At 43.2% G+C, this 144179-nt stretch overlaps 3 protein-coding genes, 1 long non-coding RNA gene and 2 pseudogenes across 4 annotated transcripts; 1 reads left to right on the forward strand and 5 right to left on the reverse strand.

Moving 5' to 3' along the window:
• The first annotated feature begins 36583 nt into the window (after positions 1-36583).
• On the forward strand, positions 36584-52828 carry LOC139180997 (uncharacterized). Its single transcript, XR_011565158.1, has 3 exons — positions 36584-37241; positions 47446-47601; positions 51000-52828. It is a non-coding gene; the product is annotated as an uncharacterized lncRNA (long non-coding RNA).
• LOC139181197 (melanoma-associated antigen B5-like) lies at positions 43481-44451 on the reverse strand (annotated as a pseudogene).
• LOC139181199 (melanoma-associated antigen B4-like) lies at positions 48508-49481 on the reverse strand. The gene has a single exon (XM_070784103.1). It carries the CDS (start codon positions 49479-49481, stop codon positions 48567-48569), a length of 915 nt encoding a protein of 304 aa, XP_070640204.1. The 3' UTR covers positions 48508-48566.
• A 14807-nt stretch (positions 52829-67635) lies between the features above and the next one.
• Positions 67636-68550, reverse strand: LOC139181600 (melanoma-associated antigen B4-like). The gene has a single exon (XM_070785090.1). The coding sequence runs from the start codon at positions 68545-68547 to the stop codon at positions 67636-67638; it is 912 nt and encodes a 303-aa protein (XP_070641191.1). The 5' UTR covers positions 68548-68550.
• A 15961-nt stretch (positions 68551-84511) lies between these two features.
• Positions 84512-85633, reverse strand: LOC139181223 (melanoma-associated antigen B5-like; annotated as a pseudogene).
• Positions 85634-89528: 3895 nt separating this feature from the next.
• LOC109554927 (melanoma-associated antigen B4-like) lies at positions 89529-90560 on the reverse strand. The gene has a single exon (XM_019955501.2). It carries the CDS (start codon positions 90558-90560, stop codon positions 89529-89531), a length of 1032 nt encoding a protein of 343 aa, XP_019811060.2.
• Positions 90561-144179: the final 53619 nt, after the last annotated feature.

Consider the following 144179-nt stretch of genomic DNA (forward strand, 5'->3'; position numbering starts at 1 on the left):
CCGACCGGACAACTATGTTCACCTCTTGGTGAGTGTTGAGCCAAATGACACAGCCCAGTCAAAGAGCAGGAGAAGGAAGGATTTATTTCTTGCAGCAAGTAAGGAGAACAGCGGGGATTGTCCCCAAAGCAGTGTTTCCCTGGACAGCAAAATTGGGAAAATTTTAAGCTAAGGGTACATACATATTCATGAAGGGGCTTGAGCAGCAGAGAGTTCAGCACAGAGTTGACACAAAGGTCAATGGAGTCCAAGCTTTACAGGTGATTGAAGTCACGAAGATCAGAAAAGATAAAATCACCATTCCTTTGGTTCCAGTTGATCTTGAGGTTGTTCACTTGAGGGGGGCTTGAATTCTGCAAAACAGCCAAAGGATGTGCTTCCGGCTAATGTTTACCCTTGAAAGGACTGGGACTCTTTACAACTGATTTATTACCTTTGCTACTGATACTACTCTTGCCTGATAACAGTCCCTCATTGCTGCATTCTTTTGTTTCCTTAAGTTCATTATTACTGATGGCTGTTCAAGGGCAAACATTGTCCAGAGGCTTTGATCACAAAATGACTTAGGCCAAAAATGGCATCTCTTATGTCAGGAAAGCCATGCCAAGTTCTCTTTCTCCAGGAATACCTACCCTATCTGCTTACTTTACCTCTTAGCCTTCAAAAAATTGCTTCTCATTTACACTACTCCCTAGTCCCTGGGAAGCATCCGTGTGCACTCTGTCACTCTGAATTTGCTTATCCTGGATAATTCATATAAATGGTCTCATATAGTATGTGACCTTTTCGTTTAACATAATGTTTCCAAGGCTCATCCATGGTCTCTTAGTTATTAGTACTTCATTCCTCTTTATGACTGAATCCTATTCCATTTTAAGAATATACAACATTTTGTTTATTTGTTGATAGAAATTTTGGATTATTTGCCGTTTGGGGCTTTTATGAAGAATGCATCTTTAAATATTTGTGTACAAATATTTGTTTGATTACAAGTTCTAAATTGTGTAAATTATATACCTGGGAATAGAACTGCTGGGTCCTATGGTAATTTTTTTTCTTTAAATTTGAGGAACTCCCAAACTCTTTTTCCAGAGAGGCTGAACCATTTTGCATTCTTACCAGCCACACAGGAGGGATCCAATGGTATCCCACTGTGTTCTTATATACATTTTCCTAATGATCCTGAGCATCTTTTCATATACTTTTTGGTGACTGGTTTATCTTTTTTGTAGAAATATCTCTTCAAGCCCTTTACTTAATTTTCAAAATTAAACTGTTGGTCTTTCTGTTGTTTGACTTCACATTTCCCACAGAAACTGAAGACAAAGGCTCTACCCTTCCTTCCTGTTACATTTCAATGGAAATGCTTTCAGGTCCTCGAGAAAGACACTCCTAGGTTGTAGGAGATACATACAACTCAAAGGCATAGAAGAAGGATTTGTAATTGTGAGGGTTTTTTTTTTTTTCTTTCTTTTAAATAGACACTCTCAGTAAAGGAAGATGAGGGGCTTATGTCAGATGTTGGCTGGAAATGATTCCTTTGGTAGCCTTGAAATTTTCTAAACAGGAACTCAGGGGTAGCTGAGTTGTCCTAGAATGTGGCCTTAGGTTGCTGCTAGAAACCATGCTAGAGGTCAGTCAAGGTTCTTAATGTAGATGTTTGGACAGAGTTGTTCATGCCAATAGTTTTTGCAGTTCTCTGTTCCTAACCTTAGCTTGCAGTTCCATGACACATTGCCCTTTTTATAGGTAGTTCCTAACTTGACAGGTTTCTTATTCAAGGTAGGTAGGGAAGTAAGAACATATCCTCTAGCAAAATAAGGTCTCCTAAAATAATGTCTGTGATCAAAGGAATGCCATCAGGTACTGTAATGTAACCATAGGAGGGGCACCCATTACCTTGCCATATCTATTGTTTAGAAGTAACAGAGCTGAATAGATATTTCTCCAAAGAAGACATACAAAAAGCCAACAGTTCCATGTAAATGTGTTCACCATCACTCAGTTCAGTTCAGTCTCTCAGTCGTGTCCAACTCTTTGCGACCCCATGGACTGTAGCATGCCAGGCTTCTCTGTCCATCACCAACTCCTGGAGCTTACTGAAACTGATGTCCATTGAGTCCATGATGCCATCCAACAAATCTCATCCTCTGTCGTACCCTTCTCCTCCCGCCTTCAATCTTTCCCATAATTGTTTTTACAATTTATGGATCTATTATTTCAAAATAAAGGGATTGAAATGAACAGGGAGGCTGCAACTCATGTCTCAGTTGCTAGTGTCCAGCTTTTCTCTCCTTATAAGACAGCCTTCCTAAGCCCCTTGCAGTTGACTGAGTCACCTGATTAGAATATGCTTCTGATAGAGGCAGTGATTTAAAATACAATGCAGAGCTATAGAAAGACAATAGGATATGAGGAAATGCTTATGTAAACACAGAGAGGCAAGAGATAATCTCTGAGTTACAAGAAGTGGAAAAGACTAAAAAAGATAGAGACCATATCTCCTACAAGGGGAGCATACTAACTTCAGCAACGAAAGGAATACAGGGGATAATTGAAACTGCTGGCAATCTTTGTGGTTAAGTCATCTTACCCTGTTGGCATTTGCCAGCAATGGATGCAACATTCTTAGTATCACAGACATCTTTTCATTCAACAGTAGCATCTCAGACAGTGAAAGGTGATTTATATTTTACTAAAAAGTTCATGAGAAGACTGTGGGAAGGGTTGTTATGTAATAATTAAAAATTTTTTTCAAATCCATAAATCAGAGTTATTACAATAACAAAGAGGTAGTTTGTGTGTCCTTTCTCATGGAACAAGATGCAAATTCTCCATCTGTAAAATAAGGAAAATGTGGAATCTAGATCCTTTCCAAAGTGGAAAAACTTTAGAAGCTGTAGGGCAGGAAGGATTCTCTTCTGTCAGACATCAACAAGACCTCTCCCAAAACGTGGGAAAATGGGACAAACACAAGAAGAAGTGGTGGAGGAGAAGAGGTGTTAGGAGCTTGTTGTTGAGTCCTGTCTGATTCTTTACAACAATATTGACTGTAGCCAGCCAGGCACCACTGTTCATAGGATTTCTGAGGCAAGAATACTAGAATGAGTTGCCTTTCCCTTCTCCAGGGGCCCTTGGCAACCCAGGGATCAAACCTGGGTGTCCTTCATTGCAGGGAAATTCTTTACCCTCTGAGCCACCAGGGAAGCCTCCTTTCTAAGATAGCCAGAAAATTTTTAGACCATTTTTTTCTTTTTTTTTTTTCCATTCCAACCCTGCAGGCACTGTCGGTTTGAATTTTATAAGCACACAAAGTGCAGGCATTCGTGGCATACAGTGTCTGGATTTGTACACAAAAAGGGAAAGATACTGAGACGCTAGGTGCACAGAAATGCGGAAGAAAGTGACTTTAGTTCTAGCACTGTGAACCAGTTTAATGGCCAAAGTTGAAAAATTTGTACAGGGTGGCATGGAGACCTCCTCTGTTTGAAAATATTCACCTCAAGCTGGGACTTGAGCCCACAAGGCTGGGACTGAAACCCATCTGGCCAGGAATTAAATCCAGCCAAATTCTTGTATGGGACTTGATTCATGGTATTTTAATTAGAATCACTCTCCTAGTGATTCTAATTCTCCTAGTCCTAGTGCCTGGACTTACTGGGAGGCTCAGGTGTATGTGTCTCAGCACAGAAGGAATTCAGAAAGGGAAAGTGTTAGACAAGAAATAGATGTATTAATATAGGACGCTTGTAAGAAATGCAAGCAGGCAGGTAATGGAGCTCTGCCCTGAGGATTAAGTGGGTTGCATTTTTATAATCAAAGGAAAGTGAACGAAGGGGAAAGACTGCCTTCTTTGAATAGAGGTCGGGCTTACATAACTCACTCCCGCTTCGTTTGGGGCAGGAGAGTGTCTGACCCTATGAGGTCAATCTCGGATTATCATAGTACTTCTTCAAATCAGTAGAAGGGTGGTGACATTCTTCTTTTACCTGTGGGACTGGAGCATATGGCATGTTTCATTTACAGTTTTATATTTAAGCAAGCCTGCTACCTTTCACGACCTTTTGATACATTTCTTGAGCGATCAGTAACTTATTCTGGTCTCCCAAATGTTCCTAGGTTTCTCTATCTCTAGGCCCCTACTAGACTTCTACAGATACCCATCTCTCTGTCTGTCTGTGCTCAGGCCCTCATTCATGTCTGACTCTGCAACCCCATGAACTGAAGTACTCCAGGTTCTCCAGGCAGGAGTACTGGAATGGGTAGCCATTTCCTCCTCCAGGGGATGTTCCACACCCAGGGATTGAACCTTTGTCTCCTGCATTGCAGGTGCATACTTTTCCACCGAGTCACCTGGGACAGCTAACTGTATCCTATGCTATTCTATCCCTGTCATATGGAGGCAGGCTCCCCAGCCAAGAGCAGTCATTTTTCTTGCTGGGTGTCTTCTCCATGAGGGTCTCCAGCTTGGACTCTTGTGTGGAATTTCGTGAGCAAGTTTCTTCCCAAGAAGAGGAGGGGGCAATCATACATGATCAGAAACTGATGATCAAAGGTAAATTTTCCTAGCAAGGACTTGAGGGGAGGGGCAGGTCACTTGGTTTGGGACCTTCCTTCCATCCCCATTATCATGGAGGATTGGAGGGCTGAGGGCCAATGGAAATCAGCACTGGGTAGCTGCCCCACATATAAAATAACTGTCCTTCCTGCCACATCAAGGGTTACCTGAGGCTCCTTTGGGAAATGCGCAGATGTCCTTTGGGAGCCATGGAGGTTCCCAGGCTCCATCAGTCTTCAGTCCCCTCGGCTAGCTTGGTTTGGCAGCCTCAAGTCTCCTATAGGACTGGAGGGACTGCGGTCATGCTTCTGGAGGCCCTCTCATTTGTACATCTATCGGGTAGGGTACTGGTGGACTTTTCCCAAACAGGGAGCATTCGTCCCCCTGGCTGTAGGAAGATCCATCCTTTGTGCACAAGACAGTGGCTCTGATCCAGGCTTCCTGGATTCTGTCCCTGCCGTTGGCTTTGTTAAGGGAGAATAACCCTAAGGTGGTGCAGGGGTTTGAGCTGTCACTTTGTGTAATTATGCTTTTTGCTGTTTTCCTTGAATCTTTTTTGCCTCCTCAACCCTACCTCTATCATTAAGTATGCCAAAGGCAGAATCCATGAGTTGATTTGTGGGGGCCTTGGGTCTCCAGCTGCCTAGATGGTACATTAGAGGAGGATGGTCTGGCAGACTGTCCCCGCCTCAGAACTGGGGAGGTAGCAGTTCCTGGTTGTGGTTCTTGGGGAAGTGGACTAATAAGCTGATCATATAAAACATCGGTCTCCTGTTGGAGAAGGAGGCACTTTGAAAGGGGTGTGAGCACTTTCACAGGAGTTAAAAGGAGTTCTTTAGACATGGATTTTGGAATAGGGTCATGAACATTTGGATGCATGGGACTTCCGCCCTCGCCTCCCATTTTGGGGTTAGGATGTCACAAGACAGGGACCAATGGGAGTTATTTGTTCTGGTGCACTCCCAGTGTCAACAGTGGGTTCCCTGTGAGCACCTGAAATCTACCTGATTGGTGAGCCTGAGGAGGCCCCTTGGGTTAGTCTTGAAAAGGAACAGAAGCCAGTGGGAGTAAAATTGACCAGCATCCAAGGGCCTAAAGACTTCAGAGAGGGAGGGATGAGACCTAGGCTCTGAGCCCACTAAAAAGTTTACGGTCATGACTGAAGTAAAAGAAAAAGACTCAGAGCCGAAAGGTAGGACTGGAGTATCACAAGGCAGTGATAACAATACTAGGCAAAAGTTCCCCTCAGGGTATTGTCACTGTGATATTGAAGAGGGCTCCTTGTTGGACTCCTGAAGTGGCTCCTTGCTAAGAATCCGCCTGCAATGCAGGAGATGTGGGTTCAATCACAGGATTGGGAAGGTACCCTAAAGAAGGCAATGGTAATCCACTCAAGTATTGTTGCCTGGGAAATCCCGTGGACAGAGGATCCAGGTGGGCTTCAGTCCAAGGGGCCACAAAGAGTTGGACATGCCTTAGCGACTGACCACATTACTTTATAGAAGTGAAAGAAGCAACACCTAACCAGCAAGGAGGCTCAAGGATCAAGAGACAATCTGAGAAATCTGGAGATCAGGATAGAAGAGAAATCAAGGACACAAGGGAAGGTGTAGAGCTATGACGTGGGGGAGGTTGGAGTTTCTGATGGTGGATCTTGGGAGAAGTGGACTGTCTCCTAGGCAGAGAGTCCTAAGCCTGCTGAGAAAGGTGCTTGCTTACTGCCTCTGCTCTGGGGTTGATAAAGTCTGCTTGAGACCCCCAGAAGGGAGAGGATCACCCACAGTGTAACATCAGGGTGCAGCGAGATAGGCCAAAAATCTATAGAGAAGGCTGCAGAGTCCCCCAGTTTTGGCCCCTGATGCAGTTATGGTCCCAGACCACACTGGGATTAAGAACGTGTAGGGAGGGAATTGGGCTCAAGGACTTACAGAGAAGAAACTCACCCAATGAAGTCCCTGATTATTTGTTCGGTCTTAATTTGTACATCATGCAGTCTTCTCGGTTAAACTTCTCACCTCAAAATGGGTAGAGCCATAGAGGAAATGACAAAGACTGAGAGGAGAAAAGTCTTGGCCTCAGTAGGTGCCTTCACCATTGGAAATTCTGTGTCTACCAGGCCCAAGGACAGTGTCAACTGCCACCCAAGTGTTCTTTGGGTATGCACAGGCTGGGCGTACTCCTTGCAGCTCTTAATTGAGGGGAGCCATGACACAGTGAGCTGAACCAGAACTTGCCCTATGGGTCATGGAAGGAGAACAAAGCAGGGAGTGACAGCAAACAAATTTTCATGGGAGAGATAGAGCAAAAGTCAGGGGTCTCCAGCCAGCAGTTTGGGCAAGACCACTGGAGTTCACCCTGGCAGCAGTCCTAGTCACAGTACCAAATATGTCACTGGTGAAAAGAGATTTCCTCAGTGCTTGCCCTTGCAAAGAAAGGGAAGGACTCTGGACTAGTGCACATCAGGGGACTTGTCTGATGAAGGTCACTTTATCAGTCTTGTGAACTTGAGACAATTGCAATTTATCCATCTATAAATGTAATCTGCTAAATCCTATCCTGCATGAATGCTGGAATTCATGTATACATATAAAGCAGAGTCATACTGATTAAGAAACACTGGTCTTTAATTTAATGGTAGTTATGATTATTATGAACCTCCAAAATACCCCCTTCCTATCTGAGGTTATTTTTATGCAGTAGATAGCAGAGACTATGCAGTGCATTGGGACAAAAGAAATAAATATTTTTAAATGAACTAAATTAAGGCAAAGTATATTTTATTTTTACCAAAAAACAAATGGTTAGAGGAAATAAGGCAAACTACAAATTAAAAGCTTTTTCCTTTATATTTGCTTAATTGTTTTTTAGTTTCTCAATATTTTCTGTGGTCGTGTTTCACATTACCATGAAAATCTCTCTTTCAGTGACATATTACCTACTTCAAGATCATAAAGACAGTACAGATGGTTCATGATCTCTTTTACATCTACCAAAACTGTAACTTTAAATATCCTAAAACAGCAATAAATCATTACCAAATCAATATTCTGGAGAAAAAGAATCTGTTAGAAGTAAAAATATTCGATAAAAATGAAATAAACAATATGCAGAAGTTGCTTGTTTAAATCAGGAAGAAAATAGAGATCTAAACCTGGTTTGCTCGACCCCTACTAACCTGCACTATCTAGGAGCTTGACTACTCTTTGTGAAAATTCTGTTCCAGTGTCATCTTACCTTGTTTAGACGGTGAAAATATATTCAATACATTCAATGTGTTTTACATATACCCAACGTGTGGCTTTCAAAATTTTAAAACAGCAAACAATGTGATTTATATGATTAATATATTTGTTTTCTGAAGAACAATAAACCTTATGAAAAGTAATTAACATTTGAAAATACTAAACTCCTCCCTCCTTTCCTTAATTTAAATCAACTTTCAGTAGATATTTCTCCTATACATAAAGGAAAAAAGATATATATTTTGTTAAAATGAATTGAACCTAAACTCCCTTACTACATAAAACTGTAAAAAACATACAAGTTTTGTTCCCTCCACCCTATTACTCTCTACTATTTAGAAGCTTGACAGCTCTGTTCCAACTCAAAAGGGAAGAAAGTGTCTGGGCCTCCCTCCCTAGATGTGGGAGGAGCTGTAGGACTTGTCCCTGGAAGGGGCACTGGCTTCAGCCATGGCTGGAGCCCTGGCTGCGCCTCTCAGCCCGGCTCTCTCTGCCTGATCTCTCAGAGCCTCGTCATAGAGTTCTGGGAAGGAAGTCAAGACCTGTCGTGGATCTTGGACAGCACCTCCAACATGTTCATCTTATTGGCCTCAACACAACCTCTACAATCCCCACAGGAACTTGTAGTGCGGAGGATCGCCATTGGGCACCTGTCGGTACTTCAGGTACTTCTTCTGCACTAGATCTTTGGTGATGAGCCTTCTGGGTTCCCCAAAGATCCAGTGCCTCCTCCCAGTATAGACCCCCAACACACTGAGGAATTCCCAGACCTCCTCCCTGGTGGCACGGTTACCTTTCATGAAGATAATGCCCAGGAGCACCATGAGGAAACCAGACTTGGGTAGACACCCACCCATCACTCAGACCTTCATTGCCCCCGAGGTTGAGCTTGTTGATGAGGGCGTAGATGTTCCTACTATGGTCAGCTTCCGTCAGCTCCAGGCCAAATACCAGCTCCATGTGCTTAGAGGCTCTCCTGAGGATCTCAGGGATGTGCTGCCTATACTTTCTGCCAACGACCTTCAGCAGGGCATGCTTCAAGATGGGCTCCTTCTTGGTGGACTTCTCCAGCAGGAACTCCAGCAGCATGCTGGTCTTCCTTGTCGGAGAATCTATTCGAGGGCTCTGAGTGCCAGGGGCTGCTTACAAGGCACCTGCACTTTCCTCCTCTGGGCCCTGGGCACCTTCATCAGATCCTGCACAGGAAGGCCTTGCATCTGGAGAGCTAGGGGCCATGGTTTCCTGAAGCTCCTGGTGATCTCCAGTAGCAGGGGAGCTCGGGGGAGAACCCTGAGGGACAGACAAGGGGGAGGAGGGGCACTCCTCTTTGGGGGCTGCAGCAGCACTGGTCTGGGCCTCTTGGGGACACTGAGTGTCCCCCTGGATCTGGTGGCATTTCACACGGGCATGGTACTTGTTCTTGTGCATCCGAGGCATGGTAACAAAGGTTATGAATCACAGGCCCGTGCGGGCAGGGTGGCAGGCAAGGAGGGCACCTAGAGGAAGGACAAGCAGATGTTGTGAGCAACTGCAGTGAGGAGATTCCTCCCTGGCTTGAACCAAAGCCGCCTCTGAGCAGTCCTTGAGGCCAGTGGTCTAGGACCCACAAGTCTTGTGTTCTCCTGGTGAGCCCCTCCCTTGAGACCACTGAGTAGGAAGTGAGAGTGATCGCCTGGGCGCAGCCAGACAGCCCTGCCTTGGTGTTAAGAGGAAGGCCTATGGGAGCTGGCAGGGGAGGCAGGTCCTTTCAGTTCACATTTCAGAGTCATGATGAAAACTGGGGCAAGACTCCCTCATATCTCCGCTGCCCCCAAACTCACCCACCCTGTTCCCTCTCTTCCTTTGAAGTTGACACTGCCACTTTCCCTGTCACCCCAGATGATGAGAGGAGGGAATGTTCAGGCCCCCAATGAAGGGAGCCGGGACCCGCCCTTCTGCTGTCTCGAAGCTGCCCGTTCACAACCAAGCTGCAACCTCCCCTAACAGACTACCACCCCCGTCCCCGTGTTTGGCTGGGAGGAAGTGCTGGCCACAGGGGAGGGTCCTGAGTCGGCCGTGTGATGTGGAGGATGGTCATTACCCGACTCTCCCTGAGCCCTGACATCCTCCCTCTGCTGACCGGTTGCCAGCCCTTCTGAACGAGGTCCCCTGTTCCCTGAGCGTCCCGTGTAGGCGATCGCAGTCAGGGAGACCTCAGCCTTTAGAACTGCCCAGATGTTTACTGGTTGCTTTCTGGCCAAGTCATGCTGGGTAAGGGGTTAGGCGTGGCCGCCAGTCGGGGGTGTGGAGACACTCAGTACCCCCACGGGTCCCTCCTTCACTTCACAGGATCCCAGAGTTCCCTCTACTGAACAGAGCCAGGGTCCAGCAACCCCACACCAAGATCCTACACCCCTGGACCCAGGTTATGTCCCGAGGACCCGTGTGCGTAATCGATGGACATTGGACCTAAGATCCTGGTCTGAGCGTCCAGGCGTAGAGCAGGTGCGGGGTTGCTGGGGGCTGTGAAGTCCTCTCTATTCAGAAGGAAAAGGTGTTGGGAGTGCCAGGGCATATCTTTGTAACTATCCATTGCACTTGTAACTCATGTCACCTCCGACTTGGACCCCTGGTGAGACCTCAGACTCCTCCCTCTGGTCACAACTACAGCAGCTCTCAAAGATAGCAGCCCTCTCAAAGATGGCATCGCACCCCAGTTTGGATAGGCGGCCTTCACTTCCTATCATGCCCATCTGGGCTCCAGGAAGTCACCAGGGGCGGGGCCTGGGTGGGCGGGGTTCTGGGGGAGTTTGAGGCAAGAGGGGGAATGTGGTCCCTTCGACTCAGAGGCTCCTGGGACGTCCCTGCTGATCTCAGTCAACTGGCCTCACTCCTTGCCTCTCACTTCTCTTAGTAAACCAAGCAGGAAGAATTTGAGAGCCCAAGCCTGACAGCCTTTCTGGAGCTGCTGAGACAGACAGTGAGGGCACTCTGGGGCTCCTTCCTGTGTGCTGAGTGATGCTCTCTGTCCTCTATCCCTGTCTTCCTTCGACCTTAATGGTGCATTACGTCCCGTCTGCTGACCTAAGGGCAAGACCTCACCTGGAAGATGTCAAATCCACAGACTCCTGATGAGAAGTGCACCCGCATCTCATCTGGAGGCTTTTGCCTAAGGCTTCCTGGAAATGGCTGCTGCAGGTAAGATAAGCGAGAGGGAAGGATGGGAGAATGCCTTCTGTGGTGTGGAACCCCTCACATCTCACTCAGGATCTTCATATTGACTGCAGGCAGAGCCTGGAAACCCTTCCCTTTCTGGTATAAAACCACCCCTGTCCCCAACCATGCCCCACACAATCCCAGCAGAGAAAGTGAAGGGGCTCCTTAGCCTGCCAGTTCTCACTGTGGGCTCTTGGTCAACTGCAGGGGCATTGCTCGAAAGTTCTGAAATGAATTTCTGTCCTTTTGTACAATTACTGTGATACAAGCTTTTCTCTTTTAGTCCATGTGTGACAGTCTCTTAAGCTGATTATTTACAAGGGCCAGTTGTCATCCACTAACAAAGTTTGTGCTGGTGTTTTCATGACCCTTTGGCCATACTGCCATGTCCATCCTAAACATTTGGTGCCCCATGATCCTGGCATGGGGCTCTGAGATGCTGCCTCAGGTTCCTTCAGTGAAGCAGTAGAGGTTCATGGTCCCACGGCCCAGTGGAAGAATCAACTGCTCCAGTTTAAAGCCTTTTCCAGCTGATCCTGTTGTCTGTTTCCTTTGTGGCCTGCACACCTGTGTCAGCCTCAGAGTACTCCCCGACCTGGGTACTCATAGGGTCAAGTTCAATGGAGACTTATTGTTCCTCAGGGATTATTTAGTTTTGTGTTCTTGCTTTTGTTAGTAGTTGTCTTTATTCCTTGCCTAAGTTCTCCATGGTTTGTTCTGGGTACATGAAACAGCTGCCCATGTGTGATTGTGGTCTCAACTACTCCCAGTTTGGTACTAAATCTGTAAAGGATTTCAGGAAAATTGACAGTATTACAGTATGTCCTCCTCGTGTATACACCTAAGATACTGTTTGAGACTTCTTTTCCGAAGGGTCTCAGGAAATTCTTGTTTCCTCCAGGTAGACTGGAAACATTTTTCTAAGGTTTCTTTGTAGGTACGTTTTTTATATGGTTGCTTTTGTTTATGGTGTATTTTCTATTACATGATCTAAGCAACTGTTGATTCTTCCAGACCAGTCTCTTGATTTTCTGTGTTGATCTTTTTTATGCCAGATTTCTGAAGTTCGTTATATGTGTCAATATATTCTGTGCCTGTTTCTAAGAATTTTAGTTCAAGGATCAAATACTTAGTGTGATATTTTGCTTCTTATTATTGCTGACTTTTATTAATTTTGCTTTGGTTCATATAACTCTGTACTGGCTCTGTGTTCTTATCCATATTTTTTTCTAGTTTTTAAATTAGTAGACTTAAAAATTGTTTTAAATGACAGATAATTGCTTTATAATGTTTTGTTAGTTTCTGCTATACAACAGAATGAATCAGCTATAAGTGTACATATTCCTCCTGCCTCATGAGACTCCCTCCCAGCCCCACATCTCACCCCTCTATTTTGTCACATAGCACCAGGCTGAGCTCCCTGTATTATACAGCAGTTTCCCACTAGCTCTCTATTGTACACTTGGTACAGTATTTTTGTCAGTGCCACTCACAATTCATTCCACCCTGTCCTTCCCTTGCTGTGTCCACATGACCATTCTCTACATCTGTATCACTATTTCTTCCCTTCAAATAGGTTTATAAGTACCATTTTCTATTTTCCATGTGTATGCATTAATATGCACTCTTTTTCTGTTTTTGAGTTACTTCACTCTGTTTACAGTCTCTAAGTGCATCCACCTCACCACAAGTGACTTAAATTCATTCCTTTCTATGGCTAATATTTCACTGTATGGAGAGGCAATGGTAACCCACTCCAGTACTCTTGCTTGGAAAATCCCATGGACGGAGGAGCCTGGTAGGCTCTGGTCCATGGGGTCACTAAGAGTCGGACACAACTGAGCGACTTCACTTTCCCTTTTCGCTTTCATGCATTGGAGAAGAAAATGGCAACCCACTCCAGTGTTCTTTCCTGGAGGATCCCAACGATGGGGGAGCCTGGTGGGATGCCGTCTATGGGGTCACACAGAGTTGAACACGACTGAAGCAACTTAGCAGCATCAGCAGCATTCCATTGTATATGTCTATCACAACTTCTTTATCCAGTCATCTCTCAGTTGAAATCTAATTTGTTTCCATGTCTTGGCTATTGTAAATAGTGATGCAATGAACTTTGGATACAGGTGTCTTTACAGTTATTCCTTTCTCAGGGTATATGCACAGTATTTCTATTGCTGGGTTTTATGATAGCTTTAATCCTAGTTTTTAAAGGAATCTCCCTACTGTTCTGCATTTTAGCTATATCAGTTTCCATTTCCGCCAACAGTGGAAGACAGTTCCCTTTTCTCTAAGCTCTCTGTAGCATTTACTGCTTGCACAATTTTTGATGATGGCCATTCTGACCATTATGAGATGACACCTTAGTGTAATTTTGATTTGCATTTCTCTCATGATGGGCAGTGTTGTGCATCTTTTCATGTGTTTGTTGACCCTCTGTATTTCTTTTTTAAAAGAACAGATTGAGGATTAGAAAAAGGTGGTCAGCAGATAGTATAGACAGTTCCCATCCAGCCACTCTTCCTCCACTTGGTATCGTCTGTTATTAATATCTTGTATTGGTTCAATGGATATGAGTTCATTTTCAAAATTGATCTACTAATATCAATACCTTATTATTAACTATTGTCCATTGTTTACAATGTATTTTACTTTATGTGTTTTACAGTTCTTTAGTGTTTGACAAATGTGTATTTTGTACTCAGCCAACACGGTGTCATGCAGAGGAGTTTGAATCCCCCATGGATCTCCCATGCTCCACCTGTCCATCCCTCAAAACCTCACTTGGAAGCCCTGACAACTACTGAACTTTGCACTCTTTCTAAAGGTTTGCATTTTCCAGAATGTAATATTGACGACAACATACAGTGTGTAGGCTTTTTATGTTGGCTCCTTCAGCTAATCAATATGCATTGAATTGTCTCTATATCTTTTTATGGTTTGAAATGTTTTCTTCCAGGACTGAATAGCATTCCATGTAGCTTACCATAGTTTGTTTACGCACTCATCTACTGAAGGTCATCTTTGGTGATTTCAGTTTTTGGCAGCTATGAATTTGTCTGCTATTAACATTTGTTTGAAGGTTTTTGGATGTGCATAGGTTTTTGGCTCTTTTGAGTAAATACCTTAGTGTTCATTTGCTAGCTCATATGATAAGACTATGTTTAGCTTAAAAGAAATTGCCAGACAGTTTCCAAATTATTTGCATCACTGCATTGTCTATTTTTTTAATTTAAATTTATTTATTTTAATTGGAGGCTAATTACTTTACAAGATTGTATTGGTTTTGCCATACATCAACATGAATCCGCCATGGGTGTACACGTGTTCCCCATCCTGAACCCCCCTCCCACCTCCCTTCCCTTACCATCCCTCTGGGTCATCCCAGTGCAGCAATGAGTTAGAGTTCCTATTCGTCCACATCCTTGCCAGCATTTAGTATCGAGAGGTGTTTGCTTTTGTGTTAGCCCTATTAATAGGTATCTTGTTGTTGTTTTCATCTGAAATTCCCTGAAGACATGGGAAATAGATCATCTTTTCATATGCTGTTTACCATCTGTTTATATTCTTTGGTGAGATGTCAATTCAACACTTTTAAGCATTTTTAAATTGACTTCATTATTTTCTTATTGTTGAGTTTTAAGCGTTCGTTGTGTATTTTTGCTACATGTTTATTATCAGATATATGTCTTACAATTCTTTCTTCACAGTTTGCGACTTAGCTTTTCATTCTCATAATAATATCTTGGTGTGAAATTTTTTTTCTCTTAATTTCTTTTTCTGGTTTTGAAATTAAAATGTAATTCTGGTCTCATGGAAGAAATGAGGAAGGGTGCCCTTTGTTTGTTGTTTCTGGAAGACATTTTAGAGAATTGTTATCACTTATTCCTTAAATTTTTGTTAGATTTCATCAGTGGAATCATCTGGGCCTGTTGCTGTCTTAATTGTAAGCTTATTACTTACAGATTAAATTTATATAATAGATGCAGAGCTTATCAATTTATCAGTCTTACTTGCAAAATTTTGATAAATTATATCCCCCAGCAATTTCACAATTTAATCTTTATATTTGTAGGCATAGAGTTGTTTATAATATTCATTTATTATCCTTTTAATGTCTGTGATATCAGTAGTCATGGCCCTGCTTTCATTTCCACTGTTTGCAATTTAATTTGTGTGTTCTTGGTTTTCTTGATTAGTTTGCTGAGAATTTCATCCTTTCTTGTTTCAGAGAAACAGCTTCTGGTTTTGTTGTTTTTGTCTATTGTCTTCCTTTTTCCAGTGCTGTAGATTGCTCCTTTATTTCTTTTTCATTTGCTTCTTTCTTTTTTGCACAAGTTTACTAAGAATATTGATTATGAATTTTAAGGTTTCTATACAGGTGTTCAATGCTGTATATATATCTCTACAGATTTTGCTATATGCCACAGCTTCTGATAAATTGTAATTTTGTTTTCATTTAGTTGAAAATATTTTAAAATTTCTCATTAGATTTTCTCTTTGACCCGAATGTTATTTAGAAATATATTGTTTAATCTTCAAGTACTGTGAATTTTACTGCTTTTTATTGTCAGTATCTAGATTCTTTCCATCACAGTGTGATAACATTCTTTGTACGATTTCTGTTCTTTCAAGTTTGATGATGTGAGTTTTATGGCACAGAATGTGATCTACCTTGATGTATGTTCCATGTGAATTTGAAAACAGTGTGTTTTCTGCTGTTGTTAAGTATTCTATAAACGTCATTTAGATCTAGTTAATTATTGGTGCTTTTCAGTTCAGCTACACCTTACTGATTTCCTGCCTACTAAGTCTGTCAATTCCTAAAGGACATATGTTTGCATCTCCTGGTATAATAGTATTTCTGCATCATCAATGTTTGCCTTGTGTATTTTAGGGTAGTTTTTTTTTTTTTTTTGGTCCATACACATTATGGGTTGCTATAATTTCTTTGAGAATTGACCACTTAATCATTAAGTAATGCCAATCTTTGCTCCTGACTTTCTTGTTCTGAGTACTGCTTTCTCTGAAGTAAATTTAGGTGGTCCAACTTTTTTTTCACTTATAGTAGCACAGTATCAGAGAAGGCAATGGCACCCCACTCCAGTACTCTTGCCTGGAAAATCCCATGGACAGAGGAGCCTGGTAGGCTGCAGTTCATGGGGTCGAGAAGAGTCGGACACCACTGAGCGACTTCACTTTCACTTTTCACTTCCATGCATTGGAGAAGGAAATGGCAATCTGCTCCAGTGTTCTTGCCTGGAGAATCCCAGGGACAGGGGAGCCTGGTGGACTGCCGTCTATGAGGTCACAAAGAGTTGGACACGACTGAAGTGACTTAGCAGCAGCAGCAGCAGCTTTGGTCATAGTCATTCTTCCTAAGGCCCACTTTGCATTCCAGTGTGTTTGGCTCTAGGTGAGTGATAACATCATGATTATCTGGTTCATTTAGATTTTTTGGTATAGTTCTTCTGTGTATTTTTGCCACCTATTCTTGGTATCTTCTGCTTGTGTTAGGTCCATACCATTTCTGTCCTTCATTGTGCCCTTCTTTGCTTGAAATGTTTCCTTGGTATCTCTAATTTCCTTGAACAGATCTCTAGTCTTTCTCATTGTGTTGTTTTCTGCTATTTCTTTGCATCCATCACTGAGGAAAGATGTCTCATCTCGCCTTGCTCTTCTTTGGAACTCTGCATTCAAATGGGTTTATGTTTCCTTTTCTCCTTTGCTTTTCACTTCTCTTCTTTTCACAGCTAAGTGTAAGGTCTTCTCAGATTCTCAGACAGCCATTCTCCTTTTTTGTATTTCTTTTTCTTGGGGATGGTCTTGCTCCCTCTGTCCTGTACAATGTCATGAACCTCTGTCCATAGTTCTTGAGGCACCCTGTCTATTAGATCTAATCCCTTAAGTCTATTTCTCACTTCCACTGTATAATTGTAAGGGATTTAATTTAGGTCATACCTGTATGGTCTAGTGCTTTCCCCTACTTTCTTTCAAGTAGGGTAAATTGGTAAATTTACCATTGCTAAATTGGTTTCAGAGTAAATTGAAAATGGTCAAACAGGAGATTTTTGGGGGCTCCAAAATCACTGCAGATGGTGATTGCAGCCATGAAATTAAAAGACGCTTACTCCTTGGAAGGAAAGTTATGACCAACCTAGATAGCAAATTCAAAAGCAGGGACATTACTTTGCCAACAAAGGTCCGTCTGGTCAAGGCTATGGTTTTTCCTGTGGTCATGTATGGATGTGAGAGTTGGACTGTGAAGAAGGCTGAGCGCCGAAGAATTGATGCTTTTTTGAACTGTGGTGTTGGAGAAGACTCTTGAGAGTCCCTTGGACTGCAAGGACATCCAACCAGTCCATTCTGAAGGAGATCAGCCCTGGAATTTCTTTGGAAGGAATGATGCTAAAGCTGAAACTCCAGTACTTTGGCCACCTCATGTGAAGAGTTGACTCATTGGAAAAGACTCTGATGCTGGGAGGGATTGGGGGCAGGAGGAGAAGGGGACAACAGAGGATGAGATGGCTGGATGGAATCACTGACTAGATGGACGTGAGTCTGCGTGAACTCCAGGAGTTGGTGATGGACAGGGAAGCCTGGCATGCTGCAATTCATGGGGTTGCAAAGAGTCAGAAACGACTGAGTGACTGAACTGAACTGAAACAGGAGATGGCAAGAGTGAACACTGACATTTTTGGAATCAGTGAACTAAAATGGTCTGGAATGGGTGGATTTAATTCAGATGACCATTACATCTACTACTGTGGGCAAGAATCTTTTAGAAGAAATGGAGTAGCCATCATAGTGAACAAGAGTCCGAAATGCAGTACTTGGGTCCAATCTCAAAAATTACAGAATGATCTCCATTCATTTTCAAGGAAAACCATTCAATATCACAGTAATCCAAGTCCATGCCCCAACCATTAATGCTTAAGAAGCTGATGTTAAACAGTTCTCTGAAGACCTACAAGACCTTCTAGAACTAACACCCCAAAAAGATGTCCTCTTCATCACAGGGGACTGGAATGCAAAATTACAAGTCAAGAGATACCTGGTGTTACAGGCAAATTTGGCTTTGGATTACCAAACTGAAGCAGGGCACAGGTAACAGACTTTTGCCAAGATAATACACTAGTCAGAGGAAACACCTTCCAAGAACACAAGAGAAGGCTGTACACGTGGACATTACCAGATAGTCAATACGGAAATCAGATTGACTATATTCTTTGTAGCCAAAGATGGAGAAGCTATATACAGTCAGCAAAAATAAGACCAGGAGCTGACTGTGGCTCAGATCATGAACTTATTATTGCAAAATTCAGACCTAAATTGAAGGAAGCGTGGAAAGCCACTAGACCATTCAGCTATGACCTAAATCAAATCCATTATGATTATACAGTGAAAGTGACAAATAGTTTCAAGGGATTATATCTGATAGACAGAGTGCCTGAACTTATGGACAGAGGTTCATGACATTGTACAGGAGGCAGTGATCAAGATCATCCCCAAGAAAAAGAAATGCAAAAAGGCAAAATGGCTGTCTGACGATGCCTTTAAAATATCTGAGAAAAGACGAGAAGTAAAAGGCAAAGGAGAAAAGGAAAGATATACCCATTTGAATGCAGAGTTCCAAAGAATAGCAAGCAGAGATAAGAAAGCTTTCCTCAGTGATCAGTGCAAAGAAATAGAGGAACACAACAGAATGGGAAAGACTAGAGATCTCTTCAAGAAAATTAGAGATACCAGGAGAATATTTCATGCAAAGATGGGCACAATAAAGGAAGAAATGGTATGGACCTAAGAGAAGTAGAAGATGTTAAGCAGTGGTGGCAAGAAAACTTTAAAAGAACTATACAAAAAAGATCTTCATGACCCAGATAATCATGATGATGTGATCACTCACCTAGAGCCAAACATTCTGGAATGCGAAGTCAAGTGGGCCTTAGGAAGCATCACTATGGATAAAGCTAGTGGAGGTGATGGAATTCCAGTTGAACTATTTCAAATCCTAAAAGATGATGCTGTGAAAGTGCACACTCAATATGATGTCAGCAAATTTGGAAAACTCATCCGTGGCCACAGGACTGGAAGAGGCGAGTTTTTATTCCAATCCCAAAGAGAGGCAATGTCAAAGAATGCTCAAACTACCACACAATTGCACTCATCTCAACATGCTAGTAAATTAATGCTCAAAATTTTCCAAGCCAGGCTTCAATAGTATGGGAACCATGAACTTCCACATGTTCCAGGTGAATTGAGAAAACGCAGAGGAACCAGAGATCAAATTGCCAAAGTTAAGTGGATCATAGAAAAGCACGAGAGTTTGTGAAAAACATCTGCTTCTGCTTTATTGACTATGACAAAGCCTTTGACAGTGTGGATCACAGTGAACTGTGGAAAATTCTTAAAGAGATGGGAATACCAGACCACCTTACCTGCCTCCTGAGAAACCATATGCAGGTTAAGAAGCAACAGTTAGAACTGGACATGGAACAACAGACTGGTTCCAAATTGGGAAAGGAGTACGCCAAAGCTGTACTTATTTGTCCCCCTGCTTATTTAGCTTCTATGCATCGTACATCACGCGAAATTGTAGGCTGGATGAAGCACTAGTTGGAATCAAGATTGCTGGGTGAAATATCAATAACATCAGACACATATATGACACCACCCTTATGGAAGAAAATGAAGAAGAACTAAAGAGCCTCTTGATAAAAGTGAAAGAGGAGAGTGAAAAGGTTGGCTTAAAACTCAACATTTAAAAAAGTAATATCATGGATGGCACCAGGTCAGATCACTTCATGGAAAATAGATGGGGAAATAATGGAAACAGTGACAGACTTTTTTGGGGGGGCTCCGAAATCACTGTAGATGGTGACTACAGCCATCAAAATTTAAAAGACACTTGTTCCCTGGAAGAAATGCCATGACTAACCTAGACAGCATGTTAGAAAGCAGAGACATTTCCTTGCCAAGAAAGGTCTGGCTACTCAAAGCTATGGTTTTTCCAGTAGTCATAAGTTGGACTATAAAGTAAGATGAAAGCTGAAGAATTGATGCTTTTTAACTGTGGTGTTGAAGAAGACTCTTGTGAGTCCTTGAACTGCAAGGAGATCAAACCAGTCAGTCCTGAACGAAGTCAATCCTCAATAGCTGAAGCTGAAACTCCAATACTTTGGCCACCTGATGCGAAGAACTGACTCAGTGGAAAAGACCCTGATGGTGGGAAATATAGACGGCAGGAAGAGATGGGGCCAACAGAGAATGAGATGTTTGGATGGCATTACTGATTAAATGGATGTGAGTTTGAGAAAGTCCAGGAGTGAGTGGGTGATGGACAGGGAAGCCTGGCATGCTGCAGTCCATGGGGTCGCAAAGAGACAGGCACAACTGAGCAACTGAACTGAACTGATGGCTGGCTCTACCAGTTCTCACTCAGGCTCCTCGTTTGACTCCTGGGAAGACCTGTATATCCTCTGTCTTCACTATTACTGTCCGCACTTTTCTGTCACCCTGAGGGGGATTGACAGTTGCCTCCGCTCAGCCTGACATCTATCCAAGTGTCTGCCAGTACTGACAGCAGGGACAGACTGTGGTTGCCCCATTGTTATGGTTTTCATGTTCCCCTGCATCCTCTGGTCCTCTCCCTAATGACTAGACCACCCAGAAATTTCCCCTATGCCATGTCAGCCCACCCTATATGTAAGCCCATAGTACCCTCAGTACCCAGGTGTAGAAGTCAGAGTAGGCCATGTTTACCCACAGGTGTTTTGGGGGGCTTCTGGGAACTAACAGCAGAGGGCAGGATGCTCTGGCCTCGGACAGTGACCTCGAGAGTACTGTCTCTCTCAGGGTTTGGGCCTCTTCCCCATATCGACCGGAGTCCTCCCAAGCTGGAAGCAAGTGGGTGACACATCTGACTACCTCTGCCTGGGGCTCCCAGAGCTTAAACGGTGCTGGGGCTGTGTGTCCCTTTCTCCTTTGGGTTGGGGTTTCCCTCGGTCCTCTCTCCAGGTCCTCACACTGATTTCCCATGGCCTAGGAAAGCCTGTCTTCTCATGCTACAGCCTTGAATTTCCTGAGACCACCTCAGAGGATGTGAAGGCTCCCTCGTGGGCATGCCTGCCTGTGGTCACTCATGGCTTACCCTAGGGGAGGGATTCTGTGGTGTCCCCACTTTTATAATGTGAGTGGGTCCCTTAGTCCTCATGGTCCTCTGCTTGACTCTTGGCCTGACGTGGAATTTCTCCTGAGGCTGCCCCCTGAGCCCAAGTTCCTCACCTCCTGAGACGGTCTAAATGTGTGGGGTGCATCATGCCGGCATTCCCTAATTTTCCAGAGGGAGGTGTCGAGTGGTAGGGCTGTGTTCTAGGTGCAGTCCCTATATCCTCATTTGGAGTCACTAGTTTTCTATTCTGTACTGAGTGAGGCTTCTCCCAGTAGACCAAGGTTGTCACCTCCCTGACACCACTCCCAGTGGAAAGGGGCACTTCAGCCAGAAAGCTTTGTCCTGGACCATGTATGGCTGACATCAGGGGTGGGTCTCCAAAGTCTCCTCTGTTCTGGGCTTAAGTAATCCTCTAGCCCCTCGTTCAGGGACCTGTTCCTAACTCCTGACTGGACTCAGACTGCACCCTCCACTCATCCGAGGCTGTGTTCCTCAGAACCAAGGCATTACTTTCTTGGAAGTTCTGGATTGGAAGACAGGATGAGCCAGATGTGTGCAAAGCTACTGGGGTCTTCTGAGGAGCAGAACATTATAGGGCTCCACTCTTCTGGAGTCAGCGGTCCTCAGTCATAGCTCAGGTTTCTTACCTTAACTTCCAGTAGCATAGGGTTAGGGTAAATCCTATCCTGCATGAATGCTGGAATGCATGTACTACATATAAAGCAGTGGCATAGTCTTTAATAAGTATTGGTCTGTAATAACTGCAAGTTATGATTATTATAAACCCCTGAAATACCACCTACCCATCTGAGTTTATTTTTAATCTGTGAAGATAGCAGAGAATATGCAGTGAATTAGGACAAAAGAAACAAATATTCTTAAATTAGCTAAATAAGTCAAAGTATTTTTTCTTTTTACTAATAGAAAGTTTAAAAGAAATAAGGTAAACAACAACTTAAAGACGTTTTTCCTCCACTTCTTTTGTTTCTCAGTATTTTCTGTGGTCGTCTATTGCATTACCATCAAAATCTCTCCTTCAGTGCCCTGTTACCTACTTCCAGATCACGGAGACAATAAAGATGGTTTGTGAATTTCTTTTACATCTACCGAAACTGTAACTTTAAAACTCTTAAAACAGCAATAAATGTAACAGCAATATCATTACCAAATTAATATTCTGAACAAAAACAAACTTAGAAGTTAAAACATTTGGAGAAAAGGAAATAATGTGTAGAAGTTAGTCATGTAAAACAGTAATGAGATCTAAATTTGGTTTACTTCACCCCTACTACCTTTCACTCTTTAGAAGCTTGACTACTCTTCAACAAAATTCTGTTCCAAAGTCATGTTACCTCGTTTGGATTGTGAACAATATATTCAGTACTTCCAATGTGTTTTACAAATACCCAGACTGTGGCTTTCAAAACTTTAAAAGAGCAAAGACCTATGATTTATATGATCCATACATTTGTATTCTGAAGCACAATAAACCTTATCAAAAGTAGTAGCATTACAAAATACTTAACACCTCCCTCATCTCTTTACCTATCTACTTTAAATCATCTTTCACTAGATATTTCTGCTATGGATAAAGGGAGAAAGATACATATTTTGTTAAAATGAACTGCAGGTAAACTCCCTTACTACTTAAAACTGTAGGAACACATAGGTATTGTTCCCTCCACCCCTACTACTCTGCACTATTTAGGAGCTAGATTGCTCTGTTCCAACACAAAGGGAACAAAGTGCCCTGGCCTCCCTCCTTAGATGTGGGAGGAGCTGCAGGACTTGGCCCTGGAAGGGGCACTGGCCTCAGCCATAGCTGGATGCTGCATCGCAACTCTCAGCCCTGCTCTCTCCGCCTGATCTCTCAGAGCCTCATCATAGAAATCTCAGAACGAACTAGGGACCGTATCATGGATCTTGGCCAGAAACTCTAGCACTTTCATCTTACTGGTCTCAGCACAAGCTCTTGGGCCCCACAGGAACTCATAGTGTGGATGATCACTATTGGGCACCTGGAGGTACTTCAGGTACTTCTTCTGCACCAGCTCTTTGGTGATGAGCCTTATGGGCTCCCCAAAGATTGGGTGCTTCCTCCCAGCATAGACCCCCAACACACTGAGGAATTCCCAGACCTCCTCCTCAGTGGCCTGGTTCCCCTTCATGAAGATGAACCCCTGGGAGTCACCTGCACTTTCGTCCTCTGGGCCCTGGGCTCCTTCATCAGATCCTGCACAGGAAGCCCCTGCATCAGGAGAGCTAGTGGCCAAGGCTCCCTGAAGCTTCTGGCTTTCGCCAGCAGCAGGGGAGCTCAGGGGAGAACCCTGAGGGCCAGAAGAGGGAGAAGAGGGGTCCTCCTCTTCTGCGGCTGCAGCAGCACTGGTCTTGGCCTCCTGGGGACACTGAGTGTCCCTCCAGACTTGGTGGCGTTTCACACGAGCATGGTACTTATTGTTGTGCCTCCAAGGCATGACGACACAGGTCTCGGACTGCAGGTGGGCATGCAGGCAGGAAGGCTGGCACCAAGGGCACCTAGAGTAAGGACAAGAAGATTCCATGAGCACCTTCACCCGGGAGAGTCCTCCCTGGCTTGAAACAAGGCTGCCTCTGAGGGGTCTTTCAGGCCAGTGCTCTAGGACCCACAGGGCTCCCGTTCTCCTCGTGAACCTATCCCCTAAGACCCCTGAGGAGGATATGAGAGTGAGCACTGGGGCACAGCCAGACAGCCCTGCTTGGGTGTTAGAGGGGGGCCTGTCAGGGCTGGCAGGGGAGGCAGGTTCTCTCAGTTCACATTTAGAGTCAGGATGAAAATTGGGACAAGACTCCCCCATATCCGAACCCCACCCCCGCCACTCCACACACATCCTGTTCCCTCTCCTGCTCTGAAGTTGACACTGCCTCCTTTCTTGTCACCCCAGAGGAAGAGAGGAGGGAGTACTCAGCCCTCCACCAAAGGGTCCCGGGATCTGCCCCTCTGCTGTCCGGCGGCTGCCCCTTTATGATCACACTCTAACTTCCCTTCTCAGACCACAGCCCCCCTTCCCTCTGTTTGGCCGGAAGGAAATGCTGAGCACAGGGGAGGGTCCTGAGTGGTCCATGTGATGGGAAGGATGGTCGTCATCCTGACTCCTCCCAAGCCCTGACATCCCCCCTCTGCTGACTAGCTGCCAGCTCCTCGGACCATGGTCCCCTCCTCGCTGTGTCCCGTGTCCTCGATCACAGTAAGGGAGCCCCTCATTCTTTAGCACTGCCTGGGTGCTGCCCGGATGGTCCACGTCTGAGTCGCAGTGATTGGGGTGTTATGTGCAGCCCCCGTTCTGGGGCATGGAGACCCTCAGTCCCCCAGAATGTCCCACCTTCACTCCACAGGGCTCGTGGCTCTCACTCCATTGAGGACAGCCAGAGTCCAGCAGAGCCTGACTGAGGCATTCTTCCCCGACACCCACTAGGGGTTAGCGGATGGTCTTGGGGCCTAAGAACTTGGCTGGATCCTCTGGTCTGAGAGCAGGGGCAGGGTGGCCTGAGGTTGTACAGTCCCCTTTTTTTGGCCGGAAAAGGGGTTGGGGGTGCGGAGATGTGTCCCTGCTCTAGTAACTCACGTCACCTCCAACTCTGACAACTGATGAGACTTGAGACTTCTCTGTCTGTTCACCGTCAACAGCAGCTCTAAAAGATAAGGCACTCTCAAAGATGGTGTCTCACTCCAGTGTGTTTAGGAAGATGTCACTTCCTGTCATGCACATCTGAGCTCCAGGAGGACACCAGGGGCGGGGCCTGGGTGGGTGGGGTTCCAGGGGAGTTTGCTGCAGCATTGGCATGGGAGTTTTCCTTGACTCTTAGGAGGTCCTGGGACATCACTGTGATGAGCTGAGTCAACTGGCCTCACTCCATGCCTCTCACTTCTGTCAGCAACCCTGGGAGAGAGTATTTAGGAGTCCGAGCCTACAAGCCTTCGTGGAGCTCTGGAGACTGACAGCGAGGGCTCTCTGGGGGCCCTTCTGTGCTGAGTGATGCTCTCTGTTCTTTGTGTCTTCCCTTGACCACTGTAGGTGCTGGGCTAGGGCCCATCTGCTGACCTGAGGACAAAGCCTCACATGGAAGACATCAAATCCCCAGAGTCCTGGTGTGACGTGCATGTACGTCTCATCTGGACACTTCTGCCTGATGCTTATCTGGACACTTCTGCCTGAGGCTTCCTGGAAATGGCTGAAGCAGGTAAGACGAGCTGAGAGTGAAAGATGGGAGACTGTCTTCTGTGGTGTGGAACCCCTCATATGTTACTCAGGATCTTCATATTGACTGCTAGCAAAACCTGGAAATCCTTCCCTTTCTGGCATGAATCCACCCCTGTCCCCTACCATGCCCCACACAATCCCAGAAGAGTAAGTGAAGGAAGGGGATCCTTCGCCTGACAGTTCTCACTGTGGGCTCTTAGTTGACCACAGGGGCATTGCTCTTAAGTTCTGAGATGAATTTCTGTCCTTTTGTATAATTACTGTAATACTAGTCTTTCTCTTTTGGTCCCTGTGCGATAGTCTATTAGGGTGACCGTTGAAAAGGCACAGTTGTAATCCACTAACATTCCCTGGTGACTCAGGCAGTGAAGAATCCGCCTGCAATGTGGGAGACCTGGGTTCGATACCAGAGTTGGAAAGATCCCCAGGAGGAAGGCATGGAAACCCAATCCGGTATTCTTGCCTGGAGAATCAAAATGGCCACAGGAGCCTGTCAGGCTATAGTCCATGGGGTTGCAAAGTGTTGGACACAGCTGAGCAACTCAGCAAACACACAACAAAGTTTGTGCTGGTTTTTTAATGACCTCTGGGCCATACTGCTACATCCAACCCAAACTTTGGTGCCCCATGGTCCTGGCATGGGGCTCTGAGATGCTGCCTCAGATACCCTCAGTGAAGCAGTAGAGATTCATGGTCCAAGGGCATACTTGAAGAATCAGGGGCTCAACTTTCAAGCCTCTTCAAGCTTATCTTGTTGTCTGCTTCCCTTGTAGGCTGCACACCTATGTCAGCCTCAGAGTACTCCCCAACATGGGCACTCATATGGCCTAGTTCAATGGAGACCTATTGTCCATCAGGGATTATGTAATTTTGTGTTTTTGCTTTTGTTAATAGTTTTCTTTATTCCTTGTGTAAGTTTTCCATGTTTTTTTTTTTTTTTTCTGGATCCAGGAAATAGCAGCCCATGGTTGATCGGGGTCTTAGCTGCTCTGGATATGGTATTAAATCTGTAAAGGAGTTAAGGAAAAGTGAGCCTTACAATATCTGCTCCTCCTGAATACACATAACATAGTATTTTGTTTGACACCTCTTTTTCCTAAGGCTCTCAGGGAATTCTTGTTGCTTCCATGTGGGCTGTATACATTGTTCTAAGGTTTCTTTGTAGGTATGTTTTTTATATGGTTGCTTTTGTTTATGTTGTATTTTCTATTACATGATCTGAGCAATTGTTGATTCTTCCAGAGCAGTCTCTTGACTTTGCTGTGTTGATCTTTTTATACCAGATGTCTGAAGTTCCTTATATTTGTCAATATTTTCTATGCCTGTTCCCTAAGCATTTTAATCTGAGGATCAAGTTTTTACCATCATCTTTTGCTTTTCATTTTCCTGAATCTTATTTATTTGGCATTTTTGTATGTAACTTGGTACTGGCTATGTGTTCTTATCCATAGATTTTTTTCTATTTTTCACATTAGTAGAGCTTTAAAAAATTGGTTTAATTGGAGGATAATTGCTTTATAATGTTGTGTTAGTTTCTGTTTTACAACAGAATGAATCAGCTATAGGTATACATAGATCTTCTGCCTCATGAGCCTTTCTCCCACCCACTCATCTCTCCCCTCTACACTGTCACACAGCACCAGGCTGAGCTCCCTGTATTATATACAATTTTGCACTTGCTATCTGTGGTACACATGGTACTCTATATTTGTCAGTGCCACTCTCAATTCATTCCACCTCTCCTTCCCTTGCTGCATCCACATAACCATTCTCTACATCTGTGTCTCTATTCCTGCCCTGCAAATAGGTTCACAAGTACCATTTTCTATATTCCATGTTTATGCATGAATATATACTCTTTTTCTTTTTCTGACTTACTTCACTCTGTGTAACAGGCTCTAGGTGCATCCACCTCACTACAAGTAACTTAAATTCATTCCTTTTTATGGCTAATATTCAGTTGTATACATCTACCACAACTTCTTTATCCATTCATCTCTCAGTTGAAATCTAGGTTGTTTCCATGTCCTGGCTATTGTAAATAGTGCTGCAATGAACTTTGGATACAGGTGTCTTTACAGTTATTCATTTCTCAGTGTATATGCACAGTATTTCTATTGCTGGGTTATATGATAGCTTTAATCCTAGTTTTTAAAGGAATCTCCCTACTGTTCTGCATTTTGGCTATATCAGTTTCCATTTCTGCCAACAGTGGAAGACAGTTCCCTTTTCTCTAAGCTCTCAGTAGCATTTACTGCTTGTACAATTTTTGATGATGGCCATTCTGACCATTATGAGATGACACCTTAGTGTAAGTTTGATTTGCATTTCTCTCATGATGAGTGTTGTGCATCTTTCCATGTGGTTGTTGACCCATTTTATTTTCTTTTTTTAAAAGAACACACTGAGGATTAGAAAAACTTCAGCAGATAGTATAGACAATTCCCATCCAGCCACTCTTCCTCCACTTGGTATCGTCTGTTATTAATATCTTGTATTGGTTCAATGGATAGGAGTTCATTTGTCACAATTGATCTACGAATATCAATACCTTATTATTAACTATTGTCCACTGTTTACAATGTATTTTACTTTATGTGTTTTACAGTTCTTTAGTGTTCGACAAATGCATATTTTGTACTCAGCCAACACGGTGTCCTGCAGAGGAGTTTGAATCCCCCATGGATCTCCCATGCTCCACCTGTCCATCCCTCAAAACCTCACTTGGAACTACTGACAACTACTGAACTTTTTACTCTTTTAAAGGTTTGCATTTTCCAGAATATAATATTGATGGCATCATACAGTATGTCAGCTTTTTATACTGGCTCTTTCTGCTAATCAATATATGTTGAAGTTTCTCTATATATGTTTATGGTTTGAAACTTTTTTTTCAGGGCTGAATAGCTTTCCATCATGTAGAGTACCATAGTTTCTTTACCCACTCATCTGCTGAAGGTCATCTTTGGTGATTTTTAGTTTTTGGCAACCATGAATTAGTCTGCTATTAAAATTTGTTTGAAGGTGTTTGGATGGGCATAAGGTTTTGACACTTTTGAGTAAATACCCTAGCGTTCATTTGCTAGATCATGTGATAAGACTATGTTTAGCTTAAAATAAATTACCAGACAGTTTCCAAAGTATTTGTATCACTGCATTCCCTTTAGCAATGAGAGTTCCTATTTGTCCACATTTTTGCCATATTTGATATTGTGAGGTGTTTTTTTTTTTTTTTTTTTTTTGCATTAGCCCTATTATTAGTTGTTTTTATATTGTTGTTTTGATCTGAAATTCCCTGAAGACATATGATGTAGATCATCTTTTCATATACTCTTTACCATCTGTTTATATTCTTCAGTGAGAGGTCTATTCAGCACTTTTAAGCATTTTTACATTGACTTCCTTGTTTTCTTATTGTTGAGTTGTAAGTGTTCTTCGTATGTTTTTGCTACATATTTATTTTCAGATATGTGTCCTACAATTCTTTCTTCCCAGTTTGTGACTTAGCTTTTCATTCTCTGAATACAATCTTTGTGTGAATTTTTTTTTCTATTAATTTCTTTTTCTGGTTTTGAAATTAAAATGTAATGGTGGCCTCATGGAAAGAATGAAGAAGTGTTCCCTTTGCTTCTATTCTGTGAAATAGATTGTAGAGAACTGTTATCATCTCTTCTTTAAATTTTTGTTATATTTCATCAGTGGAATCATCTGGGCTTGTTGCTGTCTTTATTGGAAGCTTATTACTTATAGATTAAATTTCTTTAATAGAGGCAGACCTATTCAAACTATGTATTTTTCCTTTCAAAATTTTGGTTAGTTATATCCTCAAGCAATTTCTTAATTTAACTTTTATATTTGAAGGTACAAAGTTTATGATATTCATTTATTATCCTTTTAATGTCCATCATATCAGTCATCATGACTCTTCTTTCATTTCTACTATTCATAATTTAATTTGTGTTTTCTCTTCTTTTTCTTGATTAGGGTGCTGAGACTTTTATCGTTTTTTTTTTTTTTTTTCTTTAGAGTTACAGCTTCTGGTTTTGTTGTTTTTCTCTAGTCTTCTTTTTTCCAGTGTCATTAATTTCTGCTTTATTTCTTTTTCCTCTTTTTCCTTTCACAAGTTTACTTAGATGGAAGGGTAAAGTATTAATTTTAGGTTTTTCTAATATAGGCATTCAATGCCATATATAGCTCTTTACAGATTTTACTATATCCCACAACTTCTGATAAATTGTAATTTTGTTTTCAGTTAGTTGAAAATACTTCAAGACTTATTATTAGATTTTCTCTTTGGCCCACATGTTATTTAGAAGTATATTTTTTAATCTCCAGATACTCTCAATGTTACTGCTATCATTTTGTTGTCAACTTCTAGTTTATTTTGATCCCAGTGTGAGAGCACTCTTTATATTATTTCTATTCTTTTAAGTTTGATAAAGTGAGTTTTATGGCATAGAATGTGATCTGCCTTGCAGTATGTTCCATGTGAATTTGAAAACAGTGTGTTTTCTGCTGTTGTTAAGTATTCTATAAATGTCATTTAGATCTAGTTCAACTACACCTTACTGATTTTCTGCCTACTGAGTCTGACAATTCCTAAAAGACATATGTTGACATCTCTAGGTGTAAGAGTATTTCTGCATCATCAATATTTGCCTTGTGTATTTTAACACAGTTTTTTTGGTCCAAACACATTGAGGGTTGTTATGATTTCTTTGAGAATTGACCACTTAATCATTACATAATGCCTATCTTTACTCCTGACTTTCTTGTTCTAAATACTGCTTTCTTTTAAGTAAATTTAGGTAGTCCACCTTTTTTTTCCCACTCATATTAACATGGTATAGTTTTCTCCATCACATTATTTTTAATCTATTTTATCTTCAAATTTACAGTGGATTTCTTATACACAGCATAAGGTTAGTTATATTTTTGTTACTTCAATTCTTTTCATCAATATCTTCCTTTTAGTTGGTATGTTTAGACTATTAGCATGAAAAGTGATTATGCATAGTATTGGATTAACAGTATTTGTAACCGTTTTCTATTTATTGAACTTATATTTTGTTCCTTTTAAAATATTCTTTCTCTGCATTCTCTAGTTTTAAATCAGGATTTAACTGTATTTTGTTTTCTGTTCTTTTTAGCATGTCAGTTATACTTCTTAACATTTTTTAATGGTTTCTGTAGAGTTTGCATCATACAATTGCAACTTATTCAAATCCTCTTAGAGTAACACAATCCTGCCTGAAGGTTGGTCCATGTATCTCGTAGCAGATATTCCTAGTTCTTCCTCTTCTGTCCTTTGTATCATTTCTGCCATTTATTCCTTTTATTCAGAATATATAATCACTGGATATATTGTAGTTATATTATTATTTTGGAAAAACAGCTATGTTTTTGCTCAACTGAACATAATAAAAAGCTTTATGAGATCTTCATTTATTTTTTCTCTAACTCTGTTACATTCCTTGTGTAGGCAAAGTTTGTGACCTGTATCATTTTCCTTTTCCCAGACGAATTTGTTTCAGCAATTCTTGCAGAGTAGATCTACTGGTGACAACTTTCCATCAGTTTTTGTTTGTTCATTTAAGGATCTGTTTCTCATTACCATTGAAGGATTTGTTTTTCCCCTGGTTACAGAATTCTAGGTTGGTTTTAGTGTTTCTTTTCTTTTTTTTTTTTTCCTCTCTCTCTTTCAATGATTTAAAAAGTTAACTCTAGTCTTTTCATGATAGCATGGTTTCTGAAGAAATGGTCGTGGTGGTTTAGTAGCTAAGTCATGTCTGACTCTTGTGACCCATGGACTGTAGCCTGCCAGGCTCCTCTGTCCATGGGATATTCCAAGCAAGAATACTGGAGTGGTTTGCCATTTCCTTCTCCAGGGGATCTTCCTTACCCAGGGATTAAACCCAGGTCTCCTGCATGGCAGGCAGTTTCTTTAGCAACTGTGCTACCAGGGAAGCCCTTTCTGAAGAAAAACCTTAGGTAATTGTTACTCTTTTTCCTCTCTAGTTTTTTTTTTTTTTTTTCTCTACTATTTCTCAAGAATTCTCTTTTTCATGGTTTTCTGCAGTTTGGGTATGATATGCTTAGGTGTAGATTTTATTTTATTTTTTCTGTTTGTCCTGCTTCATGTTCTCTGAGTTTTCTAAATCAGGGGTTTACTGGCTCTCATTAATTTGGGGAAATTCTCAGTCATTATTAATTTATATATTCTGCTTCTTTCTCTATTGCTTCTTATATTATTCCCATTCTGCATTGTTTTTTGGTTGCTAAGTCTTTTTTGAGGCTTTTGTGATGCCATGCACTGTGGCCCACCAGGCTCCTCTAGTTGTATACATTCCTTGTTCCTTGTAATTCTTCCACAATCCTTGATTACTGTTCTTTAAAATTATTATTTGGTTGACACTTTTGTGACCGCAGGCACTATAGCCCACCAGGTTCTTCTCTCCATGGGATTTCCCAGCCAAGAATACAGGAGTGAGTTGCCATTACCTTTTCCAGGGTATCTTCCCCACCCAGGGATCAAACCTGCGTCTCCTGCATTGGCAGGTGGATTTTTTACTGCTGAGCAACGAGGGATGGTATAAGCTATATGAATTATGGCTATTCTAAAATCCTAATCTGATATTGAAAATGGTATCCTATATCTGAGTGTGATTAATTTCTTTCATTGTTTCATCAGACTAGACATTCCTGCTTTTTAACATAGTTTACAATTTTTGGTTGAAGGCTGAACATAAGTTATTGGATAATATGAACTGATTTAAGTGGGCTTTTAGCATGAGAGTTTATATTTATCTCAGTAACAGGTATGTTGTGTTTGTGTGTTTGTATGGGTGTGTGTGTTCACACTGTGTTTACTGTTTGCCATTACTGGAGGTGCCTGACATTTCAATTTCTCTGTTGCTTTTCTTCAGTTGCTAACTCCTGTCTGACTCTTAGTGATCCCATGGACTACAGCATGCCAGACTTCCCTGTCCTTCACTCTCTCTTAAAGTTTGCTCAGACTCACATCCATTCAGTTGGTGAAGCCATCCAACCATCCCATCCTCTGTTGCCCTGTTTGCCTGCACTCAATCTTTCACAGCATCAGATTGACAGAGTATTGGAGCTCAGCTTCAGCATGAGTCCTTCCACTGAATATTCAGGGTGATTTCCTTTAACATTGACTGGTTTGATCTTCTTGCTATCCAAGGGACTTTCAAGAGTCTTCTCCTGTACTAGAGTTTGAAAGCATTAATTCTTCAGCACTCAGTCTTCCTTATGGCCCAGCTCTCACATTTGTTCATGACTACTTGGAAAAGTCATAGGTTAGACGATAGGTACCTTTTTTGACAAATTGATATTTCTGTTTTAAATATGCTAAGTTTCACATAGCTTTCCTTTGAAGGAGCCAGCATCTTTTAGTTTCATGCCTGAAGTCAGTATCCACAAAGATACCGGGGCCCAAGAAAATAAAGCCTGCCACTGTTTCCACTTTTCCGCATGTATTTTACATGAGATGATAAGAACAGATGCCATGATCTTAGTTTTTTGGGTGTTGACTGTGAAGCAGGCATTTTTCACTGTCTTCTTTCAAACTCATCAAAATGTTCTTTAGTTCCTCTTTGATTTCTTCCTTTAGAGAGGTATCATCTACATATCTGAGGTTGTTCATATTTCTTACAACAATGTTGATTCCAGCTTGTGATTTATTAGGCCAGCATTTTGCATTATATAATCTGCATAGACGTTGAATAAGCAGGGTGACAATATACAGCTTTGATATACACCTTTCCCACTTTTGAACCAGACCACTGTTCCATGTGCTGTTCTGTTACTTCTTAAACTTCATACATGTTAATTTGGCAACAGGTATGGTGCTCTAGTATTCCTGTCTCTTTTAGAATTTTCCACAGTTTGTTGTGATCCCCACAGTCAAAGGCTTTCAGTTCAGTCACTCAATTGTGTCCAACTCTTTGCGACTCTTTGGACTGCAGCACGCCAGGCTTCTGTGTCCTTTACCAACTCCTGGATCTTGCTCAAACTCATGTCCATCAAGTCAGTGATGCCATCCAACCATCTCATCCTCTGTCATCCCCTTCTCCTCCTGCCTTCAATCTTTCCCAGCATCAGGGTCTTTTCCAATGAGTCAGTTCTTCGCATCAGGTGGCCAAAGTATTGGAGTTTTAGCTTCAGCATCAGTCCTTCCAATGAATATTCAGGACTGATTTCCTAAAGGATAGACTGGTTTTATGTCCTTGCAGTTCAAGGGACTCTCAAGAGTCTTCTCCAGCACCACAGTTCAAAAGCATCAATTCTTTGGTGCTCACCTTTCTTTATAGTCCAACTCACACATCCATACACGACTACTGGGAAAACCATAGCTTTGACGAGATGGACCGTTGAAGGCAAAGTAATGTCTCTGCATTTTAATATGCTGTCTAGCTTGGTCATAGCTTTTCTTCCAAGGAGCAAGTGTCTTTTAATTTCATGGCTGCAGTCACCATGTCTAGTGATTTTGGAGCCCAAAAATATAAAGTCTCTTACTGTTTCCATAGTTTCCCCATCTATTTGCCATGAAGTGATGGGACCAGATGCCATGATCTTAGTTTTCTGAATGTTGAGTTTCAAGAAAACTTTTTCATTCTCCTCTTTCACTTTCATCAAGGGGCTCTTCAGTTCTTCTTCATTTTCTGCCATAAGGGTGGTATCATCTGCGTATTTGAGGTTATTGATATTTCTCCTGGCACTCTTGATTCCAGCTTGTGCTTCATCAAGCCCGGCATTTCACATGATGTACTCTGCATATAAGTTAAATAAGTAGGGTGGCAATATACAGCCTTGACATACTGCTTTCCCGATTTGGAACAAGTTTGTTGTTCCATGTCCAGTTCTAACTGATGCTTTTTCACCTGCACACTGATTTCTCAGGAGGCATGTAAGGTCGTCTGGTATTCCCATCTCTTTAAGAATTTTCCACAGTTTGTTGTGATCCACACAGTCAAAGGCTTTGGTGTAGTCAATAAAGCAGAAGTAGATGTTTTTCTAGAACTCTCTTGCTTTTTCGATGATCCAATAGATGTGGGCAATTTGATGTCTGGTGCCTCTGCCTTTTCTAAATCCAGCTTGAACATCTGAAAGTCCACGGTTCTTGTATTGTTGAAGCCTGGCTTGGAGATTTTTGAGGATCACTTTGCTAGCATGTGAGATGATCTTCCTTCAGCTCCAGGCCAAACACCAGCTCCACGTGCTCAGAGGCTCTCCTGAGGGTCTCGGGCAAGGGCTGCCTGTACTTCCTGCTCACGACCTTCAGCAGGGCGTTCTGAGTGATGGTCTCCTTCTTGGTGTACTTGTCCTGCAGGAACTCCACCAGCGTGCTAGCCTTCCTGGCCAGAGGATCTTTGCATGTGCTCTGAGTGGCAGGGGCTGCCTGGGAGCCACCTGCACTTTCCTCCTCTGCGTCCTGGGCTCCTTCATCACATACTGTGCAGGAAGGTCCTGCATTAGGAGAGCTAGCAGCCATGGCTCCCTGAAGCTCCTGGTGATCGCCAGCAGCAGGGGAGCTTGGGGGAGAACCCTGAGGGACAGATGAGGGGGAGGAAGGGCACTCTTTTCCTGGGGCTGCAGCAGCACTGTTCTGGGCCCCCTGAGTGTCCTCCTGGACCTGGTGGCATTTGCCGTGGGCATGGTACTTATTGTTGTGCCTTCGAGGCATAATGATACAGATCAGGAACAGCAGGCCAGAATTCTGGCAGGAAAGCAGGTAAGGATGGCACCTGGAAGAAGGGTAAGGAGATATTGTGAGCACCTTCAGTGGGGAGAGTCCTCCACGGGTTTAACCAAGGGCGCTTCTGCAGGGTCCTTGAGACCACAGCTCTGGAACATACAGGGCTCCTGTTTTCCTGGTGAGCCTGTCCCCTGAGACCGCTGAACTGGAAGTGAGAGTGAGCCCTGGGACCCAGCCAGACACCCCTGCCTGGGTGTTAGAGGGGGTGCTGTGGGGGCTGGCAGGGGAGGCAGTTTCTCTGAGTTCACATTCAGAGTCAGGATGAAAATTGGGGCAAGACCCCCATATCCAACCCCTCCCCCCGACCCTGTTCCCTCTCCTACGCTGAAGTTGACACTGATACCTTCCCTGTCACCCGGGAGGAGGAGAGGAGGGAGTGCTCAGCCCCTGACGAAGGGTCACGTGACCTGATGGTCTGCTGCCTGCAGGGTCCCCCTTCAAAACTAAGCTCTAACTTCCCCTCTCAGACTGAAGCCCCCCTTCCCATGCTTGGCAGTAAGTGCCGGCCACAGGGGAGGGTCCTGAGTCGGCCGTGTGATGTGGAGGATGGTCATTACCCTGACTCCTCCCGAGCCCTGACATCCTCCCTCTGCTGACCGGCTGCCAGCCCTTTGGAATGAGGTCCCCTCTTCCCCTAGTGTCTCCTGTCGGTGATCACAATCAGGGAGCCCCTCAGCCTTTAGAACCGCCCAGAAGCTGACCAGTTGTTCTCCGGCCAAGTCACGCTGGGTACGGGTTTAGGCATGGTCACCAATCGGGGGTGTGGAGAGACTCAGTCCCCCCGCGGGTCCCTCCTTCACTCCACAGAATCCCAGACTTCCCTCTACTGAACAGAGCCAGGGTCCAGCAATCCCACACCCAGATCCACCACCCCTCGACCCAGGTTATGTCCCGAGAACCCACGTGCATAGCTGATGGACATTGCACCTAAGAGCCAGGTTCAAGCCTCCAGGTGTAGAGCAGGTGCGAGGTTGCGAAGGGGCTGGGAAGTCCCCTCTTTACAGATGGAAAAGGTGTTGGGAGTGCCAGGGCATATCTTTGTAACTATCCAGAGCACTTGTAACTCATGTCACCTCCGACTTGGACCCCTGATGAGCCCTCGGACTCCTCCCTCTGGTCACAGCTACAGCAGCTCTCAAAGATAGCAGTTCTCTCAAAGATGGCATGGTACCCAGCATGGATAGGGGGCCGACACTTCCTATCATGCACATCTGGGCTCCAGGAGGACAACAGGGGTGGGGCCTGGGTAGGCGGGGTTCCAGGGGAGTTTCTGTCAAGAAGGGAGATGAGGTCCCTTCTTCGACTCATAGTGGGTCCTGGGATGTCCCTGCTGATCTCAGTCAACTGGCCTCACGCCTTGCTTCTCACTTCTCTCAGTAAACCAAGCAGGAAGAATTTGGGAGCCCGAGCCTGAAAGCTTTCCTGGAGCTGCTCAGACAGACAGTGAGGACACTCTGGGGCTCCTTCTTGTGTGCTGAGTGATCCTCTCTGTTGGGGATTTTCTCCCTGGGACTTGGAAGCGACGAACCTGAATGACATTCGGACAGTCTCTTGCAAGGACTGACAAGCTTATTTGTGCAGTCAAGCTTTTTTATAGAAGTGGGAACAAAGAGCTTAAAGTATACGGCCAGCAGAGCACATACGGAGTTAACACATAATCAGTAAAAACATTTCAAGGACAGCGCGCTCTAAATGACTCATGGGCTTATCCCATAACCCGCTCTCACAAGTAACATCCCTATTTATTATTAACTCTTGGCACCGAGCATAACCAAAGGCAGGAGATGTTTTTCTGTCCGCAGTGCAAAGCCGAGTACTTCTGGCCCTTCGCCATTTTCACAAGGACTTTCTCCTTTACGGCTATTTTGCACTACACTTCCCAACACTCTCTGTCATCTATCCCTGTCTTCCTCCGACTGTAATGCTGCATTACGTACCATCTGCTGACCTGAGGGCAAGACCTCACCTGGAAGATGTCAAATCCCCAGACTCCTGGTGAGAAGTGCACCTGCATCTCATCTGGACACTTCTGCCTAAGGCTTCCTGGAACTGGCCGCTGCAGGTAAGAGAAGCAACAGGGAAGGATGGGAGAATGCCTTCTGTGGTGTGGAACCCCTCACATCTCACTCAGGATCTTCATATTGACTGCAGGCAGAGCCTGGAAACCCTTCCCTTTCTGGTATAAAACCACCCCTGTCCCCAACCATTCTCCACACAATCCCAGCAGAGAAAGTGAAGGGGCTCCTCAGCCTGACTGTTCTCACTGTGGGTTCTTAGTCGACTGCAGGGGCATTGCTTGAAAGTTCTGAGATGAATTTCTGTCCTTTTGTACAATTACTGTGATACAAGCTTTTCTCTTTTAGTCCATGTGTGACAGTCTCTTAAGCTGATTATTTACAAGGGCCAGTTTTCATCCACTATCAAAGTTTGTGCTGGTTATTGCATGAGCTCTGGGTCATACTGCCATGTCCATCCCAAAATTTGGTGCCCCATGATCTTGGCATGGGGCTCTGAGATGCTGCCTCAGGTTCCTTCAGTAAAGCAGTAGAATTTCATGGTCCCACGGCCCAGTGGAAGAATCCACTGCTCCAGTTTAAAGCCTTTTCCAATTGATCCTGTTGTCTGTTTCCTTTGTGGCCTGCACACCTGTGTCAGCCTCAGAGTACTCCCTGATCTGGGCACTCACAGGGTTAAGTTCAAGGGAGACTTATTGTTCCTCAGGGATTATTTAGTTTTGTGTTCTTGCTTTTGTTAGTAGTTGTCTTTATTCCTTGTATAAGTTTTCCATGGTTTGTTCTGGATACAGGAAACAGCTGCCCAGGTGTGACTGAGGTCTCAGCTACTCTGGATGTGGTACTCAATCTGTAAAGGATTTAAGGAAAATCGACAGTCTTACAATATGTCCTCATGAATACACATAACATACTATTCTGTTTGAGACTTCTTTTTCCTTAGACGCTCAGGAAATTCTTCTTGTTGCCTTCGTGTAGACTGCATACATTTTTCTAAGGTTTCTTTGTAACTACATTTTTCATATTGTTGCTTTTGTTTATGGTGTGTTTTCTATTACATGGTTTGAGTATTGTTGATTCTTCCAGACCAGTCTCTTGAATTTGCCATGTTGATCATTTTATGCCAGATTTCTGAAGCTAGTTATATGTCAATATTTTCTGTGCCTATTTCCTAAGAATTTTAATTTGAGCATCAAATTCTTACTGTGATATTTTGTTTTTCATTATTGCTGACTTTTATTCATTTTGCATTGGTTGCATGTAACTCTGTACTGGCTATGTGTTCTTATGCATATTTTTTTCTAGTTTTTAAATTATTAGACTTTTAAAAGGTTTTTTTAATCAACAGATCCTTGCTTTATAATGTTGTGTTGTTTCTGCTATACAACAGGATAAATGAGCTCTATGTATACATATTCCTCCTGTCTGATGAGACTTCCTCCCATCCGCTCATCTCACCCCTCTAGGCTGTCACACAGCACCAGGCTGAGCTCCCTGTACTATTTAGCAATTTCCCACCAGTTGTCTTTTGTACACATGGGACTCTATATTAGTCAGTGGCTCGCTCTCAATTCGTCCTACGCACACCTTCCCTTGCTGTGTCCACAGGTTCATTGTCCACATCTGTGCCACTATTCCTGCCCTTCAAATAGGTTCGTGAGTACCATTCATACTTTCCATGTATATTCGTTAATGTACATTACTTTTCTGTTTCTAAGTTACTTCGCTCTGTAAACAGGCTCTAGGTGCATCCACCTCACTACAAGTGACTTAAATTAGTTCCTTTTTTATGGCTAATATTCCATTGTATGTGGCTACCTCAACTTCGTTATCCTGTCATCTGTCAGTTGAAGTCTGCTTTGCTTCAACGTCTTGTCTATTGTAACCAGTGCTGCAATGAACATTGGATACAGGTACCTTTTCAATTATTCTTTTCTCAGTGTATATACCCAGTATTTCTATTGCTGGGTCATATGGTAGTTTTAATTCTAGTTTTAAAGGAATCTCCTCAGTGTTCTCCATAGTGGCTATATCAATTTCCATTCCCACCTTTTCTCTAAACTCTCCCCAGCATTTACTGCTTGTACAGTTTTTGATGATGGCCATTCTGACCTGTATGAGGTGCCACCTCGTTGTAATTTTGATGTTCATTTCTCTCATGATGAGGGATGTAGCTCCTCTTTTCATGTGGTTATGAGTTTGTTGCCCCTCTGTTTTTCTTTTTTAAAAGAACAGATTTAGGATTGGAGACAATTCAGCAGATAGAATAGAGAGGTCCCATACAGCCACTCTCTTCCTCCACTTGGTATCTTCTATTATTAACATCTTGTATTGGTTCAATGGATACAAGTTCGTTTTTTACAGTTGATCAGCTAATGCCAATATGTTATTATTAACTATTGTCCATTGTTTGCAATACTTTTTACTTTTTGGGTTTTGCAGTTCTTTAGTGTTTGACAGATGCATGATAGTATCAACTCAGCCAACACGGTGTCGTGCAGAGGAGTGTGAATGCCCTATGGATCTCCCATGCTCCACCTGTCCATCCCTCAAAACCTCACTTGGAACCCCTGACAACTACTAAACGTTTTACTATTTCTCAAGATTTGCATGTTCCAGACTGTAACATTGATGGAATCATACAGTATATAGGCTTTTTATACTGGCTCCTTCTGCTAATCAATATACATTGAATTTTCTCTATAACTTGTTATGGTTTGAAATGTTTTCTTCCAGGACTGAATAGCATTCCATGTAGCTACCAGAGTTTGTTTACCCACTCGTGTACTGAAGGTCATCTTTGGTGATTTCGGTTTTTGGCAGCTATGACTTATTCTGCTATTAAAATTTGGTTGAAGGTTTTTGGATGGGCTTAAGGTTTTGGCTCTTTTGAGTAAATACCTTAATGTTCATTTGCTAGATCATATGATAGGACTATATTTAGCTTAAAAGAATTTGCCAGACAGTTTCCAAAGTATCAGTATCGCTGCATTCCCTTAAGCAATGAATTCATTTTCAGTTAGTTTGCCTGTTTTCTTTTCATTGATTTGGACTTCTGTGTTTTTGGTTTGTTCCTTTATTTGTGTAGTATTTATCTGCCTTTTCCATTATTATTATTATAATTTTAATTATCATGTTTGAGGTCTCTTTTTCCCAGGCTTCAAGGTTGAATTCCTTCTTGCTTTTTGTTTCTGCCCTCCAAGGTTGGTCCAGTGGTTTGTGTAAGCTTCTTATAGGGTGAGATTTGTGCCTAGTTTTTGTTTGTTTGCTTGCTTTTTCCTCTGAGGGGCAAGGCTGAGTAAGGTGGTCATTCTGTCTGCTTATGATCGGGTTTGCATTTTTGTTTTCTTTGCGGTTTAGATGAGGCTTCTTGCACAGGGTGCTATCAGTGGATTGGTGATGTTGGATCTTGTATTCCAGTGGTTTCCTTTGTATCAGTTCTCACTATTGGATATCCTAGGATTAGTTCTCTGGTAGTCTAGGATCTTGGAGCCAGTGGACCCACTCTAAAGGCTCAGGGCTTGACCTTGAATTTTGCGTGGGTCTATACATTCTTTTCTGCTGGTCATGTACTCCTGTCCACTCTCAGCTGGTATTCTGCATGCACGTCTGTGTCTGAAGATGTATTCCTGATGTATCCGTGGAGAGAGATGTATTCCACATCCAGCAACTCCTCTTGCCATCTTGTTCCTCCTGGGCAAGATTCGTGAGAGTCCCTTGGACTGCAAGGAGATCTAACCAGTCAATTCTAAAGCATATCACTCCTCAATATTCATTGGAAGGACTGATGCTGAGGCTGAAGCTCCAGTATTTTGGCGACCTAATGTGAAGAACTGACTCATTGGAAAAGAGCCCGATGCTGGGAAAGATTGAAGGCAGGAAGAGAAGGGGACAACAGAGGATGAAAAGATTGGTTGGCGTCACCTACTCAATGGACATGAGTTTGAGCAAGCTCTGGGAATTGGTGATGCACGGGGAAGCCTGGTGTGCTGCAGTCCATGGGGTTTCAAAGAATCAGACACGACCGAGAGACTGAACAGAACAGATGAGTCATCAAAATATTCTTGTCATTCCTATTTTTTCTGAATTAGTTGAAGCCTTCCCTTGCTGATTCCCTTACAGTGGCAAAGAAAGTGTGAGAAAATGTGTTCTCTGCTTGGTTTATCAAGTGTGATCCAGGCACACATTTCCCTGGGCAAATTATACAAGCTTTAACCAAAACCTTGCAGGCGTCTTGAAATTATCATTGACCCTATGAGCGACAAACTTAAGGGAGGATCGACAGAAACAGTACAAAAACTGGACTCTGGCAATATTAGAATTAGGAACATGGGGCTTAATGAATTACAAATATGATGATAATTTTCCTGATTTTTTGGAAAGATTACTGTCTTTTAAAAATCTTTCATTTTCTAGACATAAGGAAATTTTTTAACACAGCAATTTGATAAATTGTACCTTTGTCATTAGGATTGAAACATTAATTTTTCTCTCCCTACCATATCACTCCAGAAATTAGAAAGTGCAGTGTTCTTATTTTCTTAGGAAAATAGTTATTTTTCAAAAGTTCAGTGAGAATCAGTTCTTGTAGCGGGACACAAGTGGAAACAGTGATTACACTACTGAGACTTTGACTGGAATGTCATATTTGACAGACACAGGTAGACTTGGATATGACCAGATAACTTGAGGAAACCAAGGTTAACCATAGGGAGCCATAAAAACCCGTTGGAAAAACAGCCTGGGACCTTGCTGACAGAATTCCCATCAGCCTTACCAGGTGAGTAAGGAAGATCACTTCTGGCAGGCACAGGAACTTTAGGATGTTTTGGGGACTTCAGGAAGAGAGGAATTCATCCAGATCTCTAATTTTGACAACAAGTCTTTGCTGTGGCTTCCTAGCCTCAAGAGGCTATTAAAATTTCCTTCTGGAGACTCCTTATGAACCATTTCAGCAAAGCAGATTTAAAAGCGCCTATATGGCAAATCGTTATTCTTACTGTACTTAGATAAATAATCAGGCCAAGTTTATTCAATTTAGACTTCTTTTGCAAACAAATTAGGTCTTAGTTTTCCTGTCTTCGGGAGAAATGAGAGAGATGATAGACAGAAAAGAATGGTTCAATACAAAGTGTACTACACATGTGTGGGTATTAGGTTCTAGTGGTTTTCTGTTCTCATGAAGTTTTATTATTTACCTGCAAACTGGGTTGGATCCTGAATTTTTCTAGTGTCCACCTGTATCTAGCTGCAACTTTCTTACTAAAATTCCCAATTTCTCCCATCCATTTGATGTGTCTGTGGGGAGATGGGTAGCCCCGTGTGATACACCTCTGCCATCGTAATCCACTCACTCTCCCATTCTTTTGACTTGAATCACTGAGAACTAACATTGCCATTTTCCTGAAGTCCTGCAACGTGAAGCTAGAAGACTTGATGCAAGATGAGAGCGATTGTCACAGCAGCTCATGTTCAAATAGACTTCCCAATCCCTCCCAGAATCAGAGTCTTTTCCAATGAGTCAACTCTTTGCATGAGGTGGCCAAAATACTGGAGTTTCAGCTTTAGCATCATTCCTTCCAAAGAAATTCCAGTGCTGATCTCTTAGGGTGGGCCATAAGCCAATGTGACTATAAGAAGAAATTGAGACACAAAAAGAGGCACCAGGGATATATGCCTTCAATAGGAATGCCAAGTGAAGAGGGTGGCCACCTGGCAGCCAAGGGGAGAGGCCTCAGGGTAAACCAGCCCTCATCTTGGACTTGCAGCCTCTAGAACTCTGAGAAAATAAATTTCCATTGTTTGAGCCACTCATTCTGTGGGGTTTTGTTGTGGAAAGCCTAACAAATCAGTATGTTAGCCCAGGTAGAGATTTCTTCCTGGATAGTCTTTTTACTTTCCTGTCATTCCTAAAGGCTATCTTAAGATCTTGATTATGTGATTGCAGCTCCTTGTTTCTAAAGTTGTTTGGGCATTGGCTAGGTTTTGATCTTAGCCTCACCAGAACTAACATAGAGCCTTTCAAAGAGCAGATGCTGAAAAAATAAATGAAGACAGTAAGAGGTCTTAATTTGTTAAGGTTTAATACCTCCTGCATTTTTCAAGAAGCATATCAAGGCATAAATTATTTAATTTTACAAAACAGAAGACAGAAAAGATGGAGAACAATCAAGGTTCATCATGTTTTGAAATTTTTTTCATTTTATTTTTTCATTCCATTGTCCCAGCAGTATTATTGCGGGATTGCTTCCCATTTCAGCAGAAGTCCCTATTTTGATGTCAAATTTTTTTATCTGGATGATTTTTTAAAGTCTTGGTCTTCAGTAGGGGTGGGAGAAGCTGCTGGACGTGGCTGTGGAACATGCTTGGAAGTGACAGTGGTGCCACGCCTGGCTGGAACTGTGGCTCGACCTCTCTCCTCCTCATCTCGCAAAGCTTCTTCATAATGTGATGAGAAGGCACTGGGGACAGTATCATTGACTTTTGCCAAAAACTTCAAGACTTTCATTTTGCTGGTTTCAACATGGGCTCGTGGGCTCCACAAGAACTCGTAACGTGGAGGATCGCCATTGGCAACCTGGTGGTACTCCAGGTACTTCATCATCACAAAGTCTTTGGTGATGAGCTTTCTGGACTCTCCGTAGATGAAGTGTTTTCTCCCAGCATATACTTGCATCATATTCAAGAATTTCCAGATGTCTTCCTCAGCGGCACAGTTGCCCTTCATGAAGATCACACCCAGAACTGTCATCAAGAGACCAGTCTTAGGTAAGCCCCTACCATCCCACACTCTCCCATTGTTGGGCAGGTTCAGTTTGCTGACAAGGTCATAGGAGTGGATGGTTGAATCAACTTCCTTCAAGCCAACTGCAAAGACAGCCTCGATGTGTTCAGAGGCTCTTTTGAGAATCTCCACAAATCGCTTATGGTATCTTGGGTGGATAATCTTCAGCATGTCTTCTTCATGATGGGCTGCTTTATTTTATATTTATGCAGAAGGAACTGTTCCAACAAACTTGTCATGCTGTTCAGAGTATCCCTGTAGGTGTTCTTGGTAGAAGATGAGACATTGGAGGAACCTGAATCTTCCTCATCTTGACTGGTATCTTCTACATCAGATGTTGTGTCAGAAGTAGTTGAAAAAGTGCTGGTAGTAGATGGAGCCTCTAAAGACCCCTGGGAAGTGCTATTTGACCCAGTAGCTGATGAGCTCTGTGAATTATCTTCTAAAAGAGAAGAGGTAGAGGGAAACTCTTCCATTACTGCAGTGGGCTGAACTCTCTTGTGACTCTGGAGCTCATATCAGGCCTGGTGGTGTTTCTCATGGATGCAGAGCTTATGATTCTGACCCCGAGGCATGATGCCTGTGCTGGGGTCAATGATTAGAAGTGTGAGTAGGAGGGCAGGTGATAAGGGCTCACAGGAAGACGAAGGTTGAGTGTGCAGACGCAGCACGGAAATACCACCTTGGTTATCAGGAAAGCTACATTTGTGCTTTACTTGAGGGCACTGTTCTGAAAAACCGCAGGGTTCCTATTCTCTTATCGGTCCTTTGGGAAACATATTGAAGGAAATTAGAGTGATCTTTAGGCTTCATCCTGCTACCCCTGCCTCAGGCACACTGGGGTGACAGAAGGGGCTTGTAGTCTCCTACACAGAGGCATCTGTTATTTCACATTCAAGACCACCACCCAACTAGTGCCCAGTCTTAGGACCCATTCCCTCTGCTGTCCTGTAGTTGTCATTACAAATTTCCCTGGGATTTCGGAGAAATGAAGAGGGCCTCAGCTTATCACCCCAGTTAGTAGTTATCACCCAGTGCTGAGTGCTCAGTGGGAAGTTTTCTGTCTTGCATTTGGAGTCCTCAACATGAATTAAGAGGGCTTCCTTTAGTTCCCCATAGAGCCTGGTGTCCCCACCCCTTTCTTGGAATAGTATCTGCACCTTCATACTAAGGGGTTCACCTCCTACACACCTGATGTAAATAAATGTTGATGGAACTTGAGTTGATAGCTCTGCCCTGGTTTTTCAAGGGCTATAAGAACAGGGCTGGTTTGATTATCACTTCTTTTCATTGGTAGATGATCCCTCAGTCCTTGCTTTGACCTCTGGTGTGGCCTGAAATACTACCCTCCCTTCCACTTAGGTCCACCCCTTCTACTACTATACTTTCTTATAGTAGGGCAAGCATCTCTGTGAGAACCCTAGGAGAAAGTAAGATTCTCCTCATCCTTCCATACCTGTCCTTGGTCTTCTGCGGTGCAGAGGATGAGATGCATCATATGGTTATGGGATGTGCAGTTCCCTTCGTCTTCAGGGTATTCAGTTGGTTTCTGGAAAACCTGGAAATAATCCCACTGCTGGCCCTAGGCTATACCCCTTGGACCATGTCCTGATCCCTCTTGTGACATCATAGAAGGAAATGGGCATGTAATGCCAACAATGAGCAGGTATTCCAGGGATGCCACCAGGAAGGGCATAGTTATGTGTGGTTTCCTGAGTTCTGAGGTCAGGGGTTTTGTAAGTCCAAAGCTGGACTCCTGGCAGCATCTGGGGCTCCTTTCTCTGTTTACATAAGGGAGATCTCCTCTGACTAAGGTCCTCACTCCCTGTGGTGCCAGAGAGGGAAAGTCTGGGAATGCCACACGAGGCTACTCCTACCTGTGCCTTCAGGGACCACATCAGGATTCAGGTTTCTTGGGGCCCTCTGTGTTCAGTGTAGGGGTATGCCGTCACTCAGGTGCCTCACCTTGACTCCTGGGAGAGTCTGGATTTCCTCTTTCTTCCAACCTAAAATGACCTATGTAAACCAAAGGCCATGTCCTTGCAAGCCCTGAAAAGAAGTGAGGGAATGCGCAGCCTGGCAGCCCTGTCTTGGGCTTCTGAGAGCTGACGCAGGCCAGTCTCTCTGTGACTTCAGTTCCTCATTCATCTGTCTTTACCTTAAGTCCTGTCTCTTCTATGAGAGCCTTCTTGGGAAAAGCCACGTCTTTGAAAAGTCTTAGTCTGCCTGCAACAAATCTCACAGAGAATGGGCTGAGTCCCAGGAGTGGTAGGGTAGCTGCAGTCCGGGAGGGGGCCCCAGCATAGGTGGTGTGCCATCAGAGAAAACACGCTGATCTCTTCCTTCTCTTCACTGACCAGACACAGCCTCTTGTAGAACCTTCACTCTTAACAGATTTATTCTCTGAAAGGAAGGGGCTGAATTAAATGATTTTCTGCATCCCTGATCTACTGCCATTTACTGACATTTCCTTTGTAGATAAATTGTCACTGAATGCTGTCTCCTTCCTTATTCGTACTTCACTTTTGTTTTCATTTTTTGTTACTTACTTCTGGGGCTTTTTATTCCAAAACCGTGTTTGGGGTATGAAATTCTGCTATTTCACATGTGAAATACCTTTTGGACTCATGTTCAGAAAGAGGAAATGACCCAAGGTTAGCCTCCTCCTGGAGGAGTGGCACAGTATGGGCTCTGGAGGAATTCAGTGCCAGGGTTCAGTCCAGCTCCTATCATTTATGAGCTTTGAATTTCAGCTTCTTTATTCCAGCTTCTTTATCTGCAAATTGTGTTTGAAAGAGTCTATAGTGTAGGACGACAGACATGTGTGATGTATGTAAATCACCTGGCACAGTATGAGGCAAGCTTTGGTACTTTGAATGAATGGCAGTTATTACAAATGTGATTTTGACCCCAAATGGTAACAAAATTCCATCACATAATTTTATTTCCAGCCTATATTAGAGAATATGCAACTCCAAACAATAATCAAATCGACATCAGCACTAATGCTCTCCAGCAAGTAAAACTAAGCAGTATTTCCCTATTTGAGCACCTGTTTTAATAGGTGTTTGGGGTTATCTTCTCCACATGGATGCAAGGACAAGTTCATTTGTCTCAAGGACCAGCAACTTCCCTCTCAGGTGTCCAAACCACCCCCAATTTAATCCCACTGACAGCAAAAATTGAGCCCTCCCTTAAAGTTTGCCAAATTACACTAAACATAACCTAATTAAACTGCCTGTTTAACAGAGCAAGTTCTGTTGCTTCCATCCCAGAAAAAGAGAGACAGTCCAGTGACGTCTTGGCATCTCGCTTCAATGGGTATCACCCTTATTTCTCAGAAACTCTGGACAGCTTTTGATGAAAATGTCTATTTTGAGTGTTCACTTGCCCTGGCTCAGGTGCACAGGGCCCCTTCCATTCCCTATGGATTTTGGATATCCCCAAATAATGGTGAATATATGGTTTAGATATATTCCAGGTTTACAGCCTCACCTCTGAGAACCATCATATGAGTGTCTGGCATCACTCCCACAGCTTCATCTAGCCCATCATGCATCTGGACTGAACACGACCTCCCACCGAGGAACTAGACTTTTCCCAAGACCCAATGCCACCTTAATCAGGTAACTTCGCCTTCCTTGCTCTCATCTGGAACCTCCTCTTCCACACCTCCGCCATTTAAATTTATGATTTGTTTATTCCTTAGAGTTAGCTCACCACCTTCCTTATATGGTCCCTGCTGCTAGACTCAAAATTCCATGGGCAGTGGCTTGGGCTTCATTTTCTTACCAACCCAGTACTACAAGAAATCCTTCTAATCAGAATATGGTCAATGAATTTGGGAGAAAAAGGAAATAATGAGCAAAGACTCTCTTTTATTATGATATAAGTGTCATACAGTTTGAATAAGCTAAACAAATCTCAGTCCATGTTATTAACTTTTACAAAGAAAGAGGACAGATAAGAAGACAAACAGAATAAACCAGCATTTACTCTGAAAGCTTTGTGATCCCAAATACTTATCTCTAGGATTCTTACACATTTCCAAGTAAAATTCTATTCCAATGTTATGTTATCTTGTTCTGGACCATAAGGAAAATACTGAAGTCTTTTCAACTTGTTTACATATAATGAGCTCTTAGTCTTAAACCTAACAGTAGTAAACATGACATCCATGACATTAATAAACCTAGATTCTGAAGCAAGATAAACCTTACGAATAGTAGTGAAATTTAAAAATAAAAAAATCCTTTACCTCCCTACCTAAACCATCTATTTTTGACTAAATATTATTCATATGGATAAAAGGAAAACATGTATATTTTGTTAAACCTGCACCTAAACTCCCTTACTACTTAAAACTGTGAGGAACATATGGGTTTTCTTCCCCACACCCCTACTACCCTGCGCTATTTAAGAGGTGGAGTGTTCTTTTCCAACACAAAGGGAACAAAGTGCCCTAACCCCTCCCTAGATGTGGGAAGAGCTGTAGGACTTGGCCCTGGTAGGGGCACTGGCTTCAGCCACTGTTGGAACCCAGGCCACGCCTCTCAGCCCTGCTCTCTCCACCTGATCTCTCAGAGCCTCGTCATAAGAGGTCTGGGAAGGAACTCGGGACCGTATCCTGGATCTTGGCCAGAACTTCCAACACCTTCATCTTAGTGGTCTCAGCATAAGCTCTCGGGCCCCACAGGAACTCGTAGCCCGGAGGATCACTATTGGGCACCTGGTGGTAGTTGAGGTACCCCTTCTGCACCAGATCTTTGGTGATGAGCTTTCTGGGCTCCCCAAAGATTAAGTGCTTCTTCCCAGCATGGATCCCCAACACATTGAGGAAATGCCAGACCTCCTCCTCACTGGCGCGATTACCCTTCATAAAGATGATGCCCAGGAGCGCCATGAGGAGACCAGACTTGGGCAGCTCCTCCTCATCACTTGAACCTTCCTCAACCCCAAGACTGAACTTGTTGACGAGGGTGTAGATGTTCCTGCTGCAGTCGACTTCCTTCAGCTCCAGGCCAAACACCAGCTCCACTCGCTCAGAGGCTCTGCTCGGGATCTCAGGGAAGTGCTGCTCGTACTTCCTGCCAATGACATTCAGCATGGCATTCTGTGTGATGGACTCCTTCTTGGTGTACCTCTCCAGCAGGAAATCCATCACCATGCTGGCCTTCCTCATCAGAGGATCTTTGCGAATGCTCCGAGTTACCAGGTCTTCCCGGGCAGCATCTGCACTTTCCTTCTTGGGGCCCTGGGCACCTTCCTCAGTTCCTGCACAGGAAGCCTCTGCAACAGGAGAGCTAGGGGCCATGGCTCCCTGAAGCTCCTGGCAATCGCCAGCAGCAAGGGAGCTCGGAGGAGAACCCTGAGGGACAGAAGAGGGGGAGGAGGGGCACTCCTCTCCTGGGGCTCCAGGATCACTGGCCTGGGCCTCCTGAGTGTCCCCCTGGACCTGGTGGCATTTCCCACGGGCATGATGCTTGTTTTTGTGCTTCCGAGGCATGATGATACAGGTCAGGGACTGCAGTTAGGAAGGCAGGCAACAAGAGCACCTGGAAAAGGGTAAGGAAATGTGAGCACCTTCGCAGGGAGAGTTGTCCCTGGTTTAAACCAAGTCTGCTTCATAAGGGGCCTTCAGTCCACTACTCTAGGACCCACAAGTCTCCTGTTCGCCTAGTCAGCGTGTCCCCTAAGACCTCTGAGGAGGAAGTGAGAGTGAGCCCTGGGGCACAGCCATACAGCCCTGCCTGGGCGTTAGAGGGGGACCTGTGGGGGCCAGCAGGGGAGGCATGTCCTTTCAGGTCACATTCAGAGTTAGGATGAAAAATGGGGAATGACCCCCTAGCACCCGCCCCGATTCCTCTTCTGCTCTGAAGCTGATGCTGCCACCTTCCCTGTGACTCTGGAAATGGAGAGGAGGGAGCGCTCAGCCTCCCACCTAAGGGTCCCGGGACCTGCCCTTCCGTACGCAAGCTCTAACCTCCCCACTCAACCGCAGCCTCCCCTCCCTGTGTTTGGCCGGTAGGAACTACTGACCACAGGGGAGTGTCCAGATTCACCCGTGTGTCCGGGAAGATGGTCCTCACCCTGGCTCCTCCTGAGCCCTGACATCCTCCCTGTACTGACCAGCTACCAACCCCTCCGACCGAGGTGCCCTCCTCCCTCAGTGTCCCACATCCGAGATCACAGGAAGGCTGACCCCCAGTTATTAGAGCTGCCCGGATCCTACCCAGATGCTGTGAGGCCAAGTCGCGGGGGGGGTGGAGGTTTTGCGTAGCCACCATTCTGGGGTGTGGAGACCCTCAGTCCCCCCCGATGGTCCCTCCTTTAGCTACAGGCTCGGGGCTTTCCCTCTACTGAGCAGAACTGGAGTCCACCAGCCCAAGACCGAAGCCGTCCTATCGGAGACCACCTGGGTGAAGTGGATGGACCTGGGGCTTAAGATGCAGGCCCGAATCTTCCAGGGGAGAGCAGGGGCAGGGTGGCCGGGGGTTGTCCGGCCCCCTCTTTTCAGAGGGAAAGGTTTGGTCGTGCCGGACATGGGTTCACACTTGTAACTTACATCACCTCACACTTGGACACCTGATGAGACATGGGAGTCCTCCATCTGGGCACCCTACACGGCAGTTCTCTAAGACGGCAGCAGCTCTCAAAGATGGCTTCAAAGCCCCAGCGTGTGTGCATGGTCGTCACTTCCTGTCATGTGGTTCTGTGATCCAGGCGGACAGCAGAGGCGGGGCCAGGGCAGGCGGGGTTCCAGGGGAGCTTCCCGGAGGATTGGCATGTGCACTTTTCCTGGAATCGTTGAATCATGAGACCTTCCCTGTACTGAGCAGACTCTTAGGGCCTCCCTCCCTCCCAGGCTCTAGCTTCCGTCAGCACCCCAGCAGGAATTGTTTCTGGCCTGTCCAAACAGGCTTCTTGGAGCTCCTGAGAATGACAGTGAGGGCACTTTCGGGCCCCATCTTCTGGGCTGTGTGATGCTCCGTCCACTCTCCATATCTTCCCTTGACCCCTGTAGGTGGTGGGCTACGTCCCATCTGCTGACCTGAGGTCAAGGCCTCCCATCGAAGACATCAAGTCCCGAGACTCTTGGTGAGAAGTGCACGTACATCTCGTCTGGACCCTTCTGCCTGAGGCTTCCAGGAAATGGCTGCTGCAGGTAAGATGAGCTGAGAGGAAAGGATGGGAGACTGCCTTCTGTGGTGTGGAACCCCTCACATCTCACTCAGGGTCTTCATACTGACTGCTGAAAGGGCCTGGAAATCCTTCCCTTTCTGAATGAACCCACCCCTGTCCCCCACCATGCCCCACACCATCCCAGCAGAGTAAGTGAAGGGGCTCCTTAGCCTGACGGTTCTCACTATAGGCTCTTAGTCGACTGCAGGGGCATTGCTCGAAAGTTCTGAGGTGAATTTCTGTCCTTAGGTACAATTTTGGGGGTACTAAGTTTTCTCTTTTAGTCCCTGCATGATAGTCTATTAAGGTGATCACTTTAAAGGGCCAGTTGTCTTCCACTAACAAAGTTTGTGCTGGTTATTTCATGACGTCTGGGCCATGCTGCCACGTCCAACTCAAATTTGTTCCCCATGGTCTTGGCATGGGAGCTGTGAGATGCTACCTCAGATTCCTTCAGTGAGGCTGTAGCGATTCATGGCCCCAGAGCACAGTGGAAGAATCAAGAGCTGAACTTTAAAGCCTTTTCCAGCTGATCCTGTTGTCTTCTTCCCTTGTAGCCTGCACAGCCCTTGTCAGTCTCTTAGGACTCCCTCACCTTGACACTCATAGGGTCAAGTTCATTAGAGACTTATTTTGCCTCAGGCACTATTTAGTTTTGTGTTTTGCCTGCTGTTAATAGTTGTCTTTATTCCTTGTATAAGTTTTCCATGGTTTATTCTGGGTACAGGAAACAGCAGCCCATGTTTGATTGTGGTCTCAGCTGGTCTGACTGGAGTAGATATGTAAAGGAGTTAAGGAACATTGACAGTCTTACAATATGTGCTCCTCAGGAATACACATAACATACTATTCTGTTTGAGACTTCTTTGTCCTAAGGCTGTCAGGAAATTCTTCTTGTTGCCACTATGTGGATCCTATACATTGTTCTGAGGTTTCTTTGTAGGTAAACTTTTTTGGTATGGTTGCTTTTATTTGTGATGGATTTTCTATTACATGATCTAAGTAATTGTTGATTCTTCCAGGCCAGACTCTTGGTTTTGCTATGGTGATCTATTTTATATGAGATAGCTGAAGTTATTTATATGTTTGAATACTTTCTGTGTGTGTTTCCTCAGATTTTTAATTCGAGGAAAATTTCCCAAGTTATCTTTTGTTCTTCATTGTTCCTGTCACTTATTCATTTGGCATTGTTGTATATAACTCTGTACTGGCTATGTGTTCTTGTCCAGATTTTTTCTACATTTAAATCAGTAGAGCGTTTATGAAAAATTTTAATTGGAGGAGAATTGCTTTATAGTGTGTTAGTTTCTGTTGTACAACAGTATGAAGCAGCTCTAAGTATACATATATTCCCTCCATGAGCGTCCCTCACGCCACCCCCATCTCAGTCCTCCAGGTTATCACGGAACAGCAGTCTGAGCTCCCTCTGTTGTAGAGCACCTCCCCACTAGCTCTCTCTTGTATACATGATAGTGCATATATGTCATAGCCACTCTCAGTTTGTCCCTCTCTCTCCATCCCTTGTTGTGTCCACATCTTTTCTCTACATGTGTCTCTGTTCCTACCCTGCAAATAGATTCATCACTGCCATTTTCTAGATTCCATATGAATGTGTTAATACACAATACTTTTTGTTCTCTTTCTGACTTACTTCACTCCGTGAAACAGACTCTAGGTGCATCCACCTCACTGCCACTGACTGAAATTTGTTACTTTTATGGTTGAGTAATATTCCATTGTATATATCTACCACAACTTCTGTATCTATTCAACTGGCAGTGGAAGTTGAGGTGGATGCTTCCATATCCTAGCTATTGTAAATAGTGCTGCAATAAACAGTGCGGTCTGTGAATCTTTTCACACATGGCTTTCTCAGTGTGTATGCCCAGTAGTGGGATTGCTGATTCACTGGGTAGTTTTATTTCTAGTTTTTAAAGGACTCTCCATACTGTTCTCCATAGTGGCTATATCAATTTACATTCCCCCTCAAAGTGCAAGAGGGTTCTGTTTTCTCCATGCCACTTTAGCACTGATTGTTTCTAGATTTTTTTTATGATAGCCATTCTGGCAAGTGTGAGATGATGCATCATTGTAGATTTGGTTTGCATTTATTTCATAATGAGTGGTGAACATCTTGTCTTGTGAGCCTCTGTATTTTTTTAAGAACAGATTTAGGATTACAGAAAATTTAGCAGATAGTGTACAGAGTCCTATAGTGCCACTCTCTTTCTATAGAGCCAGTCTCTTCCTCCACTTAGCATCTTCTGTAATTAACATCTTGGATTGGTTCAACTGACACAAGTTCATTTGTTAAAACTGAGCAACTAATATCAATATGGTGTTATTACCTATTGTCCATTGCTTACAATATATTTTACTTTTGTTGTTTTGCAGTTCTGTGTTGTTGCTTTTGTTCAGTTGCTCAGTCATCTCTGACTGTGACCCCATGATCCGTAGCACGCCAGGCTCCCTATTCTTCACAAACTCTTGGAGTTGGCTCAGACTCATGTCCATCCAATCAGTGATGCCATCCAACCAACTCATCCTCTGCTGCCTCCTTTTCTTTTTCCCTTCAACGTTTACCAACATCAGGGTCCTTACCATTGAGTCGGCTCTTCCCATCAGGTGGCCAAAAGTTTGGAGCTTCAACTGCAGCATCAGATATTCCCGAGAATATTCAGTGTTGATTCCCTTCAGAAATGACTGGTTTGGTCCCCTTTCTGTCCAGGGGACTCTCAAGAGTCTTCTCCAGCATCAAAATTCAACAGCATCAATTTTTCAGCTCTCAGCCTTCTTTATGGTCCAGCACTCACATCCACACATGACTCCTGGGAAAATCATGGCTTTGACTAGACACACCTCTTTTACTAATGTGATGTCTCTGCTTTCTGTTACGTGATCTACATTTGTCATAGCTTCTCTTTCAAGGAAACAGCGTCTTTTAATTTCATGGCATCTTTTAATTTGGGGATTCCCTCATAGCTCAGTTGGTAAAGAATCTGCCAGCAGTGCAGGAGATCTGGGGTCAATTCCTAGCTCAGGTAGATCCCCTGGAGAAGGAAACGGCAACCCACTTCAGTATTCATGCCTAGAGAATCTCATGAACAGAGGAACCTGGGAGGCTACAGCCCATGGGGTCACAAGAGTCAGACAGGACTTAGTCACTAAACCACCACCACCACCGTCATGGCTGCGTCCACCATCCACAGTGGTTTTGGAGAAGAAAATTAAATCTTCCATTGTTTCTACTTTTTCCTCATCTGTTTGCCATGAAGTGTTGGGACCAGATCCCATGATCTTAGTTTCTTGAATGTTGAGTTTTAAGCCAGCTTTTTCATTCTTTTCTTTCACTCTCATCGAGGGTGTTCCACTTAACTTTCTGCCATAAGGGTGGTATCATATGCATATCTCAAAGTATTGATATTTCTGCCAGCAATTTGATTCCAGCTTCTGTTCCTCCATCCGGGAATTTTCATGATATACTGTGCATGTAACTTAAATAATCAGGGTGACAATATGCAGCCTTAATGTACTCGTGTCCCAATTTTGAACCTGTCTGTTGTTCTGTGTCCACTTCTAACTGTTGCTTCTTGACCTGTATACTGATTTCTCAGAAAGCAGGTAAGGTGGACTGGTATTCCCATCTCTTTAATAATTTTGCAGTTTCCTGTGATGCACACAGGCAAAGGCTTTTACATAGTCAAACAAGTAGAAGTTTTTCTGGAGTTCTCTTGCTTTGCCTATGACCCAGTGGAGATTACCAATTTGATATCTGAGCCCTCTGCCTTTTCTGAATCCAGCTTGTACATATTGAAGTTCTGTTTTCAGACACTTTTGCAGTGTACCTTGAAGGATTTTGAGCATTCCCTTGCTTGCATGTGAAATGAGTGCAATTATATGATACTTTGAACATTCGTTGGCATTGCACTTTTTCGGATTGGAATGAAAGCTTACCTTTTCCAGTCCTGTGTCCTCTGCTGAGTGGTCCAAATTTGCTGGCATATTGAGTGCAGTACTTTAACAACATCATCATTTAGGGTTTGAAATAGCTCAGCTGAAATTCCATCACCTCCACTAGCTTTATTCTTAGGAATGCTTCCTAAGGCCCACTTGACTTCACACTCCTGGATGTCTGGCTCTAAGTGAGTGATCACAACATCGCTGTTATCTGGGTCATAAAGACCTTTGTTGAACAGTTATTCTGTATATCCTTGCCACCTCTTCTTAAAATCCTTTGCTTCTGTTGTGTCCCTATAGTTTCTGTCCTTTATTGTGCCCATCTTTGCATGAAATGTTCCCTTGGTATCTCTAATTTTCTTAAAGAGAACTCTAGTGTTTCCCATTCTATTTTTCCCCTCTATTTCTTTGCATTTTTCACTTGAAAATGCTTTCTTATTACTCCTTACTGCTCTTTGGAAATCTGCATTCAGATTCGTACACCTTTCCTTTGCCTTTTGCTTCCCTTTGTTCTCAGGTAATTGTAAGGCCTCCTCAGACGACCATTTAGCCTTTTTCATTTCTTTTTCTTGTGGATGGTGTTGGTTACTACCTCCTATACCTTGTTCTGAACCTTCATCTTCAGTTTTTCAGGCAGTCTTCCTACCACATCATATCCCTTGAAACTATTCCTCACCTCCACTGTATAACCATAAGGAACTTGATTTATGTCATATTTGAATGGCCTAGTGGTTTTCTGTACTTTCTTCAACTTAAGTCTGTATTTTGCAGTAAGGAGCTTATGATCTGAGCCAGAGTGAGCTCCGGGTCATGTTTATGCAGACTATGTAGAGCTTCTCCATCTTCAGCTGCAAGTTATTCCTTTACTTCCTACTTTTCCTTTCCAGTCCCCTATTATGAAAAGGACATTTTTTGGGGATGTTGGTTCTAGGCTGTGATGTACATCTTCATAGCACCACTGGACTCTAGCTTCTTTGGCATCAGTGGTTGGAGCATAGACTTGGATTACTGTGATGCTGAATACTTTGCCCTGGAAATGAACCAAGATCATTCTGTCCTTGTGGACACTGCACCCAGTACCTGCAGTTCGCAGTCTTTTTTTGACTATGAGACTGGTCCATTTCTTCTAATGGATTTTTGCCCACAGATACAATGGTAATCTTAATTAAATTCACCCATTCCTGTCCATGTTAGTTGTCTGATTTCTCAAATGTTGACGGTCACTCTTACCATCTCCTGTTTGACCAATTTCCATTGATTCATGGACCTAACATTCAAGGTTCCTATGTATTACTGTTCTTTACAGCATCGGACTTTACTTTTACCACCAGACATCCACAACTAAGCATGGTTTTGACTTTGGTCAAGTCTCTTCATTCTTTCTGGAGCTATTTCTGGGCTCTTCCCCAGTAGCATATTAGACACCTACTGACCTGGGGGGCTCAGGTATCTCCCCCTGGTATGATCTCCTGGTATCATATCTTTTTGCCTTTTCATGATGTTCATGGGGTTCTTGAGGCAAGGATACTGAAGTGGTTTGCTATTCTCCTCTCCAGTGGACCACATTTTGTTAAAATTCTCCACCATGACCCTTCCACCTTGGGTGGCCCTACAAAGCCTGGCCCGTAGCTTTTGAGTTACACAAAGGTGTGATCCACGTGATTAATTTAGGTTAGCTTTGTGTGATTGTAGTTTTTGTTCTAGAGAACAGGGCATTGGAATTCTTCTGTCTGCCCTCTGAAGAATGAGTTAAGAGGCTTGTGGAAGCTTGATGATGGGAGGGACTGGCTATGAGGAAACATGGCTCTTGCTCTATTGGGCAGGGTAATGGTCAGCAAATAAATAAATAAAAATCAGAAAAGCATAAAGAAATATGTAATTATATCAATATGAGTAAAATCCTTAATGACATTCATAGCCATTAGTTTGTTATTGAATACCTCATTAAGAATTTTGAACAAGAGAGAAATATGTGAGATGAAGCTAATATGGAGGAAGATGATACTTCCCTCTGCCCTTCTAGGTTTTTGTGGGTGGTCGAAGAATTAAACTGAAGTGAGACAGATTAATAGGATAAAATAAAAGTATAATAACACATAGACATGAGAGAGACCCAGGAAAACTGTATAGCTCATCAAGATGGCCAAAGCCCAGAGCCAAAGAGAAAAGAAAATTTTAATGGTAGTTCTTTGGGACCTGAAAGGATAGGAATACAGTTCACATGGAGATGGGAAAGGGAATGTTGGTAAACGTATGTTTTCTGTGCCAGGCAGAGACCCCGGGCCACAGAGTGGACTCTCATCTCTAGGCCCTGCCATGATTTCGTCACCACACCTTGCCCATAATCTTTGTAGCTATCTCTGGTCATAGTTCTCTTCAGGGAACAGGACCCTTGCCTAAGTTCTTTCAGGCAGTTAGGCCAGAGGTCAAGTTCCTTTCTGAGTCTTTTGGCCTTGATTGTTTTCAGTTAGAATAATCTGTGTATCAAAAGAGACATTTTTAGATGGCATGTTTTGCTCTCCCATACTAACTAGGAAAGTAAAAACAATTACATTAAAGAAGAGAAAGTTAAAAAGTTATTAATCCTAGTTTCCTTTGTATGACATTTACATTTTGAAAGATACATGTTAACATATAAAAACATTGTGTGAAATAACAGCCTATGAAGGAAAAATCTGATTTACTTTGCATTGTTCTTTGGAACATCAAGGAATGTTTAAATAAAAGTACATTTATAGTCACTGTTTAGAGTCAATGGCAGCAAATATTTCTTGCAGTATGTTGCTTTACAATGTTGTGTTAGCTTCTATTCCATACTGAAAGTAATCAGACATACATATACATATATCCTCTCACTTTGGATTTCCCTCGCATTTAGGACATCCCAGTGAATTAAGGAGAGTTCCCTGTGCTATACAGTATATTCCCAACAGTTGTCTATTTTATACATAGTATCAATAGTGTGTATGTGTCAATCCCAATATTCTAATTCCTCTTACCCTAACCTTTCCCCCTTGGTACCATACATTAGTTCTCTATATCACTGTCTTTATTTCTGCTTTGCAAATAGGGTCACCTGTGCCATTCTTCTCGATCCCACATATATACGTTAATTTTCAATCTTTGTTTTTCTCTTTCTGACTTCCATCTCTGTATAACACTCTCTAGGTACATCCACCTCTCTAAAAATGACACAATTTTGTTCATTTTTATGACTGAGTAATATTCCACTGGGTTACCCTCGTGGGTCAATGGTAAATAATCCACCTGCCAATGCAGGAACCGTGATTTCAATTTCTGGGTCAGGAAGATTCCCTGAAGAAGGAAATGGCAACACACCCCAGTATTTTTACCTGGGAATTCCCAAGGATAGAAGATTCCGGTGAGCTACAGTCCTTGGTGTCTCAGAAGAATCACATACAACTTAGCGACAAAATAACAAGAATAATATTCCATCGCATATACCTTCCACAGTTTCTTTATACTTGCATCTGTTGTTGTACATCTACGTTTCTTCCATGTGCTGGTTGTTGTAAACAGTCCTGCAGTGAACATTAGAGTGCTTGTCTGTTTTTGAATTATGGGTCTGTGGTCTCTGTGGCAGAGTTAATGCTGACCTCTAAGAAGGCTTATGCCAAGGAGAATCTCTAGGACTGCTTCTGCCAGTGCCCCCATCCCTGTAGTGAGCCCCAGCTGACCCATGCCTCCACAGGAGACTGTCGAACACTTGGAGGTAGGTCTGATTCAGTCTCCTGTGGAGTAAATGCTCCTTTTCTCTGGGTCTTGGTGCACGCGAGACTTTGTTTGTGCCCTCCAAGAATGGTGTGTCTGTTTCCCTTACTTGTCTGGCAGTCCTATAATCAAATCCCACTGCCCTTCAAGGTCAGATGAACAGGGAATTACAATTCCCTTTGTCAGAACCGCAGGCTGGGTTCCTTGATGTGAGGTGCAGAGCTTTCACAATCGTGGGAGAACTTCTTTGGTATTTTTGTTCTCCAGTTACCTACTCAGTGGGTATGGGATTTGAATTCATTGTGATTGTACCCCTCCTATTATCTTGTTGCGACTTTCACTTTTTTTTTGAACGTGACGTATGATTTTCGGTGTGTTCCAGCATCCTGTTGATAGTTGTTCAACAGCTAGTTGCAGTTATGGTGCAGGAGGAGACAAACAGACATCCTTCTACACTGCCGTCTTGAAACAGAAGCCTCTGAAATACAGTTTGGAGTAATGAGATGACAGGAGAACTGAAGGACACTAGGTCTGCCTCAGGCTGGGAGGAGTGGAACAGTGTGGCCTCTCGACAGATGCAGACCAAATGTCTATTTCCAGCTCTGTCACAAGTTGTGAATTTGAGAATATTACCAAATTCATAATCTGCAAAGTGAGTCTTCTAAACCCTATTTTGTAGAACTATTGTAATATATGTGATATTTATAAAGCTCTTGCAATAAGGGGTTTCAAAGAATGACATTTATTCCTCTGACAATGACTACAGACCATAGTTTGTGAATTTTTTTTTTAGTTGCATGAGATATCAGAAATATGTTGCACTTTCAGAATGAACACAGTTCTGCTTAGTAAAACTAAATAAAATTTCCACATTTGTAAATATGCCATTTGAATGTAGAGGAATCTCCCCTGCCTGGATGCTACTCAGAACTTTTAGAATTTGTGTCAAGGACAAAGATCTTCCCTTCCAGTTGCCTTTTCATCCATACCACCACCCCCCCGTTTTCATTAATTTCACCAGCACCAAAAGTGTAGCCTTCATTTGAAGTTCCCCAAATTATGCTTAAAATAGGTAGTAGAACATTTCTGTAACATAGTGGCCTCTGACCCTAGTGTGGAGACTGCTGTTACTGTGGGTATAAGATATCTCAGTTCAAGGAAATACCATCCTTCTTTCCGGCAAACACCCTGGAGGAGTGGGGTTAAATCCCGAGTTGTGCACTGTGTTTCCCTATTCTGGGGCAGGAGCACAGAACCCATTTTATTCCTGTCTCAGGTGGAGATTCTCTCTGTTTTACCCACAGTCTCAAAGTAAAAATCAAGGGTAATCTTCCATTTCATTCTTCAGGCTCTCAACTTAAACCCCCCATTTCAGGGTCATCCCCCGCCCTCAATTCACTCAGCCTCATTTAGCCTAGCAACCCACCTAACTTCAAATTACCTCCTCAAGGGAACTGCAGTGTTCCAAAGTGCCCACATTCGTTGCCTCTAAGCATTTACTTTTGAATGCTCTAATCTGTAACCTCCTCTCCTTCCCATCCCTTGTTTCAACTTGTCACATGTTCAGGTCTCAAAGGGTATCTCCCCATCTGCTTGATATGGCGGCAACTTATAGACATTTAACTTCTATGGACAGTGGCTCAGGCTTCTTTTTATTACCATCCCCAGTTCTGCCATGGAGCATTCCAAGGATTCGATACTCAATTAGTGGTTGGAAATACGAGTGACAATGATAAAGTTGTCTAATTTATTACTATTTAATTTCTCATACAATGTTGAATAAACTCAGGAAATACTTTTAGTATAAAGGAGTATTAAAAGAATTTAACAAAACCAAAAACTTACCAAATTTACTTTTTCTTTTCTTTTTTACTTGACCTAAGTTATTTTACCACAGAGTCTCTTGAAATTTGCATGAAAATCCCTCTTCCATTGCTGTGTTTTCTTGTTCTAGATCACACAGCAATCAAAAATTTCTAAATTTGCATTATAAAATATAAAAACGTTAACTGGAACCTGCTAAACAGTAATAAATATGTGATCTATATCTTGACCAGCGGAACGCTGATTTCCTGTTTTTGTCCTAGCAAAGAGAAAGAATTCGTTAGAGAAACAGAGCAGTTTTAAGTAGCAGTTTTATGAAGCAGAGCAAAATTACAGTCCTAAGGAAGCTGTAATGAAAGCAGGCTGTCTGGAAATCAGAAGCGGTCCTGCCATGTGGTAGGGTCATGTGTGTCCTGTGTCATTTGACTGACAAGTTGATGGACAGCTTTAGGTTATATAACTTTTCTCCTAGTGTGCAGGCAGTTACCCATAAGTACCCAAGCAAAATCCATGGAGTGGGAGGGAAGACAGAAACCACAGTGCTATTTTTTATAAATATGGCATCATGAACCCTGGGTTACAGTAGTCACCGTTTAGGTCTTGGTGCATCTATGCCACCCCGTGCTGGCACTTTGTCTTGCTTGGTCCTGACGTGGCTGGAAACCCAGTGGTGGTCATTGGCCAGAACAAGAAGACTCTCTGGGTGTGCTCTCACCACCAGTGTTCAGGTGGGGAAGAGAAAGACAAAGCATCCCTGGCTGCTAACCTGGCTCAAGTATTATACTCCCAATTAGATTCTGAGCAGGGAACAGCCATCGTTCCCATGGGAAATGGTTGGCAGTTTGTCATGTGATACCTGTCTCCCAGCTGAGTGCAGAATCTGTATATAGTTGTCCTTTCTGCCTGAGAGAATGTCTGAGCAAGGATGATATAAATGTGCTTCTGGATTAATTCAAAAGTCATAGATATCTAAACTTATCTAGATATTTTTTGGGGTCATCTGAGAATTTTCCCTAATCTTGTTTTATCCAACTGAGATCGTGCATGGAGAGGGGAATTGGATTCTTATGGAAGTCTGGTGGGCCCTATGATTTCCTGAGGTGGGTAGAGTTTAAGGAGTTCTGGAGCCCCAGGTTAGAGGGCAAAGCATTGGTGATGAGGAATGGGAGCAGTGGTGTTCAATGCTGAGTATAGTGAAGAAGAGGTCTATGGTCCAAGAGGCTCCTTCTTTTGCCCAGAAAGAGATCCTGTGAACAGGGCTCAGTGGCTGGCTGATGGTTAGTATCATCGGGAGAAAGGGAAGGGCTTTTGTAGACAAATTAAGCATTGCCAAGCCAGCAGAGTCTACCTGGCAAGTCTTTCAAAGTTCAGAGTTTTTCCTAAAGGCAAGGAAGACTTGGACATAAGAGACCTCGCTGGAATCCTAAGGGCAAGTCTTCAGCAATGGACAGTTACCCATCTGAAAAGGAAATGATGAATGCTCATAAGGGGCTTCGGGTGTCACTGAATTCCCTTATGGACTTTTCATGGCTGTGGCATCCCTCACCTGTGATCTTGCTGGGCAGAATGTGGTTCAGTTCTCACCCCAGGGGCCGTTGTGGCTTCCCTGAGTATAGTTGTCTAAGAAATTATTTATGCCAAATATCGAAATGAATCCGCCACAGGTATACATGTGTTCCAATCTTGTAAAGTTTAAAAATAAAATAAAATAATAATAAAAAAATTGGTAAAAAATTTAAAAAAAGACATTATTTATGTATTTAATTTTGGTTGTGCTGGCTCTTTATTGCTGCGTGTGTGTTCTCTAGTTTCGAGGAGCAGGGGCTACCCTTCGTTGGGGTGCACTGGCTTCTCATTGTGGTGGCTTCTCTTACTGTGGAGCACAGGCTCTAGGACACGTGGGCTTCACTTGTTGCAGCAAGAAATGGTAAAGTTGAAGAAGTGTTAAGAGATTGCTGTTGTTGTTCAGTCTCTTAAGTCATGTCTGACTCATTGTGGCCCCATGGATTGTAGCCCTCCAGGATCCCTGTCCATGGGATTTTCTGGGCAGGAGTACTGGAGTGGGTTGCCATTCCCTTCTCCAGGGGAACTTCCCAATCCAGGGACCGAACCTCAGTCTCCTGCCATTTCAGGTAGATTCTTTACCATCTGAGGCACCAGGGCAGCCATATTTCAGAAGGTAGCCAGAAAATTTTTAGCTCAATATCTTTTCTTTTCTTTCTTTGTCCATTTTCTCCCTATCCTGTAGACACCCTCGACTTGAAATTTATAAACACAAAGTGGAGGCTTTCATGGCATACAGTGTCTAAATTTGGACACCCAAAGGCAAAGATATTGGGAGTCTAGGTGCAGAGAAATGCAGAAGGACGTGACTTTCATTCTAGCCCTATGAGCCAGTTTAACAGGTCATAGTATAAAATTTTGAAAGGGGTGGCAGGGAGACCTCCTCTAGCTGAAACCTGTCACATCAGGTTTTGACTCAAATCCAGATGGCCAGGACTCCAACCCCCAAAAATCCAGTTTGGGACTTGAACCATGGTCTTTTAATTAGAATCACTCACCTGGTAGCTGGACTTAGGGCAGCTCAGGTTGTTTGTGTCTCAGCACAGAAGGAATTCAGCAAGAGGCAAATTGTTAGGCAAGAAATAGATTAATTTATATAGGATGCTTGTAAGAGATACAAGCAGGCAGGTGACAGAGCTCTGCTTGGAGGATAAATTGAAATACCTTCTATAGTCAATGGAAAGTGGAGGACTAGGAAAGACAGCTTTCTTTGAGTAGAGGTCAGACTTACATCACTCCCTCCTAATTCATTTGCAACAAGAGACTGTCTGACTTTATGAGGTCAAACTTGGATTATTGTAGAACTTCTACAAATGGATAGAAGGGTCGTGACATTCCTCTTTTACCTAAAGGCCTGGGGAACATCTCATGTATTATTTATGGCTTTATATTTAAACATAAATTTAAACAAACCTGCCTTTTTTCCACTACATTCTGATACCTTTCTTGAACAATGTTAACTTACAACGGTCTACCAATGGTTCCTAGGTTTCTCTACCTCTATTCCCCTCCTAGACTTCTAGATCTACCAGTCTGTCTGTCTGTTGTTAAGCCCTCATTCATGTCTGACTCTTTGCAATCCCATGAACTGCAGCACTCCAGGCTCTCTGTCTGGATTCTCCAGGCAGGAATACTGGAATGGGTAGCCACTTCCTCCTCCAGGAGATATTCCAGAACAGGGATCAAACCTTCATCTCCTGCATTGCAGGTGGATTCTTTTCCACAGGGTCACCTGGGACAGCAACCTGTATGCTATACTATTCTATCCCTGTCATATGGAGGCATGCTCCCCCAGCCAAGAGCTGTTGGTTCTCATGGTGGGAGCCTTCTAAATGAAGGTCTCCACCTTGGACTCTTGTCTGGAATTTAGTGAGCAATTTTCTTCCCAACAGGTGGAAGGGGAAGTCATGCATGTGCAGAAACATTAAAGGAAAACTTTTCTAGCAAGGACTTGAGGGGAGGGGCACGCCACTTGGATTCGGGCCTTCCTTTAATTCCCTTTATCATGGAAGATTGGAAGGACAAAGGCCCAGGGAAATCAGTCTGCACAGAGTAGCTGACCCACATATGAAAAAACTGTCTTCCCTGCCACATCAAGGGTTACCTGAATCTCCTCTGGGGAAATGACCAGGGGTCCTCTGGGAACTGCTGGGAGGTCTTGAAGCTCCTGTCTCTACCTGAGGACATGTCCTCAGATTAAGGCCCACAACTCTCTGAGACTCAATAGAAGAAAGCAGAGGTTGCCTAACTTACCACATTTACCTGTGGTGTCTCAGGACAGAAAGCTGTGACTGGAAATTGAGGCCTTCTGATGGCTGGCTGCACCTGTCCTCAGTCAGGCTCCTAGGAAGACCTGTATTTCCTCCCTCTCTTCACTATTACTGTCCTCTCTCCAGGTCCTCACACTGACTTCCCATCTCCTAACGAGACCTGTCCTCTCCTGCGACAGCCTTAAATTCCCTGAGACCTCCTCAGAGGATGTGAGGGCTGGCAACCTGTGGTCACTCATGGCTGATCCTAGGGGAGGGATTCTATAAAAGTGGTATAGTGTGAGTGGTTCCTTTAGTCCTCATGGTCCTCTACTTGACTCTTGGCATGAACTGAAATTCGTCCTGAGGTTGAGCCCTGAGCCCCAGCACCATACCTCCTGAGATGCTCTAAAAGAAACGTGTTGGGTGCATCATGCCCACATTCCCAAATTTGCCAGTGCGAGGTGTAGAGGGCCAGGGCTGTGTTCTAGGTGCAGTCCCTTTATCCTCATGTGGAGTCACTAGTTTTCCACTCTTTACTAAAGTGAGGCTTCTACGAGTAGATCAAGGCTCTCACCTCCCTGAGACCACTCCAGTGGAAAGAGAAGCTCTTCAGCCAGAAAGCTTTCTCTTGGGTCTCATAGGGCTGACATCAGGGGTGGGCCTCCATAGTCTCCCCTGTTCTTGGCTGAGTGGTCCTCTTGCCCCTTGTTCAGGGACCTCATCCTCACTCCTGACCAGACCCAGACTGCAGCCTCCGCTCACCTGAGGCTGTGATCCTCAGAACAAAGGCGTTACTTTCTTGGAAGTTCTAGATTGGAAGACAGGATGAACCAGATGTGTGCAAAGCTACTGGGGCCTTCTGAGGAGGAGAACATTCTAGGGCTCCACTCTCTTCTGGAGTCAGTGGTCCCCTAGTCTTAGATCAGGTTTTTTACCTTGACTTCTGGTAGCATATGCGAATCCACCCTCGCTACTGGCTGAATCAGCTGGCCTGTGGCCAAGGCTTTCACCTTCTTGAGACAACAGAAGGGAAGGTGAGAGAACTACTCCCTGGCCAGCCTTCCCTGTTCCTCCGTGCCATCCCCCTTGCTATGGGGGGGTCCACTCATCAGCCCCCAGTGTCCTCACTGTAAATCCTATGAAAGCCTCTTAGGATCTTCTACTTGGGCAGAATTGGAGCTGCTGCCCCAAGACCAAAGCACTCAACTCCCTGAGAACCCCTCCGCCCTTGCCCTGCAGGAAAAGAAAGCCCACCTCAGACAGACTGCTCTCCCCATTACCACACAAGGCACGAAGCAGGATATAGTTTGTGGGACCTCTAGTGTTCTAAAATCTTCCCTTTGATAACTGTCAGAGGCTGAGACTCTTCCATCCATTGACCTGATGACACACTGCTTAAGCTAAGGCTTTATGTCCCAGAGAATCAGGAAGGATAAATGAGGGCATATTGATCTTTTCAGGGTATCTAACATTGCATGTGTTCATGACCACATTGTCCCTGAGTAGTTTTGTCTTCTTTCATACCATTCATTTATCAGCATTTTTTAAACTTTATTCCAAAACAGTTCCTTGGGACAGGGCCCCATGTGTCCAACCAGACACATTTTTTGGAGAGTTTAGAGGAAGAATGAATGAAAAGACATGATGTCTGGCTTAGGCTGGGAGAAGTGGCACCTTGTGGGCTCTGCACGAATTCAGATTGGGGGACTAGTCCTAGGAAGGTCACTTCATCAGTTTGTGAACTTGAGAAATTTGCAAGTTATCCATCCATAAATGCAGTCTGCTAAATCTGATCCTCCATGAATGCTGGAATGCATGTTCTGCATATAAAGCAGTGGCATACTGATTAAGTATTGGTTTGTAATAAGTGGAAGTTATGCTTACTATGAACCCCTCAAATACCACTGTCCCATCTGAGTTTATTTTTAATCCAGGAGAGAGCAGAGAATATGCAGTGAATTAGGACAAAAGAAACAAATATTCTTAAATGAGCTAAATAAGTCAAAGTATTCTTTATTTTTACTAAAAGAAAGGTTCAAAGAAATAATGTAAACCACAACTTAAAGACTTTTTATTCTTTTCTCCATTTTCTTTTTGATTCTCAATAGTTTCTGTGCTCTTCCTTCAGATTAGCATGAAAATCACTCTTGCAGTGCTATGTTACCTACTTTCAGATCATAAAGACAATATAGATGGCTCCTTAATTTCTTTAACATCTACCAAATCTGTACCTTTAAAACAGCAATGAATATAACAGTACTATCATTACCAAATTAATACTCTGAAGAAAAACAACCTCTTAGAAGTAAAAATATTTGAAGGAAACAAAACAAAACATATAATATGTAGAAGTTACTCGTGTGAAACAGAAAGAGAAATGTGATTGAAAGAAATGTTATCAAGACACCGATGTATAGATCAGTCCTATGGACTCTGTGGGAGAGGGAGAGGGTGGGGAGATTTGGGAGAATACCATTGAAACATGTATAATATCATGTATGAAACGAGTTGCCAGTCCAGGTTCGATGCACGGTACTGGATGCTTGGGGCTGGTGCACTGGGACGACCCAGAGGGAAGGGAGGGGAGGGAGGAGGGTGGAGGGTTCAGGATGGGGAACGCGGGTATACCTGTGGTGGATTCATTTCGATATTTGGCAAAACTAATACAATATTGTAAAGTTTAAAAATAAAATAAAATTAACAAAAAAAATTAATAAAGGAAAAAAGAAAGAAATGTGATCTAACCCCCACTACCATGCACTCTTTAGAAGCTTGACTACTCTTCAAGAAAAATTCTCCTCTAATGTCGTGTTATCTTGTTTGCATTGTGAACAATATATTCAGTATTTTCAGTGTGTTTTATAAATACTCTAACTTTTAAAACATTAAAACAGCTGGAAACTATGATTTATATGATTCAGATATTTGAATTCTGAAGCACAATAAACCTTATCAAAAAAAAAGTAAGAACATTTTAAAATACTAAACACCTCCTTCACCTCTTTACCTTTCTAATTTAAATCATCTTTCATTAGGTATTTCTCATGTGAATACAAGAAAACATACATAGTTTGTTAAAACAAACTAGACCTAAACTCGCTTATCATTTAAAACTGTAAGAAGATATGGGTTTTGTTCCCTCCACCCCTACTACTTTGCACTATTTAGCAGCTTGACTGCTCTCTCCCAAGACAAAGGGAACAAAGTGCCCTGCCCCCCTCCGTAGATGTGGGAGGAGCTGCAGGACTTGGCCCTGGAAGGGGCACTGGCCTCAGCCATGGTGGGAGCCCTGGCCACACCTCTCCACCCTGCTCTCTCCGCCTGATCTCTCAGAGCCTCGTCATAGAGGTCTGGGAAGGAACTAGGGACCCTACCATGTAACTTGGCTAGAACCTCCAGTACCTTCATCTTACTGGTCTCAGCACAAGCTCTCGGGCCCCACAAGAACTCGTAGCATGGAGGATCACTATTGGGCACCCGGCCGTAGTTCAGGTACTCCTTCTGCACCAGGTCTTTGGTGATGAGCCTTCTGGGCTCCCCAAAGATGCAGTGCCTCCTCCCAGCATAGATCCCCAACATACTGAGGAATTCCCAGATCTCCTCCTCGGTGGCACAGTTACCATTCATGAAGATGACCCCCAGGAGCACCATGAGGAGACCGGACTTGGGCAGCCCCCCATCATCACTCGGACAGTCATTTGCCCCGAGGTTGAGCTTGCTGATGAGGGTGTAGATATTCCTGCTACGGTCGACTTCCTTCATCTCCAGGCCAAAGACCAGCTCCACGCGCTCACGGGCTGTACTGAGGATCTCAGAGAAGTGCTGCCTGTACTTCCTGCTGATGATTTTCATCAGGGCGCTCTGCGTGATGGGCTCCTTCTTGGTGTACTTCTCCAGCAGGAACTCCACGAGTATCCTGGCCTTCCTGGCCAGAGGATCTTTGCGAGTGCTCTGAGTGGCAGGGGCTTCCTGGGAGGCACCTGCACTTTCCTCCTCCGGGCCCTGGGCACCTTCATCAGATGCTGCACATGAAGGCCCTGCATCAGGAGAGCTAGGGACCATGGCTCCCTGAAGCTGCTGGTGATCACCAGCAGCAGGGGAGCTCGGGAGAGAACCCTGAGGGGCAGAAGAAGGGGAGGAGGGGCACTCCTCCTTTGGGGCTTCAGCAGCACTGGCCTGGGCCTCCTGAGTGTCCCCCCGGACCTGGCGGCATTTCCCTCGGGCATGGGATTGCTCCTGTGCCTCCGAGGCATGGTGACAGCAGGTAAGGGGCCACAGGTGGGAGTGCGGGCAGGAAAGCAGGCAGGAAGGCACCTGGAGGAGGGACAAGGACATGCTGTGAGAACCTTCAGCGAGGAGAGTCCTCCCTGGCTTGAATGGAAGCCACTTCTGAGGGGTCCTCAAGGGCAGTGCTCTAGGACCCACAGGGCTCCTGTTCTCCTGGTCAGCCTGTCCCCTGAGCCCGCTGAGTAGCAATGGAGAGTGAGCCATGGGGCACTGCAGACAGTCCTCCCTGGGCATTAAAAGGGGGACCAGTGAGGGCTGGCAGATGAGGCAGGTCCTCTCAGCTGACATTCAGATTCACGATGTAAATCAGTGCGAGACACCCCCATATCCAACGCCTCCTCTCCCACACCCAGCCTGTTCCCTCTCCTGTCTGAAATTGACACTGTCAGCTTCCCAGTCACCCCAGACGAGAGGAGGGCATACTCAGACCCCCACTGAAGGGTCCCAGGACTTTCCCTTCTGGTGTCTCGCGGCTGCCCCTTCAAAACCAAGCTCAAAGCTCCCCTCTCAGACCGCCGCCCCCTTTCCCAATGTTTGGCCGGGAGGAAGCGCTGACCAGAAGGGAGGGTCCTGAGTTGCCCGTTTGTCGGGGAGGATGGTCTTCATCCTGACTCTTCCCGAACCCTGACATCCTTCTTCTACTGACCAGCTGCCAGCCTCTCAGAACAAAGTTCCCTCTTCTCCAAGTCTCCTGTGTCCGAGGTCGCAGTGAGGGAGCCCCTCAGCCTTTCGAGCTGCCCAGCGGCTGCCCGGATGATCCGCAGCCAAATTGCGGTGAGTCGGGGGTTACACATGGCTGCCGTTCTGGTGTATGGAGACGCTCAGTCCCCCTGAGGGTCCCTCCTTCACTCCACAGGGCTCGTGGCTCTCCCTCTCCTGAGCAGAGCTGGGGTCCAGCAGAGCCTGACGGAAGCATTCTTTCCCGAGACCCCCTAGGGGTTAGTGGATGGTCTTGGGGCCTAAGAGCTAGCCTGGATCCTCTGGTCTGAGTGCAGGGGTAGGGTGGCCGGAGGCTGTGCGGCCCCCTCTTTTCAGAGGGAAAAGGGATTCGAGGTACAGAGACGTGTCCCTGCACTCGTAACTCACATCACCTCCGATCTTGACACCCGATGACACTTGGGACTGCTCCCTCTGGCCACCGTCAACGGCAGTTCTCAGAGACAGCAGCACTGTCAAGGATGGCGTCGCTCCCCCAGCGTGCTTAGGAGGACGTCACTTCCTGTCATGCACATCTGGGCTCCAGGAGGACAGCAGGGGTGGGACCTGGACAGGCGGGGTTTTGGGGGTGCTTCTCACAGGATTGGCACGTGGACTTTCCCTTGACTCTTAAGGGGTCCTGGGACGTCCCTGTCCTGAACTGACAGCTGGCTCACTCCATGCCTCTCACTTGTGTCAGCACCTCCAGTGGGAAGAACTGGGGAGCCCAAGCCTAACAGCCTTCCTGGCGCCCATGAGACCAACAGCGAGGGCTCTCTTGGGCTCCCTCTTCTGTAGTAAGCAATGTTCTGTCGTTCTCCATGCTTTCCCTTAACCCCTGTAGATGCTGGGCTACGTCCCATCTCCTGACCTGAGGCCAAGGCCTCATATCGAAGATGTGAACCCCCGAGTCTCCTGGTATGAAGTGCACATATGTCTCATTCACCATTTCTACCCGAGGCTTCCTGGAAATGGCTGCTACAGGTAAGATGAGCTGAGAGGGAAGGATGAGAGACTATCTTCTGTGGTGTGGAACCCCTCACATCTCACTCAGAAACTTCATTCATATTGACTGCTGACAGGGCATGGAAATCCTTCCCTGTCTGGTATAAGTCCACCCCTGTCCCCAACCATGCTCATACAATTCCAGAAGAGTAAGTGAAGGGGCTCCTTAGCCTGACAGTTCTCACTGTGGGCTCTCAATCGACTGCAGGGTCATTGCTCAAAAGTTCTGAGATGAAATTCTGTCGTTTTGTACAATTACTGTGATACTAACTTTTCTCTTTTAGTCGCTGGGTGATAGTCTATTATGGTGATCATTTAAAAGGGCCAGTTCTCATCCACTAGCATCCCCTGGTGGCGCAGACAGTAAAGAATCCGCCTGCGGTATGGGAGACCTGGGTTCAATCCGTGGGTTGAGAAGACCCCCTGGAGGAGGACACTGCAACCCACTCTAGTATTCTTGCCTGGAGTTTCCCCTTGGACAGAGGAGCCTGGTGGGCTACAGTCCATGGGGTCGCAAAGAGTTGGACAGAACTGAGTGACTAAGCACACACACAACAAACTTTGTGCTGGTTATTTCATGATCTGGGCCATACTGCCACATCCAACCCAAACTTTGGAGCCCCATGGTCCTGGCATGGGGCCTCGGAGATGCTGCCTCAGATTCCTTCAGTGAAGCAGTGGAGATTCCTGATCTCAGGGCAGAGTGGAAGAATCCAGGGCTCAAGTTTAAAGCCTTTTGCAGCTGATCCTGTTGTCTGCTTCCCTTGCAGCCTGCACGTCTGTGCCAGTCTCTTAGTACTCCCACACCTGGGCACACATAGGGTCAAGTTCAGTGGAGACTTACTGTCCATCAGGGATTATTTAATTTTATGTTTTCACTTTTGTTAACAGTTTTCTTCAGTCCTTCCATAAGATTTCCATGGTTATTTCTGGGTACAAAAAGCAGCAGACCCTGTTTCATTGTGGTCTCAGCTACTCTGACTGTGGTACTAAATCTGTAAAGGAGTTACAGAAAATTGACAGTCTTACAATATCTGTTCCTCATGAGTATACATAACATACTATTCTGTTTGAGCCTTCTTTGTCCTAAGACTCTCAGGAAATTCTTCATGTTGCCTCCATGAAGACTGTATACATTTTTCTAAAGTTTCTTTGTAGGTAAATTTTTTTTCTATGGTTGCTTCTGTTTATGGTGTATTTTCTGTTACTTGGTGTAAGTAATTCTTGATACTTCCAGACCAACTAGATGATTTTGCTGCCATGATCTTTTTTTTTATTCCAGATTTTTGAAGTCTCTTACATGTTTGAATATTTCCTGTCCTGTTTTCTAAGATTTTTAATTTGAGAATCAAATTGTTACTGTGATCTTTTGCTTTTCATTACTTCTGACTTTTATTCATTTGGCATTGTTGTATATAACTCTAGTGGCTATATGTACTTCTCCAGACTTTTTTTCTAGTTTTTAAATTCATAGATTTTTAAACAATTATTTTTAATTAGAAGACAAGTAAATGGTGTGTCAGGTTCTCTTGTATGAAGCAGCTATATACATATATCTCTTCCCTCATGAACCTCCCTCCCACCCCCGACCTCACCCCTCTAGGTCGTCACTGAGCTGATTCCTTGTGTCACCCAGCAACTTCCCCCTCATGCCTGTTGTCCACACGGTAGTGAATATTTGTCCACGCCACTCTCTCAATTCGTCTCACTGTCTGCTTCCCCCGATGTGTCCACATGCCCGTTCTCTACGTCTGTGTCTCCATTCTTGCCCTGCAAATAGATTTATAACTACCCTTTTGTGGCTTTTCTTTCTTATTCTCTTATTAGTATATTTTGCAGATAGAAGTTTTTAATATTAACAAGGTTCAGCTTATTATTTTCTTTCATGGACTGTGCTTTTGGTGTTGTGCCTAAAATCTCATTACCAAAGTCATGTTTTGCCCCCGTGTTATCTTATAGATTTTCTTGCCTATTGCATATGGCATGTACAATCCTAGTCCCTGACCAGCGATCAAAACTCTTCTACCAGCAGTGGAAGTGTTGATTCTTAAACACTGGACTGCCAGGGATGTCCCTGAAATTTTTTTTAAATTGTGTGGTTTTGATTTAGGTCTGTGATTCCCTTTGAGTTAATTATTTTGAAAGGCTTAGAGTTTGTATGTGGATTCATTTTTCTTAGATAAGGATGTCTAGTTATCCCAAGGCTGTAAGTTTAAAAGACTGTCCTTTTCCATTGAATTGCCTTTGTGCCTTTGTTAAAGGTCGGTTTAGTGTTTGGGATGTCTGTTTCTAGATTTTCTGTTCTGTGCCATTGATCTGTCTATTATTCTGTTAATAGCATACAGTCTTGAGTATTGTAGCTTTAAAGTAAGTTTTGAAATCCAGTAATATCAATTCTCTAACTTTGACCTTTGATATTGACTTCAGTGGGTATTATGGATCATTTCATTTTTGACATAAAATTTAAATTGTTGGCTGCTATCTACAAGCTATCTTGCTGGAATTTTAAACAGAATTGCATTAAGTATCTAGGTTATGTTGGCAATAAGTGACGTCTCAACAATATAGCATCTCCCTATCTATGAACATGGCGTGTCTATTTATATAGATCTTCTTTAATTATTTTCAGTGCAGTTTATGAGTTTTACTCATGTAAATCTTATACATATTTTTTAAAGAATTACTTCTAATATATTTTGGTGCTAATGTAAATGGTGTTAGGTTTTTAATTGCAAGTTCCATTTCTTTATTGGAAAAGAATTGACTATTATGCATTAACCTTATTAATATACTAATTATATAGTAGTTATATATTGATAATATATTAACCTTATTAACATACACTCCTGGCTTATTAATGCCAGGAGTTTTCTTGTTGTTGATGATTATAATTCCATTTTTCCCTTCCAAATATCTATATCTTTTGCTTCCTTCCCTTATCTCATTGCATTGGCTACAACTTTCAGTACAGTGTTGAATAGGCATGGTGAGAAGGGATATCCTCGCCTTGTTCCTCACCTTAGTGTGACAGCATCTGTCTTCTCACTATAGAATATGATGTTTTACCTGTATTTCTTTTTAGATGTTGTATATGAAGCTGAGGAAATGCCTGTCTGTATCTAGTTTGCTGAGAATTTTTATGATGAATGGGTGTTGGATTTTATCAGATGATTTTTTTCCCTTCATCTGTTGATCTGATCTTGTGATTATCTTCCTTAGACTATTGTTATTATGACTTAAGGTTGCTGATTTTCAAATGTTGCACATCTGAAATGCATCCTACTTAGATATAGTATGTAATTCCTTCTATGGATTGTTAGGTTTCTTTCCTTATATTTTGTTGGGGATTTTGCTTCTGTGTTCATGAGAGGTATTTGTGTTCAATTTTTTTCTCTTAATTTCTTCATCAATTCTTCAGTGCTCTGCTTTCCTCACAGTCCAACTCTCACATCCATACATGACCAGTGGAAAAACCATAGTCTTGACTAGATGGACCTTTGTTGGCAAAGTAATGTCTCTGCTTTTCAATATGGTATCTAGGTTGGTCATAACTTTTCTTCCAAGGAGTAAGCGTCCTTTAATTCATGGCTGCAGTCACCATCTGCATTAATTTTGGAGCCCAGAAAAATAAAGTCTGACACTGTTTCCCCATCTATTTCCCATGAAATGATGGGACCAGATGCCATTATCTTCGTTTTCTGAATGTTGAGTTTTAAGCCAACTTTTTCAGTCTCCTCTTTCACCTTCAGCAAGAGGCTTTTTAGTTCCTCTTCACTTTCTGCCATCAGGGTGGTGTCATCTGCATATCTGAGGTTATTGATATTTCTCCCGGCAATCTTGATTCCAGCTTGTGCTTCTTCCAGCCCAGCCTTTCTCATGATGTACTCTGCATATAAGTTAATAAGAAAATAAGCAGGGTGACAATATACAGCCTTGATGTACTCCTTTTCCTATTTGGAAACAGTCAGTTGTTCCATGTCCAGTTCTAACTGTTGCTTCCTGACCTGCATACACATTTCTCAAGAGGCATGTCAGGTTTCTTTTACATCTACCAAAACTGTAACTTTAAAATCCTAAAACAGCAATAAATAAAACTGGAATATCATAACCAAATCAATATTCTGAAGAAAAGGAATGTGGTAGAAGTAAAAATATTCCATAAAAATGAAGTGAATAATATGCAGAAGTTACTAGTTTACATCAGGAAGAAAATAGAGATCTAAACCTGGTTTGCTCGACCCCTACTAACCTGCACTATCTAGGAGCTTGACTACCCTTTGAGAAAATTCTGTTCCAGTGTCATCTTACCTTGTTTAGATGGTGAACAACATATTCAGTATGTTCAATGTGTTTTACATATACCCAACCTGTGGCTTTCAAAACTTTAAAACAGCAAACAATGTGATTTATACGATTAATACATTTGTATTCTGAAGCAAAATAAACCTTATGAAAAGTAATTAACATTTGAAAATACTAAACTCCTCCCTCATCTCCTTAATCTAATTTAATCAACCTTCACTAGACATTTCTCTTATGCATAAAGGAAAAATGATATATATTTTTAAAAATGAGTTGCACTTAAACTCCCATACTACATAAAACAGTAAAGAACATACATGTTTTGTTCCCTCCACCCTACTACTCTGTACTGCTTAGGATCTTCACAGCTCTGTTCCGACACAAAAGGGAAGAAAGTGTAGGGGCCTCCCTCCCTAGATGTGGGAGGAGCTGCAGGACTTGGCCCTGGAAGGGGCACTGGCTTCAGCCATTGTTGGAGCCCTGGCCAGGCCTCTCAGCCCTGCTCTCTCCGCCTCATCTCTCAGAGCCTCGTCATAGAGGTCTGGGAAGGAAGTCCGGACGGTATCGTGGATCTTCGCCAGCACCTCCAACACCTTCATCTTACTGGTTTCAAACAAACGCTCGGGCCCCACACTAACTCGTAGTGTGGAGGATTGCCATTGGGCACCTGTCGGTACTTCAGGTACTTCTTCTGCACCAGATCTTTGGTGATGAGCTTTCTGAGCTCCCCAAAGATACAGTGCCTCCTCCCAGTACAGACCTCCAACACACTGAGGAATTCCCAGACCTCCTCGCCGGGGGCACGGTTACACTTCATGAAGATAATGCCCAGGTTATGTCCCGAGAACCCACATGCGTAGCCGATGGACATTGGACCTAAGAGCCAGGTCTGAGCCTCCCAGCGTAGAGCAGGTGCGGGGTTGCCGGGGGGCTGGGAAATCCCCTGTTTTCGGGTGGAAAAGGTGTTGGGAGTGCCAGGGCATATCTTTGTAACTATCCAGTGCACTTGTAACTCATGTCACCTCCGACTTGGACCCCTGATGAGACCTCGGACTCCTCCCTTTGGTCACAGCTACAGCAGCTCTCAAAGATAGCAGCCTTCTCGGAGATGGTATGGCACCCCAGCATGGATAGGGGGCATCACTTCCTATCATGTGCATCTGGGCTCCAGGAGGATAGCAGGGGCGGGGCCTGGGTGGGCGGGGTTCTGGGGAAGTTTCCTGCAAGAGGGGGAATGTGGTTCCTTCTTCGACACATAGTGGGTCCTGGGACGTCCCTGCTGATCTCAGTCAACTGGCCTCACTCCTTGCCTCTCACTTCTCTTAGTAAACCAAGCAGGAAGAATTTGGGAGCCCGAGCCTGACAGCCTTCCTGGAGCTGCTGAGACAGACAGTGAGGGCACTCTGGGGCACCTTGTGTGCTGAGTGATCCTCTCTGTCCTCTATCCCTGTCTTTCCCTGACCATAATGCTGTGTTATGTCCCATCTGCAGACCTGAGGGTAAGGCCTCACCTGGAAGATGTCAAATCCCCAGACGTCTGGTGAGAAGTGTGCTGGCATCTCATCTGGACGCTTCTGCCTAAGGCTTCCTGGAAATGGCTGCTGCAGGTAAGATAAGCGAGAGGGAAGGATGGGTGAATGCCTTCTGTGGTGTGGAACCCCTCACATCTCACTCAGGATCTTCATATTGACTGCAGGCAGAGTCTGGAAACCCTTCCCTTTCTGGTATAAAACCACCCCTGTCCCCAGCCATGCCCCACACAATCCCAGCAGAGAAAGTGAAGGGGCTCCTTAGCCTGACGGTTCTCACTGTGGGCTCTTAGTCGACTGCAGGGGCATTGCTTGAAAGTTCTGCGATGAATTTCTGTCCTTTTGTACAGTTACGGTGATACGAGCTTTTCTCTTTTAGTGCACGTGGTGACAGTCTCTTAAGCTCATCATTTACAAGGGCCAGTTGTCATCCACTGACAAAGTTTGTGCTGGTTATTGTATGACCTCTGGGCCATTACTGCCATGACCATCCCAAACTTTGGTGCCCCATAATCCTGGCATGGGGCTCTGAGATGCTTCCTCAGGTTCCTTCAGTGAACCAGTAGAGGTTCATGGTCCCAAGGCCCAGTGGAAGAATCAACTGCTCCAGTTTAAAGCCTTTTCCAGCTGATCCTGTTGTTTGTTTCCTTTGGGGCCTGCACACTTGTGTCAGCCTCAGAGTACTCCCTGACCTGGGCACTCACAGGGTCAAGTTCAATGGAGACTTATTGTTCCTCAGGGATTATTTAGTTTTGTGTTCTTGCTTTTGTTAGTAGTTGTCTTTATTCCTTGCATAAGTTTTCCATGGTTTGTTCTGGGTACAGGAAACAGCCACCCACGCATGACTGTGGTCTCAGCTACTCTGGATGTGGTACTCAATCTGTAAAGAATTTAAGGAAAATCGACAGTCTTAAAATATGTCCTCAGGAATTCACATAACATACAGTTCTGTTTGAGACTTCCTTTTCCTAAGACGCTCAGGAAATTCTTCTTGTTGCCTTCATGTAGACTGCATACATTTTTCTAAGATTTCTTTGTAACTGCATTTTTCATATCGTTGCTTTCGTTTATGGTGTGTTTTCTATTACATGGCTTGAGTATTGTCGATTCTTCCAGACGAGTCTCTTGATTTTGCTGTGTTGATCATCTTATTCCAGATTTCTGAAGTTAGTTATATGTGTCAATGTTTTCTGTGCCTGTTTCCTAAGAATTTTAATTCGAGGATCAAATTCTTCTGTGATATTTTGTTTTTCATTATTGCTGACTTTTATTCATTTTGCATTGGTACATGTAACTCTGTACTGGCTATGTGTTCTTATCCATATTTTTTTCTAGTTTTTAAATTAGTAGACTTTTAAAAAGTTGTTTTAATCGACAGATCCTTGGTTTATAATGGTGTGTTGTTTCTGCTATACAACAGGATGAATCAGCGCTACGTATACATATTCCTCCTGCCTGATGAGACTTCCTCCCACCCCCTCATCTCACCCCTCTAGGCTGTCACACAGCACTAGGCTGAGCTCCATGTACTATATAGCAATTTCCCACCAGCTATCTTTTGTACACATAGGACTCGATATTTGTCAGTGGCACGCTCTCAATTTGTCCTACACACACCTTCCCTTGCTGTGTCCACAGGTCCATTCTCCACATCTGTGTCACTATTCCTGCATTTCAAATAGGTTCGTGAGTACCATTCCTCCTTTACATGTATATGCATTAATGTACGTTACTTTTCTGTTTCTAACTTACTTCACTCTGTAAACAGGCTCTAGGTGCATCCACCTCGCTACAAGTGACTTAAAGTAATTCCTTTTTATGGCTAATATTCCATTGTATGCGGCTACCACAACTTCGTTATCCAGTCATTGGTCAGTTGAAGTCTGCTTTGCTTCCATGTCCTGTCTATTGTAAGCAGTACTGCAATGAACACTGAATACAGGTGTCTTTTCAATTATTCTTTTCTCAGTGTATATGCCCAGTATTTCTATTGCTGGGTCATATGGTAGATTTAATTCGAGTTTTAAAGGAATCTCCCCACTGTTCTCCATAGTGACTATATCAATTTCCATTCCCACATTTTCTCTAAACTGTCCTCAGCCTTTACTGCTTGTACAATTTTTGATGATGGCCATTCTGACCTGTATGAGGCGCCACCTCATTGTAATTTTGATGTGCATTTCTCTCATGATGAGCGATGTAGCTCCTCTTTACATGTGTTTATGAGTTTGTTGCCCCTCTGTATTTTTTTTTAAAAGAACAGATTTAGGATTGGAGACAATTCAGCAGATAGAATAGAGAGGTCCCATAAAGCCACTCTCTTCCTCTACTTGGTATCTTCTATTATTAACATCTTGTATTGGATCAATGCATACAAGTTCATTTTTTACAGTTGATCAACTAATGTCAATATGTTATTATTAACTATTGTCCATTGTTTATAATACATTTTACTTTTTGTGTTTTACAGTTCCTTAGTGTTTGACAGATGCATGATAGGATCAACTCAGCCAACATGGTGTCGTGCAGAGGAGTGTGAATGCCCTATGGATCTCCCATGCTCCATCTCTTCATCCCTCAAAACCTCACTTGGAACCCCTGACAACTACTCAATGTTTTACTCTTTCTAAAGATTTGAATTTTCCATACTGTAACACTGATGGACTCATACAGTATGTAGGCTTTTTATACTGACTCCTTCTGCTAATCAATATACATTGAATTTTCTCTATAACTTGTTATGGTTTGAAATGTTTTCTTCCAGGACTGAATAGCATTCCATGTAGCTTACCATAGTTTGTTCATCCACTCGTCTACTGAAGGTCATCTTTGGTGATTTCGGTTTTTTGCAGCTATAACTTATTCTGCTATTAAATTTTGGTTGAAGGTTTTTGGATGGGCTTAAGGTTTTGGCTCTTTTGAGTAAATAGTTTAACGTTGATTTGCTAGATCATATGATAAGACTATATTTAACTTAAAAGAATTTGCCAGACAGTTTCCAAAGTATCAGTATCACTGCATTCTCTTTAGCAATGAATTCATTTTCAGGTAGTTTGCCTGTTGGCTCTTCATTGATTTGGACTTCTGTGTTTCTGGTTTGTTCCTTCATTTGTGTTGTATTTCTTTTCTTTTTCATTATTATTATTATTTTAATTACCATGTTTGAGGTCTCCTTTTCCCAGGCTTCAAGGTTGAATTTTTTCTTGCTTTATGTTTCTGCCCTCTATGGTTGGTCCAGTGGTTTGTGTAAGCTTCTTATAGGGTGAGATTTGTGCTGAGTTTTTGTTTGTTTGTTTACTTTTTCCTCTGATGGGCAAGGCTGAGTAAGGTGGTCATTCTGTCTACAGATGATCGGGTTTGTATTTTTGTTTTCTTTGTGGTTTAGATGAGGCGTCCTGCAGAGGGTGCTATCAGTGGTTTGGGGATGCCGGGTTTTGTATTCCCGTGGTTTACTTTGTGTCAGTTCTCAGTATTTGATATCTTAGGGTTAGTTCTCTGATAGTCTAGGATCTTGGAGCCAGTGGACTCACTGTAAAGGCTCAGGGCTTGACCTTGTGTTTTGCGTGGGTCTATACATTCTTTTCTGCTGGTCATGTACTCCTGTCCACTCTCAGCTGGTATTCTGCATGCACTTCTGTGTCTGAAGATGTATTCCTGATATATCCGTGGAGAGAGATGTAGTCCACATCCACCAACTCCTCTTGCCATCTTGTTCCTCCTGGGCAAGATTCCTGAGAGTTCCTTGGACTGCAAAGAGATCTAACCAGTCAATTCTAAAGCATATCACTCCTGCATATTCATTGGAAGGACTGATGCTGAGGCTGAAGCTCCAGTATTTTGGCGACCTGATGTGAAGAACTGACTCATTGGAAAAGACACAGATGCTGGGAAAGATTGAAGGCATGAAGAGAAGGGGATGACAGAGGATGAATGGTTGGCATCACCTACTCAATGGACATGAGTTTGAGCAAGCTCTGGGAATAGGTGATGCACAGGGAAGCCTGGCGTGCTGCAGTCCATGGAGTTGCAAAGAGTCAGACATGACCGAGAAAATGAACAGAACTGATGAGTCATCAAAATATTCTAATCATTCCTTTATTTTCTGGATGAGTTGAAGCCTTCCCTTGTGCAAGGCTGATTCCCTTACGGTGGCAAAGAAAGTGTGAGAAAATGTGTTCTCTGCTTGGTTTATCAAGTGTGATACAGGCACAGATTTCCCTGGGCAAATTATACAAGCTTTAACCAAAACCTTGCAGGCTTATTGAAATTATCATTGTCCCTATGAGCCACAAACTTCAGGGAGGATTGACATAAACAGTACAAAAACTGGACTTTGGCAATATGAGAATTAGGAATATGCGGCTTCAGATGAGATCAGATCAGATCAGTCGCTCAGTCATGTCCGACTCTTTGCAACCCCATGAATCGCAGCACGCCAGGCCTCCCTGTCCATCACCAACTCCTGGAGTTCACCCAGACTCACGTCCATCGAGTCAGTGATGCCATCCAGCCATCTCATCCTCTGTCGTCCCCTTCTCCTCTTGTCCCCAATCCCTCCCAGCATCAGAGTCTTTTCCAATGAGTCAGTTCTTCACATGAGGTGGCCAAAATACTGGAGTTTCAGCTTTAGCATCATTCCTTCCAAAGAAATCCCAGGGCTGATCTCCTTCAGAATGGACTGGTTGGATCTCCTTGCAGTCCAAGGGACTCTCAAGAGTCTTCTCCAACACCAGAGTTCAAAAGCATCAATTCTTCGGTGCTCAGCCTTCTTCACAGTCCAACTCTCACATCTGTACATGACCACAGGAAAAACCATAGCCTTGACTAGATGAACCTTTGTAGTAATGTCTCTGCTTTTCAATATGGTATCTAGCTTGGTCATAACTTTTCTTCCAAGGAGTAAGCGTCTTTTAATTTCATGGCTGCAGCACCATCTGCAGTGATTTTGGAGCCCCCCAAAATAAAGTCTGACACTGTTTCCACTGTTTCCCCTTCTATTTCCCATGAAGTGGTGGGACCAGATGCCACGATCTTCGTTTTCTGAATGTTGAGCTTTAAGCCAACTTTTTCACTCTCCACTTGAGTTACAAATATGATAATTTTCCTGATTTTTTTGAAAAAGTACTGTCTTTTAAAAATCTTTCATTTTCTAGATATAAGGAATTTTTTTAACACAGAAATTTGATAAATTGCACCTTTGTCATTAGAATTGAAACATTAATTTTTCTCTCCCTACCATATCACTCCAGAAATTAGAAACTCTCACTGTTCTTATTTTCTTAGGAAAATTGTTATTTTTCAAAAGTTCAGTGAGAATCTATTCTTATAGCGGGACACAAGTGGAAACATTGATTACACTACCGAGACTTTGACTGGAATGTCATGTTTGACAGACACAGGTAGCCTTGGATATGACCAGATAACTTGAGCAAACTAAGGTTAACCATAGGGAGCCATAAAATCCCTTTGGAAAAACAGCCTGCGACCTTGCTGATAGAATTCCCATCAGCCTTACCAGGTGAGTAAGGAAGATCACTTCTGGCAGGCACAGGTATTTTAGTATGTTTTGGGGACTTCAGGAAGAGAGGAATTCATCCGGATCTCTAGGTTTGACAACAAGTCTTTGCTATGGCTTCTTCTTAGCCTCGGCTGCTAAGTCAGTTCAGTCGTGTCTGACTCTGTGCGACAATAAACGGCAGCCCACCAGGTTCCCCTGTCCCTGGGATTCTCCAGGCAAGAGCCCTGGAGTGGTGTACCATCGCCTTCTCCACTTCCTAGCCTCAAGAGGCTATTAAAATTTCCTTCTGGAGACTCCTTATGAACCGTTCCAGCGAAGCAGATTTAAAAGCGCCTATTGGCAAATTGTTATTATTACTGTACTTTGATAAATAATCAGGCCGAGTTTATTGAATTTAGACTTCCTTTGCAAACAAATTAGGTCTTAGTTTCCCTGTCTTCGGTAGAAATGAGGGAGGTGATAGAAAAAATTGGTTCAATAGAAAGTGTACTACATATGTGTGGGTATTAGGTTCTAGTTCTAGATGTATTACGTTTCCTTGAAGTTTTATTATTTACCTGCAAACTCGGTTGGATCCTGAATTTTTCTAGTGTCCACCCATATCTAGCTGCAACTTTCTTACTAAAATATCCAATTTCTCCCATCCTTTTGATGTGTCTGTGGGAAGACGGTAAGCTGCAAGTATTATACCTCTGCCATCTTGATCTGCTCACTCTCCCATTCTTTTGACTTGAATCACCGAGAACTAACTGCCATTTTCTTGAAGTCCTGCATCGTGAAGCTAGATGACTTGATGCAAAGATCAGAGAAATTGTCACAACAACTTATGTTCAAATAGACTTCATGCCTGTTGCTGTACGAGCCACTCAGAAAGTTAACCTGATCACCCAGAGATATTGCTGTGATAGAGACATTTCAAACTGCAATAGTTGCTTCGATCCTGACACCTAGAAAACTTCTTGACTACCCCCTGGGCTCAGAAACTGGTTTATAACCAGCTCCAATCATTAACATCCACTTTTCTTTTGTTTCCATAGAAATGCCTCTTATTAATAACTACCTGATACCGCATCCACCCTAGACCTATCTTTGGGAGCCCACCTGCATCACAACCTATTGAAATGAGATACCACTCTTCAAATGAACTGACCTGTTCTCAGAATGATGCAACTGCTGCCATGAAATGGAGGACTCCACTAATCCATTCTCTCTCTCCACAGTGACCAGATCAGCTTTTACCATGTGAGACTTGCAGGCAAGTTTCAGAGGAGGGACCTGTCAAGGCTTAGGGCACTCTGCCCCGAAATATACCACAGTGGCGTATTGATTATTTTGAATTCAAGTTACTTAAGAAACAGCCAACAGAGGAGGGACATGCTGCCACCCCCCGATTTCTGCCTCCCTGAGAGCAGGAAATGCATCTCATATGAAGGATGTACTGCCTGCATCTGGAGTCAGAGGGAAACCCTTCTAACCAGAAGTAGGCAGTTCAAGCAGAGAAGCCTGTATACACAAACCTTGTTAAGTCTTTCATTTACTACCCTGGGTACAGATTCTGTTTAGATTCCTTACTAGTTGAGTACCTAAAACCTAAGTTGATTTGTCCTGTCGATTCCTCACAAATTGTTTTGTTATCTACAAAAAAGAAGCTGCCTGCTTTGCCCACTTTTTAGGTCCCATTTCTATGACACTTCTTGTGCACGTGAATTGCAATTTGTCTCTTTTTCTCCTGTTAACCTGTCTTGTGTCAAGTTTACTAGTAGTCTAACCACAAAAATTCAAAAGGTGTAAAGGGAGGAATGTCCTTCTTCCCTAAGCACCTCAAGGGAATTCACCCTTACATCTCAGAAACTCCCCGGAGACGATGTGTGTAGAATACCAGTCTGTGCCCTGGAATCTCCTGCATTGAGATAAGAGCAGAGACACCTTAGATTTCTGTCTGTTAGGGGTCAAATTGTGTCCCTTCCACAAATGCATATTGAAAGCATAACTCAGAGTACTTCAGAATGCAACTGTAGTTAGAAATAAGGTCTTTAAAGGGATGGTTGAGTTAAAATGAAGTCATTAGGATGGGCCATAACCCGTGTGACTATAAGAAGAGAATGGGACACAAAAGGAGGCACCAGGGATATATGTACTCAAAAGGAATGCCAAGTGAAGAGGGTTGCCACCTGGCAGCCAAGGGGAGAGGCCTCAGGGTTAACCAGCCCTGATCTTGGACTTGCAGCCTCTAGAACTCTGAGACAATAAAATTCCATTGTTTCAGCCACTCATTCTGTGGGGTTTTGTTGTGGAAAGCCTAACAAATCAGTACATTACCCCAGGTAGAGATTTCTTCCTGGATAGTCTTTTTACTTTCCTGTCATTCCTAAAGGCTATCTCAAGATCTTGCTTATGTGACTGCAGCTCCTTGTTTCTAAAGTTGTATGGGCATAGGGGAGGTCTTGATCTTAGCTGCACCAGAACTAGCATAGAGCCTTTCAAAGAGCAGATGCTCAAAAAATAAATGAAGACAGTAAGAGGTCTACCTTGTTAAGGTTTAATACCTCCTGCATTTTTCATGAAGCATATCGAGGTATAAATTATTTAATTTTACAAAACAGAAGACAGAAAAGATGGAGAACAATCAAGGTTGATCATGTTTTGAATTTTTTTTCATTTTATTTTTTCATTCCATTGTCCCAGCAGTGTTATTGAGGGATTGATTCCCATTTCGGCAAAAGTCCCTAATTTGATGTCAAATTTTCTTATCTGGATGACTTTTTAAAAGTCTTGGTCTTCAGTAGGGGTGGGAGAAGCTTCTGGACGTGGCCGTGGAACATGCCTGGAAGTGACAGTGGTGCCAGGCCTTGCTGGAACTGTGGCTCGAGCTCTCTTCTTCTCATATCGCAAAGCTTTTTCATATTGTGATGAGAAGGCACTGGGGACCGTATCATTGACTTTTGCCAAATACTCCCAAGACTTTCATTTTTCTGGTTTCAGCATCAGCTCATGGGCCCACAGGAACTCCTAACGTGGAAGATCACTGATTGGCAACTTGGTGGTACTCCAGGTACTTCCTCGTCAGAAAGTCTTTGGTGATGAGCTTCCTGGGCTCTCCGTAGATGAAGTGTTTTCTCCCAGCATATACTCGCATCATATTCAAGAATTTCCAGATGTCTTCCTCAGCGGCACAGTTGCCCTTCACTAAGATCACACCCAGAACTATCATCAAGAGACCGGTCTTAGGTAAGCCCCTACCATCCCACACTCTCCCATTGTTGGGCAGGTTCAGTTTGCTGACAAGGTCATAGGAGTGGATGGTTGAATCAACTTCCTTCAAGTCAACTGCAAAGACAGCCTCGATGTGTTCAGAGGCTCTCTTGAGAATCTCGGCAAATCGGTTATGGTATCTTGGGTGGATAATCTTCAGCATGTTTTCCTTCCTGATGGGCTGCTTCATTTTATATTTATGCAGAAGGAACTGTTCCAACAAACTTGTCATGCTGTTCAGAGTATCACTGTAGGTAGAAGATGAGACATTGGAGGAACCTGAATCTTCCTCATCTTGACTGATATCTTCTTCATCAGATGTTGTGTCAGAAGTAGTTGAAAAAGTGCTGGTAGTAGATGGGGCTTCCGAAGACCCCTGGAAAGTGCTATTTGACCCAGTAGCTGAGGAGCTCTGTGAATTATCTTCTAAAAGAGAAGAGGTAGAGGGAAGCTCTTCCATTACTGCAGCGGGCTGAACTCCTCTGTGACCTTGGAGCTCATATCGGGCTTGGTGGCATTTCTCACAGATGCAGAGCTTATGATTCTGACCCCGAGGCATGATGCCTGTGCTGGGGGACAATGATTAGAAGTGTGAGTAGGAGGGCAGGTGATAAGGGCCCACAGGAAGATGCAGATTGAGTGTGCAGCTGCAGCACGGAAATACCACCTTGGTTATCAGGAAGGCTACATTTGTGGTTTTCTTGAGGGCACTGTTCTGAAACCCCCCCAGGGTTCCTATTCTCCTAATCAGCTGTCCTTTGGGAAACATACTGAAGGAAATTAGAGTGATCTTTAGGTGTCATCCTGCTACCCCTGCCTCAGGCAATCTGGGGTGACAGAAGGGGCTGGTAGTCTCCTGCACAGACACATCTGTTATTTCACATTCAAGACCACCACCCAGCTAGTGGCCAGTCATAGGACCCATTCCCTCTGCTGTCCTCTAGTTGTCATCACAAATTTCCCTGGGATTTCTGAGAAGTGAAGATGTCCTCAGCTTATCACCCCAGTCAGTAGTTATCACCCAGTACTGAGTGCTCATTGGGAAGTTTTCTGTCCTGGCCTCTGGAGTCCTCAAAACGAATTAAGAGTGCTTTCTTTAGTTCCCCATAGGGCCTGGTGCCCCCATCCCTTTCTTGGAATAGTATTTCCACCTTCATACTAAGGGTTTCACTTCCTACACACCTGATATAAATAAATGTTGGTGGAACTTCAGCTTGATAGCTCTGCCCTGGTTCTTCAAGGGCTATAAGGAACAGGGCTGGATTCATTATCACTTCTTTTTATTGGTAGATGATCCCTCAGTCCTTGCTTTGACCTCTGTTGTGGCCTGAAATTCTACCCTTCCTTCCACTTAAGACCACCACTTCTACTACTATTCTTTCTTATAGTAGGGGAAGCATCTCTGTGAGACCCCTAGGAGAAAGTAAGATTCTCCTCATCTGTCCATACCCGTCCTTGGTCTTCTGAGGTGCAGAGGATGAGATGAATCATATGGTTATGGGCTGTGTGGTTCCCTTCGTCTTCAGGGTATTCAGTTGGTTTCTGGAAAACCTGGAAATAATCCCACTGCTGGCCCTAGGCTACACCCCTCGGACCATATCCCCACCCCCCCCCCTTCTGACATCATAGAGGGAAATGCGCATGTCATGTCAACAATGAACAGGTATCCCAGGGATGCCAGGAAGGGCAGGGTTCTGTGTGGTTTCCTCAGAGTTCTGAGGTCTGGGGGTTGTGTAAGTCCAAAGCTGGACTCCTGGCAGTATTTGGAGCTCATTTCTCTGATTACATAAGGGAGCTCTCCTGAGACTAATGTCCTCACTCTTTGTGGTGCCAGAGAGGGAATGTCTGGGAATGCCACATGAGGCTACTCCTACCTCTGCCTTCAGGGATGACATCAGGATTCAGGCTTCTTGGGGCCATCTGTGTTCAGTGTAAGGGTATGCCCTCACTCAGGTGCCTCACCTTGACTCCTGGGGGACTCTGGATTTCCTCTTTCTTTCAATCTAAGGTGACCCATGTAGACCAAAGACCATGTCCTTGCAAGCCCTGAAAAGAAGTGAGGGAATGCACAGCCTGGCAGCCCTGTCTTGGCCTTCTGAGAGCCGACACAGGCCAGTCTCTCTGTGACTTCAGTTCCTCATTCATCTGTCTTTGACTCCTGTCTCTTCTATGAAAGACTTCTTGGGAAAAGCCACGTCTTTGAAAAGTCTTAGTCTGCCTGCAACAAATCTCACAGAGAATGGGCTGAGTCCCAGGAGTGATGGGGAAGCTGCAGTCTGGGAGGGGCCCCAGCATAGGTGGTGTGCTATCAGAGAAAACATGCTGATCTCTTCCTTCTCTTTACTGACCAGACACAGCCTCTTGTAGAACCTTCACTCTTAACAGATTTACTCTCTGAAAGGAAGGGGCTGAATTAAATGACTTTCTGCATCCCTGATCTATTGCAGTTTACTGACATTTCCTTTGTAAATAAATTGTCACTGAATGCTGTCTCCTTCCTTATTCATATTTCACTTTTATTTTCATTTTTTGTTACTTATTCCTGGGGCTTTTTATTCCAAAACTGTGTTTGGGGTATGAAATTCTGCTATTTAACATGTGAAATACCTTTTGGACTAATGTTCAGAAAGGAAGTGACCCAAGTTTAGCCTCATCCTGGAGGAATGGCACAGTATGGGCTCTGGAGGAATTCAGTGCCGGGGTTCAGTCCAGCTCCTATCATTTATGAGCGTTGAGTTTGAGCTTCTTTATCTGCAAATTGTGTTTGAAAGAGTCTATAGTGTAGGACCACAGACATGTGTGATCTATGTAAATCACCTGGTAGAATATGAGGCAAGCTTTGGTAATTTGAATGAATGCCAGTTATTACGAAGGTGATTTTGACCCCGAATGATAACAAACTTCCATCATATAATTTAACTTCCAAGTTATACTAGAGAATATGCAACTCCAAACAATAATCAAATCCACATCACGACTAATGCTCCCAAGCAAGTAAAACTAAGCAATATTTCCCTATTTGAGCACCTGTTTTAATAGGTGTTTGGGGTTATCTTCTCCACATGGATGCAAGGACAAGTTCATTTGTCTCAAGGACCAGCAACTTCCCTCTCAGGTGCTTTTTTTTGTCCAAACCACCCCTAATTTAATCCCACTGACAGTAAAAATTGAGCCCTCCCTTAAAGTTTGCCAAATTACACTAAACATAACCTAATTAAACTGCCCGTTTAACAGAACATGTTCTGGTGCTCCCATCCCAGAAAAAGAGACAGACCAGTGATGTCTTGGCATCTCGCTTCAATGGGTATCACCCTTATTTCTCAGAAACTCTCTGGACAGCTTTTGATGAAAACATGTAGTGTGAGTGTTCATTTGACCTGGCTCAAGTGCACAGGGCCCCTTCCATTCCCTATGGTTTTCGGATATCCCCAAACAATGGTGAATACATGGTTTAGATATACTCCAGATTTACAGCCTCACCTCTGAGAACCATCATATGAGTGTCTAGCATCACTCCCACAGCTTCATCTAGCCCATCATGCATCTGGACTGAAAATGACCTCCCACCAAGGAACTAGACGTTTCCCAAAACCCAGTGCCGCCTTAATCATGTAACTTCGACTTGCTTGCTCTCATCTGGAACCTCCACTTCCACACCTCCCCCACTTAAATTTATGATTTGTTTATTCCTTAGAGTTAGCTCACCACCTTCCTTATATGTTACCTGCTGCTAGACTCAAAATTCCATGGGCAGTGCCTGGGCTTCATTTTCTTACCAACCCAGTTGTAAGAAAGCCTTCTAAACAGAAGATGGTCAATTAATTTGGGATAACAAGGAAATAATGAGGAAAGACTCTGTTTTATTATGATTTAAGTGCCATACAGTATGAATAAGCTAAACAAATCTAATCCATGTTATTAACTTTTACACGGAAAGAGGACAGATAAGAAGACAAAGAATAAACCAGCATTTACTCTGAAAGCTTTGTGATCCCAAATACTTATCTCTTGGGTTCTTAGACACATTTCCAAGTAAAATTATATTCCAATGTTATGTTACCTTGTTCTGGACCATAAGGAAAATATTGAAGTCTTTTCAACTTGTTTATAAATAATGAATTCTTATTCTTAAACCTAACAGCAGTAAACATGACATCCATGACATTAATAAACCTAGATTCTGAAGCAAAATAAACCTTATGAAGAGTAGTGACATTTAAAAATACAAAAAACCTCTATCTCCTTACCTAAGTCATCTACTTTTGACTAGATATTATTCATATGGATAAAAGGAAAACATGTATATTTTGTTAAACCTGCACCTAAACTCCCTTACTACTTAAAACTGTGAAGAACATATGGGTTTTGTTCCCCCCACCCCTACAACCCCGCACTATTTAAGAGGTGGATTGTTCTCTTCCAACACAAAGGGAACAAAGTGCCCTAACCCCTCTCTAGATATGGGAGGAGCTATAGGACTTGGCCCTGGTAGGGGCACTGGCTTCAGCCACTGTTGGAACCCAGGCCACGCCTCTCAGCCCTGCTCTCTCCACCTGACCTCTCGGAGCCTCGTCATAGAGGTCTGGGAAGGAACTCGGGACCTTATCCTGGATCTTGGTCAGAACTTCCAACACCTTCATCTTAGTGGTCTCAGCATAAGCTCGCGGGCCCCACAGGAACTCGTAGCCCGGAGGATCACTATTGGGCACCTGGTGGTAGTTGAGGTACCCCTTCTGCACCAGATCTTTGGTGATGAGCTTTCTGGGCTCCCCAAAGATGGAGTGCTTCTTCCCAGCATGGATCCCAAACACATTGAGGAAATCCCAGATCTCCTCCTCACTGGTGCAGTTACCCTTCATAAAGATGATGCCCAGGAGTGCCATGAGGAGACCAGACTTGGGCAGCTCCTCCTCATCACTTGCACCTTCCTCAACCCCGAGACTGAACTTGTTGACGAGAGTGTAGATGTTCCTGCTGCAGTCAAATTCCTTCAGCTCCAGGCCAAACACCAGCTCCACACGCTCAGAGGCTCTGCTCAGGATCTCAGGCAAGTACTGCTTGTACTTCCTGCCAGTGACATTCAGCATGCCATTCTGTGTGATGGGCTCCTTCTTGGTGTACCTCTCCAGCAGGAAATCCATCATCATGCTGGCCTTCCTCATCAGAGGATCTTTGCGAATGCTCCAAGCGAGCAGGGCTGCCTGGGCAGCATATGCACTTTCCTCCTTGGGGCCCTGGGCACCTTCCTCAGATCCTGCACAGGAAGCCTCTGCAACAGGAGAGCTAGGGGCCATGGCTCCCTGAAGCTCCTGGCGATTGCCAGCAGCAGGGGAGCTCGGGGGAGAACCCTGAGGGGCAGAAGAGGGGGAGGAGGGGCACTCCTCTCCTGGGGCTGCAGCAGCACTGGCCTGGGCCTCCTGAGTGTCCCCCTGGACCTGGTGGTGTTTCCCATGGGCATGTTGCTTGTTTTTGTGCTTCCGAGGCATGATGACACAAGTCAGGGACCGCAGGCGGGACTGCAGTTAGGAAGGCAGGCTTTGAGTGGCCTTGAGGAAGGAAAAAGAAATGTTGTTAGCACCTACACCAGAGAGGGTCATCCCGGGTTTAAACGAAGTCCGCTTTGTAGGTGGCCTTGAGTCCACTGCTCTAGGACCCACAAGTCTCCTGTTCTCCTTGTCAGCCTGTCCCCTGAGACCCCTGAGGAAGAAGTGAGAGTGAGCCCTGGGCACAGCCAGACATCCCTGCCTGGGCGTTAGAGGCGGGCCTATGGGGTCTGGCAGGGGAGGCATGTCCTTTCAGTTCACATTCAGAGTTAGGATGAAAAATGGGGAATGACCCCCTAGCACCCGCCCCAATTCCTGTTCTGCTCTGAAGGCTGATGCTGCCATCTTCCCTGTGACTGGAGAAGGAGAGGAGGGAGTGCTCAGCCTCCCACCTAAGGGTCCCGGGACCCGCCCTTCTGTATGCAAGCTCTAACCTCCCCACTCAGACCGCAGCCCTCCTTCCCTGTGTTTGGCCGGGAGTAAGCATTGACTACAGGGGAGGGTCCTGATTCGCCCGTGTGTCGGCGAGGATGGTCCTCACCCTGGCTCCTCCTGAGCCCTGACATCCTCCCTGTACTGACCAGCTACCAACCCCTCAGACCGAGGTGCCCTCCTCCCTCAGTGTCCCGCATCCGAGATCACAATGAGGGTGACCTGCAGCAGTTAGAGCTGCCCAGATCCTACCCGGATGCTCTGAGGCCAAGTCTGGGGGCGGGGGGGGGGGACGGTTTCACGTGGCTGCCGTTCTAGGGTGTAGAGGCCCTCAGTACTTCCCGACGGTCCCTCCTTTAGCTACAGGGCTCGGGGCTTTCCCTCTAATGAGCAGAACTGGAGTCCACCAGCCCCGGACCGAAGCCTTCCTCTCGGAGACCACCTGGGTGAAGTGGATGGACTTGGGGCTTAAGATGCAGGCCCGAATTCTCCAGGGGAGAGCAGGGGCAGAGTGGCCGGGGGTTGTCCGGCCCCCTCTTTTCAGAGGGAAAGGCTTGGGCGTGCTGGACGTGTGTCCCACACTTGTAACTCACGTCTCCTCACACTTGGACACCTGTTGAGACCTGGGAGTCCTCCATCTAGGTACCCTACACGGCAGTTCTCTAAGACGGCAGCAGCCTCAGCGTGTTGCATTGTCGTCACTTCCTGTCATGTGGATCTGTGTTCCCGGTGGACAGCAGAGGTGGGGCCAGGGAGGGCGGGGTTCCGGGGGAGCTTCCCGGAGGATTGGCATGTGGACTTTTCCTTGAATCGTCGCGGATCCTGAGACCTTCCCTGTACCAAGCGGAGTCTACAGGCCTCCCTCCCAGCTCTAGCTTCCGTCAGCAACCCAGCAGGAATTGTTTCTGGCCTGGCCGAATAGGCTTCCTGGGGCTCCTGAGAATGACAGTGAGGGCACTTTCAGGCCCCGACTTCTGAGCTGAGTGAGGCTCCGTCCACTCTCCATGTCTTCCCTTGACCCCTGTAGGTGGTGGGCTACGTCCCATCTGCTGACCTGAGGCCAAGGCCTCCCATCAAAGACATCAGGTTCCGAGACTCCTGGTGAGAAGTGCACGTACATCTCCTCTGGGCCCTTCTGCCTGAGGCTTCCAGGAAATGGCTGCTGCAGGTAAGATGAGCTGAGAGGGAAGAATGGAAGACTGCCTTCTGTGGTGTGAACCCCTCACATCTCACTCAGGATCTTCATATTGACTGCTGGCAGGGCCTGGAAATCCTTCCCTTTCTGAATGAATCCACCTCTGTCCCCAACCATGCCCCACACCATCCCAGCAGAGTAAGTGAAGGGGCTCCTTAGCCTGACGGTTCTCACTATGGGCTCTTAGTCGACTGCAAGGGCATTGCTCGAAAATTCTGAGGTGAATTTCTGTCCTTTGGTACAATTTTTGGGATACTAAGTTTTCTCTTTTAGTCCCTGCATGATAGTCTATTAAGGTGATCACTTAAAAGGGCCAGTTGTCATCCACTAACAAAGTTTGTGCTGGTTTTTTCATGACCTCTGGGCCATGCTGCCACATCCAACTCAAACTGGTTCCCCAGGGTCTTGGCATGGGAGCTGTGAGATGCTACCTCAGATTCCTTTAGTGAGGCTGTAGCGATTCATGGCCCCAGGGCACAGTGGAAGAATCAAGAGCTGAACTTTAAAGCCTTTTCCAGCTGATCCTGTTGTCTTCTTCCCTTGTAGCCTGCACAGCCCTTGTCAGTCTCTGAGGACTCCCTCACCTTGACACTCATAGGGTCAGTTCATTAGAGACTTATTTTGCCTTGGGCACTATTTAGTTTTGTGTTATGGCTTCTGTTAATAGTTGTCTTTATTCCTTGTATAAGTTTTCCACGGTTTATTCTGGGTTCAGTAAACAGCATCCCATGTTTGATTGTGGTCTCAGCTGGTCTGACTGGAGTAGATCTGTAAAGAGTTAAGAAACATCGACAGTCTTACAATATCTGCTCCTCATGAATACACATAACATACTATTCTTCTGAGACTTCTTTCTCCTAAGACTGTCAGGAAATTCTTCTTGTTGCCTCTATGTGGAATGTATGCATTGTTCTGAGGTTTCTTTGTAGGTACGCTTTTTTGGTATGGTTGCTTTTATTTATGGTGTATTTTCTATTACGTGGTCTAAGTAATTGTTGATTCTTCCAGGCCAGACTCCTGATTTTGCTATAGTGATCCGAGATAGCCGAAGTTATTTATATGTTTCAATATTTTCTGTGCGTGTATCCTAAGATTTTTAATTTGAGGATAAATTCTTATGTTATCTTTGCTCTTCATTGTTCCTGTCTCTTATTCATTTGGCATTGTTGAATATAACTCTGTACTGGCTATGTGTTCTTGTCCAGATTGTTTCTGCATTTTAAATGAGTAGAGCGTTTATGAAAAATTTTAATTGGAGGAGAATTGCTTTATAGTGTGTTAGTTTCTGTTGTACAACAGTATGAAGCTGCTCTAAGTATACTTATATTCCCCTCCATGAGCATCCCTCAGGCCACCCCCATCTCAGTCCTCCAGGTTGTCACAGAACAGCAGTCTGAGCTCCCTCTGTTGTAGAGCACCTCCCCACTAGCTCTCTCTTATATAGACGGTAGTGCATATATGTCATAGCCACTCTCAGTTTGTCCCTCTGTCTCCAACCCTTGCTGTGTCCATGTCTTTTCTCTACATTTGTCTCTATTCCTACCCTGCAAATAGATTCATCACTGCCATTTTCTAGATTCCATTTAAATGTGTTAATACACAATACTTTTTGTTCTCTTTCTGACTTACTTCACTCCATGAAACAGACTCTAGGTGCATCCACCTCACTGCCACTGACTTAAATTTGTTACTTTTTAGGGTTGAGTAATATTCTGTTGTATATATCTACCACAACTTCTGTATCTATTCAACTGGCAGTGGAAGTTGAGGTGGATGCTTCCATGTCCTAGCTATTGTAAATAGTGCTGCAATAAACAGTGCGGTCCGTGAATCTTTTCATACATGGCTTTCTTAGTGTGCATGCCCAGTAGTGGGATTGCTGAGTCATCGGGTAGTTTTATTTCAAGTTTTTAAAGGACTCTCCATAATGTTCTCCATAGTGGCTATATCAATTTACATTCCCCCTCAAAGTGCAAGAGGGTTCTCTTTTCTCCATGCAACTTCATCACTTATTGTTTCTAGATTTTTTTTATGATAGTCTTTCTGGCAAGTGTGAGGTGATGCATCATTGTAGCTTTGGTTTGCATTTCTTTCATAATGAGTGGTGAACATTTTGTCTTTTGAGCCTCTGTATTTTTTTTAAAGAACAGATTTACGATTACAGAAAATTTAGCAGACAGTGTAGAGTTCCTATAGAGCCAGTCTCTTCCTCCACTTAGCATCTTCTGTTATTAACATCTTGGAATGGTTCAACTGATACAAGTTCATTTGTTAAAATTGAGCAACTGATACCAATATGGTGTTATTACCTACTGTCCATTGCTTACAATATATTTTACTTTTGTTGTTTTGCAGTTCTGTGTTGTTGCTTTTGTTCAGTTGCTCAGTTATCTCTGACTGGGAGCCCATGATCTGTAGCACGCCAGGCTCCCTATTCTTCACGATCTCTTGGAGTTGGCTCAGACTCATGTCCATCCAATTAGTGATGCCATCCAACCAACTCATCCTCTGCTGCCTCCTTTTCTTTTTCCCTTCAATCTTACCAACATCAGGGTCTTTACCAATGAGTCAGCTCTTCCCATCATGTGGCCAAAAGTTTCAAGCTTCAACTTCAGCATCAGATATTCCCATGAATATTCAGCATTGATTCCCTTCAGGAGTGACTGGTTTGATCTCCTTTCTGTCCAGGGGACTCTCAAGAGTCTTCTCCAGCACCACAATTAAACAGCATCAGTTTTTCAGCACTCAGCATTCTTTATGGTCCAGCAGTCCCATCCACACATGACCACTGGGAAAATCATAGCTTTGACTAGACACACCTCTTTTACTAATGTGATGTCTCTGCTTTTTATTACATGTTCTAGGTTTGTCATAGCTATTCTTGCAAGGAAACAGTGTCTTTTAATTTCATGGCACCTTTTAATTTGGGGCTTCCCTCGTAGCTCAGTTGGTAAAGAATCTGCCTGCAGTGCAGGAGATGTGGTGTCAATTCCTGTGTCAGGTAGATCTCCTGGAGAAGGAAATGGCAACTGACTTCAGTATTCATGCCTACAGAATCTCATGGACAGAGGAGCCTGGGAGGCTACAGCCCATGGGGTCACAAGAGTCAGACAGGACTTAGTCACTAAACCACCACCACCACCGTCATGGCTGCATCCACCATCCACAGTGATTTTGGAGAAGAAAATTAAATCTTCCATTATTTCTACTTTTTCCTCATCTGTTTGCCATGAAGTGTTGGGACCAGATCCCATGTCTTAGTTTCTTGAATGTTGAGTTTTAAGCCAGCTTTTTCATTCTCTTCTTTCACTCTCATCAAGAGTCTCTTTAGTTCCACTTCACTTTCTGCCATAAGGGTGGTATCATATGCATATCTGAAAGTATTGATATTTCTCTCAGCAATTTGATTCCAGCTTGTGTTCATCCATCTGGGAATTTTCATGATGTACTGTGCATATAACTTAAATAATCAGGGTGACAATATGCAGCCTTAATGTACCCGTGTCCCTATTTTGAACCTGTCTGTTGTTCCTTGTCCACTTCAACTGTTGCTTCTTAACCTGTATACCGGTTTCTCAGAAGGCGGGTAAGGTGGTCTGGTATTCCCATCATTTAATAATTTTGCAGTTTCCTGTGATACACACAGGCAAAGGCTTTTGCATAGTCAAACAAGTAGGAGTTTTCCTGGAGTTCTCTTACTTTCTCTATGACCCAGTGAAGATTACCATTTTGACATCTGAGTCCTCTGCCTTTTCTGAATCCAGCTTGTACATATTGGAGTTCTCTTTTCAGATACTTTTGCAGTGTAGCTTGAAGGATTTTGAGCATTCCCTTGCTTGCATGTGAAATTAGCGCAATTATATGATACTTTGAACATTCGTTGGCATTGCACTTTTTCGGATTGGAATGAAAGCTTACCTTTTCCAGTCCTGTGTCCTCTGCTGAGTGGTCCAAATTTGCTGGCATATTGAGTGCAGTACTTTAACAACATCATCATTTAGGGTTTGAAATAGCTCAGCTGAAATTCCTTCACCTCCACTAGCTTTGTTCTTAGGAATGCTTCCTAAGGCCCACTTGACTTCACAGTGCTGGATGTCTGGCTCTAAGTGAGTGATCACATCGCTGTTATCTGGATCATAAAGACCTTTGTTGAACAGTTCTTCTGTATATCCTTGCCACCTCTTCTTAAAATCTTTTGCTTCTGTTGTGTCCCTATAGTTTCTGTCTTCTATTGTGCCCATCTTTGCATGAAATGTTCCAATGGTATCTCTAATTTTCATGAAGAGATCTCTAGTCTTTCCCATTCTATTTTTTCCCTCTATTTCTTTGCATTGCTCACTTGAAAATTCTTTCTTATTACTCCTTGCTGTTCTTTGGAAATCTGCATTCAGATTGCTATATCTTTCCTTTGCCTTTTGCTTCCCTTCATTCTCAGGTATTTGTAAGGCCTCCTCAGACAACTATTTAGCCTTTTTCATTTCTTTTTCCTGTGGATGGTTTTGGTTACTACCTCCTATACCTTGTTCTGAACCTCCATCTTTAGTGTTTCAGGCAGTCTTCCTACCAGATCATATCCCTTGAAACTATTCCTCACCTCCACTGTATAACCATAAGGAACTTGATTTAGATCATATCAGAATGGCCTAGTGATTTTCTCTACTTTCTCCAACTTAAGTCTGTATTTTGCAGTAAGGAGCATATGATCTGAGGCAGAGTGAGCTCCGGGTCATATTTATGCAGACTATGTAGAGCTTCTCCATCTTCAGCTGCAAGCTATTCCTTTACTTCCTACTTTTCCATTCCAGTCCGCTGTTACGAAAAGGACGTTTTGGGGGGATGGTAGTTCTAGGCTGTGATGTACATCTTCATAGCACCACTGGACTCTAGCTTCTTTGGCATCAGTGGCTGGAGCATAGATTTGAATTACTGTGATGCTGAATGCTTTGCCTTGGAAATGAACCAACATCATTGTGTCCTTGTGCACACTGCACCCAGTACCTGCAGTTCACAGTCTTTTTGACTATGAGACTGGTCCATTTCTTCTAATGGATTTTTGCCCACAGATACAATGGTAATCTCAATTAAATTCACCCATTCCTGTCCATGTTAGTTGTCTGATTTCTCAAATGTTGACGGTCACTCTTGCCATCTCCTGCTTGACCAATTTCCATTGATTCATGGACCTAACATTCAAGGTTCCTATGTATTACTGTTCTTTACAGCATCGGACTTTACGTTTACCACCAGACACAGGCACAACTAAGCATCACTTTGACTTTGGCCCAGTCTCTTCATTCTTTCTGGAGCTATTTCTGGGCTCTTCCCCAGTAGCATATTAGACACCTACTGACCTGGGGGGCTCAGGTATCTCCCCCTGGTATGATCTCCTGGTATCATATCTTTTTGCCTTTTCATGATGTTCACGGGGTTCTCGAGACAAGGATACTGAAGTGGTTTCCTATTCTCCTCTCCAGTGGACCGCATTTTGTTAGAATTCTCCACCATGACCCGTCCACCTTGGGTGGCCCTACAAAGCCTGGCCTGTAGCTTTTGAGTTACACAAAGGTGTGATCCACATGATCATTTAGGTTAGCTTAGTGTGACTGTGGTTTTCGTTCTAGAAGATATGGCATTGTAGTTCTTCTGTCTGCCCTCTGAAGAATGAGTTTAAGAGGCTTCTGGAAGCTTGCTGTTGGGAGGGACAGGCTATGAGGAAACCTGGCTTTTGCTCTATTGGGCAGGGTAATGGTCAGTAAATAAATAAATAAAAATTAGAAAAGCCTAAAGAAATATGTAATTGTAATACAAGTAAAATCATTAATGACATTTGTAGCCATTAGATTGTTATTGAATACCTCATTAAGGGTTTTGAACACAGAGAGAAATATGTGAGATGTAGCTAATACGGAGGAGGATGAAACTTCCCTCTGCCCTTCTAGGTTCTTTTTTTTTAAATTTTATTTTATTTTTAAACTTTACATAATTGTATTAGTTTTGCGAAATATCAAAATGAATCCGCCACAGGTATACATGTGTTCCCCATCCTGAACCCTCTTCCCTCCTCCCTCCCCATACCATCCCTCTGGGTCATCCCAGTGCACTAGTCCCAAGCATCCAGTATCGTGCATCGAACCTGGACTGGCATCTTGTTTCATACATGATACTTTACATGTTTCAATGCCATTCTCCCAAATCTTCCCACCCTCTCCCTCTCCCACAGAGTCCATAAGACTGTTCTATACATCAGTGTCTCTTTTGCTGTCTCGTGCACAGGGTTATTGTTACCATCTTTCTAAACTCCATATATATGCGTTAGTATACTGTATTGGTGTTTTTCTTTCTGGCTTACTTCCCTCTGTATAATAGGCTCCAGTTTCATCCACTTCATTAGGACTAATTCAAAAACACTCTCTGACATACATCACAGCAGGATCCTCTATGACCCACCTCCCAGAATATTGGAAATAAAAGAAAAATAAACAAATGGGACCTAATTAACCTTAAAAGCTTCTGCACATCAAAGGAAACTATTAGCAAGGTGAAAAGACAGCCTTCAGAATGGGAGAAAATAATAGCAAATGAAGCAACTGACAAACAGCTAATCTCAAAAATATACAAGCAACTCCTACAGCTCAACTCCAGAAAAATAAATGACCCAATCAAAAAATGGGCCAAAGAACTAAATAGGCATTTCTCCAAAGAAGACATACAGATGGCTAAAAAACACATGAAAAATGCTCAACATCACTCATTATCAGAGAGTGAGGCAGAGCAAAATTATACTCCTGAGAAGGATGAGAGCAGGCTGTCTGGAAACCAGAAGCGGTCCTGCCATGTGGTAGGGTCATGTGTGTCCTGTGTCATTTGACTGACAAGTTGATGGACAGCTTTAGGTTATATAACTTTTCTCCTAGTGTGCAGGCAGTTACCCATAAGTACCCACGCAAAATCGATGGAGTGGGAGGGAAGACAGAAACCACAGTGCTATTTTTTATAAATATGGCATCATGAACCCTGGGTTACAGTAGTCACCGTTTAGATCTTGGTGCACCTATGCCACCCTGTGCTGGCACTTTGTCTTGCTTGGTCCTGACATGGCTGGAAACCTAGTGGTGGTCATTGGCCAGAAAAGGGAGCCTCTCTGGGTGTGTTCTGACCACCAGTGTTCAGGTGGGGAAGAGGAAGACAAAGCATCCCTGGCTGCTAACCTGGCTCAAGTATTATACTCCCAATTAGATTCTGAACAGGGAACAGCCATTGTTCCCATGGGAAATGGTTGGGAGTTTGCCATGTGATAGCTGTCTCCCAGCTGAGTGCAGAATCTGTATATAGTTGTCCTTTCTGCCTGTGAGAGTGTCTGAGCAAGGATGATATAAATGTCCTTCTGGGTTAACTCAAAACTCATAGATGTCTAAATTTGTCTAGATATTTTTTGGGGTCATCTGAGAATTTTCCTTAATCTTGTTTTATCCAACTGAGATCCTGCATGGAGAAGGGAACTTGGATTCTTATGGAAGTCTGGTGGGCCCTATGACTTCCTGAGGTGGGTAGAGTTTAAGGAGTTTTGGAACCCCAGGTTAGAGGGCAAAGCATTGGTGATGGGGTCTGGGAGCTGTGGTGTTCAATGCTGAGTATAGTGAAGAAGAGGTCTGTGGTCCATGAGGCTCCTTCTTTTGCCCAGAAAGAGTTCCTGTGAACAGGGCTCAGGGGCTGGCTGATGGTTAGTATCATCAGGAGAAGGGGAAGGGCTTTTGTAGACAAATTAAGCATTGCCAAGCCAGCAGAGTCTACCTGGCAAGTCTTTCAAAGTTCAGAGTTTTTCCTAAAGGCAAGGAAGACTTGGACCAAGGGACCTCGCTGGAATCCTAAGGGCAAGTCTTCAGCAATGGACAGTTACCCATCTGAAAAGGAAATGGCTAATGCTCATAAGGGCCTTCCAGTGTCACTGAATTCCCTTATGGCCTTTACATGGCTGTGGCATCCCTCACCTGTGATCTTGCTTGGCAGAATATGGTTCACTTCTCACCCCAGGGGCCATTGTGGCTTCCCTGATTATTTTTTTTAAGAAATTATTTATGTATTTCATTTTGGTTGGGCTGGTTCTTTCTGCTGTGTGTGTTCTCTAGTTTCGAGGAGCAGGGGCTACCCTTCATTGGGGTGCACTGGCTTCTCATTGTGGTGGCTTCTCTTACTGCAGAGCACAGGCTCTAGGATGCATGGGCTTCACTAGTTGCAACAAGAAGTGGTAAAGTAGAAGTGTTAGGAGATTGCTGTTGTTGTTCAGTCTCTAAGTCATGTCTGACTCATTGTGGCCCCATGGATTGTAGCCCTCCAGATCCCTGTCCATGGCATTCTCTGGGCAGGAATACTGGAGTGGGTTGCTATTCCCTTCTCCAGGGGAACTTCCCAATCCAGGGATCGAACCCCTGTCTCCTGCCATTTCAGGTAGATTTTTTACCCTCTGAGGCACCAGAACAGCCATATTTCGGAAGGCAGCCAGAAAATTTTTAGCCCAATTTTTTTTCTTTCTTTGTCCATTCTCTACCTATCCTGTAGACACACTCACTTGAATTTTATAAACACAAAGTGGAGGCATTCATGGCATACAGTGTCTGGATTTGGACACCCAAAGCAAAGATATTGGGAGTCTAGGTGCAGAGAAATGCAGAAGAACGTGACTTTAATTCTAGCCATATGAACCAGTATAACAGACCATAGTATAAAATTTCTGATGCGGTGGCATGGAGATCTCCTCTACCTGAAACCTATCACATCAGGTTTTGACTGAAATCCACATGGCCAGGACTCCAACCCACCCCCCCTCAAAATCCAGTTTGAGTCTTGAACCATGGTCTTTTAATTAGAATCACTTACCTGGTACCTGGATGTACTGTGGTTCACATTGTTTGTGTCTCAGCACAGAACGAATTCAGCAACAGGCAAAGTGTTAGGCAAGAAATAGATTTATTTATATAGGATGCTTGTAAAAGATACAAGAAGGCAGGTGATGGAACTCTGCCTGGAAGATTAAGTGGAATACATTTTATAGTCAATGGAAAGTGGAGGACTAGGAAAGACTGCCCTCTTTGAATAGAGGTCAGGCTTACATCACTCCCTCCCAATTCATTTGGAGCAGGAGAGTGTCTGACCTTATGAGGTCAAACTTGGATTACTGTACAACTGCTTCAAATCAATAGAAGGCTGGTGTCATTCTTCTTTTTCCTAAAGGCCTGGGTGACATCTCATGTACGAATTATGGCTTTATATTTAAACAAACCTGCCTTCTTCCACAACATTCTGATACCTTTCGTGAACAGTGTTAACATACAACAGTCTACCAATGGTTCCTAGGTTTCTCTAAGTTGGTGATGGACAGGGAGGCCTGGCATGGTGCAATTCATGGAGTCGCAAAGAGTCGGACACAACTGAGCGACTGAACTGAACTGAACTGTACTGATTCCCCTCCTAGACTTTTAGATCTACCTGTCTGTCTGTCTGTGCTCAAGCCCTCATTTATTTTTGACACTTTGCAACCCCATGAACTGTAGCACTCCAGGCTCTCTGTCCATATGATTCTCCAGGCAGGAATACTGGAATGGGTAGCCACTTCCTCCTCCAGGAGATGTTCCAGAACAGGCATCAAACTTTCATCTCCTGCATTGCAAGTGGATTCTTTTCCACAGAATCACCGTGGAAAGCTACCTGTATCCTATGCTATTCTATCCCTGTCATATGGAGGAAGGCTCCCCTAGCCAAGAGCTGTCATTTCTCTTGGTGGGAGCCTTCTAATGAAGATCTCCAGCTTGGACTATTGCCTAGAATTTAGTGAGCAATTTTCTTCCCAACAAGTGGAAGGGGCAGTCATGCATGTGCAGAAACATCAAAAGTAAACTTTCCTAGCAAGAACTTGAGAGGAGGGGCATGCCACTTGTTTTGGGGCCTTCCTTCAATTCCCATTATCATGGAGGATTTGAAGGACAAAAGCCCAGGGAAATCAGTCTGCACAGAGTAGCTGATGCACGTATGAAAAAACTGTCTTCCCTGCCACATCAAGGGTTACCTGAAGATCCTCTGGAGAAATGACCAGGTGTCCTCTGGGAACTGCTGGGAGGTATTGCAGCTCCTGTCTCTTTACCTGAGGGCATGTGCTCAGAGCAAAGCTCACAACTCTCTGAGACCCAATAGAAGAAAGCAGAGGTTGCCTAACTTACCACACTTACCTGTGGTCTCCTAGGACAGAAAGCTGTGACTGGAAATTGATGGCTGGCTACACGTGTCCTCAGTCAGGCTCCTAGGTAGTCCTGTATTTCCTCCCTATTCACTATTACTGTCCTCTCTCCAGGTCCTCACACTGACTTCCCATCTCCTAACAAGACCTGTCTGCTCATGCTACAGCCTTAAATTCCCTGAGACCTCCTCGGAGGATGTGAGGGCTGCCAACCTGTGGTCACTCGTGGCTGACCCTAGGGGAGGCATTCTATAAAAGTGGTATAGTGTGAGTTGTTCCTTTAGTCCTTATGGTCCTTTACTTGACTCTTGGAATGACCTGGATTTCCTCCTGAGGTTGACCCCTGAACCCCAGCGCCTAACCTCCTGAGATGCTCTAAAAAGAAATGTGATGGGTGCATCATGCCCACATTCCCAAATTTGCCAGTGCGAGGCATCGAGGGGCAGGGCTGTGTTCTAGGTGCAGTTCCTTTATCCTCATTTGGGGTCACTAGTTTTCCACTCTGTACTGAAGTGTGGCTTCTCCCAGTAGACCAAGGCTCTGACTTCCCTGAGACCACTCGAGCAGAAAGAGAAGCTCTTCAGCCAGAAAGCTTTCTCCTGGGTCTCATAGGGCTGACATCAGGGGTCGGCCTCTACAGTCTCCCCTGTTCTGGACTGAGTGGTCCTCTTGTCCCCCGTTCAGGGACCTCATCCTCACTCCTGACCAGACCCAGACTGCAGCCTCCACTCCCCTGAGGCTGTGATCCTCAGAACAAAGGCATTACTTTCTTGGAAGTTCTGGATTGGAAGACAGGATGAACCAGATGTGTGCAAAGCTGCTGGGGCCTTCTGAGGAGGAGAATATTCTAAGGCTTCACTCTCTTCTGGAGTCAGTGGTCCCCCAGTCTTAGATCAGGTTTCTTACCTTGACTTCCGGAAGCATATGAGAATCCACCCTCTCTACTGGCTAAATCAGCTGGCCTGTGGCCAAGGCTTTCGCCTTCTTGAGACAACAGAAGGGGAGGTGAGAGAGCTACTCCCTGGCTACCCATGCTTGTTCCTCCGTGCCGTCCCCCTTGCTATGGTGGGCGGCGGGGAGGGGGGGGTCCACTCATCAGCACCCAGTGTCCTCACTGTAAATCCTAAGAAGGCTTATTAAGATCTCCTATTTGACAGAATTGGAGCTGCTACCTCAAGTCCAAGGCATTCAACTCCCTGAGAACCCCTCCACCTTTGCCCTGCAGGAAAGGAAGGCACACCTCAGACAGACTGCTCTCCCCATGGCCACACAAGGCAAGAAGCAGGATATAGTTTGTGGGGCCCCTAGTGTTCGAAAATCTTCCCCTTGACAACTGTCAGAGGCTGGGACTCTTCCATCCATTGACCCGAGGACACAGTGCTTAAGCTAAGGCTTTTATGTCCCTGAGAATCAGGAAGGATAAATGAGGGCATATTGATCTTTTCAGAGTATCTGACATTGCATGTGTTCATGACCACATTGTCCCTGAGTAGTTTTGTCTTCTTTCATACCATTCATTTATCAGCATTTTTTAATCTTTTCCCAAAATAGTTCTTTGGGACAGGGCCCCATATATCCAACCAGACACATTTTTTGAAGTGTTTAGAGGAAAAATGAATGAAAAGACATGATGTCTGGCTTAGGCTGGGAGAAGTGGCACATTGTGGGCTCTGCACTAATCCAGCTCAGAGGACTAGTCCTAGGAAGGTCACTTCATCAGTTCGTGAACTTGAGAAATTTGCAAGTTATCCATCCATAAATGGACTCTGCTAAATCCAATCCCGCATGAATGCTGGAATGCATGCACTACATATAAAGCAGTGGCATACTGAGTAAGAAGTATTGGTTTGTAATAAATGGAAGTTATGATTACGATGAACCCCTCCAATACCACCTTCCCATCTGAGTTTACTTTTAATCCAGGAGAGAGCAGAGAATATGCAGTGAATTAGGACAAAAGAAACAAATATTCTTAAATGAGCTAAATAAGTCAAAGTATTTTTTATTTTTACTAGAATAAAGTTTCAAAGAAATAAGTTAAACCACAACATAATGACTTTTTACTCTATTCTTTTCTCCATTTTCTTTTTGTTTCTCAATAGTTTCTGTGGTCTTCTTTCACATTAGCATGAAAATCACTCTTGCAGTGCTATGTTACCTACTTTCAGATCATAAAGACAACATAGTTGGCTCCTGAATTTCTTTTATATGTACCAAAACTGTACCTTTAAAACTTTACAAACAGCAATGAACATAACAGCAGTATCATTACCAAATTAATACTCTGAGGAAAAACAACCTCTTAGAAGTAAAAATATTTTTAAAAAAAATGAAACAAATAATATGTAGAAGTTACTCCTGTGAAACAGAAAGAGAAATGTGATTGAAAGAAAAGTGATCTAACCCCCACTACCATGCACTCTTTAGAAGCTTGACTACTCTTCAAGAATAATTTTCTTCTAATATCATGTTATCTTGTTTGCATTGTGAACAATATATTCAGTACTTTCAGTGTGTTTTACAAAACCCAAACTTTTAAAACATTAAAACAGCTGGAAAATACGATTTATGTGATTCATACATTTGAATTCTGAAGCACAATAAACCTTATCAAAAGTAAGAACATTTGAAAATACAAAACAGCTCCTTCCCCTCTTTACCTTTCTAATTTAAATCATTGTTCATTAGATAGTTCTCATATGGATACAAGAAAACAGATGTATATTTTGTTAAAATAAAATAGGCCTACACTCGCTTACCATTTAAAACTGCAAGAAGATATGGGTTTTTTCCCTCCACCCCTACTGCTGTGCACTATTTAGCAGCTTAACTGCTCTCTTCCAACACAAAGGGAACAAAGTGCCCTGCCCCCCTCCCCAGACGGGTGAGGAGGTGCAGGACTTGGCCCTGGAAGGCACTGGCCTCAGCCATGGTGGAAGCCCTGGCTGCAACTCTCTGCCTTGCTCTCTCCTCCTGATCTCTCAGAGCCTCGTTATAGAGGTCTAGGAAGGAACTAGGGACCCTACCATGGAACTTGGCTAGAACCTCCAGTACCTTCATCTTACTGGTCTCAGCACAAGCTCTCGGGCCCGACAGGAACTCATAGTGTGGAGGATCACTTTTGGGTACTTTGCGGTAGTTCAGATACTCCTTCTGCACCAGATCTTTGGTGATGAGCCTTCTGGGCTCTCCAAAGATGCAGTGCCTCCTCCAAGCATAGATCCCCAACATACTGAGGAATTCCCAGATCTCCTCAGTGGCGCAGTTACCATTTATGAAGATGACCCCCAAGAGCACCATGAGGAGACGGACTTGGGCAGCGCTCCCTCATCACCCAGACAATCATTTCCCCCATGCTTCCTGATGAGGGTGTAGATGTTCCCTCTACGGTCGACCTCCTTCATCTCCAGGCCAAAGACCAGCTCCATGCGCTCACGGGCTGTACTGAGGATCTCAGGGAAGTGCTGCCTGTACTTCCTGCTGACGATTTTCATCAGGGCACTCTGCATGATGGGCTCCTTCCTGGTGTACTTCTCCAGCAGGAACTCCACGAGTATCCTGGCCTTCCTGGCCAGAGGATCTTTGCGAGTGCTCTGAGTGGCAGGGGCTTCCTGGGAGGCACCTGCACTTTCCTCCTCGGGGCCCTGGACACCTTCATCAGATGCTGCACATGAAGGCCGTGCATCAGGAGAGCTAGGGGCCATGGCTCCCTGAAGCTCCTGGTGATCACCAGCAGCAGGGGAGCTCGGGAGAGAACCCTGAGGGGCAGAAGAGGGGAAGGAGGGGCACTCCTCCTTTGGGGCTTCAGCAGCACTGGCCTGGGCCTCCTGAGTGTCCCCCCGGACCTGGTGGCATTTCCCTCGGGCATGGGACTTGCTCTTGTGCCTCCGAGGCATGGTGACAGCAGGTCAGGGACCGCAGGTGGGAGTGCGGGCAGGAAAGCAGGCAGGAAGGCACCTGGAGGAGGGACAAGGACATGCTGTGAGAACCTTCATCGAGGAGAGTCCTCCCTGGCTTGAGTGGAAGCCACCTCTGAGGGGTCCTCGAGGCCAGTGCTCTAAGACCCACAGGGCTCCTGTTCACCTGGTCAGCCTGTCCCCTGAGACCACTGAGTAGCAAGGGAGAGTGATCCCTGAGGCACAGCAGACAGTTCTGCCTGGGCATTAGAGGGGGGGGGCAGCAGTGGGACTGGCAGGGGAGGCAGGTCCTCTCAGGTGACATTCAGACCCAGGACGAAAATTGGTACGAGATGCCCCCTCTCCCACACTCAGTCCATTTCCTCTCCAGTCTGAAATTGACACTACCACCTTCCCTGTCACCCCAGACGAGGAGAGGAGGGCATACTCAGCCCTCCACTGAAGGGTCCCAGGACCTTCGCTTCTGCTGTCTCGTGGCTGCACCTTCACAACCAGGCTTCAATCTCCCCTCTCAGACCGCAGCCCCCGTCCCAATGTTTGGCTGGGAGGAAGCGCTGAACACAGGGGAAGGTCCTGAGTCGCCCGTTTGTTGGGGAGGATGGTGCTCATCCTGACTTTTCACGAACCCTGACATCCTCCCTCTACTGACCAGCTGCCAGCCCCTCAGGCCAAAGTTCCCTCTTCTCTGAGTGTCCCGTGTCCGAGGTCACAGTGAGGGAGCCCCTCAGCCTTTAGAGCTGCCCAGCGGCTGCCCGGATGATGGCAGCCAAATCCCCGTGAGTCAGGGGTTAGACATGGTTGCCATTCTGGTGTATGGATCCTCAGTCCCCCCGAGGGTCCCTCCTTCACTCCACGGGGCTCATGGCTCTCCATCTACTGAGCAGAGCTGGGGTCCAGCAGAGCCTGACCGAGGCATTTTTTCCCGAGACCCCCTAGGGGTTAGTGGATGGTCTTGGGGCCTAAGCTAGGCTGGATCCTCTGGTCTGAGTGCACGGGTAGGGTCACCAGAGGATGTGAGGCCCCCTCTATTTAGAGGGAAAAGGGACTCGGGGTGCAGAGACTTATCACTGCACTCGTAACTCATGTCACCTCTGATCTTAACACCCGATGACACTTGGGACTGTTCCCTCTGGCCACCGTCAACAGCAGTCTCAGAGATAACGGCACTGTCAACGATGGCGTTGCTCCCCCAGCGTGCTTAGGAGGACGTCACTTCCTGTCATGTGCATCTGGGCTCCAGGAGGACAGCAGGGGCAGGACCTGGACAGGCGGGGTTCCGAGGGAGCTTCTCACAGGATTGACAAATGGACTTTCCCTTGACTCTTATGGGGTCCTGGGATGTCCCTGTCCTGAACTATCAGCTGGCTCACTCCATGCCTCTCACTTGTGTCAGCACCCCCAGCGGGAAGAATTGGGGAGCCCAAGCCTAACAGCCTTCCTCGAGCCCATGAGACCAACACCGAAGGCTCTCTTGGGCTCCCTCTTCTGTAGTAAGCGAAGCTCTGTCATTCTCCATGCCTTCCCTTAACCTCTGTAGATGCTGGGCTACGTCCCATCTGCTGACCTGAGGCCAAGGCCTCATATCGAAGATGTGAACCCCCGAGTCTCCTGGTATGAAGTGCACATATGTCTCATCTCGCCATTTCTACCCGAGGCTTCCTGGAAATGGCTGCTACAGGTAAGATGATCTGAGAGGGAAGGGAGAGACTGTCTTCTGTGGTGTGGAACCCCTCACATCTCACTCAGAAACTTCATTCATATTGACTGCTGACAAGGCCTGGAAATCCTTCCCTTTCTGTTATAAGTCCATCCCGGTCCCCAACCATGCTCATACAATTCCAGAAGAGCAAGTGAAGGGCCTCCATAGCCTGACAGTTCTCACTGTGGGCTCTCAGTCGACTGCAGGGTCATTGCTCAAAAGTTCTGAGATGATGTTCTGTCGTTTTGTACAATTACTGTGATACTAACTTTTCTCTTTTAGTCCCTGGGTGATAATCTATTAAGGTGATCATTTAAAAGGACCAGTTCTCATCCACTGGCATTCCCTGGTGGCTCAGACACTACAGAATCTGCCTGTGGTGTGGGAGACCTGGGTTCAATCTGTGGGTTGGGAAGACCCCCTGAAGGAGGTCATGGCAACCCACTCTAGTATTCTTGCCTGGAGTTTCCCCTTGGACAGAGGAGCCTGGTGGGCTACAGTCCATGGGGTTGCTAAGAGTCAGACACAACTGAGTGACTAAGCATGCACACAACAAACTTTGTGCTGCTTATTTCATGATCTGGGCCGTACTGCCACATCCAAGCCAAACTTTGGTGCCCCATGGTCCTGGCATGGGGCCTCTGAGATGCTGCCTCAGATTCCTTCAGTGAAGCAGTGGAGATTCCTGATCCCAGGGCAGAGTGGAAGAATCCAGGGCTCAAGTTTAAAGCCTTTTGCAGCTGATCCTGTTGTCTGCTTCCCTTGCAGCCTGGACATCTGTGCCAGTCTCTTAAGTACTCCCCGACCTGGGCATACATAGGGTCAAGATCGTGGAGACTTACTGTCCATCAGGGATTATTTAATTTTACACATAGGGTCAAGTTCAGTGGATACTTGCTGTCCATCAGGGATTATTTAATTTTATGTTTTCACTTTTGTTAATAGTTTTCTTTTTCCTTCTATAAGATTTCCGTGGTTACTTCTGGGTACAAAAAGCAGCAGACCGGGTTTCACTGTGTTCTCAGCTATTCTGAATGTGGTACTAAATCTGTAAAAGAGTTACAGAAAATTGACAGTCTTACAATGTCTGTCCTTCATGACTGTACATAACATACTATTCTGTTTGAGCCTTCTTTTTCCTAAGGCTTTCAGAAAATTTCTTCTTGTTGCTTCCATGAAGACTACATACATTTTTCTAAAGTTTCTTTGTAGGTAAATTTTTTCTATGGTTGCTTCTGTTTATGGTGTATTTTCTGTTACTTGGTGTAAGTAATTGTTGATTCTTCCAGACCAACTGGATGATTTTACTGTCGTGATCTTTTTTATTCCAGATTTCTGAAGTCTCTTACATGTTTGAATATTTTCTGTCCTGTTTTCTAAGATTTGTAATTCGAGAATCAAATTGTTACTGTGATCTTTTGCTTTTCATTACTTCTGACTTTCATTCATTTGGCATTGTATATAATTCTAGTGGCTATATGTACTTCTCCAGATTTTTTTCTAGTTTTTAAATTCATAGATTTTTTAATTAGAAGAAAATTAAATGGTGTGTCAAGTTCTCTTGTATAAAGCAGCTGTAAGTATACATATATCCCCTCCCTCATGAACCTCCCTCCCACCTCACCCCTCTAGGTCATCACAGAGCTGATTCCTTGTGTCACCCAGCAACTTCCCCCTCATGCCTGTTGTCCACATCGTAGTGCATATTTGTCCATGCCACTCTCTCAATTCGTCTCACTGTCTGCTTCCCCCAATGTGTCCACATGCCCATTCTCTACATCTGTGTCTCCATTCTTTCCCTGCAAATAGATTTATAACTACCCTTTCGTGACCTTTCTTTTTCATTCTCTTATTAGTATATTTTACAGATAGAAGTTTTTAATATTAACAAGGTTCAGCTTATTATTTTCTTTCATGGACTGTGCTTTTGGTGTGTGCCTAAAATCTCATTACCAATCTCAAGTTTTGGCCCCGTGTTATCTTCTAGATTTTTTTGCCTATTGCATATGGCATGTAGAATCCTAGTCCCTGCCCAGCGATCAAACCTCTTCCCCCAGCAGTGGAAGTGTTGATTCTTAAACACTGGACTGCCAGGGATGTCCCTGCCATTTTTTTTAAATTGTGTGGTTTTGATTTAGGTCTGTGATTCCCTTTGAGTTAATTATTTTAAAAGGTTTAGAGTTTGTATGTGGATTCATTTTTCTTAGATATGAATGTCTAGTTATCCCAGGACTGTAAATTTAAAAGACTGTCCTTTTCCATTGAATTGCCTTTGTGCCTTTGTTAAAGGTCGGTTGAGTGTTTGGGGTGTCTGTTTCTAGATTTTCTGTTCTTTGCCATTGATCTGTCTATTATTCTGTTAATAGCATACAGTCTTGAGTATTGTAGCTTTAAAGTAAGTTCTGAAATCCTGTAATATCAGTTCTCTAACTTTGATCTTTAATATTGACTTCAGTGGGTATTATGGATCATTTCATTTTTGACATAAAATTTAAATTGTTGGCTGCTATCTACAAGCTAATTTGCTGGAATTTTGAACAGAATTGCATTAAGTATCTAGGTTAAGTTTGAAATAAGTGACATCTCAACAATATAGCATCTCCCTATCTATGAACGTGGCATGTCTATTTATTTAGATCTTCTTTAATTTTTTTCAGTGCAGTTTATGAGTTTTTCTCATGTAAATCTTATACATAGTTTTTAAAGAATTATTTCTAATATATTTTGGTGCTAATGTAAATGGTGTTAAGTTTTTAATTGCAAGTTCCATCTCTTTATTGGAAAAGAATTGACCTTTATGTATTAACCTTATTAATATATTAATTATATAATAGTTATATATTGATAATATATTAACCTTATTAACATACACTCCTGGCTTATTATTGCCAGGAGTTTTCTTGTTGTTGATGTTTATGCTTCCAATTTTTCCATCCAAATATGTGTATCTTTTGCTTCCTTTTCTTATCTCATTGCATTCGCTAGGACTTTCAGTAACTTTCACCATGAATAGGCATGGTGAGAAGGGATATCCTCACCTTAGTGTGACAGCATCTGTCTTCTCACTATAAAGTATGATGTTTTACCTCTATTTCTTTTCAGATGTTGTATATGAAGCTGAGCAAATGCCTGTCTGTGTCTAGTTTACTGAGAATTTTTATGATGAATGGATGTTGGATTTTATAAGATGATTTTTTTCCTTCATCTGTTGATCTCATCTTGTGATTATGTTCCTTAGACTATTGTTATTTTGATTTGTAATTATTGATTTTCAAATGTTGCACATCTGAAATGCATCCTACTGAGTTATAGTATGTAATTTCTTCTATGGATTGTTAGGTTTCTTTTCTTATATTTTGTTGGGGATTTTTCCTCTATGTTCATGAGAAGTATTTGTGTTCAATTTTTTTCTCTTCATTTCTTCATCTGATTTTGATATTCAAGTGTAATACTCACCTGACAGAAAAGGAATTAGGAGGTGTTGTTCCTTTTGCTTCTATTTTCTGGGAGAGATTGTAGAGAGTTGTTATCACTTCTTCCTTAAATTTTTGTTAGAATTCATCAGTGGAAACATCTGGGTCTCTTACTGTCTTTATTGGAAGCTTATTAGTTATAGATTAAATTTCTTGAATAGATACAGACCTATTCAGAGTATATATTTTCTTTGTGAAAGTGGTGCTATGTTATACCTTCAAGCAATTTCTCAGTTGAAACTTTCTGTTTTATAGGCAAAGAATTGTTTATAATATTCACTCATTATCCTTTTGGAGAAGGTGATGGCACCCCACTCGAGTACTCCTGCCTGGAAAATCCCATGGACGGAGGAGCCTGGTAGGTTGCAGTCCATGGGGTCGTTGAGGGTCAGACACAACTGAGTGACTTCACTTTCACTTTTCACTTTCATGCATTGGAGAAGGAAATGGCAACCCACTCCAGTGTTCTTGCCTCGAGAATCCCAGGGACGGGGGAGCCTGGTGGGCTGCCGTCTATGGGGTCTCACAGAGTCGGACACGACTGAAGCGACTTAGCAGCAGCATAAGCAGCAGCAGCAGGAGCATTATCATTTTAATGTCCATGGAATCAGTAGTAATGGCCCCTCCTTTATTTCTATTATTTGTAATTTAATTTGTATTTTCTCTCTTTTTTCTTGTTTAAACTGGGGAGAATTTTATCTTCTTTTTATTTTGTATCTTTAAAGAAACTTCTTTGGGTTTTGTTTTTTTCTGCATTACCTTCCTTTTTTCAGTGTCATTGGTTTCCACTGTGATTTATTCTTCCTCTGCTTTTTCTTTTCTTTCACAAGTTTACTAATATAGAAGCTTAAGTTATTAATTGTAGGTTTTTTTGTTATAGGCACTCAATGTTGTGTATACCTCTTTACTGATTTTGCTGTATCACACACCTTCTGATAAGTTCTAATTTTGTTTTCATTTTGTAAAAATATTTTAAAATTTCTCATTAGATTTTCTCTTTGGCCCATGTGTTATTTAGATGTTTATTGTTTAGTCTGCAAATAATCTTTAATTTTCCTTCTGTCTTTCTGTTATCAATTCCTAGTTTATTTCCATCATGCTTTTCTTGTAATCATGAGGGTTTTTTGTTTTTGTTTTTGTTTGGTCTTTGTTTTAAATAGACACTCTCAGTAAAGGAAGATGCTGGGCTTATGTCAGATGTTGGCTGGAGCAGATTCCTTTGGTAGCCTTGAAATTTTCTATACAGGAACTCAGGGCTGGCCGAGTTGTCCTAGAATGTGGCCTTAGGTTGCTACTAGAAACCATGATAGGGTCAGTCAAGGTTCCTAATGCAGATATTTGGACAGAGTTGTTCATGCCAATAGTTTTTGCAGTTCTCTGTTCCTGAGCTCAGCTTGCAGTTCCATGACACATTGCCCTTTTTATAGGTAAAGTCTGCTTGAGACCCCCAGAAGGGAGGGGATCACCCACAGTGTAAGGTCGGGGTGGGGTGAGGTATGCCAAAAATCTAGAGAAGGATGCAGAGTCCCCCAGTTTTGGCCCCTGATGCAGTTCTGGTCCCAGAACCACACTGGGATTAAGAACGTGTAGAGGGAATTGGGCTCAAGGACTTACAGAGAAGAAACTCACCCAATCAAGTCCCTTATTATTTGTTCGGTCTTAATTTGAGCATCATGCAGTCTTCTCAGTTAAACTTCTCACCTCAAAATGGATAGAACCATAGAGGAAATGACAAAGACTGAGAGGAGAAAAGTCTTGGCCTCAGTGGGCAACTTCACCATTGGGAATTCTGTCTACCAGGCCCAAGGACAGTGTCAACTGCCACCCAAGTGTTCTTTGGGTATGCACAGACTGGGCGTACTCCTTGCAGCTCTTAATTGAGGGGAGCCATGACATAGTGAGCTGACCCAGATCTTGCCCTGTGGGTCATGGAAAGAGAACAAAGCAGAGAGTGACAGCAAGCAAATTTTAATGGGAGAGATAGGGTGAAAAGTCAGGGGTCTCCAGCCAGCAGTTTGGGCAAGACCACTGGAGTTCACCATGAAAGCAGTCCTAGTCACGGTACCAAATATGTCACTGGTGAAGAGAGATTTCCTTAGTTCTTGCCCTTGCAAAGAAAGGGAAGGACTCTGGACTAGTGCACATCGGGGGACCTGTCTGATGGTCACTTTATCAGTCTTGTGAACTTGATCCAATTGCAAGTTATCCATCTATAAATGGAGTCTGCTAAATCCTATCCTGCATGAATGCTAGAATTCATGTATACATATAAAGCAGAGTCATACTGATTAAGAAACACTGGTCTTTAATTTAATGGAAGTCATGATTATTATGAACCTCCAAAATACCCCCTTCGTATCGGAGGTTATTTTTATCCAGTAGATAGCAGAGACTATGCAGTGCATTGGGACAAAAAAATAAATATTCTTAAATGAGCTAAATTATGGCAAAGTATATTTAATTTTACCAAGAAAAAATGGTTAGAGGAAATAAGGGAAACTACAAATTGAAAGCTTTTTCCTTTATATTTGCTTATTTTTTGGTATCTCAATATTTTCTGTGGTCGCATTTCACATTACCATGAAAATCTCTCTTTCATCGACATATTACCTACTTCCAGATCATAAAGACAATACAGATGGTTCATGAATTTCTTTTACATGTACCAAAACTGTAATTTTAAAAATCATAAAACAGCAATAAATAAAACTGGAATATGATTACCAAATGAGTATTCTGAAGAAAAGGAATCTGTTAGAAGTAAAAATATTCAATAAAAATGAAATAGATAATATGAAGAACTTACTAGTTTAAATCAGGAAGAAATAGAGATCTAAACTTGGTTTGCTTGACCCCTACTAACCTGCACTATCTAGGAGCTTGACTACTCTTTGAGAAAATTCTGTTCCAGTGTCATCTTACCTTGTTTAGATGATAAACAAAATATTCAATATGTTCAATGTGTTTTACATATACCCAACGTGTCTTTCAAAACTTTAAAACAGCAAACAATGTGATTTATATGATTAATACATTTGTATTCTGAAGACCAATAAACCTTATGAAAAGTAATTAACATTTGAAAATACTAAACTCCTCCCTCATCTCCTTAATCTAATATAAAACAACTTTCAATAGATATTTCTCCTATGGATAAAGGAAAAAAGATATATATTTTTTTAAAATGAGTCGTACCTAATATTCCATTGTATGTGGCTACCACAACTTCGTTATCCAGTCATCGGTCAGTTGAAGTCTGCTTTGCTTCCACGTCTTGTCTATTATAAGCAGTGCTGCAATGAACATTGGATACAGGTGTCTTTTCAATTATTCTTTTCTCAGTGTATATGCCCAGTATTTCTATTGCTGGGTCATATGGTAGTTTTAATCCTAGTTTTAAAGGATTCTCCCTAGTGTTCTCCATAGTGGCTGTATCAATTTCTATTCCCACCTTTTCTCTGAACTATCCCCAGCATTTAATGCTTATACAAATTTTGATGATGGCCATTCTGACCTGTATAAAGCGACACCTCATTGTAATTTTGATGTGCATTTCTTTCATGATGAGCGATGTAGCTCCTCTTTTCATGTGTTATGTGTTTGCTGCCCCTCTGTATTTATTTTTTAGAAGAACAGATTTAGGATTGGAGAAAATTCAGCAGATAGTATGGACAGGACCCATACAGCCACTCTCTTCCTCCACTTGGTATCTTCTATTATTATCATCTTGTATTGGTTCAACGGATACAAGTTCGTTTTTTACAGTTGATCAACTCATGTCAATATGCTATTATTAACTATTGTCCATTGTTTACAATACATTTTACTTTTTGTGTTTTACAGTTCTTTAGTGTTTGACAGATGCATGATAGTATCAACTCAGCCAACATGGTGTCATACAGAGGAGTGTGAATGCCCTATGGATCTCCCATGCTCCATCTGTTCATCCCTCAAAACGTCACTTGGAACCCCTGACGACTACTGAACATTTTACTCTTTCTAAAGATTTGCATTTTCCAGAATGTAACATTGATGGAATCATACAGTATGTAGGCTTTTTATACTGGCTCCTTCTGCTAATCAATATACATTGAATTTTCTCTGTATCTTTTTATGGTTTGAAATGTTTTCTTCCAGGACTGAATAGCATTCCATGTAGCTTACCAATATTTTGTTTACACACTCATGTACTGAAGATCATCTTTGGTGATTTTGGTTTTGGGCAGCTATGATTTATTCGCTCTTAAAATTTGATTGAAGGTTTTTGAATGGGCTTAAGGTTTTGGCTCTTTTGAGTAAATACCTTAACGTTCATTTGCTAGATCATATGATAAGACTATATTTAGCTTAAAAGAATTTGCCAGACAGTTTCCAAAGTATCAGTATCACTGCTTTCCCTTTAGCAATGAATTCATTTCCAGTAGTTTGCCTGTTTCCTCTTCATTTATTTGGACTTCTGTGTTTCTGGTTTGTTCCTTCATTTCTGTAGTATTTCTCTGCCTTTTCCATCATCATCATCATCATCATCATTATTATTATTATTATTATAGTTATTGTGTTTGAGGTCTCTTTTTCCCAGGCTTCAAGGTTGAATTCTTTCTTCCTTTTTATTTCTGCCCTCTAAGGTTGGTCCAGTGATTTGTGTAAGCTTCTTATAGGGTGAGATTTGTGCTGAGTTTTTGTTTGTTTTTTTTTTCCTTTGACGGTCACGGCTGAGTAAGGTAGTAATTCTGTCTGCAGATGATTGGGTTTGTATTTTTGTTTTCTTTGTGGTTTAGATGAGGCATCCTGCACAGGGTGCTATCAGGGGTTTGATGATGCCAGGTCTTGTATTCCAGTGGTTTCCTTTGTGTCAGTTCTCACTATTTGATATCGTAGGGTTAGTTCTCTGGTAGTCTAGGATCTTGGAGCCAGTGCACCCACTCTAAAGGCTCAGGGCTTGACCTTGAGTTTTGTGTGCGTCTATACATTCTTTTTTGCTGGTCATGTACTCCGGTCCACTCTCAGCTGGTATTCTGCATGCACTTCTGTGTCTGAAGTTGTATTCCTGATGTATCCGTGGAGAGAGATGTATTCCACATCCAGCAACTCCTCTTGCCATCTCGTTCCTCCTGGGCAAGATTTGTGAGAGTCCCTTGGACTGCAAGGAGATCTAACCAGTCAGTTCTAAAGGATATCAGTCCTGAATATGCATTGGAAGGACTGATGCAGAAGCTGAAGCTCCAATACTTTGACGATATGAGGTGAAGAACTGACTCATTGGAAAAGACACCGATGCTGGGAAAGATTGAAGGCAGGAAGAGAAGGGGACGGCAGAGGATGAAATGGTTGGATGGCATCACCTACTCAATGGACATGAGTTTGAGCAAGCTCTGGGAATAGGTGATGCACAGGGAAGCCTGGCGTGCTGCAGTCCATGGGGTTGCAAAGAGTCAGACACGACCGAGAGACTGAACAGAACAGATGAGTCATCAAAATATTCCTGTCATTCCTATATTTTCTGGATCAGTTGAAGCCTTGCCTTACTGCAAGGCTGATTCCCTTACGGTGGCAAAGAAAGTGTGAGAAAATGTGTTCTCTGCTTGGTTTATCAAGTGTGATCCAGGCACACATTTCCCTGAGCAAATTATACGAGCTTTAACCAAAACCTTGCAGGCTTCTTGAAATTATCATTGTCCCTATGAGCCACAAACTTCAGGGAGGATTGACAGAAACAATACAAAAACTGGACTCTGGCAATAAAAGAATTAGGAACATGAGGTTTAATGAATTAAACATATGATTCTAATTTTCCTGATTTTTTTTGAAAGAGTACTGTCTTTTATAAATCTTTCATTTTCTAGATATAAGGAAATTTTTTAACACAGCAATTTGATAAATGGTACCTTTGTCATTAGAATTGAAACATTAATTTTTCTCTCCCTACCGTATCACTCCCGACATTAGAAACTCTTACTGTTCTTATTTCCTTAGGAAAATTGTTATTTTTCAAAAGTTCAGTGAGAATCTATTCTTATAGCAGGACACAAGTGGAAACATTCATTACACTACAGAGACTTTAACTGGAATGTCATATTTGACAGACACAGGTAGACTTCGATATGACCAGATAACTTGAGGAAACCAAGGTTAACCATCAGTTCAGTTCAGTTCAGTCGCTCAGTCCTGTCCGACTCTTTGCGACCCCATGAATTGCAGCAGGTCAGACCTCCCTGTCCATCACCAACTCCAGGAGTTCACTGAAGCTCAGGTCCATCAAGTTGGTGATGCCATCCAGCCATCTCGTCCTCTGTCGTCCCTTTCTGCTCATGCCCCCAGTCCCTCCCAGCAGCATAGTCTTTTCCAATGAGTCAAGTCTTTGCATCAGGTAGCCAAATATTGGAGTTTCAACTTTAGCATCAGTCCTTCCAAAGAACACCCAGGACTGATCTCCTTTAGAATGGACTGGTTGGATGTCCTTGCAGTCCAAGGGACTCTCAACAGTCTTCTACAACACTACAGTTCAAAAGCATCAATTCGGTGCTCAGCTTTCTTCACTGTCCAACTCATACACGACCACTGGAAAGACCATAGCCTTGACTAGATGGACCTTTGTCGGCTAAGTCATATCTCTGGTTTTCAATATGCTCTCTAGGTTGATCATAACTTTCCTTGCAGGGAGTAAACGTCTTTTAATTTCATGGCTGCAATCACCATCTGCAGTGATTTTGGAGCCCAGAAAAATAAAGTCAGCCAATGTTTCCGCTGTTTCCCCATCTATCTGACATGAAGTGATGGGACCGGATACCATGATCTTCGTTTTCTGATTGTTGAGCTTTAAGCCAACTTTTTCACTCTCCTCTTTCACTTTCATGAAGAGGCTCTTTAGTTCTTCTTCATTTTCTGCCATAAGAGTGGTATCCTCTGCATATCTAAGGTAAGAGATATTTCTCCCGGCGATTTGATTCCAGCTTGTACTTCTTCCAGCCCAGCATTTCTCATGATGTACTCTCCGTATAAGTTAAATGAGTAGGGTGACAATATACAGCCTTGACGTATTCCTTTTCATATTTGGAACCAGTCTGTTGTTCCATGTCCAGTTCTAATGTTGCTTCCTGACCTGACCTGCATACATGTTTCTCAAGAGGCAAGTCAGGTGGTCTAGTATTCCCATCTCTTTCAAAAATTTTCCACAGTTTATTGTGATCCACACAGTCAAAGGCTTTGGCATAGTCAATAAAGCAGAAATAGATGTTTTTCTGGAACTCTCTTGCTTTTTCCATGATCCAGCAGAAGTTGGCAATTTGATCTCTGTTTCCTCTGGCTTTTCTAAAACCAGCTTGAACATCTGGAAGTTCACGGTTCATGTATTGCTGAAGCCTGGTTTAGAGACTTTTAAGCATTACTTTACTAGCGTGTGAGATGGGTGCAATTGTGTGGTAGTTTGAGCATTCTTTGACATTGCCTTTCTTTGGGATTGGAACGAAAACTGATCTTTTCCAGTCCTGTGGCCACTGCTGAGTTCTCCATATTTGCTGGCATATTGAGTGCAGCACTTTCACAGCATCATCTTTGAGGATTTGAAATAGCTCAACTGGAATTCCATCACCTCCACTAGCTTTGTTTGTAGTGATGCTTCCTAAAGCCACCTTGACTTCACATTCCAGGATGTCTGGTTCTAGGTGAGTGATCACACCATTGTGATTATCTTGGTCGTGAAGATATTTTTTGTACAGTACTTCTGTGTATTCTTGCCACCTCTTCTTAATATCTTCTGCTTCTGTTAGGTACCTACCATTTTTGTCCTTTATTGAGCCCATCTTTGCATGAAATATTCCCGTGATATCTCTAATTTTCTTGAAGAGATCTCTAGTCTTGCCCGTTTATTCTTTTCCTTTATTACTTTGCATTGATCGCTGAGGAAGACTTTCTTATCTCTCCTTGCTAATTTTTGGAACTCTGCATTCAGATGGGTATATCTGTCCTTTTCTCCTTTGCTTTTCACTTCCCATCTTTTCACAGCTACTTGTAAGGCCTCCTCAGACAGCCATTGCTTTTTTGCATTTCTTTCCCTATTCCCTCTCTTACTCTGAAGTAGACACTGGCACCTTCCCTGTCACCACAGAGGAATGGAGGAAGGAGTGATAAGTCCCTCACCAAAGGGTCTGGGATCCTCCCTTCTGCTGCCTCTTGTCTGTACCATCACAACCAAGCTCTAACCTCCCCACTCAGACCGCAGCTTCTCTTCCCCATGTTTGGCTGGGAGGAAGCACTGACCACAGGGGAGGATCCTGATTTGCCCGTGTGTTGGGGAGGATGGTCCTCACCCTGGCTCCTCCTGAGCCCTGACATCCTCCTTGTACTGACGAGCTACCAACCCCTCGGACCAAGGTCCCCTCCTCCCTGAGTGTCTAGCATCCGAGAATGCAGTGAGGGAACCCCTCAGGCTTTAGAGTTGTCTGGATGCTATCCACATGTTCCCCAGCCAAGTCGCAGTGGGTGGGAGTTAGGCGTGGCTGCCTTTCTGGGGTGTGGAGACCCTCAGTCCCCCCGAGGTTCCATCCATCACTGCACAGAGTCCAGGGCTTTCCCTCTACTGAGCAGAACTGGAGTCTGCCAGCCCCGAACTGAAGCCTTCCTCTCGGAGACCACCTGAGTGAAGTGGATGGACATAGGGCTTAAGATGCAGGCCTGGATCTTCCAGGGGAGAGCAGTGGTAGGGTGGCCGGGGGTTGTCAGGCCCCGTCTTCAGAGGGAAAGGGCTTGGTCGTGCCAGACTTCTGTCCTCGCACTTGTAACTCACATCACCTCACAGTTTGACATCTGGTGAGACCTGGGTCTCCTCCCTCTGGGCACCCTACATTGCAGTTCTCAAAGATCACAGCAGCTCTTGAAGATGGCATCTCACCCGCAGTGTGTATAGGAGGCACTCACTTCCTGTTATGAGCTTCTGTGTTCCAGGCAGACAGCAGAGGCAGCGCCAGGGTGGGCAGTGTTCCATGGGAGCTTCTGCAGGATTGGCATGTGGACCTTTCCTTGAATCTTAGCAGATCCTGTGACAACACTGTGCTGAGCTGAGTCTATGAGTCTCCTTCCCAGGGTCAAATTTTCCCAGGCAATTGTATGATAGTTTGAATATTCTTTGGCATTGTACTTCTTTGGGATGGAATGAAAACTGACCTTTTTCAGTCCTGTGTCCTCTGCTGGGTGGTCCAAATTTGCTGGCATATTGAATTACTGTAACAGCATCATCATTTAGGGTTTGAAATAGCTCAGCTGGAATTCCATCACCTCCACTAGCTTTGTTCCTAGGAATGCTTCCTAAGGACCCCTTCACTTCGAACTCCTGGATGTCTGGCTCTAAGGCAGTGATCACAACATCACTGTTATCTGGGTCATTAAGACCTTTGTTGAACAGTTCTTCTGTATATCCTTGCCACCTCTTCTTAAAATCCTTTGCTTCTCTTCTGTCCCTATAGGTTCTGTCCCTTATTGTGCCCATCTTTGCATGAAATGTTCCCTTGGTATCTCTAATTTTCTTGAACAGAACTCTAGTCTTTCCCATTCTATTTTTTCCCTCTATTTCTTTGCATTGTTTACCGAAGAATGCTTTTTTATTTCTCCTTGCTGTTCTTTGGAAATCTGGATTCAGATTGGTATATCTTTCATTTTTTTCTTTGCCTTTTGCTTCCCTTCTATCTCAGGTATTTGTAAGGCCTCCTCAGACAACCATTTATCCTTTTTCATTTCTTTTTCTTGTGGATGGTTTTGGTTACCACCTCCTGTACCTTGTCCTGAACCTCCATCTTTAGTGTTTCAGGCAGTCTTTCTACCAGATCATATCCCTTGAAACTATTCCTCACCTACACTGTATAATCCTAAGGAACTTGATTTAGGTCATATCTGAACGGCCTAGTGATTTTCTCTACTTTCTTCAATTTAAGTCTGTATTTTGTAGTAAGGAGCTTATGATCTGAGCCAGAGTAAGCTCCAGCAGGTCTTGTTTTTGCAGACTGTGTAGAGCTTCTCCATCTTCAGCTGCAAGTTATTCCTTTACTTCCTACTTTTCCATTCTAGTCCCCTATAATGGAAAAGATATTTGGGGGGAATGTTAGTTCTAGAAGGTGATGTACATCTTCATAGCTCCATTGGACTTTAGCTTCTTTGGCATCAGTGGTTGGAGCATAGACTTGGATTACTCTAATGCTGAATGTTTCACCTTGGCAATGAACCAAGATATTCTGTCCTTGTTAACACTGCACCCAAGTACTGCAGTTCATACTTTTTTTTTTAACTATGAGGCTACTTGATTTCTTCTAATAGATTTTTGCTCACAAATACAATGGTAATTTCAATTAAATTTGGCCATTCCCATCCATGTTAGTTGTCTGATTTCTAAAATATTGATGATCACTCTTGCCATCTCCCGCTTGACCATTTCCATTGATTCATAGACCTAACATTCAAGGTTCCTATGTAGTACTGTTCTTTACAGCATCGGACTTTACTTTTACCACCAGACACATCCACAACTGAGCATTGTTTTGACTTTGGCCCAGTCTCTTCGTTTTTTCTGGAGCTATTTCTGGGCTCTTCGCCAATAGCATATTAGACACCTACTGACCTGGGGGGCTTATCTCCTGGTATCATATATTTTTGTCTTTTCATACTGTTCATGGGATTCTCAAGGCAAGGATACTGAAGTGGTTTGCTATTCTCCTCTCCAGTGGACTGCTTCTGTAACTTGAATGAATGCCAAAAATATAATATTGAATGGGAATAGCCATGTTCAGTTCAGTTCAGTCACTCATTCATGTCCAACACTTTGCAACCCCATGGACTATAGCATGCCATGTTTCCCTGTCCATCACCAGCTCCTGGCGCTTACTCAAATTCATGTCTATCCAATCAGTGATGCCATCCAACCATCTCATCCTCTGTCATCCCATTCTCCTCCTGCCCTCAATCTTTCCCAGCATCAGGGTCTTTTCCAATGAGTCAGTTCTTCACATCAGGTGGCCAAAATATTGGAGTTTCAGCTTCAACATCAGTCCTTCCAATGACTATTCAGGACTCATTTCCTTTAGAATGGATTGGTTGGATCTCCTTGTTGTCCAAGGGACTCTCAAGAGTCTTCTCCAACACCACAGTTCAAAAGAATCAATTCATTGGCACTCAGCTTTCTTTATAGTCCAACTCTCACATCCATACATGACCACTGGAAAAACCAGAGCTTTGACTAGACGGACCTTTGCTGGCAAAGTAATGTCTCTGCTTTTTAACATGCTGTCTGGGTTGGTCATAGATTTCCTTCCAAGGAGCAAGTATCTTTTAATTTCATGGCTGCAGTCAACATCTGCAGTGATTTTGGAGCCCCAAAATATAAAGTCTCCCACTGTTTCTATTGTTTCCCCATCTATTTGCCATGAAGTGATGGGACCAGATGTCATGATCTTAGTTTTCTGAATGTTGAGTTTTAAGCCAATTTTTTCTCTTTCCTCTTTCACTTTCATCAAGAGGCTCTTAAGTTCTTCTTCGCTTTCTGCCATAAGGTTGGTGTCATCTGCATATCTGAGGTTACTGATATTTCTCCCAGCAATCTTGACTCCAGCTTGTGCTTCACCCAGCCTGGCATTTCACATGATGTTCTTTGCATATAAGTTAAATAAGCACAGTGACAATATACAGCCTTGACATCATCTTTTAGGTCTTGAAATAGCTCAACTGTAATTCCATCACTTCCACTAGCTTTGTTCATAGTGATAGTGCTGACCCACACCTCCGCTGGAGACTCCTGGACACTTACAGCTACCAGACGAAAGATGGTGGAGTAGAAGGATGTACGCTCATCTTCTCCTGCAAGAACTCCAAAATTATTACTAGCTGCTGAACAACCATCAACAGGAGAATGTTTGATCCCACCAAAAAAAGATACCCCACATCCAAGAGCAAAGAAGATGGCAGGAGGGGCAAAATCATGTTAGAATCAAACCCAATACCTGCCAGAGACACTCGGATGGCTCAAATAAAACATTGTGTGCCCCCCAGAGACTGAGCCCGATCTGCCTTTGAGTGTTTGTCTCCTGCGGAGGGTACGGGTCAGCAGTGGCCTGCCACAGGGTCACGGGCTCTGGGTGCAGCAGACTTGGGTATGGCATAAGCCCTCTTAGAGGAGGTCACCATTAACCCTGCTATAGAGCCACCAGAAATTACACAGGACTGAGGAAACAGACTCTTGGAGGGCACAAACAGAATCTTATGCATACTAGGACCCAGGAGAAAGGAGCAGTGATATCACAAGAGACTGACCCAGACTTGCCCACAAGTGCCCAGGATTCTCTGGCGGAGGCTTTGGTTGGTGGTGGTGTTTTGAAGTTGCCATTATCTTCATTACCACCACCATAGTTTGGCCTCAGGTCAAACAACAGGGAGGGAACACAGCCCCATCAGATAATTGGATTAAAAATTGACTGAGCATGGCCCTGCCTATCAGAACAAGACCCAGTTTCCCCCTCAGTCAATCTCTTCCATCAGGAAGCTTCCATATGCCTCTTGGCCATCAGAGGGCAGACAGAATGAAAACTACAAACACAGAAAATTAATCAAACTGATCACATGAACCACAGCCTTGTCTAACTCAATGAAACTATGAGCCATGCCGTATAAGGATACCCAAGACTGATGAGTCATCGTGGAGGGTTCTGAAAAAACGTGGTCCACGGGAGAAGGGAATGGCAAACCACTTCAGTATTCTTGCCTTGAGAACCCCATGAACAGTATGAAAAAGCCATATGTATAAATATAAAATATGGTTTATTTTCTATATTAAGTCAAAAATAGTCAGAAGTACTCTATAGTGATCAGTCAGGAGAGTAATTTCTTCAGAAGATGGGTGTTTTTCAGTGGGAAGGGCCATGATGGAGGCATCTGGGATGCTGATAACATGTATTTCTTGATCTATGTGGTTCTTCCTTTGTATAAATTGACTATCCACTTAAGGTTTTTGTACGCCTATGTATTATACTATATATTTCAACCAAAAGTTTAAAAATTGTACAATATTTGGGTACTTGCCTTGCAGTCCAGTGACTAGAACTCTGAACTTCCACTTCAGGGGGCACAGGTTCAATCCCTGGTCAGGGAACTAGGATCCCACATATTGTGGGTGTGGTGTGGCAAAAAAAATTATATCATATTTATTAGTCTATTCAATTGCTTTCTTCAAATAGTTTTGGCATTTTGCATATATTTTTTCATAAATAATATAGCTTGACAAATATATGAGTATTGGTAGTGTTATCTTTTTATTTTTACTGCTATGTGTCTCCACAGTTATTTCTTTTCCTTTATTATTCAATTTTATATTACTTCACAATTTTCTCTTTTCAAAACTAATTTTTCCATCCTAGAATAAATTGTCTATGACTGGTTTGAGTTGTTTTGGGCAATAGTTGTAAGTTTAGTTGTTATACTTTCACTTTCTATTTTTACAATCTTTTTTGTGTTAAAATTAGGAGTTAGCATTTGAATTATTATGTTACCTTTTTGTAACATACTGTCTTTATATGTTACATATTATAAAGCATTGAAATGAATCTTATTTGTAGAGTATTACAACTCTGTAAAGAATATGTGCTGAATTCTTTTTAGAGTGACCAATATTGCCTTAATTTTCCCCTCAGCTTAACTTTAGACAGGCTTCTTCATACCTATAGGCCCCTGATTTTTCTGTTCTTAGAGCATTAACTTTAGAAAATTTGCAATTATAAATTCTTTCTCTTCTCCTTTAGAGATATCTCTTCTTTCCAATTTTCCAACTCACAATATCTTTCTCAAGGACATGGGAGTCATCTCTTTGAAATAATCTCTGTTGGGAGGGTAAGAACCTAACTTCATAGGTGGAGTAATCATGTTGAACAACCTCTCCCTAATGTCCTCCAGTACTAAACTAGTAGCTCACTCCAGCACTTAAAAATCTCCTGCCTTTTGTTTCAGGGCAATTGAATTCAATCTGTCTCCCCTGTTGTGCTAGTCTTGACCCAGTTTCCGTGGCATTGGGTAAGATCTTCCTTGCCTGTTTAACTTGTCCAATGCAATTGTTTTTTGACAAGAAAGACCACTAGTTGGTTAATGTCATGGTCTGGGTGCAGGTCTCCTGGGTCTTCTGGATCCTGGTGTGCATAAGATTTTGTTTGTGCCCTCCAGGAGTCTGTTTCCCCAGTCCTGTGTAAGTTCTGGTGGCTCAATAGTGGGGTTAATGATGACCTCCTCTAAGAGGGCTTATGCCATACCCAGGTCTGCTGCACCCAGAGTCCCTGACCCTGTGGCAGGCCACTGCTCACTCGTACCTCCACAGGAGACACTCAAACACACTCAGAAGAATTTCCAGACATGAGGCAGATTGAGAGAAGAATAAAGTTTATTAGAGTGGGAGACGCTGTTAGAACAGTGGGCCAGCTCAAAGGAGAATCGACATTGAACAGGGGTCCTTAGTCCACTTTTATACCCAGGGTACAAGGAGTGCAATAGGGGTCTTGTGGTTATTTGCTGATTGGATGAGGTGCATATACTAGGGGGAGGGAAGAGTAAGGCAAATACCTTCTCCCTATGGAGTAGGAGGGGAGACAGGTTCTACTGCTCAGGAGGACCTGAAATTCGTTAATAGTTACAACATAGGGGAGAGAAGGATGATAAAGGCCTGGTTTTTCCATTCCTGCATTCCAAGACCCTCCTTGGTTTTACCTGCTTTTTTGTCCTTGGGTCACCACAGTTAATTTTTAACCCTCCATGGTTATCCATTAGGTCTTCTCCTGTGCCTTTTGAATATATTGTAATCACTTTGCTGGATCAGAAAAATTACATTTTTCTCAAGAGGTCATCAGTTCACATGAGCACCCCCCTTCTCTGTCATTTCTACCTTTTTGCCTTGTTCTAACAGGTGAGTTGATTAAATCTAATTCCTGACCTTCATCTACTCACTTTGAGGTGCCCTATTATACATTATCATAGAAAAGCATGTGTTTAATCTATTCTATTGCTTGCAATTCCAGTAGTTTTCATTTTCTTTTGTTGTTGACTCTTGCACCTAACATCCTGAAACTGGCTTCAAAGCACACCTATCCAGTCAATTCTTTCATCATTAGTCAACCGCTATTCATCTAAAGAGAAAAAGGAATTCCAGCCTCCCCAGTGACAGCTAGCCATTCACATGGGTGAGGGAGAATGACCTGGCCGCAAATCTGACCTTTTCTTCATGCTCCAATGGTTTCTTAAACCACTGCCTTCTTTCTTTGTGGTTCCTCCTTATGCTCTCCAATACAATAGATTTACCCTCTACTTGTGTGTGTGTCCATGCTCAGTCATGTCTGACTCTTTGCAACCTCATGAACTGTAGCCTGCCAAGCTCCTCTGTCCGTGGAATTTTCCAGGCAAGAATACTGGAGTGGGTTGCCATTTCCTCCTCCAGGGCATCTTACTCACCCAGGGTCGAACCCATGTCTCCAGCATTTCCTGCATTGGCAAGTGGATTCTTTACTGCTGAGCCATCTGGGAAGCACCCGCTACTGAGTACTGTCCATTTATTATTTTTAGATTTACCCCAGCTCCCCTTTATCCTCTACAGCATTTCCCTAACCTTTACAATAAGAAAGCACAGAGGGAGAGAAACTATGACATTGTATTCTTTTTCAGTTCAGAAGCCATTTCCTCAAGTTGAGACTTTGAAATATCCCAAGGGAAAGACAAAACAATCCCAAGGTTCCCAGTGTCAGGGAGGAAACATAATTTTCCTTCTACTCTTCTAGGCTCCTGGCTGAGGCCCCTGCTGTAATAAACAAAAATGGATTAATGGGAGAAAAACAAATAAGTTTAATAACATGTATACCTCCTGTACACATGGAAGAGACCCAGGGACACAATAACTCCCAGATATGACCCAAGCTGCCACTTTAAATACCATCTACAGTTAAAAGCAAAAGAAAGATGTTGGCCAGTTATGCACAGTTTTCAGGCAAAGCCCAGCAAATAGGGGTGTGGTTGTTATGCAGATTTAAGTTATCCTTTTCTCCATTGATAAGAGTTTCTAGGGATTTAGAGTCATCCTTCTCTTCCTGGAGCAGTAAGACAGATACCTTTACAAATGGAGATTTCCCTAATTGATGTAAATGTTTCTTACAAAAGGGTTACTCCTACTATCACTTTCAGAGCTTTTCCTGTCTAGAGCTGCTTAAAACATATCAGTGAAAAATAATCCTTATGCCAAAGAAACATATTCGTGGGTGCTATTCTGCTCCCTTTCACCAGCTTCAGGGAAGTCAAGTATGTTGACTACATACTTGACTTCACTACACCCCTCTTCCGACATTTGTTGGCTCTAACTAAACAGGTCTTCTTTACCTAAAAATTATGTCAGAAATAAAGCTTTTTGACTCTTCCATATGAACTTGGTAACCCAGTATTATTTGGCTAATGAATTTAACCCTATCCCAAGATCTCAGAACAGAAATGTTGCAAGAAGGAAGCCAATTCTGACTCCATGTTGGAAACTGTCCCTTTGACTTGCCTTTCCTTTTTGCTTTTGTTGTTATAATCATACTTAATAGCTTGCATCACAGGACCCTGCCCCTCTGCTTGACTGTAAACTAAAGTGCCTTACTTCAGCTCATAGGTCCCTATCCACCTGTGAACAGAAGAGATTAATACACCCTGTCTTTTGCAGATGTTTTCCAAGAATGAAGATCCTTTCATTTTACTTCCACACTGCCTCTCCCTCTCTATTCTCCCTTTTAACTTTAGCTCCTCATTGCTTTTCCTGTGACTCTACAAAAGAACTTGGCATCCAGACCTGGACAAGATGGATATTTTGAGATACCAGACTGCCATCTTCTTGGTCAGCTGCATTCCAAATAAAGTTGTTTTCCTTGCCTCAACACCTCGTCACTCGGATTCATTGGCCTGTCGTGTGGTGAACAGAGCAAGTTTGGACTGGGACTCAGTAACAAAGAGAGATTTCAAAGAAAAAGTTTTTAATGTACTTGTCCCAAGGTTATATAAGTACATTTTTATAAATGCATATACAAACTTACATACATTTTGCAAATGTATATAAGTACATTTTTTATACTCTTGCCTAAGATAGCATTTTAATTTTCTATTTTGAAGACACCTGAACTTCAGAAGACAATTATGGCTGAATTCCAGCCCTCTAACTGCCATTTATTTGTTCCTAAAACAGATGAATTGCTCCCATTAGCTGCAGAATCAAAACTATTGAAAACAGAAAAGCAGGAAAATCAAAAAGTGATCTCCAAATTAAAGTAAAATTGCTCATAGTTAAAGTGATAAACTTGTTTTTTGCTTTGCTGAGGTTTTCCTCCTCACTTCCAACTAGTTGTTTGTTTGTTTGAAGGAAATGGAGTCAGTAAGAGTAAAAACATATCTCAGCTCTAGGCTCTCCTCTTTGTCCCTGAAACTGATGTCAAAACACAGCCTCTGTGCACTGGTGCCGAATTGAATCTTGGAGACAGGTTTTGGGTGAGGTAGAAAGTTCAGTTCCGTCGCTCAGTTATATCCGACTCTTTACAACCCCATGGACTTCAGTGCGCCAGTCCTCCCTGTCCATCACCAACTCCTGGAGTCTACACAAACTCAGTCAGTGATGCCATCCAACCATCTCATCCTCTGTCATCCCCTTCTCCACCTTGAATCTTTCCCAGCATCAGGGTCTTTTCAAATGAGTCAGCTCTTCGCATCAGATGGCCAAAGTATTAGCGTTTCAGCTTCAACATCAGTCCTTCCAGTGAACATTCAGGACTGATTTCCTTTACGATGGACAGGTTGGATCTCCTTGCAGACCAAGGGACGCTAAAGAGTCTTCTCCAACACCACAGTTCAAAAGCATCAATTCTTCAGTGCTCAGCTTTCTTGATAGTCCAACTCTCACATCCATACATGACTACTGGAAAAAACCATAGCCATGACTAGACAGACCTTTGTTGACAAAGTAATGTCTCTGCTTTTTAATATGCTGTCTAGGTTGGTCATAATTTTCCTGCCGAGAAGTAAGCGTCTTTTAAATTCATGGCCACAGTTACTATCTGCAGTGATTTTTGAGCACCCAAAAATAAAGTCTGCCACTGTTTCCCCTGTTTCCCCATCTGTATGCCATGAATTGATGGGACCGGATGCCATGATCTTAGTTTTCTGAATGTTGAGCTTTAAGCCAACTTATTCACTCTCCCCTTTCACTTTCATCAAGAGGCTCTTTAGTTCTTCTTCACATTCTGGCATAAGGGTGGTGTCATCTGCATATCTGAGGTTAGTGATATTTCTCCCAACAGTCTTGATTCCAGCTTGTGCTTCCTCCAGCACAGCATTTCTCATGATGTACTCTGCATAAAAGTTAAATAAGCAGGGTGGAAATATACAGACTTGACATACGCCTTTCCCTATTTGGAACCAGTCTGTTGTTCCATGTCCAGTTCTAACTGTTGCTTCCTGACCTAAATATAGATTTCTCAAGAGGCAGGTCAGGTGGGCTTGTATTCTGATCTCTTTAAGAATTCCCCACAGTTTATTGTGATCCACAAAAGGCTTTGGCACAGTCAATAAAGCAGAAATAGATGTTTTTGGGGAAATCCTTTGCTTTTTTGATGATCCAGTGGATGTTGGCAATTTGACCTCTGGTTCCTCTGCCTTTTCTAAAACCAGCTTGAACATCTGGAATATCATGGTTCACGTATTGTTGAAGCCTGGCTTGGAGAATTTTGAGCATTACTTTACTAGCGTGTGCTGCTGCTGCTGCTGCTGCTGCTGCTAAGTCGCTTCAGTCGTGTCCGACTCTGTGCGACCCCATAGATGGCAGCCCACCAGGCCCCGCTTTCCCTGGGATTCTCCAGGTAAGAACACTGGAGTGGGTTGCCATTTCCGTGAGATGAGTGCAATTGTGTGGTAGTTTGAACATTCTTTGACGTTGCCTTTCTTAGGGACTGGAATGAAAACTGACCTTTTCCAGTCCTGTGGCTGCTGCTGAGTTTTCCAAATTTGCTGGCTTATTGAGTATAGCACTTTCACAGCATCATCTTTTAGGATTTGAAATAGCTCAACTGGAATTCCTTCACTTCCACTAGCTTTGTTCATAGTGATGCTTCCTAAGGCCCACTTGACTTCACACTCCAGGATGTCTGGCTCTAGGTGTGTGATCACACCATCGTGATCATCTGGGTCATGAAGATCTTTTTTGTACAGTTCTTCTGTGTATTCTTGCCACCTCTTCTTAGTATCTTCTGCTTCTGTTAGGTCCATACAATTTCCATCCTTTATTGAGCCCATCTTTGCATGTAAATGTTCCCTTGGTATCTCTAATTTCCTTGAAGAGATCTCTTGTTTCCCTCTATTTCTTTGCACTGATCACTGAGGAAGGCTTTCTTATCTCTCCTTGCTATTCTTTGGAACTCTGCATTCAAATGGGTATATCTTTCCTTTTCTCCTTTGCCTTTCACTTCTTTTCTTTTCCCAGCTATTGGTAAGGGCTCCTCAGAGAGCCATTTTGCTTTTTTGCATTTCTTTTTCTGGGGATGTTCTTTATCCCTGTCTCCTGTACAATGTCATGAACCTCTGTCCATAGTTCATCAAGCACTCTGTCTATCAGATCTACTCCCTTAAATCTATTTCTCACTTCCACTGTATAATTGTCAGGGATTTTATTTAGGTCATACCTGAATGGCCTAGTGTTTTTCCCTACTTACTTCAATTTACGTCTTAATTTGGCAATAAGGAGTTCATGATGTGAGCCACAGTCAGCTCCCAGTCTTCTTTTTGCTGATGATATAGAGGTTTTTCAACCTTTGGCTGCAAAGAATATAATCAGTCTGATTTCGGTATTGACCATCTGGTGATGCCCATGTGTAGAGTCTTCTCTTGTGTTGTTTGGAGAGGGTGTTTACTATGACTGGTGCATTCTCTTGGCAAAACTCTAGTATCCTTTGCCCTGCTTCATTCTATATTCCAAAGCCAAATTTGCCTGTTACTCCAGGTGTTTCTTGACTTCCTACTTTTGCAGTCTAGTCCCCTATAATGAAAAGGACATCTTTTGGGGTGTTAGTACTAGAAGGTCTTGTTGGTCTTCATAGAACCATTCAGCTTCAGCTTCTTCACCATTACTGGTCGGGGTATAGACTTGGATTACTGTGATATTGAATGGTTTGCTTTGGAAACAAACAGATCATTCTGTCGTTTTTGAGATTGCATCCAAGTATCACATTTCAGACACTTTTGTTGACTATGATGGTGACTCCATTTCTTCTAAGGGATTCTTGCCCACAGTAGTGGATATAATGGTCATCTGAGTTACATTCACCTATTCCAGTCCATTTTAGTTCACTAATTCCTAAAATGTCAATGTTCACTCTTGGCATCTCCTGTTTGACGACTTCCAATTTGCCTTGATTCATGGACCTAACATTCCAGGTTCCTATACAATATTGCTCTTTACAGCATCAGACCTTGCCTCCATCACCAGTCACATCCACAAATGGGTGTTGTTTTTGCTTTGGCTCCATCTCTTCATTCTTTCTGAAGTTATTTCTCCACTGATCTTCAGTAGCATGTTGGTAGAAAGGAAGTAGAAAGGAATAGCTTTATTGCTTTGCCAGGTAAAGGGGGCTACAGCTGGCTCCTGCCCTCAACAAGTATGAGTTCCAACCCAGGAGGATGTGATGGGAAGTTTTATAGCAATAGTTTAAGGATGGAGTTTCAGAAGATTCAGGTGTGTGCAGGGCTTGTACTCCTTTAATCTGGTCTCAGGTAACCTTGGTGAGTTTCTCTAGTCCCTTTAATCTTCCCTTGGGTGGTTTCATGGCTGCTCCTCCCTTGATTAACAAAAGCTTGAATCCACCCTTTGGAACTCAGGGTAGGTCATAGAGGCTGGAGTCTGTTTCCTACAAGCAAGAAAACGGGAAAGAAAGGCTTCCATGCCCAGGAGCCCCACAAGGCCTTGCTGGGTTTCAAAACCTCAACACTTATCTACCTAGAAAGTGTAGGGGAAAAAATTGCCACCCCAAAATGTGTCTCTCTGTCAGGAGGATTATTCACTTTTGAAGAATCAAAAGTCTTAGGAAGTCTTTCTTTCTGCTGCTGCTGCTAAGTCGCTTCAGTCGTGTCCGACTCTGTGCGACCCCATAGACGGCAGCCCACTAGGCTCCCCCGTCCCTGGGATTCTCCAGGGAAGAATACTGGAGTGGGTTGCCATTTCCTTCTCCCGTGCATGAAAATGAAAAGTCAAAGTGAAGTCGCTCAGTTGTGTCCAACTCTTAGCGACCTCATGGACTGCAGCCTACCAGGATCCTCTGTCCATGGGATTTTCCAGGCAAGAGTGCTGGGGGGGTACCATTGCCTTCTCCCAGGAAGTCTTTCTTTCTACATTCCTCCAATCTCCTAAAACCATTTAGATAGAGAGCCTATTCCTGAAATAGAGCTATCACCAGAGATATCTGCAAAGAATATGGGAAAGGTGTCTTGGGGGAGATTTTAGGCAGCACCTAGAGATAAGAGTCTACTCTGTGTCCCATGGTCTCTCCATCCCAGCAAACATTTGTGTACAAAACACTTGCTTTTCCACCTCCATGTCAATTGCCTTCCTCCCCTTTGAAGTCCCAATCCACTACCTGAAACATCCTCTTTTGTTGTTAACTGAAGATGATGTTTAAGGTGTGGGTTTTGGCTAATTTGGTGAGTTACTCAGTTCTCCTGGGTCTCTCCCATGTATCCATGTTATTAAATTTTGTTTGATTTTCTTCTATTAATCTGTCTCATATCAATTTAATTCTAGACCAGCCAGAAGAACTGGGTACAGAACAGTTTTGTTTCTCCTTCACAAAATGTATTGACTATCAGTCTAGCATTATCCAACTGGTAAGAAGGACTTCCCAGGTGGCATTAGTGGTAAAGAACCTGCCTGCCAATGAAGCAGATATAAGAGATGTGGGTTTGATCCCTGGGTTGGGAAGATCCCCTGGAGGAGGTTATGGCAACCCACTCCAGTAGTCTTGCCTGGAGAATCCCATGGACAGAGGAGCCTGTGGGCCACAGTCCAGTCCATAGGGTCACAAAGAGTGGGACACAGCTGAAGCGACTTAGCATGCTCACACAGTGATAACATGTAGCCGTTAGGTATATCTGAGATGTAATCTGAACCTTGGCAGTTTCAAATCCCTTTTGGGGGATTCTAGATCCCTTTGGTAGTTTTAGTACCAGCAACATTAATTACCCTTGAAAACTTGGTATAAATGCAAATTCCTGGCCTCCGTGTTCTAACAAACCCTCCAGGTGATTCTGTGCTTGCTAATGTTTGGCAGCTGTTGTATCATCCACACAGCTTTGGTTAACAGCAGTGTAGGAGGAATCTAGAAACTGCATCCTGGACCCCCTTGACTTTGCCTCAAGTTGTCCATAATTGTCCACAAGGCCTAACCAGTTATACATAGGGGAAGACAAATGTACTGACACAATGTCCTTACAAAATAAACCTCCTTTATCAACCTAATCATCTTGAGTTTGGAGCCCTACTTTCCAAATTGGGAAAGGAGTGCATCTAAGCTGTACATTGTCACCCTGCTTATTTAACTTAAATGCAGAGTACATCATGGGAAATGCCAGGCTGAATGAAGCACAAACTGGAATCAAGATTATTGGGAGAAATATCAAAAGCCTCAGATATGCAGATGACACCGCCCTAATAGCAGAAAGCAAAGGGGAACTGAAGAGCCTCTTGTTGGTGAAAGAGGAGAGTGAAAAAGCTGGCTTAAAACTCAGTGTTCAAAAATGAAGATCATGGCATCCAGTCCCATCACTTCATGGCAAATAGAGAAACAATAGAAACAGTGACAGACTTTATTTTCTTGGGCTCCAAAATCACTGTGGGTGGTGACTGCAGCCATGAAATTAAAAGATGCTTACTCCTTGGAAGAAAAGCTATGACCAACCTAGACAACGTATTAAAATGCAGACATTACTTTGCCAACAAAGGTTCGTATAGTCAAAGCTATGGCTTTTCCAACAGTCATGTACAGATGTGAGAGCTGGACATAAAAAAGGTTGAGTGCCGAAGAACAGATGCCTTCAAATTGTGGTGCTTGAGAAGACTCTTGAGAGTCCCTTGGACTGCAAGGAGATCAAACCAGTCCATCCTAATGGAAATCAACCTTGAATATTCGTTGGAAGGACTGATGCTGAAGCTGAAACTCCAATACTTTGGCCACCTGATGTGAAGAGCCAACTCATTAGAAAAGACCCTGATGCTGGGAAAGATGGAGGGCAGGAGGAGAAGGGGCAACAGAGGATAAGATGGTTGGATAACATCATCGACTCAATGGACATGAGTTCATGCAAACTCTGGGAGATGGTGAAGAACAGGGAAGCCTGGTGTGCTGTAGTCCATGGGGTCACAAAGAGTTGGACATGACTGAGCAAGTGAGCAACAACTTTCTCCCTTGCCCACACAAAGCTTCCTGTTTCCTTCTTCAGTTCTGGACACTCCCCTCTAAAATCTAAATATAATACTGCAGCACCCAGGCTAAAAAAAAAAAAAAAATGCCTTGAATTACAGAATTTCAGACGGTTTGCACACTGGCCAGAGGAAACAAGACACCCTCTATAAGTTCAGCAGTTATTCAGCTAAGAAAGTGAAACTTATAGAAGTCAGATGACTACTAGAGCAGGGTTAAGGTTAAATGGCGAGCATGTTGGTTGAATTTCCTTGGTCCCTGTGTTTCCTAGTAAGATACACATCTGCCAGGGACACGTTTCGTACTGAGATGTTCTTTTTAAGGAAACAGCTGAATAACTTCTCTACTACTGCTCTTCTATACTAGAAGCTTACATCACTGTACCAGAAGCAATTAACCAATGCTCAATACACTTCTGTTCAAATGAATGCAAACAAAAAATGAATGCATTCTTTTTTCTTAAATGTTACTCAGAGGAGTATACCATCAGCAAAGAGAAGCAGCAAGGTTGGTCTGTTACCAGGTGTCCATGCATAATAATTCTGCTGCCAGATTTTCAGGGTCTAAGAGTGTTCCTCTGAACTATCATTTATCTATTTTTTAAAATATGGCATTTTCTTGTGCATTTCCTCTTTGAAAATTCTTTACATATATTAAAGATTTCATTCTTTGACTACCAAATATGCTAGATATATTTCTGGAGCTCACTCATCTTTTACATATATTTTTGAATATGAAGCTGTTTTCATTAACTAGACAAATTTATTAATTTTCCCTTTATGTTTTTATATCTATTTTAAAATTTTAGAAACATACTCTTAACCCAAGGAGTAGATAAATATTCACTTACATTAAGTTCTAGTCTTTCTTTAAGGTTTTTATGTTTTATTTTTTAAAAGTTTAAGGTGTACACTGATGTGCACTTTTTTGTAAGGTGTGAGATGCTGTCCTAAACTTATTTTTTTCCTCAAATGTGTATTTACTTCCTTTATAACCATTTTAAAATGATCCCTCCCAATTCATTTAAAAGTCCATTTTTAAAATGGTCCACGTCCCTATTAATTCAGGCATATATCTAGAGTTTTTCTTTCATTATGTTCAAGTACTTACTTTTTTGTTTTGAAATATGGCAGAATAAGCCACCATTCATTCTTCTTTTACTGAATATACTTTAGTATTTCACCTGTTTATTTCTTGAAGGAAATCCCATCTCTTATTGAGATGTTAATTTTCATCACTCCAAACCAGAATAGGAAATTAATTTTAATTTGAGAGTAAGTGAAATCATATAAATAATTTAAAACTTCAATTTCAAAAAAAGAGTTTATCTCTTCCTTTTGTTTGTGTATTGTTGCATGATCCTCAATGTAAGCTTCATACCTTTCTTAATACAGGCTATCATATTATATTTAAAGCATACTTAGAATTGTGTTATATGAAATTCAGTGGCTATATATCTTAGTCCGTTCAGGCTGCTATTAAGAAATACCACAGACTGGGTGGCTTATAAAGAGTAAATTTATTTTTCACCATTCTAGGGGCTATGAATTTGGCACAGTTGGTAAAGAATCCACCTGCCAGTGCAGGAGACGCAAGATACTCAGGTTTGATCCCTGGGTCGGGAGGACCCCCTGGAGTAGGGAATGGCAACCCACTCCAATATTCTTGCTTGGAAAATTCCATGGACAGAGGAGCCTGGCGGCCTACAGTCCATGGGATTGCATAGAGTTGGACCTGACTGAGCATGCACTAGCTGGCTGACAAAGGCTATGAAGTCTGAGATCTGGGTGCCAGCACAGTTGGGTGAGGGCCCTTTTCTAGATTACAGACTTCCTGTTATGTCCTCATGACATAGAAGGGGCAAGGTACCTCGCTTGGCTCTCTTTTATGAGGACCTCAATCTCATTCAGAGCCCTTATGACCTCATCACCTCCTAAAGACCCCACCTCCTAATAGCAGTCCATTGGGTATTAGGATTGCAACACAAAATCGGGAGAAACACAAGCATTCAGATCACGGCACTATATAAATGGGAAAAAAATCCCCATTATTTTAGTTAAATTTAATCAAATTCCAATAATTTTAAATACATATGCACTACAAACAGCATTAGGGGCTTCCTTGGGGGTCCAGTGGTTAAGGCTCGGTGCTTCCAATAGAGGGAACACGAGTTTGATCCCTAGTCAGGGAACTGAGATCCCACATGTCTTGTGGTGCAGCCAAAAAAAAAAAAAAAAGTCAGCATTATAGATAAAATCTTCCTTGAACATCACTACAAAGCCCAGTCCCTCCCTCAGATAGCTATAAATCAGCCAGATCTCTGCCATGGATTGAGTTTTGTCTTTACCATAAATCACATGGTGTTTTAAAATATAACTTATGTGTACCATTTTGCATTTTTTATTACTTAACAATCTACCTTGGCTATATTAACAAACCCATACACCTATGTTAATCACAAACTTATATAATTATTGAAGAATATTTCTTGGTATGCTGTGGTTTTTGCCAATAGCCACTTGATAAGACATTTAGCTTTTATCCCACTTGTAATTACTACAAATATCAATGCAAATAAACAAATAAAACATTTTTGTACTCACCTCCTATGGGACAAATCTCTAGTGTAAACACTCATAAAATAAGCACTTTGTTATTTTAAAATATTCTAGCAATTGCTCTCCAAAGCAGTTTCAGAAACTTTACTCTCCAATCAGCAAAGTATGACATTATTTCTTCTTCACAGTCTCTTCTCAATATTACTAAGCTTTTAAAATGTTTGTTTCTCCATTTTTTCACAGCAGTGGCCAACATTTTATTACTAAGAAAGTGGACATTAGAAAGTAATCTTATGCCAGTTCACAGTTTCAGATGATTCAGTCTTCAGCATTACTATTCAGAGTATATTATCACTTAGAAGGCATTTCATGTATCAGCCAGGATGCACACTTCATTCTGTGCATAATTAAACCAATATCTAAGGCATAATATTGTTGACAGAGGAGTGGTTAACAGATTCTCAGTTAATGATTGTCAAATATGAAGCTTTTTATTTGGATTTTTTAGTAACTTGCCCAATTTGAGTTAGTGTCAAATCAGGACAAAATCTAAGATTTCTGATATTCAGAGCAAAATTGACTATTTAAGAATGTTCATTTGTTTTTTGGGCTTACCCAGGTAGCACAGTGGTAAAGAATCTGCCTGCCAATGCAGAAGACGCAAGAGATGCGGGTTCAATCCCTAGGTCGGGTAGGGCCCCTGGAGTAGGAAATGGCAACCCACTCCAGTATTCTTGCCTGAAAAATCCCATGGACAGAGGAGCCTGGCGGGCTACAGTCCATGGGTTTGCAAAGAGCTGGACATGACTGAAGTGACTGAGCATGAGCACGCACACATGTACATATATGTTGCTTTTATATACATATCGACCTGAATATATACTTGTAGAGATATTTTCCTACATTATTATATAGCCTGAAAAGGAGGATACTAAGGTAGAGTTGGTAAGAGGAAAGCACGTAGAATCTTTGGTTTGACTTCTGGCTCTGTCACAGGTTTTGTGACTTTAGCAAACTTAACCTACATAATGTTGTTTCATGCGATCCTAGTATCATTACAGAATGGTAGAAAGTCTTAATTGAGTGCTAATCATTGTCAAATGGGTTAGGTATAAAGTTTTTCCCATTTTCTTCTAGATTCAATGTGTACATTCTAGCAAGGTATCATTACTTTGTAGAAAAAAGAAAAGTTGCATTTTTTTCTAAGTCATTTTTTTTTTTGGATTGGTGCATGGAGTATTTCCCTCCATCTTTCTTTCTTTTCTTTTTTAACACATCTATATTTTCTTTTTAAAATATTCTTGTCTATTATGATTTATCCCAGGAGATTGGATATAGTTCCCTGTGCTATACAGTAGGACCTGGTTGTTTATAAATGTTATTATTATTTTTTTTCTTTTTTGGCCATGCCAAACAGCCTGTGGGATCTTAGTTCCCTGACCAAGGATTGAACCCAGGCCCTTGACAGTGAAAGTGTGGAGTCCTACCCACTGGACCACCAGGGAATTCCTTCCATCTTTATTTCAAATATTTAATTGGCTATATCAGATTGTATCTGTTTTAAAAAGTGATACAATTAGCATATAACATTAGTTTTAATTCCATAACATAATGATTCAATATTTGTATATATGGTGAAATGACTATCACAATAAGTACAGTTAACATCCATCATTACATGATTTTTCTTTTCTTGTGCTAAGGATTTTTAAAACGTACTCTCTTTACAACTTTCAAATATAGAATACAGTATTATTAACTCTGGGCTTCACTGGTGGCTCAAATGGTTAAGAATCTGCTTGTAATGCAGGAGACCTGGGTTTGATTCCTGGGTTGGGAAGATCCCCTGGAGGAGAGCATGGCAACCCACTCTGGTATTCTTGCTTGAAGAATCCCCATGGACAGAGGAGCCTGGTGGGCTACAGTCCATGGGGGTCACAAAGAGTCAGACATGACTGAGCCATTAAGCACAGCATTATTAACTATAGTCACTTTTCTGTATACTATCACATACCCATGACTTATTTTATAACAGGAAGCTTGTATCTTTTGACCACCTTCACTCATTTTCCCTATCCCCTAACCCCTACCTCTGGCAACCACCAACCTGTTCTCTGAATCTGTCAGTTTGGGTTTATTTTTTAGAGTCTACCTACAAGTGCCATCCTATACTATTTGTCTTCCCCTGTATGGCTTACTTCACTTAGCATAATGCCTGTAAGTTTCATCCACATTGTCACAAATGGCAAGATGTCCTTCTTTTTTATGGCTAAATAATATATATCTCTCACATTTTGCTTACCCTATCATCCATTGATGGGCATTTAGGTTGCTCCATGCTATGTATTTACCTTTGCTCCAGTTCTTCTATTATTTTTTTTCCCCCTTCAAGGGCACTGGGAATTTGTAGTGTGAAATAAAATTCTTTTTTTTTTTTTATGGAAAAACAAGGAAAATTTACACATAAAAAAATTTCTCTGCCCTTTGGCCTCCTCTCTCACCATTGTTGGGCTTCCCTGGTGGCTCTGTGGTAAGGAATCCACCTGCCAATATAGGAGACATGGGTTCAGTCTCTGGGTTGGGAGGACTCCCTGGAGAAATAAATGGCAACCCACTCCAGTATTCTCACATGGGAAATCCCATGGACAGAGGAGCTTGGCAGGCTACAGACCGTGGGGTCTCAAGAGTGGGACACAACTTAGCAACTAAACAACTCCTCACCGTTATGCGTTGTGTACCTGCATTATGGGTTGACCGAACCGCCACAATAGGCAGAAATATCTATGTGACCATAAAGAGTAACATTCTCCTAGCATTAAGAAGACAATTCCTTAAAAGATAATATTCCTTCTTGATCTTGTAATGGCCACAATGACACTTAGATCTACATTGTGTAAATTGTCAATAATACATCATTTAATGTAGAGTCCTCTGTCTCAAAAAAATGTATACAGTATAACTGTGCCTTGACTTCTAATGAGTGGCACAGTTCTCAGAGCTTTCTGGGATGCTCTTCCTGGGTTATAATCCTCAACTTTGGCTTGAACAAAATTTCCCTCTTTCGTAGACTGATTGATTAATCTTCCATCAATAACAGAGTGAATATTTATTGTCATTTATTTAAAAACACCTGTTTCAGCTCATGCCTCCTTGTTTTCATTTTTGTACTTTTCATGGATCTATTCTCTGTCTTGCTACTTGTAGGGAAGCAATAGTTGCCATCGCAAAATGTCTCTTTAACATGCAGATTATTTTTAGCCGAAAACAATCAAGGGACAAAAGACTAAGGAAGAGACTTTGACCTTCCTCCAAACTGCCTAAAATCATTTGGATTGTGGATCTGTTCCCAGAAGAGAGCTATCATCAGAGATCTCTGCAAATAATACGTGCAAGATGTGGTGGGGGAAACTCTAGGGTGAGCCTGGGATCAGAGTCCACTCTGTGTTCCATGGTCTCTGCTTGGCCCAGCAAACACTGGTTTACTAAACACTTGCTTTCCCATCTCCATGTCAATTGCCTTCCTCCCCTCTGAAGTCCCAAACCACAACCTGCAACATCCTCTTTTGTCTTTAGCTAAAGATCATGTTCAAGGTGAGGGTTTTGGCCAATTTGGCAAGTTAGTTCTCCTGGGTCTCTCACATATATACATGCTATTAAACTTGTGTTTGATTTTTTCCTGTTAATCTGTCTCATGTCAATTTAGCTCTTAGGCCAACCAGAAGAACCTAGAGGGAAATTCCTCCTTTGCCAACACTGCTATTCACAACTCCTAGTGAGTTTTGTTTTTACTGCTGTGGTTTTGTCCTCTGAATTATTTTATTTTTTCTCCATTCTCTTTTCAACTATACGTTCATTTAATTCTGTCCCATTTTATCTATAAATTAATAATTGAATAGTTTTAATTTGAATGTAACATAACTACATGTACATTTTTAATTACAATACAGCAGAGGAAACAGGGTAATTTTTAAAGTAATTATGGAAGATATCTATCTAGAGTGAAATATAGTATCAAACATGTAAGTTATTTTCTATGAACAATAGTGAATTTAAGTAATTATTTTAATGTTTGCGATCTATGAAAATTAGGCATTTTCTTGATCAGTAAATATGATCTAAGAGTCAGACATGATTGAGCGACTAAAGAACAACAGCATCAAAAAATATGATCTAACTTAATGGGACCTCTGATATACAATAAGAACATTAAAATTATTATCAATTTTTTGACACTTTCTGCTTAAAATATATGCATATATATACATATACATATACATATATATATATATATAAATAACATGACTATTTTCATTTGGAAATTGTTGTTTGATTGGGATTCCTTATAGAACCCAAAACAGGTGCTGATCATGAAATCAGAGGCCTCTGAGAATCTAATATTCATTGATCAATGCTGGTGAGAGTAGTTTTATGACAAGAAACATAATTGATGTTTATACTTCAAATAATTCGTCAAACCCAGAAGATTTAAGATACTGATAAAATCATCTGTCAACTTTATGTATTTATTGGTAAAGAGCAGATTTTGTCCTTTGATTTTGAATATAATAACTTTAATATTTATATTAGGGAGAATGTAAAAGAACAGAAGGTACTCTTCACACTTCTGATTCAGAAAGTAACCTAAACTAAAAGTAGAACTGTGTCAAACAAAACTGAGTCTACAGAGACCACAACTGGCTGACAGTGACAAGGTAAGAGACACTTGGATGGGAAGACTTTGCTTGGGAATAAAGCCAAAATACATGGTGTATGTTGTGAAGAAAAATATTTTATGAATAGACTTGAGACTGCAAACCATAAAAGGGCACAGAATGAAAAGTAAAAAGATTAATCACAAGTGTACTTGGGCCCGTATATTTATAGACTAATGAAATCGTACAAATCAGAATGAAAAGGAACACTTTTTGGAAAATATTTAAAGAAAGACATCAAGATTATTCTTATTGAATATTTGAAAGTGTTCAAGATGAATTTTATATCACCTTTGAATATGATCTATTACTGGTAGTTATTTTTGGATACAGACTTTAGTGATATGCAACAAAAATAACAAACATTATAATGAAGGTGGTAGGGAAGAAGAAGTTGTCCTCCAGCCATCTAGGTTCTTCTGGCTGCTGCTGCTGCTGCTAAGTCGCTTCAGTCGTGTCCGACTCTGTGCGACCCCATAGACGGCAGCCCACCAGGCCCCACCGTCTCTGGGATTCTCCAGGCAAGAACACGAGTGGGTTGCCATTTCCTCCTCCAATGCATGAAAGTGAAAAGTGAAAGCGAAGTCACTCAGTCGTGTCCGACTCTTAGTGACCCCATGGACTGCAGCCTACCAGGCTCCTCCATCCATGGGATTTTCCAGGCAAGAGTACTGGAGTGGGGTGCCATTGCCTTCTCCTCTTCTGGCTAATCTAAGAATAAAATTGACATGTAACAGATAAATGGGAGAAAATCAAACAAAAGTTTAATAACATGTGTACATGAGAGAGACTGAGGAGACCTGAATAACTCACCAAATTGGCCAAAATCCTCACCTTCAATACCATCTACAGCTAAGACAGAGAGGAAGTTGAGCGTAGTAGTTTGAGATTTGAAAAGGAAGGAAGGCACTGAAATGGAGATGAAAAAGCAAATGATTGGTAAACAAGTATTTGCTGGGCCAGGCAGAAACCATGGAACACAGAGTGGGCTCTGAACGCTAGGTGATGCCTAGAGTTTCTCCCACCACACCTTGCCCACATTCTTTGCAGATACTGTTATGGACAAGCCCAAGTCAGTGCCCAACAAGAGTCCTCCTGCCCAGTGTCACTCGGGTAGAACAAGACTGTTTGGTTCTAAAGCAAAGAAAGTTTTATTTTTGAATAAAGAATGGAGACAGGTGAGTTCATGCTCTAGAGTTCATCCATGCTCTCCTGGACAGGTGGTGGGCATGAAGCAAGACCTCCCCATCCCCCACCCAGGGGGGGATTCATTCTTGGTGGTCCCATATCCGAAGACGAGAATAGCAGGACAATCAAGAGAGGAGGCTGAGCCCTGCTCAGAGAGAAAAAAAATCACATATGTCTCATTCTCAAAGTCAAGGAAACCCTCCTGTTGAGAAAGCTCCTTAGAGATCAAAAGGTAAATGACGGTAAGTCTACCTACCCACAGGCCTCTTCAGGGGAATTCATCTTGGCTGAGCGATGTGCATGTACACCTGGGAGGATCCTGAGATATACCAAATATGGACTCAGAACCAGACAAATAAAAATGCTTGGCCAAAGGAAACCCAGAAGAAATGCCCCATAAAGCTGATTCAAATTACCACGGAGGCGAGACTCTCTCTGGGTCCGCCCGTGCGTCTATCCACACTGTACTGCACTCTTTTTTTTCCTAATAAACACATGTCTCAATACTTCCTGAAGGAAACTTACACGGCTCAAAATAGCCTAGAGTTAAAACTCCCCTCCAGGTCCTCCCCACCATTCTATGCAAAACAAAGAACTCTCTCACCCGAAGGAAAAAATGGACATTAAGGTTGATAACGCCCAGCTCCCAGCTGGTCACAGCCTCTGGCTGATCTCCAGAA

The sequence above is a fragment of the Bos indicus genome, chromosome X, assembly GCF_029378745.1.
Source record: "Bos indicus isolate NIAB-ARS_2022 breed Sahiwal x Tharparkar chromosome X, NIAB-ARS_B.indTharparkar_mat_pri_1.0, whole genome shotgun sequence".
Lineage (NCBI taxonomy): Eukaryota > Metazoa > Chordata > Mammalia > Artiodactyla > Bovidae > Bos > Bos indicus.

What these genes read in the sequence shown, in the direction of transcription:
- LOC139181199 (XM_070784103.1), bottom strand. Translation starts at nt 49,481, where the DNA reads ATGCCTCGGAAGCACAAAAACAAGCATCATGCCCGTGGGAAATGCCAC.
- LOC139181600 (XM_070785090.1), bottom strand. Translation starts at nt 68,547, where the DNA reads ATGGTCCCTAGCTCTCCTGATGCAGGGCCTTCATGTGCAGCATCTGAT.
- LOC109554927 (XM_019955501.2), bottom strand. Translation starts at nt 90,560, where the DNA reads ATGCCTCGGAAGCACAAAAACAAGCAACATGCCCATGGGAAACACCAC.